Source organism: Mauremys mutica, chromosome 4 (assembly GCF_020497125.1).
Source record: "Mauremys mutica isolate MM-2020 ecotype Southern chromosome 4, ASM2049712v1, whole genome shotgun sequence".
In the NCBI taxonomy this organism is placed as follows: Eukaryota; Metazoa; Chordata; order Testudines; family Geoemydidae; genus Mauremys; species Mauremys mutica.
The window spans coordinates 95,672,770-95,777,256 of NC_059075.1; the positions used below are offsets into that span (position 1 = coordinate 95,672,770).

Genomic DNA, 104,487 nt, shown 5'->3' on the forward strand with positions numbered 1-104,487 from the left:
TTCCCCCCGCCCTGGCCCCAGTCTCAGCCTCTTACCCGAGCGCGTCTCCGGCGGGGCCTGAGCTCCGTCCCGCTCGTGGTGAGGGGGCGGGGCTGGGAGCTCAGCCCGGAGCTCGCAGCCCCGCCCCCTCCCCACGCCGCTCTGAGCAGGGCGGGGCTCAGGCCCCGTTGGAGCTCCCAGCCCCGCCCCCTCACCACGCGGCTCGGATCGGGGCGGGGCTCAGGGGCTCGGCCGGAGACTCGGCGCTTGATGCGCTGAGGCTCCAGGAGAGGGGCGGAGGCAGGAGCCTCCGCTCTTCTCCTGGGGGCCCCTGCGGAGCCCGGGGCCCGGGGCAAATTGCCCCCTTTGACCCCCCCTCTGGGCGGCCCTGCACTATTTTGAGTCAGGTACAGCCTTTTCTGTACCCGCTGCTGCTAATAGGCTCAAGCATATGTTTACATGTCTGTTTTATCAACCCACTTTCAGCTGTCACCAGCCTTCACAGATAATAATAATAAACACCAAGCACACCCACAAGGAGATAATTGGGAGTGGGGAAAATGCACACAGAGGGCTTGGAGTTCCAGGAATATACAACCACGTAACCTTGCTACTTTTTGTTACATAAATCATCTTTAGCACAGACAGTAACATGCAATTCTGATTTTCAGGTGTGATTTTTATTGTGTATCTTAACAGATCTTTCAGAAAAAGCACAAGAAATATTGGTAATGTAGTGTCTCTCTTATTACAGAGTACATAAAATACATGTTTATAAAAGCCATTAATTCTGCAGTTGAAGGCATGTGGGTTAATTTATATAAACCAACACAATTAGATATATATTTTATGAAGCAAGAATTGCAACTCTTTTTTTGTGTGTTGCACATTTAATTATTGTGATCTTGAATTTTATAACCAAACAATGAAATGGGACTAATAAGACCGGAAAGCATAGAATTATTAAAACTATTAGACTGCAGACAAGTAGAATATGACAAAGTTGTTTTTAGCTAATAGATTCAGGGCAAACAAGCACAGATTTAGACTCAGATACAAAGAATTTAGCCCTCACAAATGTTAAATGATCAGAGGGCTTTAGAAAGTAGAACATTTGTGATTCTGATATATTTATTATTTTGGCTCCAATATCTACTTACAATAGACTATTTTGCATGTGAACAAATTTTTTAAAAATCGTTTTCTAACCTAATTTTCACTTTACTTGAAACATTTAATCTGTGACTGCATTAACTTTAGAAAAATGCAACAATAGTTCTCACGATAAGATGATAAAAGACCACTAGGTAATGCTGTAGAGAAGGCTACAAGTATTATTCAAGGGACTATTCTGCTCTGGGATGTTCAGCACATTCAGAGGCTTTGAGTAATGACAACATTATGAGAGGAGATCAAGGGAATAACAAAAATAAATAAAAAAGGTCTAAAGCTAATATGTACTATATCTAATATTCATACATATTTCTGCCTAATGAAATAAAACCCATTTTAAAGCCATTCAGTTTAACAACATTTGCGGCTTGGAGTAGTATCTGCTAAGTGAATCCGAAATATGAATTTAAAAACATGTCCCTGCAAAATCAATGGACAATGCAAAGGTCAGTCACACTGATCAAGCATCATTTGTCTTAATTAATACAGCTTGTCTGAACATAAAAAATACCCAGATCCTATCTTGAGACCCTGCTGTAAAACAGAAGGGACCAATGCTCTGCTGGTACAACTCCAATGACTTCAGTGGAGACACCAGCAGAGAATTTGTTCCAAAGAGTAAATATAAGATTTTACTTAGAATGTTATGGCCATATCCAGCAGTTGCTGGTCCACAGACGTTCCATGAGCTTTCCTGAGCTCTGAAGATGTACAGGCTGCTGCTCCCTCTTTTGAGAGAGAAGTACCTAGCAACTAAGGAATGCTGAGGATTAGGCATTCTGTGAGCACCCCTTTTCATGGATAGTCCATTTGCAATATATAGCAACCCAGCTCTATGGACATGATATTGGAGAAACAGGCGAACTCACTCAGCCCTGACATCTTTTCACAGGCTCATTCTTCCCTGGCTGACTGAATGTCAGTCAGATGGAAAAAAAATTTGGAGGAGCCATAGCCTTAAGATCTTAGAACCTCAGTGGGTGACAACTCCATTTTGGAGGTCTCTTCTGAGAAGTAGAGAATACTTAGTCTAGACACTTGCCCTTCCTCATTGTCAGACAAACAGTAACTGGGGAGGGGAGGATACACCAGGACTCTGCCTATTGTAGAGGTCTCCCTCCTACAAACAACCCAATGGTCATTATGGGGATGGGGAAGACCCACAAAGCACTGCTGCATGGCTGTGATGGGAGATAGATGAATTAAGAATTGGGAAGCAGAGCACTTCCTGCTCTCCTGGCATTTGTTAACACTCATGGTAAAGATTTTTCTTTCTCTCTTTCTTTTTTGATCCCTCATGGCACATCAATATTCTCTCAACCTTCTGTGGTCCTAGAAACCTGTGGACCTTGGTGGCACAGAAAGCCAGAGATTATTTTGCTGGATTGGGCCCACTGAATTTCAATGTAATCTTAAAACACTGTCCTTTAAAATTGCTATGATTGATGTGGAAATATTTAATCATTTACAAGAATTATAAACAAAACCATAATTGACCTAAAACTTAAATCACCTCTAAGCCAATGGGACAAATTCAAGTTAAGTTACACTGCTGTAAATCAAGAGTAACTGCCCTGTAATTGAGAGCAAAATTTGACCTAATTAGCTTCACATAAGGAAGGTGCAGGCCAAATATTACTTGATAAAGAGAAAACTGACTACGGTAATATTCTATTTTCTATATTAAAAGCAATAAATATTAGATATCTATAGATCAGATTTCATATTCATTTTATAGACTATTTAAATCTATATAATCTGAAATATAAGCAGTAATCCACTGGCCTGTAATATGTGTGTGTATATGTGTGTGTGTGTGTGTGTGTGTGTAAACTATTATACTGTTCTAGGTTTATAATACTTGTGTTCTCATATAGTTATATAAGATTTTAGTTTACAAAAATTCTTGCTATAAAATGGATGTTCGTATAAAAATTTAAATTTTGTTTTGAAAAACAATGAGATTTTATAGTCTTAAGTGTCCAACAATTACTGTACTGTAAGTATTTCACAATTCTGACCATTGATTTGTTTTAGATGGAATTTACTGACACAAAAATTTTGCCAATTCATAGAATCACAGAATCATAGAATATCAGGGCTGGAAGGGACCTCAGGAGGTCATCTAGTCCAACCCCCTGCTCAAAGCAGGACCAATCCCCAAACAGATTTTTGCCCCAAATCTCTAAATGGCCCACTCAAGAATTGAACTCACAACCCTACTTCATTAGCAGAGCAACCCATAATAAGAATGCACAGATGCAAGAAACAATTAGATTTGCTGTCCGTAATCTTTCTTCTATGCACAGAGAGCTGTCTTCACTAAAAAAGCGCTCTCCTGAAAACAAAGGCAGTTAAAAATATATGCTTTGCTCATATAATATGTTCAGTGTGTGTGAGAGTGCCATGTCTTTCCAGCTGAATAAAATCTGTAAAAAATAAAATAAAGAACTGAGCTGTGGCATTCTAGCACTTACTAGCATATAGACTTGTAGATGGACAAAATAAATGCCAAATAACCAAAGGAGGGAAACCTGAAACTTCCTGGCAAAGTATTAAAACATACTGTAACTATGGGTATGTACAGGAGAACACTTCTGGCTCATGACTGGCTTTCAAAAAAATCCACCGCAGGATGAGTTCCTATTGTTTATCTCCTCAAAAGGTCAATAATACTGAGATCTAGAAGGACATTAACTAATCAGATGACATATACAAATTAGAGCATTCTGACTGGGAGCAAAAAGTACAGTTATTTACCTTTTTAAAAAAAGAAAATATTTTTTCTTTTCTAAACCTCTAACTTCATAAGCCCTTTAGAAAAGGAAAAGCTGCCATGCATTTGAAAACCATTACTAAAATGTAGGGATATCCAGATAGTCTTTGGACATTCAGAAAGTAAGTAACAATACAGATATTGAATACTTGGTTCAATGAACATCCTGGTTTATTGTTCCTTGAATTAAATATCGATGTTGTCTTTGCCTCAGTCAATATTACCTCTCAGAGTAATGAATCTCAATAAGCACCTCAACTGAAGTTAATATCAGCTTATTATTTAACATCACTTAGTATCCATGGAAGAACATCATTGCTTGATTTAACACTAATGACTGCACTGAAAAAGAAATAAGCAAAAACTGCAAAATAAAATATTTAGCGCTTCAGATAATGAGTAACATAAATCTGTTATGAATAATTCTTACCAGCATTGCATTTCTTCAGATAAACTGATTCAAGAGACCGCAGGTATGGTTCTCCTTTCACCTATACTAATTTTACACTGGTGTAATTCATAGAGTTTGAGGCCAGAAGGGACCACTATGGCCATCTAGTCTGACCTGCAGCATAAGACAGGCCAAAAATTTTACCCAGTAATTCCAGCCCTAAAAGAATTTTTTTTTCTTTTCAACTATTTAAGTGAACACTATTGAGCCTAATAATGTGTGGCTGAGTCGGAGCATCCCTCTTAGAAAGACATCTAAATGTTGATTTTAAAATTCTAAGTAATGATTAATTTACTACTCTCCTTGGTAACCACTGGTTTCAATGGCACTGTTCCTGATTTAGACTCATGCAATGTGATCTACTAGCATGGACACCTATGCCTATCCAATTGAGGCCTGACAGAGGTGCGAGAGGAGAAGCAGGCCCCATGTCTCCTGTGTGTCTTACAACTGAAAATGTAAAATCATCACAGCTCATATATGTCATGATTAGAGCGGAAAAATAATTCTTATTCATCTAAAACTTCCACATAATCTTGTATCGTAACAATCACAGCAAGTCTGAGTTAATGCCAAACAATGTATTAGAATGTGAAGGGTGGAGGACTGTTTCCAGAAAATAACAATCATACTTTTGCATGATGTACATTGTACAACAAAACAATTCAATCATGAACTAACCAAGGAGATAGACACTGCCTCCTTTTATGTAAATAAATCTAAACTAGCAACATAGTAGGCCTGCAGCTCAATGTATAAAATAGACTATAGAGAAAAACAGGCACTATTTTATTTTCTGTTAAATTTATATAATTTCTTTCTAAAGTAAAGGCAAAATATCAGTGTAAAAATAAAAGTTGTTTATCCCGTATTTTTTAGGCTACAGTATTTAAGTGCTATCCCATCTAATAGCTTTACAAATATTACAGTATGACACACTACAAACTTTACTTTTCTTGATCATTCTTTACCACTTGTATTAAAATGTGTATGCTAAACACGCCTCACTACTCTTATTATGCTTTTGGCTTAATTTTTCAAAAGTGAACAGTGATCTTGCGTGCTTCCATTTTTGGGTGCCTAACTTGAAGCACCCTAAAGAGGTCTGATTTCCAGTAAGTATTGAGCACCCACTTTCTGAAAATCAGGCTTCTTTAAGGTCTTTAGTTGGGAACCCACTTTTTTTTTAAATGTAGGCTTTAATTATTAATTCCTTGTGCCCTTCCAACATACTGCATATTTTATACCAATTATATTTTTCTAAACTGTTCATTTTAAGTAAAAACAATTCTTTTACTTCAGTTTCTACTATCCCTGGGTGTCCTTGTAGGATAGATCCTATACTTATGAAGAGTCTGTACTATAAGGTTTTGACACTGTACTGAATTTTGTACTTTGCAGTAAAGGTCTTCTCATTGCACAAAATCAAGCATACAAGGTGTAAAGAGTGCTGTTCCGATTGATCGACAATGCACATTTAAATCAGAACATCACATCATTATGAGTCTGCAGGAATAAGTAGTCATATCAGTTAGTACCCAGAAAATTTAAGCCTTGATTTATACAACAGCATAAAATAGTTAACCAGGTTTAGTGCCTTTTACAGATCTCTTCTTCTTAGTTCCAGTGTGAACCATCACATCCTAGTTATCCTTCCATACACATTCAGTAAGTTAGCAGGATCCCCTGATGCATCCATCTTATTATGGATAGAAGATATTGTCTTCTCTCAGATTAGAAAAATAACTGATTTTTTTCAAATTAATATTTAATATACAGCTGAAGATAACCTCCTACAATTGGTTCCAAAGTCCAGTTTAATTAAAGCTATCAAGTCTATTGCTTGTTGCTCTGAGTATTTTAAAACAGACTAGAGATATATTAACCAGAGATGGAATTCCCCAGAAGGTACCTACTTATCTTCCTTCAGACTTTTTACTTCATCATTTCATTTGGTTTAATGTAGCCCTAATTTTTTAAGCATATGGTATAATAAGCGTAGCAGAATAATCAATTCAAAACACTTCTGAGAAATGATTCAGCTCCTCTAAAAAATACAAATGCAAAGGAATGACCGTGAAGCATATGATTGTTTGTTGTGATGGGTTGCTTTGTTAGCAGACGTACATCTGTCCCAAATAAATTCCTCACTCCACATTCCGGTATTTGGTAAACAAATTGTACAGCACTCTCAGTGTGGACTTCAAGTCACAATTTACAATATCTAGAAAAAGCAGGGAAAAAGGTAAAATCAGCTCTTTTCATGATATCCAGGAAGCCCCAGAAAAAATGCCCATCCTTCTTGCATGCAAGTACATTCTTCTCTCCTCAGTCTCTTCCCCAAATACACAACCACAAACATAGGAAGCACAGGTATGGAAACTGGACAAATAGCACCCGTGATTATTTGTACCTACAAAATTGCACCCACATTTGATTGTGGGTGAAAAATTGCAGGTACAAATCTGGAAGCATTTTTTTTTAATTGACACGCAGGGCCTGATCCTCCAGTGGGACTGTTCAGATATGGAGGGGCTGCAGGATTGGGTCCATACTGAATAAAACATATTCTGTTAGATTTCTATTTTGCAAGGAAATTAAAGCACTTCGACATTCTTAAGGTGAGATTTTTCTAAAGCACCTTGGGAGTTCGGTGTACAAATGCCTCTGAAAGTTGTCGCAGAAGATCCCACATCCCCAGTCCGTAAAAAGTTAGGAACATGGTCAAGTAGATGGCTGCTTCGGGGCCTCAAACGATATATATCTAAGCTTTAAAAAACCCCACCTTTGCGAAAGAAGAAAGCTAATGAATGTCCACTCTGTTTCCAAGCGAAGTTGTTGAGAAAGTCAATGTTATTGCGACAGAATATATATCAAATTAAATGACCGGAATCACTGCTCTGGTCCGTGTAAACAAGTCATCTTCAAAGCATGCAGGCAGTCCTAGCAAAGTATGTAATTATTAAAATAATATTGCCATTCTAGTAGTTATATTGCAGTCTTTTATGTGATTCTGAAGATTCCACAACAAATGTCTACGCTCTAATGGTCCAATCCAGCCAAACCCAGGCAGGGTTTTCTGAGCTATGCGAGCTGTAGAGGGCTGTGGACATTGGCTTCATGGCAAGGCAGCTGCAGAAGCCATACAAAAAAAAGCTTCATTTCCAGAGTTCAGTAATTATGGAACCTCCTGCGTTTCATGAAGGGACTATTCCACCTAATGGAACTGATGAATCCTAGGCCCCTTCACTTTGTGGCCCCTTGGAAGACACAGATAGGTTCCAGGAGCTAATAGGCAAGGCTATAAAATGTAAAGAATCCCAAAGCTGCTGGAAATCGAGGGAAGGGCATTTCTACACAGCCCAGATTGCTACAGTTATGGTCTGCCTTTCTACCTCAAAAAGGGAGGTTCCCCCATCAAGCCTGGATCTGGGAATCTTGGAGTCACATGACCCCCTTTATTCTCTTGTAGAGGAGTCCTACAGAACTTAATGGAAAACTTTGCACAAATATTTTCAAACCACCCCATAAAATGTCTCTGAAAATTTCATAATCTCTATGGAATTCTACAGGATTACTCCTGAGGGCATTCTGCGCCAAAAATTTAAAAATTCTGCAAAACTCTGCAAGCTTTGTTTGTCAATAAATAAATGCAGAGGCTCCAGCATAGTAGTGGGGAGCACAGGGCACTGGCTGCACGAAGGTGGGAGATCACCCTGCAGCCTCCCCACACCCGGGACACAGACTCAGCTGTGAGGCTACACCCTACCCTGACGCAGCACAAGGTCTGAGTCTGCCCCAGAAACACTCTGGGGCTCTGCTCTCTGCGCCAGGTGCTCCAGGTGTGGGGCAGGCAGGCTCAACCAGGCAGGATCCAAGTGTGGAGGGGCTCAGTGTGGGGGGATCCAGGTGTGGGGTGAGAGGATTCTGTGTGGGACAATCTGGGTGCAGGCAGCGCAGTGGGGGGTCTATGTGTGGGGGGATCTGGATGCACCCAGGCTCTTTGGAGGGGTCCGGGTGCAGGGGCAATGGGACTCTGCAGTGGCTTCCAAGTGAAGGTGGTTGGGGCTCAGCGGAGGAGTCTGGATGCTGGGGGAGTGGGGCTTCTTGGGGTGTGGGTCTGGTTGCATCTAGTTGGGTGTCTGGATGTGGGGGCTCAGGGTGATGCAGGGGGTGGGGCATCAGGGTGAGTGAAGGACGCTCAGTGGATGGTGGTCTGGGTACAGGGATTGGGGTCTGGAGATGGGGGTCCTAAGGTGGGGGGCTCCAGATGCAGGGATTGAGGTTCAGTGGGGTGGGGTTTGGGTATGGAAGGCTAGGGGAATTCTGGATGTACACAGTGAGGCTTGGCAGGGGTGTCTGAGAATGGGAGGTCCGGATGCACGGGATGGGGGAGCAGCTCCTGGTACAGTGACCCCTCCCGTCACAGTTAAGGAGTGATGGGGGCAGGAAGCAGGGGAGGATGCTGAGCTTCCTGCAGCTGGGGGAGGTTTCTGGAGGTGGGTCTGACGCAGCCCCAGACACTCCTTGCAGGGGAAGAGGAAGTCCTGTCCTCTCCTGCCTCCAGCCCAGCCGGGTCTAGCAGTTGACCCTGGCTCAGGTTAGGAGCCACTGGCTGGGGTGTCCCTAGCCCTGTGGTGATTTGCCTCTTGACCAGCTGCTTCGAGTGCATGAAAAGATGTACCTTCTCTGTTAGAGAGTGGTGTGTGAATGCCCTTGCAGCGTCTCTTTGCTCCCCTTTCAGAAAGTCATTTTTCTGTGGGGAGGCAAAGAAATCTCTGGGGGACATGATTCTGCACATGCACAGTGGTGCAGAATTCCCCCAGGAGTACAGGATGGTTAAAAAAAACCTCTAGAAAAGTTAATCATTTCTATTCACTTCCATAACACTGAATTCTATTAATTTTTTATAGAACTCTATTACATTTCTATAGAAACATAATTTTATCAGATTCTTCCCATAACAGCTCATTTCCATGGCTGGCCTCTAAAATGGAGTGTCACCCAGAAGGAGCTTGCACTCGACAATGCTTTAAAATTCTTCTTCACTCAGTCATGGATGAGGAGACACAGGCTGAGAGCAAAGATTCCCATGAGTCCTAGCAGAACTGAGGGAAGTCCAACCAGGATCTGGACTATGAGCCATGGAGTCTATCTTCTGCCAAAAGTGTGCCCCTTAAATATTAGAGTTGGATGACCTGAAAAGCTGGCTGCATTCTGGAGATCAAAATTTAATTGTGTTTGTGTTCACATTTTAAATTACACTCGCACCAAGTCTCTGCCTGCATTTGTGCTGTAACCGGACACCAACAGCCTTGCACCATGCAAGAACTTGCAAGATCAAGGCTTTCATTAAAGACTGATGAACAGAGTTTATGAAATCACTTCTGCTGTATGCAGTTGGGGACATTTTGGAAAGAAAATCATAATGACTAGTAAAGAAAACAATGATGGCCAAAATTGGGAATCTAAATTTAGGCTCTTTGGTCCATATTCACTTCAATGCAAGCTGTCCTAAATCATTTAGGTGCTTTTGAAAATCCCATCCGTAGGTACCTAAACATGGACATCAGAGTCTAACTTTAGGCTTTTCTTTCTGAAAATGTTGGCTGATGACATTTAGCATCATATCTGTAGATGTCTCTTGAATACAAAGTAGTAGTAAAAGATAAAATTAAGGGGGCCCTTTTAAGCCCTTTCATTGTATATAATTGCAAATAATATATTGCAAATAACAAAAATAAATGGTTGGCCCTGAAAAAGTTAATACCATGCAGATATGCTAATTTATTTACCATATTCACTATTTTTTTCTACATATGTTTTTCATATTCTGCAGCATTTATTCATCAAATATTTCATAGAAGCTGTGTAGGAATTTTAAGACTATTTAGTATACACATTTATAGTAAGATACTTTCCAATGCTCTTTTGCTCTCTGGAAATTTTAGGCACGGGCATTGTGCCCAATGTAACAACACATAAAACAGATGCATTTTTCCATTCACATTGGGCAGGAAGTTTCATATTAAGCATTTCAATAATTGCACAAGAAATGGCATATATATATATATACACACACACACACACTGAAATATCCCTATGGCTTGATTTATACTGGAAAAATTAGCTGTCCCCTAGAGCAGTAAATACCTGAAAAATTAAAATGCCATAAGAATTTTAAACCTCCACCAGGAGTTGGGAGAGCACAGCTACTCTCTGTTTTACTTGAAACCCTAGATTTCACTGTTTCCACCACCTTACTTTGATTGCCCAAACATAAGGCCTTGTGATATAGTCACCATCAATTTAGCTAAAGTAGGCCTGCACACAATAGTCCCAGCCATCACAAGAAGTGAAAAACTAGGATCAATATTGCCAGATTAAGGCATAGGCCTAAAGGTCTGAGCCCGCAACCCCAGCTCCTGAGGCCTATGATTATGTTACAATTTCAGCTTGTTTGTTTGTTTGTTTGTTTGTTTTGTAAAGTAAGGGCTTGTCTATACTTGAAATGCTACTGCAGCACAGCTGCAGCTGTTCCAATGTAGTGCTTCAGTAGAAACAGTACCTATGCTGACACGAGGGTTTCTCTCATCAGCATAGATAATCCACCTCCCTGAGAGATGGTAGCTAGGTCAATGGAATATTTCTTCTGTCAATCTAACACTGTCTACAGTGGGAGTTAGACTGGCTTAACTTTGGTAGTCAGAGTTGTGCATTTCTCACACCCCTGAGCAATGTAGCTTGGTCAACCTAACTTTTTAGTGTAGACTAAGACTAAGTCTCCAGCTGTTATCATTGCAAAGAAATAGTTGAAAAGGTGACCATAGCATAGATGATCCAGTGATGTTAGCCTTAATCTGCAGACAACCTGCAATGATAGGTGTGAAAAGTCCGAACTGTCCCATTCATCTCTATGGGGTGTTACTTCTACACCATACTGTGCTAGAAATGTCCGGCAACACCACCCAGAAAAGGATTGCCTGTGTGTCAGCAGAGTGCAGTAAGCCAGCAAACAGATACCCCAACAGGGCCCTGCCCCAGTATAAGTACTGGGGCAGGGCCCTGCTGCCATTCCTCCCTTTTTGAGGGTCCCTTGCTCTTCCAAGGGAAGCATGTGTGTATATAAGGAGTGAGGGGTGGGAAGGGGGAGAAGGGAGCTGCCACTCCTGAGATGATAAGAGGAAGGGAGAGGAAGTCCCTACCACCACTACTCAAACTGGGATATGGAACCATGGCTGGGGCAGGGCTACAGGAGTGGCACCACAGTGGCACTCCATGTCATATCATGAGGTGCCTCAGGCTCTAGATTGCCTCAATCCAGCCTTGTGAGTAGGACTTAAACCCATGTCTTTCATATGAGAGTGCAAGGATGAAATTCTGGTTCTACTAAAATCAATGGCGAAACTCTCAGCTCAGCTTTCCCCCAAGTCTCAACCTCTTGCCTATAAATTTAGCAGCAGAAATACATAAGACACAAGTCTGAAAATTCACCAGTATAAAAAGTCATCTCATGAAGACGAGGGAACATTGGATCAGATAAATGCAAAATATTTTGAATTTTCACAATTAGATGATATGTTCAAAGGCAACTCAATGAACATTTGATATTTGTCTTTTCCTACCACAATGAATAAGTCTTTGACACAAACTTTATGAATTATGTTGCACATTTTGGAGAGTTTGTCAGGCGAAGGTGAAATGGGCGGGAGTAGGGTGATCCAGATGTGTGGGCAATACAATTCACAAATAATTTTTCATATTACTAATATCATCATCTCTTCAGTACAGGTGTTCATGATGGATAAGTCCTGCCCTGGCCAGAGCAGAATTATCACCCACTGTGTCCTTTGCAGAAGCATTTTTACTGGCAAAGGCAGGAATTGTCAAGGAGGGGCTGAGGAACACATGCTGAAAGGACTATGCTGCTTCTCTGAGGATCAGCATGCACCCCCATGTAGCACTTGATGCTGATTGAAAGAGAGCTAGACACATACCCTAACCACAGATTGCCTGAGAACTACAGACAGACTTGCCTCTCTACTTTTGTGGATTAAGAGGTTCCTTGTACCCTCATCCCACCCGCAACACCACAGCATAGGATAGGATTTCATCCTTAAACTGATAAAAAGATTAATAATAAATAAAGTAGGATACCTTCTGGCCTCGGTTTTGGTTTTTCCAACCCTCCATCTTGCATTAGCTCAAATGAAAAGGACACATTAATGACCTGGTAATATAATGAACACATTCATTATTGTACATTATTTCCTGCCCAGTGTACGTGGTCAGCATAGGCTGCGTTTAAGACTACAGAGCCAAATCCTCAGCTGGTGTAAATTGTCATGGCTCCATACATCAGAGGATCTAGTCCATAGAAACCAGGGAACTAATCATTATTCCAAGTATTTTTTGGTCAGAAATCAAATTATTTGCAAATGGGATTGTCCTGATCTGAATAGGATTTGGGCTCAACTGTCCACTGAGAGACAAGTTAATTTTTAAGTAATTTACCAATCTAACAAAAATAAAATAGTAAAAATTGAACACTATATAGTCCAGGTACTGTCCTTGATCCAATATACAGCTGAATTGCCTTGGATGACAATAGAGATTGTGTGTGAAGACTAAGGGCAGTGTTTGGTCTTAAAATTGTATATTGTGCATATAAGGGAATATGCCTTCATATTTTTAAACTATGTGAAATCTTGCCAGTTTTTGTTGTTCATAATTCGATTCTGCCAGCACTCAGGCACAGACGTCCTATTTAAGTCAATGGCAATACTGAGTATTGCTCAATGGCAACATTGCAGTGGCTGCCAACAAACAGTTAATATTTCCTAGAAACCAGACAGTTAACACAATTTCCTCCTCAACACAGATGAGGCAATAACCATAGTATCTCAAATACTACTGTGTAGTAAATGCTGGCAAATGCTGAATTTTTAATGATGACCACTGTAGTTCCTTTTTTTTTTTTTAACCTAGGTAGAGTACATCAGTCTTACGTAAAAAGGTTTGTATGGTGTATTACAGGAAGTGTTTTTCTTTATATAAAAATATAAAATCCAACAACAGAATTACCTTTTGTTCAAAACTATCAGGAGTCAAGAAAAAGCTGTGCAGAGGCACAAAATAGCCCTCCAGGAGACCCATTAGCAGCACTAGGTACACACCATCTGCAAACTGTAAGAGACCATGATATGTCTGAGTATATATTCTAAAACCGTATAATTAGTTTGCCTGATAAGCAAGATACCCTTTGCCTAATACAGCATGCTAGTGACACTACTAACCTAAACATTTTTAATTGCATCTAAAGATGTAATCTATGTGACTTCTTATGCTTATATCAGGTATTATGCCTTCATGGCTAAACTGATCTGAGACTGGCATAAACAAGTGGGCATATAAACACCCTGGAAAGAGGTTGTGGCCAGCAGAGACCTGCAGTTATGGGCGTCTTGTCATTGAAGACTGAATAGATTTGGTAACTGGGAAGTGGATTAATCACTGGAGGAACAGGGGGTTGTGAGCCCACTTCTGTAGTGTGGGAGCCTCGGGATGGCTGGTCTATGGAACACACCTTCAATTCAGATTCTGCTGGCCCTGTGGCAGAGGCACAGCCATCTCTTCCGAACTGTTTGTGACATGGCACACAGCCCCAGAGCAGAAGAAAGTAGATATGAATATGTCATCTAATGATTGCACAAGAAATCTCAATATATTGGAAAAAGAGGAGGGGAATAAAGAAACAAAAGGGTTGTCCAGAGTTCAGCAAAGTCCATATTAACCTATTTTTCAGTGTACACAATTATAGGTAGATGGCATCCATCTAACTGCTATGGTGCATCCTTATTTCATCATGAACTATAACTTCACACATTATGCACATGGTTTTCATACATGTTACTTTTAAATTTTAAAACACGTTTCTCAAAAATTTCAGAACAAGATCACCTTCCTCATAAAGAACAATAAGCATGTCAAGCTTTTTAAAAACATGGTTTTGAGTTCCTTGAGATGACATAAATTCTGTATTTTTTAAAAAGAAATGTATTCTTTTCACACTTGTGTAACACAAAAGCAGATTAATGGATTTTTTCTAAACCTGGGCTGAGACCAGGCATGAGCAAATTTTTGCCCAAAGGCAACATTTTAGAGAAAGTCATGAATGACTGTGAAGAGAGGTTTAGAATAGAATGGCCATCTCAATCTTATCTATACATCACGACTATCAATGCTAGAACATAGCCTCACTTAATCAAATTCTGTTTATCCAATTCCCCAGGTTATCTGAAGCAGCTCAGTGTCTCCCTGAAGCTGCTCATCATCTCTCTGCTGTTGGAAATACAATCAACCTTTCAGCTTAGCGAAATCCAGTTTCAATGAACTTTTTTAGGGGTCTCTAGGGACATTTGATTAATGAGGGTTCTTCAGTAAGAAAACAATGGAATAAACAAACACACTTAGAAACAAAGCCATATTTCTGAAAGCCTTTATATGTCTCCTCCCATCTAGTTCTTAATTTCACCTGTGCAAAATCCATATCTATTAGAGACTTGTAGTCAGTTATACGAGGGGTTCTGAGACTTTTTCGTAAAAAGAATCATGTCTTAAAGGAAAAAAATGCCCTATGGACATCTCCCCTCTCACTGGTGATCATGCAGACCACCTTCCTTCCTATCTCATCATGTAACTTCTGTGTGGCCTGCAGCAATTGTTTATATAGAAAAAGAATACTAGGGAAATATTTAATGTATTTTTAGCTTCTTTCCATGCATTCTAGTGACTGGAAACAAGGAGGAGGAGCCAGCACCATGTCACACTGTGGAGCTCTCAGGCTTAGAACCCAGTGATGCAACTACTTATACACACAATAACTTTACGTATGTAAGCAGTCTCTGTGAAGTGTCACAGCAGTCCCATGACATTCATTTGAGTAAAGTAAAGGTAGCTGGAATGCAATTGCCCAAGTTGGAATTTGATTCTTACTGCACAAAAACTGCTATGGCATCTCTAATGACCAAAATTGTCTGGACCCTCCTTATATAGTGTACAGCTAATATTAATTAATATTAATGGCAAAGGAAGTACAAATCTTTTGAGGGAATGTGCTCCAGAAATTCAGTTACTACTAGAATAGCTCATTGTCTTTGCAGTATAGTTTTTATCTTCAGATGAAAGACCTATATAAAATTAAGCAATCCAGAGGGGTTCCTGGGTGAAATAATTTCTTTGAAGATGGCTTAATAAGACTGTAGTGAAACTTTTGAACATGTGTATAGTACAGTGCAATTATCCTCCCCTACCAACCAGGGCTATGAATTCTTACCTGGGTTTCCAGTTCTGTAACCTCCAAATTCAGTTTATTCAGGTGCTTGTTCACAAAAGTGATGAGGGTCTGAAAAATAAGAACATATTGATCAAGGTGCACAAGAGCAGCAGTTTCAACTTTTCCCATAAGTTAGACTTGCACATGCACAGTGTTTAGAGTTGATTTCTAAATGTTTTAAATGTTTTAAAGTTACAAACAGAAACCTGCGATTTTTCAAGTATTTTACTCCTAGATTGATTGGTTTTCTGAGAGAGGAACAGAACTGACACGAACACTAATCAGATAATTAAAACGCATTGTTATAATGTGATTCTTTTTCAGAAAGCTTAAAAAAAAGATTTGTAGAAGTCTAGAGAGTTGTGTTATTAGACTAGGGTTCAATTTGATAGCAGCTGAAATACATGGGGGCAGATAATCCGCTAATGTAAACTGGCATTTCTCAATTGGCTTCAGCGGAGCTAAGGATCAACCTATTGAGTTTTCTTTTACATTACATACAGGCAATAAATGTAACACTCAGAATTTGTAATGACAGGATTATGACTTTCATTTTCACTGTAAAGTTTAAGTTTTATTACATTAAATATGTTAATGTGCTACTTAATTGTATTTCAGAAATAAAACACGTTCCAACCTTTTTTACAACATTGAGCTTGTCTGGAGCATGGTCAAATAAAGTGTCAAATGCATCCCGTTCTGAAAAAATAGTCACATCTGTTAACATAGCAAGCAACAGCTATCCAAGTGCATAATAAACACTAATTAAAGAGCATGAATGATGAAAACAGCAGCATCAGCAGAATCTTTTAATGTTGTTCCTTTTTAGTGCAGTTACTGTATATTCGGATTGTTCGTCTCTTTCTATAATCTGCTAGAAACTATTACTGTCTTTTGCCAGTAACATAGATTTTTGCTGGGATTTGGGCTGCTTAATGAAGTGATCTGAACAATGAACTGTAACTTTCTCCCTGAGAATTAACAACGATCAATATTTACCTGTATAAAAACCTAGATAACTAGGCATAGGTAGATAGCGAACCAAATGAATTCATGAACAATGTGAATTTGCACCTTCAGTCACTGAGAGAGCAACATTTGTAACAAAGTGCATGGGATGCTTGCATTGCATCGTGATTTGGTTGGTTACCACATCATAACAAGTCCTCATGTCCCAGTTGTAATATGATGCTTGGTACAGATGATTTTGTGCCACTGTGAAATGTGTCCTGTGACATTTTAATGTCCTAGGTTGCAGGACAACCCCACTGAAATTAGAGCAATCTCTTAAACACCAGGACAGATATCCAACCTACCAGAGGTGGGAGGACTGAGGTAACAGTGCACTCACCTTCTGAAAAGAAAGAGAGACCTTGAATCATCCCCAAGTTGCTCCATTTTGGCTAGTAATTGGGGTGGCACAAAATGACTCCACGGAGAGCTGCTTTTGCCCTCCCTAAACAGAAAGAGCTAGAATGATAACTTTACTCAGTCCCATTGACTTCAATGGTGATTTCACATGGAGTAAGGTTCTACTCAACATGAGTAAGAGTATCACAGTCTGACCCAAAAAGCATCTCCATGACCAGCGTTTTTGAACTCAGCTGTGAATAAATTATGTAAACCAGATTAATGTTGTTCAGGATTTTAGTCTCAGTGACATTAAAGGTACAATCTCAGGATAAAATCATAACAACTCTTTCAATTAAAAGAGACTAAGCTTCTCCATTTCAAGCAACGAGGAGCATAGCATCAAATTCTCTAAAAGGAATGGCAGTTGTATTATGGAACATCATCTTTCATTCATGTTGGGAACCTCTAATCATTAATGTTTTTATATTGAAGTTCTAGGGTGAGATCACCAATCACCTGTAAAATAGCATTTGCTGAAAGGCATAAGAAATTATTTGTTTTAAAAATGGCTATGCTGACATCAAAGTTTCTCTTATTTGTTAACTGACATCCCAATCTACAACACATTTATTTATATATACCTCTACCCAATATAACGTGACCCAATATAACACGAATTCGGATATAACGTGGTAAAGCAGTGTCCCGGGGGGGAGGAGGGGCTGCGCACTCCGGTGGATCAAAGCAAGTTCGATATAACGCAGTAAGATTTTTTGGCTCCCGAGGACAGCGTTATATCAAAGTAGAAGTGTATTTCCCAAGGCAGCAGCAAATCCTGGCCTGACTTATGGTTTGAATGAACGCATCAGCTGCAGGAGAATTAATTAATGTACACTTTGGTAGCCTCAAGAAAATGATAATCATCAAATGAAACTTACCATACCTTCCTGATAATGCCCTATAGTAAAAAGCAAAACAAAATTATTATGTATCTTATTTACATTACTTCATGCTTTTCTTGAAGATGGACAAGAAAACTGCATATATGGCCAGATCCTTAGCTCTGTGGAAACTGGTGTAGGTTAATAGAGTTCAATGGAGCGCCACCAATTTACCCACTTGAGACTCTGGCTCACAGCATCTTGAATCAACTAACATAGTCTTGTTGGCTTCAATAAAGATTCATGGTGATACCAGATCTTGACGGCTCTAGCTTTTTTGCCACCCCAAGCATGGCAGGCAGGCTGCCTTCGGCGGCTTGCCTGCGGGAGGTCTCCGGTCTCGTGGATTCGGCGGCACACCCGCGGGAGGTCCGCTGGTCCCACAGATTCAGCATACCCGCCACCGAATTGCCGCCAAATCCGTGGGACCGGCGGACCTCCCGCAGGCAAGCCGCTGAAGGCAGCCTGACTGCTGCCCTCGCAGGGACCGGCAGGGCGCCCCCTGCGGCTTGCCGGAGCAATGGTGCCTGGAGCCGCCGCTGTACCAAATAGTACACTTCCTACTGCTGAGCCAAATCAACATGCCTTCTCTTGTGGAAAAGGTTTTTGCTATGTTTATTTCATGAACTCTTTTCCCTTTGCCCCAAATATCCAGTTGTCACGGCCACTCCAATAAAGTGCTAGCCAAAACAACAATGCCTGGACTAGGTTCTTAAGGACTGCAAATTGTTTAATCTGATCCTTCATAAAAATATCACACTTGTAATAAACCCATAATAATGAGGATTAATAATGAGTCATTAGCCTGAACACTCCTCACTCTATTAGAAAGTAGGATTTTCTGCTGTTGCTTCTTGCTGGATTTGAACAATGTTTCCACTATACACTGCACTGTGAGATCACATGTAAGTGTTTTACCACTGTCACTTATGCTTCTTCAGAGCCTAATGGCGAATGAAATATTGGGGAACAGTTTTTTCTTTTCAGTGCTAATTTAGCACTTGATCAACTAAACTGTGAAAGGTAAAAGCATAAGACATACCTCTCTTCTTGTCTGTTTGAAAAACATATTCAGACAATTTTGAATGTATAGTATTTGAAACAGGATGCAATATAGAGTTCTTCAAATGCACAAATTTCATACATATTTGCTCTACCTTTCCTATGGTCTCAGTATTTTGAAGATTTGCCGTTACTTTGTCATTAGTAATTCCAACTCGGTAATGTTACATTTTGAGAGGCATGTTTGAAAGCCCTGTAAAGACTAAACTATAATCACTAGCTGAAGCATGATCCCTCCTGGAACCCCAATAATGAAATCTAAATATCACCAAATGGTTGAATTTTTGAGACACATCTGTGTTCAATTACTGAACTGCTGGCAACAGTGGTGTTGACATACTCAGTGTTACCAGTTATTTCCTCTTGGATTTGTCGGGACTGGAGGATTCCTTCTCGTTTCTGGAAAAAAAGAATTGGTTTTTGTTTAGTTTAGTACAGTTTAATGTTTAGGGTACTATATAAATTATCTATGATCTACAAATGTCGTCAGATAAACATAAAAATAAAAATCTACCTTTTTTTCAAACTTGACTGTATTATTTTATTTCCATTTGTATGTATTCCACAGAATTTAGTCCAAATAACTCACTTGTTAAAATAAAAAGCTAAGAATGGCCACCAATGGTATAATACTAAGAGACTTGAAATGTCACCTTGTGTAACAGAGAACCTAAGGACTAAACTATCTGTTTCTTCCCCTTTCTCCATTTTCCTTCCCTCACTTTTCTGTCTAATGCTCCAGTTCAGCAAAGCACATGAAACAGCTTAAGCACACACATAGGAGGTTTGCTGAAGAGAGACGGTGTGCTGAATTGCAGCCTATGTTGAAAAAGCAGCCCAGGCAAAGGGTGCCCACTCAGTCCCAGTTTTTGTAATCCTTTACTCCCATTCTAGCTGTCCTTTCTTTCCCTGTTCCCTCTCTTCATCCTTATTATTATTTTTATTTCAAACTTGCCATTTTTTGCTCCTCTCTGCCTTAGAGGCTGTGTTTGTTTGGGAAGAAACTCCAAAATGGAGGACAATATATACAGGGCCTGATCTGGATTCCAAGTCAGTGTTAGTTTTACTTCAATGTTTTATGGATCAGGCCCATATACAGGAAGACCCTTGAATGTGCTAATTAGTGGTCAGTGCTGTACACTGGCTAAGGGGTTGACCGACTGTCAGAGAGTCTGAGTTAGTTGGCAAAGGAAGCAGCCTCAGTCTCCTCAGTTCCTTCCCTTACACTGATCACTGCCATTTTGGCCTTGGAGTACACATTTCATGTATGTATTGCTTCTCTCGGTGTTCTCTTTGTTAACTTTAATCAATGGTGGTCATCAAATTTTGTAGTACAAAAAGAAAAATCAGGCAAACTCTGAGTGTTACACCATTCTCCACTCTCCATCACACAAGGCAGTGTCAAAGTAATTTTATACTTGTCCTAAGATCACACACATGACCACTACATGAAAGAGTCTAGAGGAGAACAACTTCAAAGAACACTGATTGTTCCTCCTCTAAAAAGAGGGGTACAGTGGTCATGGTGGCTACTTAGCAATGAGGCAGTGGTATCTGTGAAGCTACTACTCCCTTGCTTGAAGAGAAGAGATGCATGGGCAACCCCAGTGCAGAGTCCTGCTGCTCAGACTGCATGGTGGGATGAGGATTTGGCTTGGTTTGATTATATTACTATCAACTGACATACAAATATATAAAATTTAGTTTTGAGGAGAAAGTCATATATCATAGAATATAAGGGACCTCAGGAGATCATCTAGTCCAACCCCCTGCTTAAAGCAGTACCAATCCCCAGACATATTTTTGCCCCAGATCCCTAAATGGCCCTCTGAAGGATTGAACTCACAGCCCTGGGTTTAGTAGGCCAGTGCTCAAACCACTGAGCTATCCCTCCCCCAGGTTTTTATGTTCCAGGTTTGTTTGTTTTGTAACTATAGATTTAAGTAAGTACTAAAGTTCTAATTTCTGGTTGAAAGTACCAATTGCACTTAGCTAAAAACTTCATATTGAGGGAAGAGATGTTACACATTAAAAAACTGCAAACAAAGAAACAAACCGTAGTGATGCTCATATATGTCTCTTAATTAAACATGGCTGCTGAGACATGCGGCACTGTGTAAATTACTGAAAAAACACATTTTTTCTGTGTAATGCTCCAATTATTTAGGGCTGGGTTGAAACCTTAAAATGCAGCCTGAGTAAGGGGCAGTATATGGCTGTACTGCCCCAGGAACTGAGGAGGAACATGACTGTGATGCAGTTGCAATCTGGCTTCTCACCCTTGCTCCAGGGCAGAAAGAAACCTTTTTTGCTGGCACAATTTATGGCCCTCTCTGTGCTAGAGCTGAGGTGCAGTGGTGCATTATGAGGGGAGAGGGGGAACGGAGCCCAGGATTTGCCCAGTGTCTGCACCTAAGGGGAGTAGCAGCATAAAAGATGGCAGTTGTTCACCCCTCTGTGTAGGATGACGATGCAGGGGGATAATCGGGATCCTTGTACTCCCTGTGCAGGTATGCAAAATAATCTAAGACATGACCAAACAACATTCTCTAGTACAGTTTAAGAACAAGTACTTCACTAACTAGAAAATTCCTATGAATGTTAATGGAGTTCTGAGTCTAAATCCCCCATTAACTAATGCGAAAAGAGACATCAGGCATTGCCCCGGTCTGGTGCTGGGCATTCAATGCTGCTAATGTTAATGAAATGTCCACATTGCCCAAATACCCCACGCCTCAATTGGATACTTCACATCACAATGGTCAACCAGCATGTTATGCTTTATGCAGTATTTTCCAATGCTTTTCATTTGTAATGAAAGAGACGGACAGAAGCCCAAAATGTATAGGGCTGCCAACCCTCCAGGATTGTCCTGGAGTCTCTAGGCATTAAAGATTAATCTTTAATGAAAGATTATGTCATGTGATGAAATCTCCAGGAATTCATCCAACCAAAGTTGGCAACTCTATAAATGTAGCAATTGGAGAATGGACCTCTGAAAAAGTAATTTAAGAACTTTAAACATGTAGATTCCTTATATAGCACTTGTGTACATTAATAGCTGATCCTGATGGAGAAGTCATTTGACATTGTGTAGGTTGCTTTGAATTAAATGGAAAGTGACACAATATTAAAAAAAAAAATGGTAGCAGGAGCAATGTTATTGACTCAGAGTTAACCATCCAAAATCATATTTCAAATAAACAAAGATGTTTCAAAACCTATCCCCATTTCCCAGTAACGCCATTCAAAAAGGCTACTACGAATTCCACAGGACAACACAAAATTTTTAAAAAACCTTGTTTTCAAACTCTGTGCTGCGTTTGATGGATGTGACCTGTCAGCTATTCCATATAAATAGAGCTGGTTGGGCTTTGGAATTTCCATTGCACATTATATTCTGATGATTTAAATAAATTGTTTCAAATGGGAACAAACCCCCCAAAATTTGAAATTACCAGCAAAACAAAATTTTAAAAATATTTTGATTAGGGATCATCAAAAAGTTCATATCAACAGCGTTGAAAGTTTTAATTTTGACATTATTGTTTTGATTAATTTAATTTTGACTTTTAAATTATATTAAAATACTGTAAAATATGTATGTATATGTATAACATACATATACAGTGATGTCTAAATAATATTAAAATTAATATTTAATATAAGTCAAATTAAATTAATTGAAACATTTCAACTTTGTTGAATCAAAATATTTTTGCCATTCTCCCACCAAAATCTACACATTCCCACAGAACATTTTGAATTCTACAAAACTCCGTTATTTGACATAAAATGGAAATAAGCTTGTACCTGTGATATCAACTCATACATTTTTTATCACAGAGTTTATTGCTGAAATGAAGGGCAAAGTTCATCCTCTTCTATTGAAGACACAGGGAATTTGTATCAGTTCAGAGACTTCCCTTCAAATAGGGATGTGTGTTCACACCAATGAATTTTAACATACAAACTACCCTTTGGAAGTTAATGCATTTACAGTTCTGCTGGCGCTAATCAGTAATAACTGTAAGGTTGCATTCCAGGCTATGCAAGCTCCAGCTGGTCACAGATCCTTCTTGTTATAAAAGCCATTTCTATATTAAAACATATCTTGGAGGGTGGTGGTGGTGGGGAAATATCTGAAAATAAAAGTGGTTGTGTTGTTTATCATTTGATGTTTCCCCCTTTCCCCGACTGAGCATTTTGGCAGTGTTTTCTTTATGGCCCAAGGCTGCAGTGCATACTCAGACAAAACTCCCACTAAGTCAACAGGAGTTTTGCCTATGCAAGAACTGCAGGATTAGGCCCCATAAATTTAACTTGGTGACGATTGCTCTTATAATCTGCTCCATGACGCTGAAGTATGGGAACCATTCTGCAGCCTCAGAGAATGAATATATCTTTGGAAGTGCTCTTGGGTCCAAGTGATTTTATGAGAGCCTGGAGGCAACGCTGCTTTGAAACACTTCACTCCTTCCCAGAGTTTCAGAGTTGGTAGAGCTTCCAAGCACCCAATGAACCATGTTTAGGATGGTGCAATACTCTCTGCTCTTTGTGCCTAGACCAGCTCATTTTTCCTTTTATGGTCACTCATGTCCCATAGGGTTCTAGAATGGAGCAGTTCCTGCACTAAGGGGAATGCAGGGCCACCAACGTGCTTGGGCACTATGCATGGGCACCAGGTTTCTTATGCTCTTCCCACAACCCTTGCATGCAAGCTAGGCACAATCTGCCCCATAATCATTTGAATATTATACAGAGTAAAGAAATGCAAAATTAAGGCATGATCCAGCTCTTCCTGAACACTCCCTCTCGCTTCAGTGGAAATTTAACAGTACTCTCACCGCATGAAAAAAAAAAAGATACCTATACTGGAAATAAAAAAATCTACAGGAGAGAAAGGAGAATAATATACAGAAATGAACCAGGAAAGATCCAAATGCATCATTTTTCAGAAACCGGCTTATAACCTAGATTTTTAATTACTCTAATTGCTAACAGCTTTTGTGCAAAACAAAGGAAGGAAATCTAGGTTAAAATTACTCTTTCATAAGCACTGTGCTGATTATCTGTTGGGTTTTATCATGTTATTTATGTCAGAAACAAATTTGTATTTCAGTAAACTAACCCCAGCCAACATAGCAACCTTCATATTTTGTGTGTATAAAACTGATAACAAAAACCTGAAACACATAAAGGGCTTTTTTATGTATTTTTTCTCCAATTCCCCCTCCCACCTCCACTCACACACTTTCCCTCTATCTTTATCAAATTGCAAACAGTGGCATTTAAAAAACAGGCCTCTTATAGCCTATTGAGCTTTCCTTGCCATGACCTTATTTTACAGAATATATCAGGGTTTGAAGCTACTAGGCTTTCTAATGTAAACAGTGAAAAAAGGCCTAAGGCTGTATTTATTGTTCCTTGAAACTTCCATTTCACTCAAATGGGCATTGTAGGTCCACAAGGGATTTAGAATTAGGCCCACTGTGTATAAAATAACCACACGGATAAAAAACAAAAATGAATTATTCTAAAAATACTGGGCCAGATCCTTAACTGCTGTAAATCGATGCAGCTGCATTGACTTCATTGGAATTACACTGATTTATATTGGTTGAGGATCTGGCTCCGTGGGGCTAAATCTCCTCCCACATTGCACTGATTCTATCCCAGTGAAACTCCACTGGCCCCAGGGCACTTACTCCTGATTTACAGCAGTGTAATAGAGGAGAAACATGCACATTGACCCAGTCCTGCTTGGTCTGTGCTGGAACAAAACCTGGTTCTCATTCTGTCCCCTACTTAACAATGCTTTTCAGGGTATGTCTATAGTGCAGTAACAGGGTATGATTACAGCTCGTGTAGGGATACTCAGGTACCAGAGCAGCGAAGCCACAGTAGCATATAAGCTAGCATATGAGCTAGCTCCCTGAGTAATTACCCAGGGTTCTATGCAGTGATGAGCTGCCAAAATCTTAACAACGGGTTCCCTATAAAAAGTTCTGATTTAACAACGGGTTCCCTATAAAAAGTTCTGATTTAAGGGATGTGCGACAGCATGTATTTTTTGTACCAATAGGGTTACCATACGTCCATATTTTCCCAGGAGGTGATTAAGAACCGAAAAGCCTGACATGTCCAGGAAAATACAGATGTATTTTAACCCTACCTAAAGTTCTTTTTTAAAAAGATGGGGCTGAACTAGAAATGAGCTCCGTTTCACGTGTGGGTGGTGATCAGGGACAGTCTCAATTTTTGGGTCTTTTTCTTATATAGGCTCCTATTACCCCTCACCCCCGTCCCGATTTTTCACACTTGCTGTCTGGTCACTCTAGGGTGTGCACATGTGTGGGTCCCAGCTGCTCCCTGCCCCCCCCTCATTAAAGCAGGTGTGCAGGATTACTGCCCTGGGAACTGCAGGGCACCAGTGGATGTGGGGCTGGCTGCAGATAGGGGCGTGGGGCAGGGATAGCTGGAGGCAGGGAGTGACACGGGCTGGCTGTGGGCAGGTGATGCAGACGGGCGGGCTGCGGGTGGCTGTGGGCAGGGGGTGGCTGCGGGCGGCTGTGGGCAGAGGCTGGCTGCAGGCAGGGGGTGGCTGTGGCAGGGGCTGGCTGGGGACAGGGGCTGGCTGCGGACAGAGGGTGGCTGTGGGCAGGGGCTGGCTGCGGGTGGCTGTGGGCAGGGGGTGGGGCAGAGGGCGGCTGTGGGCAGGGGCTGGCTGGGGGGCAGAGGGTGGCTGGGGGGCAGAGGGTGGCTGGGGGCAGAGGGTGGCTGGGGGCAGCTGGGGGCAGGGGGTGGCTGTGGGCAGGGGGTGGGGCAGGGGGTGGCTGCGGGTGGCTGGGGGCAGGGGGTGGGCCGGGGCTGGCGGGGGCTGGCTGGGGGCAGGGGCTGGCTGGGGGGTCGCTGGGGGCAGGGGCTGGCTGGGGGCAGGGGGTGGGCAGGGGCTGGCTGGGGCTGGCTGGGGGCAGGGGCTGGCTGGGGGGTCGCTGGGGGCAGGGGCTGGCTGGGGGCAGGGGGTGGGCAGGGGCTGGCTGGGGGGTTGCTGGGGGCAGGGGCTGGCTGGGGGGTCGCTGGGGGCAGGGGCTGGCTGGGGGCAGGGGGTGGCTGGGGGCAGGGAAGGCGGGGGAGGGGCGCAGACACTCACACGGGGGGGGGGCTGGGAGCAGCAGGACGCAGCCGGGGACTCACCAGGGCCAGAGGTCCAAAGAGCAGGAGCAGCAAAAGGGCCAGGAGGCAGCTCACATGGCTCTCGCAGCACAGCGCAGCGCCCCCCCCGGCGGCCAGGAGGAGGAATTACAGGCTTCCCAGGCAGAGCCCGTCAAAGCTTCCCTCGCAGGGAAGCTAGTTAACAAGCGGTTCTAAAACCGCTTCTAAATTTAACAACGGGTTCGCGCGAACCGGTGCGAACCGGCTCCAGCTCACCCCTGGTTCTATGCAGGCTTATCCAGCCTGAACTGAAGCCCGTGTTGCTGCTGCTGCTTCACTGCTCTGGGATCCACGCTAGGCAGATTCAAGCTAGCATGCACACATACATGTATTAGGTTCATTTTTCAAGAAACTCATCAATCAATTTCAAAAACATTTCCAGGAGTTAAGTTACATTTAATCTTTACCTGGACAACAACTTGAATGGACACATGGTAGGGAGTCTGGTGCTCAAAAATATTATGAATGCAACCAAAAGAGATGAAGTATCGCTACAAGACTTTTTGCATGAATCAGCTGTGATTGCAGAAAAGACATACCCTTATACTCATGTAGCTCCATTGACTTGAGTAGAGTTACTCCTGATTTACATCATTGTACTACATAAGAGGCGAAACAAGCCCATTGACTTCAATGGGAGTTTTGTCACAATAAAGAGGAATGCAAGATTTGGCTCCTTATGGCTATATTTTTCACATTTTTTCCCTCTCCCCATTTAGTCCTTTTCCTAAGGATGACCTCACAGGTACATTCTTGGCTTCTTGGATGGTGGTTATTAGCACTTTGAGATAAACTCATCCTTTTAATATTTGTATAACATCCAAATCAGGAAGGGAAAGTGTTTGATTGAAAGTTATTTTCCTCTGAAGCCTTACACATATCAGTGCAGTCTCACCATGGGTCACTTTGATCATATTTGGAGAAAGCCCTCCAACTGGAATTTTAAATCCAACGAGCAGGATTATCAGCCTTCAGCGATATATCTGCCAGAAGTTCCCCCTGAGCTTTCTTTATTAGTAAATTACCAAATTCAAAAACTTTTCTGACATGTGAATGGTGGAAATAAGAGCTGTTATTTTTTTAGATTTGCCTAATAGATCTTCAAGTCATGCATATTTGAAGAGAGCCTAAATAATGTCTTCTTGCAAAGAGATACTGCAGAAGAGCCCCAGGCAAGCAACATAAACAAACCAACAAAAATGGTAAAGGATACTAAGCTGTGAAAAATAAAGGCAGAACTGATTTGTAGACAAGGGAAAGCAGATTACATGGCAAGAAGCAGAACAAAATATAGCAAGCACAAATAGAATTGAGTCTAGTAGGAAAAAAATAACAAACAGAAGAGCCTGGAAAGTTTAAGCAGATTGGGCTCTAATATGGAGTGTGATTGGCACAGAAAAATCCAATTGATGGTTTCTTTATGAAAGAGCCAAAACTTGTAATCAGTCTAGATTAGTGTATATAAGGCTGAAAAAGAATATTTATTCACCTAACATGGATTTGGATTTAATAAAGGGTGACAAGTCATCACTCAGTGCAAGGGCTGATTTAAATATCTGCACTAGGAAGGGGCAGTGAGAAGATCGTCAGAAATGAGATAAATATTAACTCTAGAGATCATACTGTGTGATAAATAGACAAATACATTCCAACAATAATATTTAATACATCTTAATGTCATAGTCTGGCCACTTTGCAATCAAAATAAAATATTCGGAGGCACGGCTCAGTCTGGGAAAACACTCATTCTTTTGCCTTCTGCTTGAAGCATTGTCAGCCAGCATAACACATGTGCACACACACACACACGCACTTGCACATACATGTATTAGGTTCATTCTTCAACAAACTCACCAATCAATTTCAAAATCATTTCCAGGAGCTGAGTTATGTTTCTCTTACCTGGACAACAACAACCTGAATGGACACATGGTCTGGGAGTCTGATTGGTGCCCGAAAATACTGTGACAATGCAACCAAAAGACGAAGTATTGCTACAAGACTTTTTGCATGAACAGCTGAAATAGATATTAAAAACACAAGTTACATAAGGAAAAGTAACTAAGGAAAATATTTATTTTTGCTTGCAGGAACACCAGGAAATATGGGATACTTTTTCCCTTGGCATCTGAACTCACTGGAGGCTGCTATCAGGGTACCTTTTCTTCAACTGCCTTCCTGCTTTCCATAAATCAGCTGGTGGTAGAAATGCAGTGAAAAAAAATAAATATATTAGTTTTTGCAATAGGTCTGGATGCCATTGGCTTGGGAAGGTGGAAATCTAAACCTGATCCAAAAGCCAGATTTTATGTACGGCCGCTTAAACAGCTGTCTATGCACTCCCTATGCTGGTCCTTTATCCTCTTTATTTCAATATGGATTTATGAACTATCAGAAAGATATTTTTGTATTCATAACATGCACTTTATTCATTTTTAAGTGTCACAACGTCTGCAGGATGATAAATGAGCCTATTTTGGCTGAAGCCTTGAAGCAATAACTTACTAAACTCAGTGACTTAAACATTCCTCATGAACTTGTTATAGTTCTTCTTGTTATTTTAGCTTTTTCTCAGCAGGTTTCATAAGGGTAGTCAACACTAGCAAGAATGACAAGATATCAAAGGACTTACTGTAGGTAAGCTGTAATCAAGTATCGACCCACTGCCATCAAAGGGGAATCTATTTCTAACTTTAGTACTTCCTTTCCTTATTGTTTTTGCTTGTGTCCAGATTTGCACTGCATTCCTTAGGGCAATGCTCTAAAATGATGGTTGACAGCTACAAAACAATGCTGTACATTTTCCATACATAAACTGACCAATAACTAAGTTATTACACAAGTAAAATGGTAAGAGAGTCAATTAAATGTTCTCCTCCATCATTTCTAATCTGAGTCAAATCATGTGGTGTGCCAGAGATTTCTCCGCCAAAACACCACATGATTTGGCACAGAAGGCAAACTTTGTTGGGGATACTACGGTCAAGAATGAGGTGCTTTGGCAGAGCTGGATAGGGAAGACTGACCTGCACCTACTTGCCCTACAATTGGCTTGAGCCACTGCTGTCAATCTCCTACCTTAGCACTAAAACTCTCAAACACCTATAACACATTAAAACAAAGACAAGTCAATCACAGGGTCACCCTGCCCCCACCCCCTACATCCTGCAGTATAGGAGCCAGGAGGGAATGGAAGAAAACTATAGGGCAAAAAGTATGAAAGGCAGCTATGCTTAATGTTCACCCTGCCTCCTCATACCTACCTCTTTTACCACCATAGATCTGTGTTGACAATGGGACTTTGGGGATGAAAGGGAACGTGGCTCAGGGTGGGGGAAGAAGATAGAAAAAAACTGCTATAAACCTATTGGCCAAGATTTTTAAGAATGACCTTGTGATTCTGGGTGCCCACCTTGAGACACTTTTAAATGGGCCTGGTTTTCAAAAAGAGCTGAGCTGAAATACAGGCCCCTTTAAAAGGTCACAGGATGGGCAAAATCATCCTGTGGCCCCCTCCTGCATTGCCAGCTGTTATTATGGTTTTTTTTTAATACATTAAAGGCTAGGGGTGAAATCCTGACCCCACTAACATCAATAGAAGTTTTGCAATTGACTTCAGTAGAGCCAAATTTTCACCCTAAATATATTCAGTTGGCTTTGATCCAATCTAGCTATATGCAAGCACATTACCTGCAAATAACGTGCAAAAGGGTATCAGTGTGCCTAAATACTGCCGTTATGCATGCTGCACGCATACATATGATAAATGCAGCTGCAAACAGGTAGGCAGGCACATTTCAGTGCACAGATGTCATGTTTTGAAAATCTGGCTCTGAAAGGTTGAGCATCAGTAGAGAACGAAGAGAGAAGTTGCTGCATTCACTCTCATCCTCCCCTTACTGTGCAGCTACCACCAGGAAGGGCAGGAATTGGTGGAATTACTATTCTATGTTCATGAATTGCTGCTGGGAACTATAATATCTATACTATCAACAAACGAGCATTCCCTTGTGAAACATGCAACTCACAGTCAACGGTCCACTTGATGCTCCTTGGAGGAAGTTTAAGGGTTTCATTAATCTTTTCAAGAACTGTCTGTAATTTCTGCTTCTGAGCAATTTCAGACTGCGTGACTTCAGCAACATTCAGTTTTTCACTCTCAAGTTTCTCTGAAGTGATAATGGAAGAAAAAAAACCAACAACAGCCAGTCTACTCCTTAATCCTAGGTACCATGAGTAATATATGTGAAGACATTCTGTTCCAATGGATTTTTGGAAGATATCAGGCATCATAGTTTTAAAATTAACCCTTGATTTCTCAGCATAGGCGGCAGGTTTGTATAATTTTTGGTGGGGCCCAAAATGGTGGTGCCCCCCCGCTCCCGCCCTGTAAGCCGATATAAAATGAAGCTACAACGCGTCAGCGCCACAAGATTACAAGGGTCAATTAAAAGTGGAAAGTCAGAAGCAGCACTTGCCTACTTCAATATACAGTATTATATTTTGTTGCACTTTGTTGTGATGAAGTGGGAATGTTCTTAATATTTTCTCTGAATACTGTGTGGGTGCCTCAGTTTCCCCTGCAAGATGCCAACTGAAGGTGTTGGGGACAAAGAGATCAGGTGGCCTCCTTGTCCGGAAGAGACACAGAGGCCAGAGGAGGGAGTGTCAGTTTGGAGCTGGCTGGGGAAATGGGGAGAGACTCAGAACTTGGTTCTGGGCTCCCCACCCCGCAAGATGGACCTGACCGAGGGGTTCTGTTTTCTGTACCAACAAGCTCTGTTTAAACTGTTTTACAGTCTGGCTGAGAGTCACATCTGACTGCCGAGGTGGGGTGCAGGGACCTCTGGCTGCCCCAGGACCCCGCCTGGGCGGACTCACTGCGGAAAGTGCATGGTGTGGAAGGGCATGCTGAATGCTCTGAGGTCAGACCCAGGAAGGTGTAAGCTTCTTGCCCTGGAGACAGTCTGCTCAGAGAGGAGGCTCCCCCAGAGTCCTGACTGGCTTTGAAGGAGTGGTTCCAGAGCATCCCAGCATCCCCTTCCACCCCATGCACTTCTCAGAAGTCCACACAGGCACTAACACTCCCTCCTCTGGCCTTTGTCAAGAAGGCTAACATCATTTTGGGCTGTATAAGTAGGGGCATTGCCATCAGATCGAGGGACATGATCATTCTCCTCTATTCAACATTGGTGAGGCCTCATCTAGAATACTACGTGCAGTTTTGGGCCCCACATTGCAAGAAGGATGTGGAAAAATTGGAAAATCCAGTGGAGGGCAACAAAAATGATTAGGGGGCTGGAGCACATGACTTCTGAGGAGAGGCTGAGGGAACTGGGATGGTTTAGTCTGCAGAAGAGAAGAATAAGGGAGGATTTGATAGCTGCTTTCAACTACCTGATAGGGGGTTACAAAGAGGATGGATCTAGACTGTTCTCAGTGGTAGCAGAGGACAGAACAAGGAGTAATGATCTCAAGTTGCAGTGGGGGAGGTTTAGGTTGGATATTAAGAGAAACTTTTTCACTAGGAGGGTGGTGAAACACTGGAATGGGTTGCCTAGGGAGGTGGTGGAATCTCCTTCCTTAGAGGTTTTTAAGGCCCGGCTTGACAAAGCCCTGGCTGGGATGATTTAGTTGGGAATTGGTCCTGCTTTGAGCATGAGGTTGGACCTTATGACCTCCTGAGGCCCCTTCCAACCCTGATATTCTATGATACTCTAAACTGACCACCAAATTTAAGTTGTGTGTTTTTCCGGTCAGGTGAGGACTCTGGGGCAGGGCTGGGGATAAGGAACTTGGGGTGCAGACAGGCTGCCCCAGGGCTAGGGCCAAAGAGGACTCCCCTCCACCCTCCCTGGCAGCAGCAAGCTCCAGGGGAGGGACCCCTCCTCTCCCCCGCAGTTCACTGCACATGCTCCTACGGTCCCTCTCAGGTCCAGAAAGCCCACTCGGCTCCCCTATGGTGGGTACCGAGGGGGGAGGTTGCCATCACGTATGGCCTCCCCTGCTGCCACCCCTCACCATAGCCTCACTGGGGATGGGGCTGCCCCTTGCCCAGCATGGTGCAGGAGTGGGGACTGCAGGGCGGTAGCTGGGGAGGGGCACAGTATCACAAAATTCACCTAAGCCCCAGCTGCACAGGTCTAGGAAGCTCCCCTCCCCAGTGGTGTAACCAGGTTCTAACATCAGGGGGAGCAAACATATCCAATTACTAAAAAAGATGCCAGCCAACATATCCAATTACTAATCAGGTAGTTCTATAACAGGCTGCCCTGACCCCATCACCCCCTGAAGCACAAGGTAGGGGTAGGCACCACCATGTTGTGCAACAAACACTTGACAAAATTACTGGACTTAGTGACGGACAATGCAGGCAGGTGGGTATTATGTCATTCAATCATTCAACCCATAAAATTGCACACATTTGGCCTCAGTGAAATTAAATATCCAGAGAATTACTGGGCCTGTGATGATGATGATGACCAGGGCTTGCTCACCTGTGGCTCCCCCTCCCTGTGCTGTGGAGGCACAGCCAGGCAGGTCTGCATCTGCAGGCAGGCACCCTGCCTCAGGTGCAGCTCCCATGGGCCCTGCTAGCTACTAGACTGGGAGCCTCCCGGCCAATGGAATGGGCTGGGCTGGGGGGCGGAAGGCAAAGGGGGAGATTGTAGGGAGCTTTGGAGGAGGGGAGGCAGTGGGGGAGGGGAGTGGGCTGGCACAAAGGGGAGGGCTCTTTGGAGAGGAGTGACGGGGCACAGGGGTCATTGGGAGTCTCTCGAGGGGGCAGAGGGTTGTGTGGGTCTCTGTGGGGCAGGGGGCTGTGATGGGCGGAGCCAGCTGCAACCTGGGTCTGCTCTGCGGGGGGTGTTGCTATAGTCCCCTCAGGAAGCCCCCCCCCATCCTGTGTATTTTATACCAGCCCCGGGGTGCCCATTGCTGCTCCTTTCCCCACCCACGGCTCCATCTGTCTGTCCCCACAACTCCCCCGGCTGTGTCCGTCTGTCTGTCCCACAACCCCCTGGCTGTGTCCTTGTGTCGGTCTGTCCCACAACCCCCGGCTGTGTGTGTCTGTCCCCCTTCCCCCCCGCTGTATGTGTCTGTCCCACAACCCCCTGGCTGTGTCCTTGTGTCGGTCTGTCCCACAACCCCCGGCTGTGTGTGTCTGTCCCCCTTCCCCCCCGCTGTATGTGTCTGTCCCACAACCCCCGGCTGTGTCTGTCTGTCTGTCTGCCCCCCACTGTGTGTGTCTGTCCCACAACCCCCAACCCCCTGGCTGTGTCTGTTTGTCCCCACCAACGCCCCCCCCGGCTGTGTCTGTCTGTCTGTCTGACCCCCGCTGTGTGTGTCTGTCCCACAACCCCCAAGCTGTGTGTGTTTGTCTCCACCCCCCCCCCCTCCCCGGCTGTGTGTGTGTGTCTGGCTGCCCCCACAGCTCACAGGCTGTGTCTGTCTGTCCGTCCCCCCTCCCCTGTGTGTGTCTGTCCCACAACCCCCTGGCTGTGTGTGTTTGTCCCCACCAACCCCCCCTCCCCGGCTGTGTGTGTGTGTCTGGCTGCCCCCACAGCTCACAGGCTGTGTCTGTCTGCTGCTCACAATGCCCAGGGCTCAGCCGCTGCCTGTGGCTCGCTCCCCCTCCCTGCTGTGGAGGCGCGGCCAGGCAGCTCCGGCACCGCCCCGGCAGCTCCCATTGGCTGGGGTTCCCGGCCAATGGGCTGGGAATCCAGTCGCTCCTGAGGCCCCTCCCAGGAGCTGCCGCTGCCGCTGCGGTGAGTGAGAGCGCCGGGTGTTGCAACGCGGGGACCCCCAGCACAGGGCCTGGGGCCCAAACATTGGTGGGGCTGAGCCCAGCTCCTGGATTATTGGTGGGGCCTGGGCCCCACGGGCCCATATAACTCGCCGCCCCTGTTTCTCAGCCTGTTCAGCGAAGGATACTCGTTTTCCCTTAAGGGGATTTCCAGTCTCATTTTGGAATCCTAACAATATCACCCACATTTTCCCCTTATTTCCCCTAACCTTTTAGTCTAAAGTAGTGAAGGGTTGGATGCAACTCCTTCTAGAGCACATCTAAGGGGGTTAAACATGCTGATGCTGCCTCCACAGCTCTACCACGAGGGATCTTCTGCACAGAAGTGAATTGTGCTACAGAGCAACAAGCCTGATAGAGACAAATATCATGCTTAAAAAGGTTTGATTCATCCACTCCAGACCAATAGCTTCTCCTTCAGTGAATTACTGCTTTAAGCAATTTGAATAAAAGCCAGGTGTGAACCAATGGAAGTGAGTCCCTACAGGGATTTGCAGTGGTTTAAGTAAATCAATTTTTAAAACTGATTTTGGAAACTATTGCAAGTTGTGTGTATAGACAAGGACTTTAATTAATTTAATGCACAGTAGGTCTGTGTAATGATAAAATGGCACAAACATATTTTCAAGTTTAGTGATGATTAAAGATATTTTATCAACCCAATTTTAACAAAATGTATTGGTTAATTTAAATAGTGTTCTTTCATCCATAATTTGTGAAATTATCTAATAATTTGGATGTGCATAAGGGCTTAGATGACTGTATGATTTCCATCCATAAATATAATTTCCAATTCTGGAATATCTGAATGCAAACTTTTTACTGAGCAGAAATTTGTCAGAAGCAATTGTAATTTAAAAAAAAGATAAATATTGCTATTAATAATATTTATCACTCCTATGCTGGAGTTCTTTTCATTTGCAAATTGCTTTATCAACATCAATTGATTAATCTTCACAACATTCCTGTGAAGTAGGCAAGTATAATCATCCACATTTTACAGTTTTAGAAACTGATACAGTGAAACTAAGTACAGAGAAGATAAGTGGCTTGCCCAAGAGCAAAAATAATAACCCAAGAGCTTCTGACTCCCAGTCATTGCTCTGAATGTTTCATCCTAAACTCTCACATTGTATTATCAATGGAGACGTAATTTCAAAACAAACTTATTGAAGGTGCTTTTGAAATTGATAGTAAGCAATGCGAAAAAAATCCAATGGGATTGGATTGTCCTAATTCAGGAATAACTGTACTGATGTCAGTGGAACTGCACAGGTATAAGTGCAAGCAGAATCAGGCCCTGTTACCATTATTAGCAAAGACAATACTTGATAATGTTTTTGTTAAACTGCCAGGCTCCTCCCAACCACTGATTAACAGTTAAAGATAATTTAGCAATAAAACCACCCTGATACCACCACCACAAATAAAACACTTAATCACCCATCAGTTTAGTTTCACAAAAGAAATATTCAGCTTGTGAGATTATCTTGCGTCCATTGATGTCAATGGCAAATCTTCCAGTGGGAGAAGGCATGGAGCCTAACAGCCCACTTCTGCAAGGATCCACATGAAGTCAATGGGCCTCTTGCATGAGCACCGGGAGATCCGGGCTTAAATCTTCAGAGGTCTGATCCAAAGCCTGTTAAAGGCGGTGGAAGGATTCCTATTGACTTCAACAGGCTCTGGATCAAGCCCAGATAAATGAAATATTAATATCTATAGTAAATTAGTTAGATTGTGTCTGATGTATGTTTTTGGGTCGCACAGAAGTCAGTGGGGCTCTGCTCACATGGATCCAATACAGGAACAGAGCTATATTAATTAAATCACAATGTGTTCCATTTCTTAATCATTCATAGAGGTAAAATCTCTTTATGGACCTGGTCTGCCTGACCATTACTAGAACTGCTCATAGAATGTTTCAAGATTAGTTTCAGATACTGGATTTTACTGTAATCACCAAGAAAGTGGCTTCCAAGCCAACAGTTAAGTTACATGCCAGCTCTGCTTTCATAGTCTTTTCTTTCTCTCTCTCTCAGATGAAGCTCAGTTTGCAGCCCACTGGGTATCATTACCTCACTCACATTCTATCTGATTTGAGGTCTGATTTAAACTTCAACTTTCCAGAGGGACTTTGAGATTTGAATAAACTAAACTATGGAACCAGCACAGATTAAAAACATCCACCATTTTAATGGAAATACCCTCGCTTTCAAACTTGGTTTCCACTTGTCACATAGTTGAGTTTCTACAGCACACATGCAGATAATACTTTTAATTGGAGAGAGATTTGCTGCCAAGACTAGAACCCTGCCTCCAGCACCCCAGGTATGCATTATATTCTTTTTATCAACTACAGTGTAACACACAGTACAATGTAGTTGAGAAAACTTTGCTTCCTCTATACTACAGGATACAGCCTATTGCTCAAGGGTCTTAGAACACTGAGCTATTTTTATATCATTTTAGTGCAACAAATGTAAAATGATACCGAGCCTCTTCTAACTAGGAATGAGTGGCCCACTTACTGAAAGTGCACCAACAGCATGCATATATATACACATATATAGTTTCTTACCAAATAATTTCTGTAATACTTGTCCATCATACATGTCTTCAGCAAGGTCTTTCACAATGATCCTTTCTCCTACCAATACATCATTAATCCAGTCAATTAATACCTATATGAGGAACACAACATTTGTCAGAATTATGCATTGTGTATTTACAATGTAAAACATATGTCATTTTATACAACAATAGCAAACACTCAGCAAAGAGAGCACCAGTGCTGAAATGGCAACTGGTGTGGAGTTCCAGCAAGAGCAAATAGAAGAGACTCAGGCATAGAAGGGGATAAGAAATTTTTGCTGGTTACACCAATGATGATTGAGTGCATGACACAGAGGAGAGATTGATCTAACCCTTCTTGGAAGGAAGGGTCGGGGTAGCACAGAGCTCTGAGTATGGGACTGATGCAAGCCCTTTTAGGCCAATGCCTTTTCATTGATTTCAATGGGCTTTGTACCAGGCCCTTAGTGAGAGGAGAAAGTTACTGAAGTCAGCCTCTAAAGCAGCTACCTACTGATGCTCCTGGTATAAGATAGAGAAAGGAGCTACAGAGGAAATCAGAGTAGTTTTATGATTAGAGGGGGATTGGGATTGAGCACTCCTGGGTTCTATCCTAGACTCTGCCACTAGCTTTGTCACTCACTCACTCACTCACTCATGCCCGTCACCCCAGTCGGGGTATGGGCCGCCAACCACAGATCTCCAGAGTCCTTTATCCTGGGCCATTCGCTCTAGCTGGTTCCAGGTATAGCCCATTTTTTTTGCTATCAGCCTGAAGGTCGCGTCGCCAGGTGTTTCTTGGATGACCTCTTTTCCGCTTGCCTTGGGGGTTCCACCTCAGTGCCTGTCTGGTGATGTTAGTTGGCTGCTTGCGTAGTGTATGTCCTATCCAGCCCCACCTTCTCCTTCTGATTTCTTGTACCTCATCTAAAAATTGATACTTTACCTACTGAATTAGAACATGTGCTGTTGCATTTTGAGGTTCAACCCAAACCAGCAAGAACTTGTGTCACCACCTGCCCTGTAACTCTGGGTGCCTTAAATGCTGTGCTGCTGTGGCTCAGAGCCCTAACAGCCAGCAGACAAGTGTGCTCCACTTCCCTGAGTGTCTGTGTACTGTGAAGTCCTGGTTTAGTGCTTTGACCCCAGCAACCTGCCTACAACAAAGCAGTCCCACCCTGGCTTCTACCAACCTGGGTTACTACTTGCAAGGTGGCCCCAACACACTCCCAGTCCCAAATTTTCCCAAAACCACCTGCTTGGTCTCCTGCATTTGTCTACTGGCTGTTGGCGTCAGGGCTGTGAGCCACAGCAGCAAAGCACTTAATCACCCGGAGATACAAGGCAGGCAGTGACACAAGCCTCGCTGGTCTGGATTGAATCCCAGAATATCACATGTGCACTGTTATTTGCTCGTACAGTATTCTGAAGTGTTCAGATGAAAGAAGTCAGGTAAAAGGAAAAAATAGTTTAGCTTTCTTTTTACAGTGAAATCTGAAAGTGTGTGCATGCTTTCCATTACCTTTATTAGCTCTTGTAATTTGGGGTCACTTCTTGAATTTGGATCAATCATTGTTCGGACTTCATTTTCCTCTATGAGTTTAAAAAAAAGATATTACAAAAATTATACATTTATAACATTATAGTTTACATCAGGCTCTAATGTTAAGATGTAAAATTATTGTGAATTACCCAGCATCGTGTCCTCAGGGTCTAGTTCAAATGGAATTGGACTGAGAGGTAAATTAATGGCATTTATTCCTTCTTCCTGTAGTTCAGACACTAGAAAATGAAAAAGAATAGCTTGGTCAAATTTCAGTCCACTTTTGCTTACTATTTCTCTCCTGTTAACAGCTACTTTAATTATATTCATTTATTTATAAGAACATGAATCCATTGCCTAAGTCTCAGGGCAACAAAAATAAGAGGCACAATCCAACAAACCTTACTCACATGAGTAGTTCTTACATGAGTAATTACACTGAGGTCAGTGGAACTACCAAGAAGAGTTTGCAGGATCAGGTTCACTCCTTGTCAAGTTTGAAAAGGCTCAGCTCACATTTCTTATGGTTAACTAACTGGTACTTAGCACTAACAAACCATCTGGGCTAAATGAAATAATCATTTCCACCAGCTACACTACTTTGAGCTGTGATCTTTTCCAGTCTGATGGTGAGGCAAAATCAGGACAAGGTGCTCCTGAAGGTACACTCACAGTGCATTAAGAAACGGGGGGTGGCACTTTTCTCCCTGAATCAGTACTGATCCAGTGCCCCAACACTGTGCTGCTAAAGGTGTTGGCCCAGTTTCTGAGATGTACCCGAAGGGCACTGAACACAACTAGGAGAGAAACAGCAAATGACCCCTTTGCAGACCCTGGTCCTAGGGCTGGCCTGGTCACCAGCACAGTTTTGAACAGGTCTGTTGTCAACATACCTCTAGGGGCTGTTTTACCAACCAGAGATCACCAGGTTGCCACAATGCTCATGTCAAGATCCCCTTTTCCCCATACATGCTCCTGTGCCAGGGCACAGAGATGATAAAGCAGCATTACAACAATCCGAATCTACTGGAGGATTCCCTCAACACTGAAGGAATCATTCACCTGCTGAATCAGCCAGATTTAGGTCTGCTTAGCTCCTGGGGACCACTGCAAATCAGATTAGATTTGGATGAGAAGTAACAAAGTCGTCAGCACCTGTGGTCATTAACTTTCCAATGCACTTTCCCAAAACAGGTTGTTACTCGGTTCTCCTGGCCAGAGTTTAATCTGGCTAACTTAATTCTACCTGCCTAAATTCCTCCTGAAGTTTCAACTGGACATAGTATTCCTCGTCCTAAACCAGGGATCGGCAACCTTTGGCATGCGGCCTACCAGGGTAAGCACCCTGGCGGGCTGGGTTGGTTCATTACCTGCCGCATCTGCAAGTTCAGCCGATCGCAGCTCCCACTGGCCTCGGGGGCTGCAGGAAGTAGCGCGGGCCGAGTGGGAGCCGCAATTGGCCGAACCTGCGGACACGGCAGGTAAACAAACTGTGGGCCATGTGCCAGAGGTTGCCAATCCCTGTCCTAAACTAATGCGTAGAATGTATGTTCACGGACAGAGTTGTCATCTTCCACTTCAGAGGTGGCACATTCCAGCTGTGGTCAGTTCAGTTTCAAAAAAAGCAATGGGGGCGTGGGTGAGACAGATAACAGTCAAGAGGCCCCAAATTCTACTCCCAGCCCTGCACTGGGTCTGTGGCCTTGGGCAAATAATTTCACCATTCTGCCTCAACTTCCTGGGTACAATGGAGCTAATAATACTTACCTACTGACTTCACAGGGAGATTGTGAGCATTGATTTGAAAACATTTATAAAGTGCAAGTTCTGTATTATTATTGCGCTATCATTTGGGAAATGTTTTGGGGCCCTTTGGAGGAATGGTACTATATGCATAGGACAGGGGTCCCCAACGCAGTGTCCGCGGGCGCCATGGCACCTGCGGGGGCATCTAAATGCACTTGCGTCCTGGCCGGCGGTCGAGCATCCGCCGAAATGCCGCCGAATTTCTGTGGCATTTCAGCAGCGACGCCTCTTGATGACGCTGCTTGCTGCAGAAATTCGGCGGCATTTCAGCGGATGCTCGACCGCCGCCACTGTCCTTTGTCTGGCGCCCACCAGACGAAAAGGTTGGGGACTATTGGCATAGACAGTACTAAAAAGGCCATAGCAATGATGACCGTTGCAATGCTTATTAATCTAAAGTGCACAAAAGGAACTTAGAAGAAGCAGACATCTTTAATATTAAAATAGTAACTGTACTCCATACAGTTACCCTGCTTGTATGTGTGTGCGTTATATTTTACACAAATATAGAGTGGCTCTGAGTGGCTACTTTAACAGTAAAATAATGCGGACAATAATAGTTCCTTGGATTATTGGATATTGTCTGAAACTGAAGGCTGAGAACAATGGACCAATCTGATTTCTCATGTGACTCCACTGAATTTAGAGGAATTACACCAAGGCTGATTTTGACACATCATGCACAATCTTGGTAATTGTTTATACATAAAGGCAATTGTTTTTTTAACTGCTCACGTCCCCCTGGAGACAATCACTATTGGTTTTATTATCCCATTTGATTTTTATGTTCTAAGGTCTTTACAGGAATAAAAACTTCAGTGAATAAAAGTCTTCCACAAGAGATCTCTGTGTACTGAAATCTTTATGCCCATGAAGGATTTCAGCACACTGGTTTCTAGGTAGAAAACTTTATTCACATACATTCTGATAAGGGAGTATAGTGAATAAAATCTGCTAAAGCCAGCTGGCTCCGCTGATCCCTGGCTTCCCCTCCCAGAGCAGCTGGCTGACTAGAGGAAGCAGCTAGTTTCTCTTCCTAGCAGGACACAGACGGGGAAACAGTTGAGAAGTCCTCTCCCCATCAGGAGACAGTGGCAGAGCTGGCTGATTCCTCATCCAGGAGATTGGGTACACTAGTGCAGAGGTTCTCAAACTGGGTTCAGGGGGTCGCAAGGTTATTACTGGGGGGGGTCACGAGCCGTCAACCTCCACTCCAAATCCCGCTTTGCTCCAGCATTTATAATGGTGTTAAATATATTAAAAAGTGTTTTTAATTTATAAGGGGGGGGGTCGAACTCAGAGGCATGCTATGTGAAAGGGGTCACTAGTACAAAAGTGTGAGAACCCCTGCACTAGAGCCATATGAGGCAGACTTTTTAACATCTGTATGTCCAGTGCTGCACTGCAATATGGTATCCGAGTCTCAGGAAGGCAAGAGTAACCCCCACTCAAACAAACAAACAAAAAACCCAGCTAATTTTAGTCATGTGGCTGATCTCCAACCAATTTAATTATGAATAAAATCTGTATGGTTTGGTAATTAACTTCAATGAAGACAGGATTTCACTGATAGGCACCGATCCTGCATATGCAATTGAGTAATCCCATTGAACTCAATGACACTATTCACATGCTAAAATTACTCAGATATGTTGTAAATTTGCAATCTTGAGGCTATAGTGTATACCCGCACATGAAATGTGACTCGTCTCTCACTTGTATTGGTTATACACAAGTCAGGGCCGGCTCCAAACCCCAGCACGCCAAGCGCGCGCTTGGGGCAGCGTCCCGCGGGAGGGCGGCAGGCGGCTCTGGTGGACCGCCCACAGGCATGCCTGCGGAGGGTCCGTTGGTCCCGCGGCTTCGGTGGAGCATCCGCAGGCATGCCTGCGGGAGGTCCACCAGAGCCGCGGGACCAGTGGACCCTCCGCAGGCACGTCTGCAGGAGGTCCACCGCAGCCGCGGGACCGGCGACCGCGAGAGCGCCCCCCGCAGCGTGCCACCCTGCTTGGGACAGCGGAAATCCTAGAGCCGCCCCTGACACAAGTGTAATTCCAATGACAATGAAGTTACTCCTTATTTTGTGTGCACACACACACACAAACATATATAATTAATATTGAAATGACCATTAAAAAAAGTACATACCATGTCAGGTTGTGTGTGCTGAGAGCGAAATGTATTGCATAATATAGCAATGGGGTTTCTAAGAATTTCCATTACAGACCACTACTATATGTTTAGGAGATTATAGCTCAACACAAGAATTCGATTTAGGTTATGGTTTGCATACCACATAACATTTCAGCAGAGGCGTCCATTTTAAAATTGTATTTTATTAATTTATGTGTTTTAATTAATTTTCATAAAGAATCACTAAAGTAGCTCTAGTACTTTAACAAAAACAGAGGCACGCAGGTTTGAGGGAACTTTTGTGATTTAATAGTGACATTTCACAAGTAAATTAGCCCAATGTCCTGTAGCATTGTGAGGAAGAAATTAAACCAGAGGAGAGACTGGGGTTTAGAAATGAGATGCTGCTTATGACCAGTGAGGTTTTGTTGTTTTTTTTTAAAGTGTAAAGATTTTTATTACATTCTTAAATACACAGACCTGATTCTCTGACACAAAACAGCTGAGTTATGCCACCCTACTGGTGCAACACTGCTCTAAAGCCACTGGATCTGACCACTAGAAGATTTCTGCCCCCACTCCTCCCAGTCCCATGGCAAAGGAGGCCTGGCTGAAGAAAAGAGACCATAACTCAGGCACCCTGCTCTGCAGCAATACCCAGCTGCCAGAATGGCCCATGGGATCTTTGACAGCTGGGCTAAAGTAGAACACATCCACCAGGCTCTGCTATTTTACATTGGAGACTGGCTGAGTCACTGGATCAGCATCAGGGCATGAGTGCAAAATGCATATCTGCAATGCTGCCTCCTCTGCTGTGGTGATTGCTGCCCAACTGCAGCCAAGGATCTAGGCTATCATGGGCTAATTCTCCTCTCAGTTACATTAATGTAAAAATCAGGAGTAACTCTATTGACTTCAATGGATTTATGCCAGTTTTATGCTTGTGTAACTAGGAGGAGATTCAGTCCCTATATTCACAAAGTTGCTTATATGGTCATTGTGCTGGGTGGAGGTCAGGGTTGAATTTACCGCTGCTGTGAGATCACTGGAGTCAGTGGAGTTAACTTGGCCCAGAGAAATCTCTTCTCATACTGACAGTTTGCAATTCCCAGTTCAAACTCCTGCTAAGGAATGGATAGTTTCCTCCTCAGACTTACGATTATCCCCCAGATGCCAAATTCATTGCTAGAGTAAGTAGGCACTGCTCTACAGATTTCAGTGGTTCATCAGTTGCCTCCAATTATGCCCACAGTGATTTTGGCCCCAGAGCTGTGGAGCCCAATGGCTTATATCAACAGCAGCCATCGCAGCTATTTACAGCTGGATAGAGTTCTTAACAGTTTAGAAAATCTAGCATTAGAAGGTCATAAACCTATGTTAACAAATCCACGTGAGTACTATGAGCCAAATTTTACCCTTTGATGCATGTATCCAACTGCCATTGAAATCAGTGGAAGCTGATGAGCACATATGAAAGTGGAGTACTCCCCGCACAGTTTAAATTGGCTTAATTCCTCTAATACATGCACCCTGTTGCTCCACACAGCATTTATTAGACAGTTTCATTTGGAGTTTTATGTATTTATTTTCTCTGTCGAAAGCATTACACTGTTCTGTTTAGTATGAAGGGTTTTATGGTATTCAGACTTGAAGTCAAACTTCTCTTACAATATAATATAACTGAGCTCAGAAATGCGATGTTATTTGATATGCTCTCTGTGGTTTGATATACGGTACATGCTACAAAAGAATCACAGAACAAATATGTCATGAGGTAGCATTAAAAGTGTTCTCCTCTGTATGCTGCAGCTCTTTCTTTCCACAGTGTTACTGATTCTGCGCTTACAAAATTAAATCAAGTGTCACAAGAACAAAGGCTGGATTCTGGGAGTGTGCCACTGACTTTGCTGGGAGTAGGTTTGGACGCTAATGTTTGAAGAGCTAATGTTGGAAGGGTTAGTACAACATTGCCAATCTCAAGTGTTCAAAAATCATAGGTCAGGTCCCAAACAGTCATGAGGGTGTATTTTTTTTTTAAATAAATAAATTTGGGGTTCTTTTTATTTGCTTTCTAGGGTTTGTGCTTTCAGGGTTCACATTTTCAAGCTTCCCTCTGTAATTATGAGGGCTAGAAATGTACTTTTATTTTCTTGACGAAAGCTGAGATTCGGCTGCCTTCACATGATTCCAGAAACTGGGGCTTTATGAAAAAATACCCCAGTAGTAATCATAAGAGTTGGCAACACTGTCAGAGTTCATTCATACTCAGACTGGTTATGGGCCTCATATGCAGCATGCCTATCTCAAACTATTCTTGCTTGTTGAGGAATAATTCAAACACAGTTAACTGCACAGTTGCCACTGCCAGACTCAGGGTTGCATACACACCCACATACCAAACACGTATGTACCAAATATACACCCTGAGCCCTAAGCTCCATCCTTAAACTAGAGATGGTCAGAAAACCAGTCAAGTAATTTCAGCTTTTCATGGGAAAGATGTAAATAAATCAAAATGAAAATGTTCATTTCATTTCAACTTAAAATGTCATTTTGCTTTGGTTTTTGGAAATCAAAAACATTTTGTTTTCCATTTTTGGAGTTTCCTCCTTATCCCCTTTCCCTCTCTTTTTTGGTTTGGAACAAAGTAAGAAAGTAGGAGAAAATGGGAGGGAAACCTATTTTCTCACTGTTTTCTGATCTTTTTTTCCAGTTGAAAAACAGTAAAAGTAAAAAACTTGGTTTTCCCCCACTTTCTCATAGTTTCTTTTTTAAAAACCTTCTCCACTCTTAAATTAACAAAGGGAGAGAAGGGTGAGAAAACCACCCCCAGAAAATCCCCGAAGTCTGCAGGAGAGCCAAAATTAGATGGCTCATTTTGCCCTCATATTCTCCCTGCTGATGTGCAGGTTTTCTGGGGAGCATCTATGGCCCTAGGGGCTTGATCCTGTAAACACCTGTGCATGGGAACAGCTTTGCTCATCTGAGCCATTCCATTGACTTCAAAGTCTTTGCTGGATCAGGCACTAAGAATGCAGGTTTAATTTTTTGTTGTTGAAGACTAACAAGTGATAAACAGTCTCGGTCAGATCCTCATCTGGTGTAAATCAACATAGCTCCACTGAAATCTATGAGGGTACACCGATTTACATCAGGTGAGGGCCTGGCTCAACAGAGGCCTAATTTTCCTCTCAGGTACTCTAGTTTTACACTGATGTAATTCTACTGAAGAGTTACCCCTGACTTACACTGGTGTGAGAGAAGATCTAGACTCACTCATGGGGAGAAGAGAGAGAGAGAGAGATGGCATATTTTCAAAATGCCAAAATTAATATTTACAAATTATACTGTTTGTTCAAGCAAATTGGTATAATTTGTTTGTGGATCATTCAAAACATTACATTCTATCAGTACAGGGACACACTATCGACCCATACAGGGAAAAGAAAAGAACAATCTAAAATGTTATCCAGACAAGAAATTTAGGTGCTAATTCACTTGATATATATATTTTGGCAGCTCAACCTTAATTTGGAGACAAAAGAAACCCCCACAAAAGACAGTAAGTGTACAATGAATCCACATTACATATGGTACTGAAATGATGCAGTGAATATGTAGATGTTTACAAGTTAGCAGAGTATGACATGGCATCCACCAGAAATTTGATATTCACAGCACAAAACAGCATAAGCATACACAAAGGGGCCTTTTTATACGGGGATCGTGGTCAAAAGTGTTTTCAGAACATGAACCTTAAGTTGTAAATGTTACTCCCCATTCATTCTCAAAGACATAACAAATGAGGGAAGAAAAGCAGACATATATTTGCAGTTGAAAATGTTTTTCAGGAAATGATATGCACAGGAATATCATTCTCATTCCATTAACTGCTGACTCCAAGCCAACCATTTGTAAAAGTAAATATGCAAACTGGGCTACAACAATGTGTCTCACTTTAATGTTCCTGCATTAATAACCACTCTCTAAAAAGGATCCATTTTCTTTGGATGTTTAATTTCTCCATTAAACAAAACCTAGCAGAAAAGACGTGTGGGTGTTGGGGGAGGGAATCCTACAATTTAATTCTCTTGTATATAGTACAAATTAATTGAACTTTTCTTAGATGTCTAAAGCTATTCAGTGGTACTTAAATACTTTGTTTGCTGGTAACTGACTTCCCCCATGCAATAAATAGAAAAAACACAGATTACACATCATGAATAGGAGAACTTATGAAGGATCAAAGGACTCCTTACCAAATCCCTTGTACTTTTCCTTAAGCATATGACACTCAACCCCACTAAACTTTGCATGCTTCCAAATTTCTGTTTGGGATAAAGGACCCTTCAGCATTCCCTTGTGATTTATAACAGGTAAGAAATGATGCAGTGTCAATCTAATGTAGGTGCCAATGATTCCATTCATTCCTTTGGAGTCTCTCAACACATCTATTAAAACATGTCATCTCACGTACGGGTTTTCAATATTCTTGAAAAAAAAACGTGAGGTGGGGTAGGGAAGACAGGTAGATAAGAATCCAAATTACTTTTTAATTCCCCCGCAGAAGGACAAATAGTACCAATCAGAAATTTTACAACTGCTCCAGATTTCTATCAGAACATACCATGACTAATAAAGTGTCTGGTCTAGATGGAAGCTCCTGGAAATAGCCTCAATTTTTAATGCCTTGTTGGCTCTTACGCAATTCAGCAGTGGCAGGGGACAGCTGTAAGTTATTATTTGGTCTGCTAGTGATACCACTGCATGAAAAATTAATGTCATCATCGAGACAAATCTACTGCCAAGTAGGACTTATAGTTCTCACTATGCTGCACGCCATATCCACTCAGAACTTCATGGTGACAGCAATGATAGAACTCACATCCGCTCCCCATAAGCATAGGCTTCTACCACTTGAGCTAAAAGAAAATCTCAGGTAGCCGCCTGCAGTACAGAGCCATAAACAGAGACACGAGCAGCCAATAGATTCCAGCCAATAGAAGGCAGCCAGTTCATTACACTATTTGGTTTCCAAAAACCGAGTTAAATGGGGGGAGAGGAGGGGAGAGTTTATTTTATGGGATTGATTTTCCTCTAATGTTCACTGAATTACCAAGCAATTTATCCAACATCAACAAGAAGCGTTCATGCAGAAAAGACAAAACCAAAGATTTGTTCCAAGAAGTCTTTTCCAGTTCAAAAAGTTCTGTCTATTCCTCAGAGAAATCACAAAAATAGTTCTCAGGAATGTAAGGGCACACATTTGTTCTGCTAGTAGCGTGACAATGATTTGCTGAATCTCTTGCTCATTTCTCCTTGTGTACACAAGCTTTGTTTTTTGAAGGAGAAAAAGTAATGTTAACCCTACTGTATTCCCATCATCTGCCTCACTTTTTTGTCCAAGTGGATTTAGGGAAATGATTGCATATATATTACATTTGCAAGGGAACTAAAGTTCCTTTCCCAAGACAAACACATAGTGTATGCACAAAACAGTACTGTAGTTCTGAAATTGCAGCTCCTGGAGCTGCTTCTTTCATAATGGACAAACATCTGGTGGTCTTCAAGAAACGTCTTTTCTTGACAGAAGACCAGGAGTTATGTAGAACTTCCAGATATTTTTACAACCAATGGGAACAAAACAAATAAACTTTTCTGCCATGAGGGTCTTCAAGTTCTTCTCCTTTGTGATTTCTTTAGTATAAAGTTAACCATGATAAAACAGGTGGATGATACCAAACCGGAAGAGTCTCAAACTCAAAGGAAGACAGGATCAATGTGACCTGGAGAGATTAGAACAGAGAAGGATACAGCAGACAGGTATGATTAATTATTAGTAGCCTGCTTCACATGCGCATATCCTTCACTCGTCCTGCGTCTAGTTGAACATCTAACTGGGGTCTCACATTTCAGCAATATGATCACCTTAAATGGGCACACCATTAGTGGACTTATCTTGTGCATCCAGTTTTAAAAATCACTTTACATGCATTTAATTTTTGTAAAATGTAATATTTTTGTGTAATCTCCCGTGACCTGCCTGCTCTCTACAATTCTCTGGAGAGTCAGGACCTACAGTTTGGGAATCATGATCTCAGACAAGCCACTGTGGTTAAAGATACTGAATTAACTGCCGTGTGCTGATGGGAAGAATATATGTATTGGTCTCTTCCTTCTCATTCTTCTCAGGGTAATTCAATATGAGATCCTGCCTAACAAGTTAGTTCCTGTTTCAAGATTCTTAGTTCAGGCAACTGGTGACTTTTCTTCCACCCCACTGCCACTTATTCTTATTTACATAGTCTAAGTGCTTCAGGAATTCCCAATTTGATTTTTTATTTTCTTACAGTCAGCAGGTTCTATAACCCATTAACAATTTCTGAATCAACTAGACTTTAGGATTCTGTTTTGTAATTTACTGCTTCAAGAAAAGTATATGTCTACATGTTTTAATGTGAGAGAGATAACATGGAGTATCTATCAAAGTATGTTCATTTTAAGGCCCAGAAATCTTGACAGTGGAAAGCCATTGGAAACCTGTATGTTGATAAGCCAAAGACAGATTATAAGCAATTATTATTGTAGCTTCATTGTTGAGAGGCCATGCTGCCTAGTGGTTAAGGCAATGTACAGGGAGTCAGATATTCTGGGCTCTATTCTTCTTTGCAGCATTGGACATCTTTACTCTTCCGCAGAAGAGTCATAATACTACTTACCTTTGGCACAGTGCTGTCATGAGGCTCAGTTGATGTGTGTATAGTTAGAGCATTCAGTTCCTTTAATGAATGGTGCTGCATTAGTGCAAGATGTTGTTAAGAGTAGTATACAGGAAGTATGTAACTTAAAATGTAAAAAAAGTTGGAGCATGTGTTAAAAGATGATGATACAGAAATACCTCTAGTAAGGACTCAATTGCTTTATACACCTGACAAGGCCAAGAATGCCTCATTTTCAGTTGCCTTTTTGGTGCACTTTGTGAAGAAATCCAAAGTTTGTAAAAACTCATAAGAGAAAGCAGCATGTCAGAACCAAGCTAGAATCTCATTAGCTGGGAATTTCCCTGGCACAGAGGAGCCCTCATCCAGCATAGCTCCCACCTTTGTTGTCCACAAGCTAAGGAGCATTTCAGGGATTGGAAGGGCACGGCGGGAGCACATTAGAGCTCTGGCAATTCCTGGCTAGTGGAAAGCCCCTTGAGGGCCTAGTCATGTGACATAGATTAGAACAGCCCAGATGCTCTCTAATTTATGCCCCAGCTGTAGAACCAGCTCCAGAAATCAGGGAGCCTCAGCTGGATCTTTTGTGTCCCCCTCCTTCACAGCTATACCTAATGTGTACTAGCCACAGCTGAGACTCTGGGCCAGCAGTTCTCAACCCGTGGACAGCCTGCGGCACAATTAGCACACAGCTGCAGCCCAGCTCAGCTGTGTGCTAAAGGCTGGCCCACGTGCTAGGATTCGCCAGGTTCCCGGCTGCCTGGCGCAGCACAGTCAGGGACCCGGAGTCTGGGGCAGCCGGCCCACCTGGCAGGGGCCAAGGGTCAGGGCAGCCAGGCACCCCGCAGGGGCGGAGGCCCGGGTCATGGCAGCTGGCCCTCTCCCAGGGTCTGGGGCTCCTAGCTGACCCCGCAGGGTATGAGGCAGCCACATGGTGGACAGCCAGCCGTCCTCGCATGGCATGGGTCCAGGTTGCCACTGCCCTGCCACCCAGCCCCTGCAGCCCAGGTAGCACACTGTGGACTACATAGGCGGCCCACAACGTGTAATAAGTTGAGAACCACTGCTCTGGGCCATTGTTACTCTTTTCAATCAGTAATAAGGTTTTTACTGAAAATTTGAAAACTGAAAATTTGAAAAGAAGATGTTCTCAGAAAACTTGGAGGCAGAGAAAGGTGCAAGTGGCATGGCTGGGAAACCAATACAAGAGTCCAAGACCCTGGCCTGGGGAAACTGAGTTACTCTTCAATTAATATTCTTCCCATTTTAACCTCTCATCATTCTTTACCAAAGTTAATTAATTTAGCTTCAACACCCCAGGGAAGTGGGAAATTATTACTATGCCCCTTTTACAGATGGGAGAAAGTGATGCACAAAGAGATTAAGAGAGACATTTTGAGTTGGGTCAAGACTCAGCCTCCCTGTCTGTGGAGATAATCTGTACCTGTAGAAGGGAAACTGGGCGTTTAAAAATCTATCCCTAGTGACTTGCCTGTAGTCACACAGGAATAACACCCAAACCTCGATTCCCATCCCAGTCCTATGCCATAATCACAAGACCATCCTACCTCCTACATCTTAGCTCTGGGAATTTTCATCATGCCCTATGAAACGCTCTTCATAAACCCTTCATAAATCCTCTTGTGCATTCCCAATCTGCAGTAATTTCTTTCTAAACCCAACCACCTGCTATAGCCTCCAGTTGCCTCTTCCCAGGGAAGTGGTGTACTGGTGTTATTTGTTTGAGTACAGTATTAGCATGTTGTTAAATTAGAAAACAAGTGGTACACAATATCAGCAACAGCATTATAGAAATAAACTGTATTGTGAACTGCACACACTGCACATACTTTGCTGTTGTTCTTTCCAACATACTGCCTGTTAAATGTACTTCACTCACACTCCTCAATATCCAGCTACTTTTTTCAACATCCAGAATATTAAGACTAATAGTAACTCTAGTGCAGATTCAAAGTTTTGCCACTTTGCATTGGGCACATGTTAAAATCTGAGTAAATAATCTTAAATGGATTTTCCCGTATAGCATTAACACAAATTCAAAGGTCTCCAAACATAATTTTTCAACTTGAAGATGTTAAAGCCATAAATATTGATTTAATTTCAATAGCAGCTTATTTAAACTGCTTTATGTACCAAAAGGGCTTGTGGATTGAAAACAACAATTACTTATAGCTATTCGTATTAAGAAATATTTAGTAAAGTGAAAATAATACAAAAAACTAAAGTACCCTCTTCCACACAACCCATCTGAAAATCCTCATATGAAACATGCTTTTGACTAAATTAAACAATTTATCCCCATGTAGAAATTCAGACTCTGAACTTTATTTCACATTGGTTCAGATATTACTAAGAGCCTGATCCTGCGCTCACTGAAGTTAATAGTAACACTTGCATTGACCTTCAGTGGGTCTAGAATCGTGCCCTAGTTAATATCTCATATTGTAGGAATATTTTAGACCCAGAACAACATTTGAAATGAACAAACTACAATATTGTCTTCCACTGTTAACTGGTGGGAGCTTCACAGTGCAAAGTCTGACCAAGGCAACAGGACACTAACCACCCGCCCTCAATTTTAAAATATTAGAAAACAAAAATTAACCCCCCTTACAAAAGTATAAGTGCAGAAAGTAATACTCAGACACCATAGAAATCAACATGAAACAAATTGAGGAATAGTGTCGGATCTCCTACCTTTAGGGCAAAGGGCTCCACAGCCCATTGTACATTGTCCAAGTCACCCTCATTTTATCTGCACAAGGAGAACTAGCTGTCTGTAAGGTACTTCAAGTCCCTTTCCTTGTAGGCCCCCTTTTCGTTGCTGGTCTGTGAAGCTGTATTCGTAGCTGTAGAGCTTGTTTTCCAACAGAAGGCTCCTGATACATCTCTCAGCTCAGTGCATCACTTCAGAACAAATGACTGACTGCCTATATAATTTAATATGATGCCACATGAGACTCATAGACCATCTGCAAAACAAACTAAATCTGCCTTTCGCAGCTTGGCAAGTTGTTGTCTGGAGAGCTAAGATGCAGCTTTGACTATATATTTTGTTACCTGTCATATGATCGAATGAAAGACTCGAATGGCGTCTGTAAGGCATGTAATTTCATGCAATCTCAGAGTCCAGTTCTAAGGCTTAATAACTGGTATTTTCCCCCATACAATTTTGGATAGAACCATAGTTATCCTAACATGATGGGGTAGAGCAGAATGGAGACATGGCAACAGGAAATGAAACACCTTGTTTTTTGCCTGCGTTGGTTTTGAAAAATCAGAGGTGCAGAATGATAAAAAAAACTAAAAATGGTTGAAGAGTGAAAATCAACATAAGCAGCCAAATCATTAAAATATATTTCCAGAATTGAGATGCAAGTGTAATATGGTACAAGGGAAGTTCAAACTCCACTCCTACCCACTGTGCCTCTTCTCCAGCTATAGGTCCTACTCCCACTGAAATAGATGGTAAAACTCCAACAGGAGGAGGATCAGGCCCTAAAATGGAAACAGTCACACACAGAAAGTTGGAGGGCAAGGCGTGAGTATGCATGAGACATCAACAGGACAGTAACACAACTGGGAAAGGAAAATATATAACCCTCTTCCCCTCTAGGGTGATTGTGGCTTAGTAGAGGACCAGATGAAATAATAATCAGTTTTGACTTGGTGTCAAAACTGAATTGCTATGAAGATATTAAAAAAGGAGCTGTAAAAGTTCCTGAACGCTTGTTTCCACTTGGAGCACAAGGAGGAAATGACACATGACTGGCTCCATTCTGAGCAGTAGAAAGTGGTTACCTTTCTAGTTTCCATTTAAACTTCATCAGAATTACCACTGCCAAAGTCATAAATGGACACTGCGGGGTGCTTCTTACTCAGGGTTATTCAGCTGCGCTACAAACCACCACTCACCCTTGGTCCTGGTTCTGAAGTGACCCATCATATTAAAAATATGATGTACTCTATAAGGTTCTTGAATTGCACCCATCATGGTGTAGCCATGGGGGAGCTTTAGGTGGGGAACTTAACTCACATATGTTCCTTAATGAAAACACTGTGGCTGATGGGCTGTTCACTGAGCTCCAGCCTCCCTCCTGGAAGTTCTGCTGCTGTGTAGCCCTCTACAATAATGAGGGCTATCCACCTGGCATACTGTATCAGCACCCACTTCCTCACAGAGCAGGAAGGTGGGAATGCTGCCATGTTGAGCAACACCAGTTAATTGTGGAAAAAATTGGATGAAATACCAAAAGTTTTCTCGGTCTTTCATCTTTAAAACACTGCTTGTACCTACTGTAGTTCCAGGAGGACCCTGTCTAATGTACCTGGGTGTAGTTACAGTGGGCAAGAATGAGAGCTTTGTAATAACCGAAGTGGGGTTGTTTTCTGAGAGGGATAACATTTGCAGGAGTCTATTTAGTTAGGAAGTTTAGAATTCATGGTCTGAAGCACATGCTTGGGGGTGGGGAGCAAAGTTTTGTAAGAACACCCTCCTGTCAATCCATTTTTGCTTCCCACAAACAACTTCAAATAGAATTTCACTTTTTACTTCCTGTAATCTAGAAGAAATTAATCATTTTATTAGTCTCAGATTCTGAAAATGTGCTTCCCCTTGCCCTAAGCAGAAATCACTGCAGAAAAGAACAGCATACTGTGAGATGCTTTGGGCCTAGGCTTCCCAAACTGTCATAAAGGGTTGATCTTCAGCCCCACAATTTTCAGCTTTATGAAAATAGGAAGTTTAGCAAAGGGAGGAGGGAAATCTTTTTCAAGTGGTTTTGGCCATCAATATAGGAAACAATTTAAAGTCAACGTGATACTGATAGCTTAATTTGTGAAAATGGATAAATACCATATCTGCCACATAGCACATTAACCCCTGTAACAAATAAATACAGAAATAGCACTGCAATGCTTGGTTAAAAGGTTTTGGTTCAGAGAGGAGGAAATTTAATTAAAGCATGTAATGTCAATTACTGTCATTTGTAATTGTATTATGCCTCCCTAGAAATAATGCAGACACAGAATTCTAAAGTTACCTGCATGTTTGATGTAAATGAGATAAAATTATCTAGGTCCTGAGAAAATCCAGATAGTAGTAGAAAAAATGCATGTTTGTCTAACCTCATTTGTCATAAAATTTAATGATTTATGGACCATCTTTAAATTGCTGATTATATGAGAAGTGATGTGCTTCCAGTTTAAACAGATAAGCCAACAAACCCAGCATTTGGCTTCAGAAATTTGTGTTTAAAAACATGATGTTATGCCAGGATATTTTAAAAATACTAAGCCAAATTCTGTTACATCAATTTGCACAAGTAAATAATTTGGCCTTCTGTTTATATTAATAAAATCTATCAAAAAATTACAGGGCCTGATCCTGGATGCTGTTCTTTCTTCTGTGCTCTACCCTGTACAAAATGGACTGTGAGCTAGTTGTGTGCAGGGAAATCCCCCGGTAACAAAGCCAGAGTAGTCAGCTCTGCATCACCACCTCTCCCTGCACACTACGCATAAGAGGAATCAGTATCTAGTCCAGGGATGGCCAACCTGTGGCTTTGGAGCCACATGTGGCTCCTTATATAGGCACCAACTCCCAGGCTGGAGCTACAGGCTCCAACTTTCCAATGTGCCGGGGGGTGCTCATTGCTCAACCCCTGGCTCTGTCACAGGCCCTGCCCCCACCTCCACCCCTTCCCACCCCCTCCTCTGAGCCTCCAGTGCCCTTGCTCCTCCCCCCAGAGCCTCCTGAACGCCATGAAGCAGCTGATCAGGAGGTGTGGGGAGGGAGGGGGAGGTGCTGATCAGTGGGGCTGCCGGTGGGTGGGAGGTGCTGGGAGTGGGGAGGGAGGGGAAGATGGTGAGGGGACTGCTGATGTATTACTGTGGCTCTTTGGCAATGTACACTGGTAAATTCTGGCTCCTTCTCAGACTCAGGTTGGCCACCCTGGATCTATACCTAGCTGTTATACAGCACTTTTTCATCCATAGATCTCAAAGAAAGTCAAAGTACCATTACTGCCATTTTACAGATGGGGAAACTGAAACACAGAGTGGTGAAAGGACTTGCCCAAGGCCACCCAAAACACCACTGGTACAGGCAGGAACTGAACCCCAGTCCATTGCCCTCTCCACTAGGCCACACTATCTGTCTCACTAGTTCGTGGAAGTTACTGCAAGTGAACGTTAAAAAGCTTTGAGGTTTCTCTAATTTTTATTAGGAGCCCTGCAACTTGCCATCAGGACTGAAGGGTGAAAAACTGATGGAAAGTCCCCCATACTCTACCACTCCCAGGCATCCCTACTGCTGCTCCCTGGAGAACGATACTTTCCTTAGCACTATACTATTGTGAAGTGTGGTATTTAAAACACAACAGAATAACATAAGAGAAGCTGCTGTTGTTTTTAAACTAAAAGCCGGTCAGGCTATTTCTTATAGTCTCTAAGTCCCACACCTGTATTGTGTCTGTCAAACTCCCCTTTGGGCATTTTAAGCATGCGTAAATCACAAAAAGATGCAGATTCACTTAAAAATATCTGAATCTAATCTACTTGAATGGAAAAAGACAGGAATCTTGTCAAAGGGGAAAAAAGAACACCTACTGTATAACTAAGGAGAAGCAAGAGGCTAAAATGACCCTTTCATAAAGAAAGCTGCCTCAGTGGTCTCATAGACCCTGCTCTGCTGACAGTACAGTGTTGTGCCCTCTAGCACCAGGGCTGCCCGGGGGTGGGCAAGTGGGGTAATTTACTCCAGGCCCCGAGCCCCACAGGGGCCCCCACGAGAGTTTTTCTGGGCCCCTGGAGTGGGCTCCTTCACTCGCTCCGGGGGCCCCAGAAAAATCTCGCGGGGCCCGGGCCCCCGGAGCTTCTTCCACTCCGGGTCTTTGGCGGTGGGGGGTCCTTCGGGTGGAAGGACACCCCCCCCGCCGCCGAATTACCGCCGAAGCGGGACCCGCCTGCCAAAGTGCCGGGTCTTCTCCGGTAATTCAGCGGCAGGGCCCCCCCCCCACGGGTCTTCGGGGCACTTCGGCAGTGGGTCCCGGAGCGGAAGGACCCCCCCCACCGCCGAATTACCGCCAAAGCGGGGGCCTCCCTGCCGCCGAAGACCTCAGGCCCCCTGAATCCTCTGGGCAGCCCTGTCTAGCACCACACCCTGGAACATCTCTTCTTGCTGCTAACATATCCCCTCTCCCAGGGAGGGTGGGGGAGCAGATGGTGTAAAACCTGCCATGGTGGTTTTATGAGTTCCAGTAGGGTTGGTTTAAAGTCATTTTGCACCATTCTAGCAGCCAGTGCAAAGGGCCCTTACGCATGGTCAAGAATCTGGCCTAGAAAACACGACGCGCTAGACATTCAAAATTCTCTTTGCAATAGCTAGGAGTGAAAGTAGAGGGAAGCATTTTCAAAAGCTCTCAACAAAACTCAGATTTCAATGGGAGAAAAATCAGGCCAACACTGAGGGCTTTGGAAAAAACCATTTTCACCGGGAATCTTAAGAGGGAGTAAAATCCACGCATGAATTGTGCTGAAACAGATTAGCATTTTGCAAAATGGAGTGGACAGTTGTATTTTTAGAAGTGCAAATATAACAAATCTTCAAAGAAAATATAGGGAAAATGGCAAGTGTTACATTGGCAAGTAACATTCAAGCTCAGCAATTCTAGAGGACTGAAGCCCAGGACAGCAAACATTAAGAACAACAGATTGGCAATACTAGGTCAGACCAGCATCCATAGGTAATAAGGTAATAATTGGAGATATACCAATCTCCTAGAACTGGAAGGGACCTTGAAAGGTCATTGAGTCCAGCCCCCTGCCTTCACTAGCAGGACCAATTTTTGCCCTAGATTCCTAAGTGGTCTCCTCAAGGATTGAACTCACAACCCTGGGTTTAGCAGGCCAATGCTCAAACCACTGAGCTATCCCTCCCCCCAATCTAGCCTAGTATCCTGTCTTCCAACAGTGGCTGATGCCAGATACTTCAGAGGGAATAAAAAAAACACGGCAATTTATAGAGTAATCCATCCCCTATCATCCAGTCCTGGTTTCTGGCAGTCAAAGGTGAAAGGACAATGGGTTGCGTCCCTGATCATCTAGACTATTAGCCATTGATGGACCTATCCTCCGTGAACTTACCTAATTATTTTTTAACCAAGTTATACTTTTGGCCTTCTCAACATCCCCTGCCAACAAGTTCCACAGGATGACTGCACACTCTTGCTGGAGTAATTTCTTGTGTGTTTTTTTTATTTTAAACATCTGCTGCCTATTCATTTCATTGGGTGACCCCCTTTATTCTCGTGTTATGTGAAGGAGTAAATAACACTTCCTTATTCACTTTCCCCACATCAGTCACGGTTTTATAGACCTTTATCATATCCCCCCTTATTCATCTCTTTTCTAAGATGAATAGTCCCAGTCTTTTTAATCTCTCCTCATATGGAAGCTGTTCCATACCCCTATTCATTTTTGTTGCTCTTCTCTGTATGTTTTTCCAATTCTATTTTTTTTAAGAGATGGGGCAATCAGAACTTCATGCAGTATTCAAGATGTGGCATACCATGGATTTATATAGTGGCATTACGATATTTTGTGATTTATTATCTATCCCTTTCTTAATGGTTCCTAACATTCTGTTAGCTTTTTTGACTGCTGCTGCACAATGAGCAGATGTTTTCAGAGAACTATCCGCAATGACTCCTAGATCTCTTTTTTGAAGGGTAAAAGGTGATTTCGTATGTGTAGTTGGGATTATGTTTTCCACTTTATATTTATCAACATTGAAGTTCATCTGCCATTTTGTTGTCCAGTCACACAGTGAGCTTCCTTTGTAACACTTCGCAGTCAGCTTTGGACTTAATTATCTTGACTAATTTTGTATGATCTGCAAACTTAGCCCTATGAAAACTGACCAATTATTCCTACCCTTTGTTTCCTATCTTGTAACCAGTTACTGATCCATGACAGTACCTTCCATCTTATCCTATGATTGCTTACTCTGCTTAAGAGCCTTTGGTGAGAGACCTTGTCAAAGGCTTTTTGAAAAAGTCCAATTACACTATATCCACTGGATCACTCTTATCTACGTTTGTTGATCCTCTCAAAGAATTCTAATAGTTTGGTGTGGCATGATTTCCCTTTACAAAAGCTGTGTTGACTCTTCCCCAACATAGCCCGTTCACCTATGTGTCTGATAATTCTGTTCTTTACTGTAGTTTCAACCAATTTGCTTGGTACTGAAGTTAGAGTTACCAGCCAGTAGCTGCCAGGATCATCTCTGGAGCCTTTTTAAAAAACTGGCATTACGTTAGCTATTCACCACCCATCTGGTACAGAGGCTGATTTAAGGAACAGGTTACATACCAAAGTTAGTAGTTCTCATATTTGAGTTCTTTCATATTTCATATATTCTTTATATTCTTAGAACTCTTGGGTGAATACCATCTGATTCTGGTGACTTTTTATTGTTTAATTTATCATTATATTGTCTACTGAAATAAACTACCACTAATACTACATGATTCACTCATATCAAAAATGACTTCAGATTAAGAGACAGACTCTCCGTGGGTTGGACAGACCCACAGCTATGCAATTGTTATTTGTTGTGCCTCTTGCAAAGGTCCAAGTGTGAATAAATATATGACAAGACCACCAACTTTCATCTTGCAAGCAGCTTGAGGAGTCTAAACACACAGGATGAAAGAATCACATTTGTTATTATATTTATATTCATGTCTTCAGGTGCCTTACATCCATAAAGATACTCCCGGGCCTTACCAAAAAATCTGCTCATAAGCTCTTCAACTTGAAATGCTCAACAACATAACTCCCCTCTCCAATCCAGTATCTCCCATTGCCTGCTATTAAATCAGGCCATATGCTGGTCTAAAGCTTGACTAACCAGATATACTTATATTGAGTAATGAAGTAGTTTAGAATTATCACTGTTTCATAGGTAAGGAAACTGAGGCTCAAAGGGCTTGAGTCTGACCTTACTAATGCCAGTGGAAATGGAGAGAAACTACACTGAAGTCAACAGAGTTCTAATGGTGTAAAACTAATATGGAGATCAGAATCAGTCGTAAAGAGATCAACTGCCAGATACTGCCACCCTTACTCATATAAGCTGCATCTTCCTCAAGTGTTACAGTTCCTATTGATTTCAGTGGGGCCACTTGCGAAGGAAGGTACTATTCAGTGAGAGTATGTCTAGCAGAATCTGGCACTAGGGAATTTGCTCAGTGTTAGAGATTAAGATCTCACGTCCACAGGTGAAAAACTGCAGTGTAATTACTCCTGATTTACACCGGGGTGAGTAAGGTCATAATCAGGCTCAAGGTCTGTGTGACACAGCCAAGAATAGAGCTTAAGCTTCTTGACCCTCAGACTTGTACCTGAACAAGACCATCTTTCCTTTCTTGTTACTTTCTCTCTGCCTTCCCTTTGTCTCTTTGTCACTTAACTTGGACTCCAATTTCCTTCATCTCAGGATCCTATCTGCGAAACTGCATTACATACTCCACTTCTTTTTTTGTTCGCTCTAGAATATTACCTAGCTGGCAATAAGTTTCCTGTGAGAGACTACTTTCCTGTCACACAGTAAGCAATTTACTCACAACCACTGTTCCCATACAGTTATGCACCTAGACAGTAAATTGGTTAGCAGTTGCATATGTCAGAGTTGCTACAGTTTTCTGGAAAATTGTATTACTTTGGTTAAATAAAAAAGCTAACAGCAGCAGGAAAAAAAATCATAAAAATGTAGCCAAATTTGTTTCATCCTGCTTGCATCAGCAAATTTGGTCAATGACCTCTCTATATGAGTCATGCAAGAGCTTTAAAACTTACAGTGATTTATATATTCAGGATAGGAAGTTCAAGGCTTACATTTTTATTCCCTAACCATACATTATTTCTCTCTACACACAATTTCTTGATAATTACCTCTGCCCTGAAATATATAGGCATAATTTTTTCTGCTTCATGATGCATATTAACCAAAACCACTCATCTCAATAACAGTCTCTATGTTTTTGGCTGATGGCAGCAGATGTGTAGGTTATTCCTGGAACCCTAGCTGGTGGATGCTTTCATTACAGTCTTAGTCATGGAAACAGGCTTCTACCAATAGTGGCATAGTTTGTGAAAAGGTAATTCTGAAAGGGAAAAAAAAATCTTTTCATTTTTACAGGGTACCAAAAATAAAAAAGTATCTCTTTCCTCTATTCTACAATATTTTAAAAATAAAACAATACTACCACATAGCTCTTATCGTCAGCTGATCTCAAGGCACCGTACAAAGGAAGGTAAGTATTATTATCCCTCTTTTACAGAAAGGAAAACTGACTAAGCAGTGAAGTGCCTTGCCCAAGAACACCCAGCAGGCGAGGGGCAGAGATAGAAATAGAACCCAGGTCTTCTTGAGTCCCAGTTCAGTGCGTTAGCCATAAGGTCACAGTGCCTCTCCAGAAGGGCTTGCATTCCCAAGCTTAAATTTAGAGTCGCAGAACTTTTGAAGAAGAAAAACCACCAGAATACAAGATAGAAACTAGTAAAACAAACAAGATAGAAACTACGAGTCATGTGCAGAGAGAATATTTTGTTACCAGTTTGAGTAAAAACAAACACAAGTGGCTTTTTAGATTATGTGGTAAATATATATAATGCTGCTTTCCTTTCTACCAGACCTAGTGGTTAACTCTCACTAAGGCAACTCTGAATCAAGGATTACCTTGACTTTTGGAGAGTTATATAGATGCTTAATGGAGCCAGTTTGGCTGTTTTCATAAGTTTATCATGCTTTTTAACTGATGCCGTGTACATTTGGGATTGGGGAAATAGAAGGATGACTCTATGATACACAGTATAAAACTTATACGTGTCCTAAGTATTTGAATACTGAACTCGAACCCCAAAAAGTTTTATGCCAGGGTTCAGAGCACAGAGCCCTTTTAAAGTTCAATAGGTACATTTAGTTTATTGAAAAAGTGAATGATTCAGTTCTGGAACCTCAAAGGCCCTATAAAAGCCCAAAAGAACATGTTTTGTAGAGAGCTGAGCTAAGAAAGTCGTGTTTTTTATAAACCTTATAAGCTGGGGTTTGATTTTGTAAAACCAGAGGCAGATTCAGATCTATTCCCATTTGGTCTGAACGACCATGTTTAGGGAGGAGGAGGTGAGAAATTTAAAAAAAGTATGACGCTTTGACCTATCACCCATAAAAAGCAAAGCAGATATTCTTTGTTTTGGAAAGTCTCATTCATAGGTTTTGCCAGACCTGGTATGGGTCAGCTCCTGAGTTCTATTTTATTTAAACCATCAAAGTCTAGTATAAGGGTGTGGAGAAATGTTACCAGTTTGGGCCCATCTCTAGTTTTAACATCGTTCCCTTTCCTTTGTGGACTAGGCATGAGGGAAGCAGGATGCCAGAGAATAAGGGAAAAAATTAAGCAATTCCCTTTACTATGACTCTGCTGTGCAGGTTATCATCTTTCTACCCCTCTAATTGAACAATTCTCTAGCAACAAAGTAAGTAATTACTGTGTTGATCTTCAGTGGTAACTGACTAAACCAGTGGTTCTCAAAATTTTGTACTGGTGACCCCTTTCACATAGCAAGCCTCTGAGTGCGACCCCCCCCTTATAAATTAAAAACACTTTTTAATATATTTAACACCATTATAAATGCTGGAGGCAAAGCAGGGTTTGGGGTGGAGGCTAACAGCTCGCGACCCCCCATGTAAAAACCTCGTGACCCCCTGAGGGGTCCCGACCCCCAGTTTGAGAACCCCTGGACTAAGCCATCATACTGAGGGTATATCTTTCCCTTTTCCTTTCTGCCAGTCCTAGTATATTAAAATCCTTTCTATTGAGCTGTGTGATGATACTTATTGTGAACCCACCAGATGCTAGTGTCTACATGGCCTAGAAGCTAACACGCCTTCAGCACTTGCCCCTGAGCTTGTGGTATACCTGGCATGCTACCAAATATCTGAGAAAGTTTGATGTACTATAGCAATGGCCCCATAAAGCAGCACTAACTACAGTAATTCTCTGTTCATCCTTTCACCTATCAGCTCTAGATAACGAAGGTGATTTATTTTCTTAGGTCTGTAGTCCACTAAAACTTTCCTGCACCCAATGGACCAGCAGGAGACTCCTATGGGCTGGGTGTAACAGAAAATGTCTCTCCTGCTGCCATTCTTCTGGAGCTACATGATTTTTTAAAAAAAATCAATTACCTACCAGGCATCCAGATTAAACTACAGGAACTTTGTGCCAACCCTTGCAAAACTCTGCTTTAAAATTCACTACACTTCCACGTCTAAGAAATTAAAACCAGAACACCCAGAACCCTGGAGTGATTCCAATCTTTTCTGACAACACTAGTTTGAACAAGTTAAAAAGCGGGAGAAAGATATCAGCCTTGCACAACTGTCATGAAAAATACCAGTCCAAGCACAAAATCCAGTTGTCTGTACTTTTCTCTGGTAATTATGACAATATGGTCAGATCTGGGGGTTTGTTTTGAAACCATCACTGCTTATCAGATTTTACCATGTACTATTGCAAAATGTTGCATACATATTAATTAGCTGATTTTAGTTTTTTTAATGGCCAGCTGTCCAAACTCAACCAGGGATCACTAAAGCTAGCTGTTTTCATGCTGGCTGGTCCATCTTTAGCAGTAATAAAGAATCTGCCAGCCATATCCTGCCCTCAATTTCACTTCAGCAATCCTATTGGTTTCAAAAGGGTTCCACAGATAACAGAGGGTAGAATTTTGCCCTGCAGTATTAATTTAGTAAAGAAGTCTGTTGATGATATATTAGCCAGAATTGCATCAAGCTCCTTCTCCCAGAGCTGCAGTGCTAGCAGAAGTAAAACATCATTTTTGTCACTGAAGTAAGCAGATATGATTCTGGGAGCAGCAGATCTGTTGTGTATGAAAACACCACTTTTACAAGTTTCAGAGTAGCAGCTGGGCCACTTTTCAGAGTAGAACTACAATCTAAGCCTCCCAATATCACTTTGAGGTCTGGATTTGTCACAACCCCCATTTTACAGATGAGGAAAACAGACAAAGAGAGGATTTTCCCAGTACCACACATCAAAGCGAAGATTAGAATTTAGGAGTTCCTGGTTCCCAGACCCATGCTTTAGTCCACTAAACCATGCTGCCATTCAAGTCTAAAACTTATTTTTACTTGTGATCTACATGAATTTAATCCAAATATTAGAGATGGGCATACTAACTCTCTATAGTGCACAATTTAGCCCCATTTTAAATATGTATTTATTGCTGTATTTTCTATCTGAAAAGTAAAAACCTATTTTCTTCTCCACAGGGAAAATTGCTAACTCTTTTGTTTTTATGTTAGTAACTTACAGTGCATAGTTTTGAGCTTAATCTCAAACTTCCTGAGATTCCTTCAGTGTAATGGATATTTCTCCTGCAGAACAATTTTAAATTACAATTTGTATTAATTATGTATGTGTCCATTTCACAGTGTTAGAGCTATGGGGCCAAGTTCCACGCTCGGCTACTCCACGCATCTGGAAGTCATTGAAGTTTCACTCATGTAACAAAGGCTCACTGTGTTCTCAGAATGAAGATCAAAAGCACTGACTGAGATAGGAAACACTTCTAAGATCTTTTATTTAAGTCTAGGTGTAATAAAGGAGAGTGTTGCTGTCAACAAGGTCAAAGAAAGCTGCCATCTTGTTTTCAACCATAGGCTAAAGGGATACAAGCCAAGACATTTAATTTATAAAAACAAATTGGAGTTTTTCAGTTTCTGGGCCTACAAGTGATGAATGGGTTTATTGCCCTCTCTGCTCCCAGGGGGGAATGCAGCAAGAAGGGCTGCACTCTGTTGCAGTAGCACCTGCATGCAAATGCAGTGGTGTCAGCTTTAGAGCTCCGACGGGAACCACTTGCCAGAAGTAAATGCCGTTTGACAGCAGCTCCTAATAAGAGGAAGGAAATGAGGGAGAGGGAGAAAAGTGATAGGAAATAAAAGGACTTTATAAAACAGGGTTTATTGCTTTCATTTGTGGCGATTTTCCTTTGTTCTGTTTAAGCACTGTACCTTCCAATTCCAAATACAGCACAAAAGAGATACTTGTCTAAGAAAAGTTTATTTCTATCTGGGATTGCCTTTCAAGACACGGCACAAACTCAGTAATATATTATTAGAAGTAACAATGGACTAGCTCTAATTAACTTGGCACAGCCTTTGCTTATGATACCAATCAAATCAATATTAAGGGGGAGTGCACACTCTCTCATTACAGCACAAAATGGGTGCCAATCTCTTCAGAAAGATTTTTTGGTCAGAAACTGTGTTTGAGGTCAGTGTATTTGGCTTCTCCTCCTCCCTTTTCAAACAGGATGGAAAAATGTGCTATTTAGTACCTGGATAAAATATACATTCAGGCTGCCTACATTGTATGACTGAAACTAATCCAATATGAAGAAGTCTCAGTTTAAAAAAAAATAAAGATTTTAGTAGCTCACAGAGCTCAAATTAAATACTTAAATAGGTAACACTAGATATTTTTCATGCTGCCTCACATTTCTCTATTTATTTTTATCTGCAGGATCAGGCGTGTTAGAGAGGGAGGCCTGGTAAGAATTGCCTCAGCCATCATTCTTGGTTACTTACATCTGTGGTCAATTTTCCACACTTTCTTCCATAAAAGGTAAACGAGGCACTGTACTTGCAACAAGATAATCTAAACAATATGAACAATGTTACTGTTAAAGACCATCTGGTTCATCAAGCACAGCTCCAGACTGTTAACTCCTTGAGTAAAATGGGGAATCATGTAGCATGCATTTGTCTATACACAATTCATTTTTAAACTGATAAATGTTAGAGCTCCTGAGACACAACAGATTTAGTGTGCAGGGAAATTCAGTCTCTCTTTTTATACTCCATAGATCTTTCATATGCTGTAATCCGGGCTAGTGAGCAACATTTATATGTAACATTTTCTACAAAAAGTCTCTAGGCTCTTCTGTAAGCTTCTATCAATCAGTTCTACATTTGGTTTTTGGGGGTGGTTTTTTTTTTTGGTCTCATAATCCTCTTGAAAACTAAGGACCTGGCCCTAAAAAGGTTTAAGCACACAGCTTTTACCCATGTGAGTAAAATTATATGCTTCAGTCTATAAAGAAACAGGCCTTAAAAAACTAAATGATTTAAAAAAAATAAAAGTAATAAGTCAAAGTCGGGTCAGAAGAAAGTAAAAAAAAAGTAACATAAATCCCAGACCAGTCTTTTGCTGTGGTATCTACAATTCCATACCTTTTCAAAATCCATCAGCCCTTTATTCTTTTGGCATTAAATGGATGTGCACGTCAACAAGAAAAGCGCCCCACAGGAAAAGGAGCAAAGCAAGAATTAAAATGACTTGGGAAAACAGAATGGAGGAAGAAGGTAACAAAGGGGGAGAGAGAGATAGAACTTTAAATATTCAAGAGGCAGTGTAATCTAGCATACTGAACACAGGACTGAGGGTATGCCTACATTGCAACTGTGATTACACTACATCAGGGGTAGGCAACCTATGGCATGCATGCCAAAGGCGGCACACGAGCTGATTTTCAGTGGCACTCACACTACCTGGGTCCTGGCCACTGGTCCGGGGGTTCTGCATTTTAATTTAATTTTAAATGAAGCTTCTTAAACATTTTTAAAAACCTTATTTACTTTACATACAACAATAGTTTAGTTTATAATATAGACTTATAGAATGAGACCTTCTAAAAACGTTAAAATGTATTACCGGCACGCAAAAACCTTAAATTAGAGTGAATAAATGAAGACTCGGCACACCACTTCTGAAAGGTTGCCAGCCCCTGCACTACATGTAGGAATGCCCTTAGCTAGCATTGATCAAGCTAGTTCTCTAAAAATTGCTATAGAGGCATGGGCAGCAGTACTGGCTAGCAGTCTGAGTACAAGCCTGCCTGGGACCCTGGGTATGTACTTGAGCAGCTAGCCTATGCCACTGCCTGTGCTGCTATAGCTTCGCAGCTATTTTTAGCAAGCTAGCTTGATCAATGCTAGCTCAGGTGTGCCAACATGCTGCAATCACACCTACCCTGTAGAGACATACTCGGTGCTAGAAACACCTGAGTTCTAGGGCTGGCTCTTTCATAGACTTAAGCGGTGTCACAATAAACAGGTCATTGTGTTTCAGCTTCCCCATATGTAAAAAGGCAATAATACTTATACACATCACAAAGGTATTGACAAAAATAAGTAAAAGTCTGTAAAGTACTTTGAAGATGTAAGACCCAAGGCTATGCTAGCCAACATTGACTTCAGTGGAAGTCTACTGAACATTAGCTTCAGAGTAGAACAGGCACAACCCAGAGTCATGTGAGAGTTAAAAGGTATTATATATGGCCAGTTTTCATGTATTAAATGTGCCCATTTGCCTTCTGCAAACAACACAACAGATGCTGTGTGTGTTACATCAAAGCCAAAAGACACTTTTGTATACCGACACTCACCAGTACGGAGTGGCTTCTTTTCACAAGGCATAATTTACAGTAACTGTGCATGGAGTGGGTTAAATATTGGTCTCCGTTACAGCTGTGCAATCCCATGTTGCCTGACTGTAACTGGGAACTGGATTTGGCTCCATAGGTTCCTCTCTCTCCCTCCCCCGCTCAAATTTTAATGACAGGGTGAAAAAAATAATTTATTGAACTAGAAAATTTAAATACTTCTTTTTCAGTCTTTTTTTTATTTCATTCTAAAAGTATTTTTTGGAAGGAGAAAAGATTAAGCAAAAAAAGACTGAGCAGAGTTGGAGTTTTTCTTTGAGAGTAAACACCACAAAAGGAGATTTTCATATTCCTTTGGTTTCTGGTTTTAATTCCATGAGCACTTTAAACAGAAGCATTGCTATATCTAATTTCTAGGTAGAGTACACACAGTTCCAAACCCACTGCTCCAACAAATTCTTCCACCCCCACAATGCAGCATGTGTTGATAAACTCCTTTTAAACATTACTACGATCTGAGTCTCATTTTCATTGACGCCATTATATAAAAGACCATTGGACTATGCTAGATTTTTAGTTTCCAAAAAATTGTTAGAGGGAGGAAGTATTGGGTTTTATTTATTTATTTTTCCCTTTAGAAATCACTTAGCGTATGCTCATGACTCACCATAGGGGGAAAAAAACAGGAGTTACTGTACACAAGCTGTGTCAGACAGTTTTATGATTAATAGGGGTAAAAAGTTAGATTCACATTTAAAACTTAAGTTGATCATATTGAAACAATTAAGCCTAGCTGGTAATCATCAATTATAAAACTATTTACAGACCCAGCAAAATTTAAGAGATTTACAACATAAACAATATTTCATTACAAAACAATCATTGTAGGTCACTCACCAAAAGGATAAAATTCCTCCTATGGAACATAGTTATTCTAGTTTTGAAGTACAAAATGTTACAGTATAACAATATACTTATTATGCCTTTCTTGATAACACAATGAAGGCATCCTAATTGCTTGTTGTACCTAATTTGAACCCCTCCTCTCAGCTCATAGCTAACATCGAATTTGGGGAATGAAGAGTAGAACTCATTCTCTCTAAATCAGCGAGGATTCTCTTACCACATCTCATGGTAGAATAGCATCATGTACATAATAGAAATTCAAAAACATACTGATAATTCTGTATCTCTGAGAGAAAGAGTTGTTTAAAACGTATTTTCTAGTCATCTGCCTTCATTCTTTGGAAGGTAAAATTTAATGATAAAAACCATTACATACATCACAGACAACTGCTGAATTTTAGTTAAGACCATTCCACTGGAATAACGCAAACACATGCTGAATGACAAGTTCATACATTCTAACAGCATTCTACAAAGCCTTAACTTACATAGTCAAACTCTTTAGACTTAAATCCTGGCAGACACTAACACTAGGTGTTAAGGTTACCATTTTCAATTTGGCCCAAAACTAAATTCTCGGATTTACAAAGCATTTTTGAGCCACTTCCACTCTTTAATCCAGACCTAGAACAATACTCTTGCAATAATATTTAGCATTTTTCATCTGTAGAGCCGAAAGTGCTTCACAAAGGTGAATAAGTATTATCATCCCCATATTATACATCCGGAAACTGAGGCACAGACCCATTAAGTGCCCACAATTACACGACAATTTAGTGGCAGAGCCAACAATAGAATGCAGAACCTCATTCCAGGTCTCGTGTCCTCTATGCTGAACCTATGTCCTCCTCACTACCCCATGACCTCAAACTGTCTGAAATCAGAAAGATACTCACTGCTCTAAAGTGAAAGATTAATTTAATACGAAGAAATGTAAATCATAGTGTAATCTGACTAATTAGATACTGTATGGCACAAAAGGAATGTTACATATTAACTTATATATATATATATATATATATATATATAAAGGTTAAAGTTTATGTCAATGAGTTTAACCCTCAATTGTTACATACTGTAAAAATTCAAGTGACAAATAGATTTGATACTTAAGTTGTGCTGCTGGTGAAAGACTCCAGTGAAAACTGGCGGCTGTTAGAATGATTGACTTAAACTGAATTGTGAGCATGTGACCAGCCTTTTTACTTTAGAGATAGAAATGCGTATTCTTTCCTGTAAAAATATTCCAAACATGACAATAATTCTCACTAATAATTATTGCTCTCCAATGAGTGCTGTTGCTTACTGTGAAAAGAATCTTCTGACAAAAGTAGCCAGTTGGCCCAATTCACAGTCCCAATTCTATGTCTGATGGCCGAAAGTATGGCTGCAGGGGGAAGTATCACAAGCCTCCTGCAACCCCTACTCTGATTCTGTCTGGAGCTTGCTGACACACCCCACAAAGTGGGCAGGGCCAGAGCAACTGAGAGATGTATTTATTCAATTACTCTTTCAAGGACACTTCTGCCAATGAGACTCCTATGGAGCCTTGGCTAGAATTGAAGGCTGCTTTCTCAAGTGGAATTTGCAGGGGGGATGCTTCTCCTGTTGGCACAGGAGGTTGCAATTTGCCTCCATGGGAGTGAATCTGGCCCAGTATGTAGCTGTTAGTTAGCAGGGATATATAAAATGGGGTCACATTTTTAGAAATATAGATTGGAATTTTCAGATCCAAGTCCCATTAAAATTAATGTGGCTAAACCCGCTAGCTGGCTTTGAAAATGTCAATCATAGTGTTTTTATACAATTAAATAAATAAATAAAGTGTCTTTCCCCTGAAGATCTCAAATCCAGGGCTGGCTGCTCTGTATTTAAGAAAGCTTTGAACTGCTCTTTTAAATTAAATTAAGATTATTCAACCCAAATCTCACATAAAGCTATGGTCAACTTCACAAAACACAACCCTGCAGTGTACACAAGATTTGCTTAGAGCTTCATGAACTCACTCACAGCATAGACAGAAGTTGCTTCATAGTTGTGGGTCTGCTCTCTCTCGCTCTCTCTCTCACACACACATACTACCCACATCTAGCCCTGCTCCTTGTATTACTCCTGGGAAAATTCTGTGCCACTGCACATGCACAGAATTCATGTCCCCCACAGATTTCTTTGTTTCCTGGCAGAAAAATGACTTTCTGACTGGGAAGCAAAGGGAAGCTGCAAGAGCAGTCACACACCATTCCCTAGCTGTGCAGGTACATCATTTCAGGCATGTGGAGCAGCCAGTGGAGAGGTAAATCACTGCAGGGCTGGGGACACCACCAGTCAGTGACTCCTGCCCTGAGCTGGGATCAGCTGCTAGTCCCGATTGGGCTGGGGACATGAGAAGACAGGACTTCCTCTTCCCCTGCAAGGAGTGGCTGGGGCTGTGTCAGACACACCCCCAGAAACTTCCCCCAGCTGCAGGAAGCTCAGCATCTTCCCCTGCTTCCTGCCCCCATTACTCCTCAGCTGCAGCAGGAGGAGTCACTGTACAGAGAGCTGCTCCCCCATCCACCCAACACCTGTGCATCTGGACCTCCATACCCAGACACCCCTGCCAAGCCTCACCCCATATACCCAGAATCCCGCAGCTCTCCATACCCAAACCCCACCCTGCTGAACTTCAACCCCTGCATCTGGAGCCCTCCTGCACCCAGACCCCCTCTGCACCCAGATCACCCCCCACTGAGCTCCCTTCACTCAAACTCCCACCCTGACAAGCTCCACCTCCCTGAGCCCCCAAGCCACTGGCCCCAAATTAGCTGCACCCAGACACCCACCCCATCAAGCCCCACTCACCAGCACCCAGACTCACTGAGTCTGAGCCCCAACCACTTTCAGCTAGAAGCCCCTGCAGAGTCCCATTGCCCCGGCACCTGGAACACCCACCCCCCCACGAGCCTCTGTGCATCCAGATCCCCCCAGACCTAGACCCCACTGAACTGCCTGCACCCAATTGTCCCATACAGAACCCTCTCACCCCACACCTGGATCCCCCCCACACTGAGCCCCTCCACACTTAGATTCTGCCTGGTTGAGCCAGCCTGCCCCACACCTGGTGCATCTGGCGCAGAGGAGCAGGGCACACCCAAGTCTCGTGTTGTGTCAGGGTCAGTGTTGTATCAACCAGGCAAGGTACTAACAAGCTCCAACAGAACTTTATTTTTAAAGTGGAAACCTCTTTACCAAGCTGCTGTTGCACCCTCTGTAACTCTCATTCTGCCTCCTCAATGCCTCCCCTCTCCTTCCTGTTTCCTGTCCTTTCAGAGTCCCAACAGCCAGTGCTCCCAGTTCTAATAATTACAAGCAACATCTAAACACCACATTCCCTACTCTCTTAAGAAACTCTCCCAATTAAAATAAACATTGTTGTTCTAACCACAGGAACAAATAGGAAACAAGACACTATACTATTGGCAGAAATAACACTGTAGATACTACAAAACTTAATCTCTAGTCCAGACAGGTGGTCGTCTGGGTCTGACAGGCCGTTTCTCTAGCCCCCGGTTCCAGTGCAATGTCTTGTTGTGTCGATACTACGGTGAAGTTATCCAGTGCAGACTGGGTGTTGGCATAATCTCCTCTTGGTGCATAGGCAGGTGCAAGATGAGAAGCATTCCACACCTGCTCATCAGAAAGTCGACAGATGTAAGGTCCCTTCTTCTCTTTGATTTTAAGAGGCGCTGTGAATTTATGGTCCCTTTTGCATAAAATTCCAGGTTTTCATATTCTAACGAAGGAACCACACTCAAACTTTGGTACCTCAGCACCCCGCCGCTTGTCTGTGAAAGCCTTATACACCTCTACCTCGATATAACGCTGTCCTTGGGAGCCAAAAAATCTTACTGTGTTATAGGTGAAACCGTGTTATATTGAACTTGCTTTGATCTACTGGAGTGCGCAGCCCCGCCCCCCCGGAGCACTGCTTTACCACGTTATATGCAAATTCATGTTATATCGGGTGGCGTTATATCGAGGTAGTGGTGTACTTTGCTTGGTTCTGTTCAACTGTTTTTCTCACATCATCCTCAGTTGGGGCCTCAGGTCATGCCTTTAACAATCCAACAATGTTCAGTTTAGTATTCATCTGTTTCCCATGCAGTAACTCTGTGGGTGATCTTTGTGTTGTGGCATGTCGTGTAGCCCGGTATGCTTGCAAGAAATCAGTAGTGAAGGTTATCCACAATCGCCCTTCCAGTTTAGCTGTTTGCAAACTCTCTTTCAAACTTCTGTTAAATCATTCGATTTCCTCATTGGCTTGAGAGTAATATAGGGATGACCTTCTGTGTAAAATGTTCCTCTCTGCTAGAAAAGTTTCAAATTCCAGGGAAGTAAATTGACTACCATTATCTGAAACCAGTTCTTTGGGGTTATCTTCCCTGCTAAAAACTGAAGAGAGGAACTTAATTACTGTAGCAGAAGAGATTTGTGATGTAAACGCAACCTCAGGCCATTTACTGAAATAGTCTATTAAAGTGATGGCATAACGACAGTCAATTGGAGCAGTATCAAAGGGTCCTACAATGTCAATCACCACTTTTTCCCATGCAGATTCAGGAAGAGGAACAGGCTGTAATGGATGGGTACATGTCACTGCTGTCTTATCATGCATTTGGCAAGTGACACAGGATTTTACGAGTGCTTCAGTTTGAGAGTCCATCCCTGGCCACCCATACAGATCCTGTAGTCGTTGTTTGGTTCTGACAATTCCTTGATGAGTGTATGAGTTTTGACTGTAATTCTTCTAGCACAAGTAGCCAGTGTGTACCTCGTAGCCCACAGCCATCGAGCAAAGAAAGTTCACCCCGAACTCTAAAATAAGGCAGCAAAACTGGGTCAAGGTTTTTAGGGTTACTGGGCCATCTCTTTGTCAGAAATTCCCATAGTTTTTGTTGAATTGGACACACTGAAGAAGCAGCTTGAAATTGTTCTCTTGTAACTGCAGTAAGAGTGCTTGTAATAAGCGCAACTACTACATCCTCATCCTACGGTGGACCATCTGGTGAAGGCAAAAGCAGGCGAGAAAGGCAATCAGCTACCACGTTTTTGTTTCCAGGCTTATATTCCAGTTCATAATTGAAAGAGAATAGTCTTGCAGACCATCTAGCAATACGATAACCTGCTCTTCCCAGTCCTTTTGTGGTGAGCAACGTCGTCAAAGGGCTGTGGTCTGCGAGCAACTTGAACGTGCGGCCCCACAGGTAAGTTCTCCATTTTTCAGTAGCTCAGACACACAAGCAAGTGCTTCTTTTTCAACTGTAGAATATTTTCTCTCAGCATTACTCAGTGTCCCTGAAGCAAATGCAACAGTCCTCTCTGGGTTGTCCTCATGCAGTTGTGTGAGAACAGCCCCAAGTCCATAATCAGAAGCATCAGTAGTTATAGTTGTGGGCAATGCAGGACTGAATAGTGCACGTACTGGACTATGTACAATCAAGTCTTTCAACGTTTCGAAACTAGCTTGTGCATCCGTTGTCCACACTAAGGTTGAACTTCTCCGTAGTAATTCTTGTAACGGTTCAATGACAGAAGCATAACTGGGAATGAATTTTGCATACCAGGAGGTAAGACCCAAGAAGGAACGTAAGGTTTGCAAATCTGTTGGAGGAGGAGCATTTGAAATTGCCAGGATATGATCTGGATCAGGTTTTAGTCCAGCCTGTGAAATTGTATGCCCAGAAAGGAGAGTTTAGTTTGTCTAAATTTGCATTTGGACCTATTGAGCTTGAGGCCTGCTTTGCTGATGCAGTTTAGTACAGACTGCAGGTTATTGTCATGCTCCTCAGTAGTATTTCCCAACATGATAATATCATCCAAATAGCACTGAACTCCATGTTGATTCTTCAGAATCAATGACATCATTTTTGGAAGGCACTTGGGGCTGATGCGAGACCATATGGAACACGTTTAAAACGAAATAGTCCGTCATGTGTAATAAATGCTGTGAGGTCTCTGCTATCTTCATGCAACGTAACCTGGTGGTATGCGCTCTGCAAATCAAGAGTAGAAAACATCTTTGCTCCATGGAGTTCTGCAAATACTTCTTCTACGTGAGGAAGAGGATGTCTGTCAATCACAATAGCTTTATTTGGCTCCCTTAAGTCCACACAAAGGCGAATGCCTCCACCCTTCTTCTGCGTCACCACTATAGGTGAAATCCATTCTGAGGAGTGAATCTCTTCAATAATGTCCTTTTGAACAAGTTTTCTAAGTTCCTCTGAAACAGCTTCTCAGACTGAAAATGGTAAGCACCATAATTTCTGTCATACAGGCATCACAGTATTCTGCATTTTAACTTTATGCAGAAACCCATAAGCACAGCTGAGTTTCTCCTCAACCTGGTGTTGGGTCCCAGCTGAAACTGGTGTGTGTACCGCAAGAGTGCTTTGCTGAGGAAGATCAATTCGTCCATTAACTACCCTGAGATTTAAAGCAGCCAATAAATCTCTGCCAAGGATAGGAGTGCCTTTGTGGACAATGTAGAACTCTGCAGTTACACAGCAATCACCAAAAGTAACTATTGCTGGCAGACAGCCATGTACTGGAATATGGTTTTTCAAATAGCACAGCAACTGAAGTTTGGGTTCAGTAAGAGGCACATCTTTAAAGTAATGCAAATAGATGGAATCAGGTAGTATAGATACTGCTGAGCCAGTGTCCAACATTAGCTGAATAGAGTGTGATTTGCCTGAGGGTATAGCGGAAACAGTGCACTTTATCTGTTCTGGAATATGTGCAGTAGTGGTTTTGTCCATGCTCAGCACAGTAACATCTGGTATTGTAACTGCATGCACCTGTTGATTGAACTGGCTACTGCGACATACTTTAGCAAAATGCCCAATCTTTTTGCATTGATTGCACTGAGGTACTTTTGCTGGACATCCTGTGTAGCTTGCAAGGTGTGGGATTGAATGTGAGATGCTGAAGGCTTCTGGATTGAGAATTGTGAGTGAAGGGCTGGCTTTGGGCTTGTTCTCATTGGCCAGCTAATTGTGAATAGGTAGACAGGTGTGTAGAATGATAATTACCCTATGAGTTACAGCTGCGGCTGTGTGGGTTTAATTAACTAATTAGCAATTGTGATTGCTTATCATGTTGTATATAAGAGCATGCTGGGAATGAATAAAGATGGCTGCTTACACACACACTCTCTCTCTGCTTGGACTTCGTTCCTGCTCTTGCGATGCAACAAATGGTGACCCCGATGTGATACAGACTTACAGTGCAGTGAACTAGTCAGAACAAGCTGGATCATCATTGAAACAAAACACAGTGAGAGAAGTACAGCTGTGGATGTTTCTCTTTTGAAGGTAATCATCAGAAATGAATTTAAGGAGCGTTACTCGCTGAATCCAGAGTATATAACTGATGTTGTGTATGAAAAACCTTATATCACTATTGAACTGAAACAAAATGTTTCCCAGAAGTCTGCCAAGAGTGTGGATATATCTGACGTGGCTTACTACTTTGAAAAAGATGTCAAAGGTGACTCACACTACAGATAAACATCAGTGAAGAACCTCTAAAATTTGATCAAGCTCTAATCTACTATGTTGATGAAAAGCCCCCAGAGTTTTCCATGAAACGTCTGACTGCTGGTATTATTGCAGTCATTGTAGTGGTGGTACTAGCAATTGTTGCTGGAATTATTGTACTGGTTATCACTAGGAGAAGGAGAGGAAAGTATGAGAAGGCTGAGGCAAAGGAAATGAATGAAATGCAAAAAGAACTATACCCATAACTGAAGTCACTAGAAGACAAATCGTGAACTATCAAGAAGGCAAACAGAACTAAAACAAGATAAGTACTAGTACCACTGTTGCCAATCTTGAATGAAGATAGTGTTGGTGGCCTGAATTGATAAAAAGAAAAAGAAGGACGCGCCTGAAGTCCCAGCGTCGAGCGGCCGGAAGAGAGAGAGAGAGAGAGAGAGAGAAAAAAAAACAAAAAAAAACAAAAAAAAAACAAAAAAACAAAAAACAAAAAAACAAAAAAACGCACGGCGTCCGAGCGAGCAGCTGAGAGCTGCAGGGCGTCCGAAGAAAGGAGGCGTACCTGACAAGTGGCTGGGAGCCGCAGGGTGTTCGAGTAAGCGGCTGGAAGCCGCAGGGCATCTGACAAGGGAGGCACACTCGAACCAAGAAGTGAGCAGCTAATATGGGAACTGCTGCGTCAGCAGATTTGATACGCATCACGGAGCGGTGGGGAGAAAAGTTCCCCTCTGATGCGTTATCCCGCCTGTTGCGGTGGGGACGAAGAGGGGGACTTTCCGTTCAATCGAGTAGTAATACTGTTTGGGAGCGGTTGGGCTGTGAGCTCTGGAAATCAGTGGCTCAGGGCGATAAGAAGGTTTTCTCCCTGAGTCCAGTATGGCTCACCGCGCAGAGACGATTGAAGGAGCAGTTCTTACAGCAAAAGGTAATGGTGGAAGCTTATCAAAGAGATGCAAGTTCACAGGACCAGCTGATTAGTGAATTAAAATCTACAAAGAAACGGCTGGATTTGGAAGTGAAAGAATTAAAACGGGAGTTACTGAAACTTCGAAGTGAAAAGCAGTCCATTGATGTTGAATGCTCAAGACTTCAGAAGGAAGTATCCCAGGTTCACCAGCAGATAGTGGAGTTAGAAAGCCACCTCCAATCAGTGCAAAAAGAACGGGATGCACAAATCGCTGATGGAGGAAATAACCAGGTTTCCCATGAACGGATTCAAGCTTTAGAGATAGAGCTGCAGGCTGTTAGCCACAGTAAGATGATGTCAGAGAAAGAGCTGCAAGAAGTAATTTCACTTACCAGCCAGGAGCTTCGAGAATCTAGGAGAAAGATAAAACTTTTGGAAGAAATAAACAAGAAGTTGGCCCTCGAACTGGAACATGAACGGGGGAAGCTCACTGGTTTTGGTCAGTCTAACATTGCTTTGCGAGAGCACAGCACCATTCTCGAAACAGTACTAGCAGAGAGAGAGGCAGACCTGGTGCAGCTGAATCTCCGGGTTCAAGCAGTCCTAAATATTCAAGCTTTACAGACTGCCTTCGAAAGAGAAAAGTCAAATGTTAATAACCTTCAAAAGCAGGTTGCGGCAGCCAAAGTAGATGCAGCACATAACCGTCGTCATTATAGAGCTGCGGTTCTTGAGCTGAGTGAAATTAAGAAGGAGCTACAAGCCAAAGAACTGCTTGTCCAAACCCTTCAGGCTGAAGCAGACAAACTACACGCTATTATTGAATGTGCTCATGCCTCTTTTAAGGCGCTCCTTTTAAGACAAAAAGGGGGGATTTGCAGTGAGCGGGCAGACGCCTTGGATAAGACGCCTGCCGCTCGGTTGCTGCAAGCTCTTAATTGGTTACATCTTGGTAAAAACAGCCAGGTGCCCCCCGCGATTAAACATGTCAACGGGATGACTGGGGAAGAGCAGGGTGCGGCCCCCCGACCCTCGGTCAAATGGTTTGATTATCAGCAGCAAATATGGAAAGGACCAGTTGACTTGCTAACGTGGGGCAGGGGTTATGTGTGTGTTGCCACTGATGCGGGTCCCAGGTGGATGCCAGCGAGGTGGGTCCGGCCTTGGTTGCGTCCTCCGGAGTGACGGCAGGCAGATGCGGAGGAGCCTCACGAGACGCGCTCAGATGTCGCGAAACCAGAGCCCCCGGAGGAGAGCTGTTTGTTAGCTCTGCCAGGACTTTTTCTGTCTGATCCTCCATGAATGAATTACTCACTTGAGATGATTTTTTGTGTTTGAAAAAAAAAATCTGTGTGGTACCATGCAATTATTATTTAGAACTAAGATTTATGTTTTATGTTCCTTGTTATGTTTTGTGTTGTCTGTTTTCTGGCCAGAATTGTTGTTGTATTGTCATGTGGTTTGATGTTTTTTTTTCTTAAGACCCCCCACCACCCTCAGTGTCAGTTTGATCACCTGACAGCTGAGGGATGTTTTCAAAAAAAAAAAAAAAAAAAAAAAAAAAGGGGGGGGGGGCCTGCAGAGGTTACATTATTTGTTTATTGTGTTTTGTTTTGTTCGTTTGATGTTTTTGAAATTATATGTTAAGGATTGAATGGTCATATAGGTTGATCTTATAAAGTTTTGTTTATGATAGGTTATAATGTTATGCTGTTATGAGTTGCAAATGTTTTATGAATAACATAATATTTGATTAAGATAGATTGTGGTGTTATGCTGTTATAAGTTAAAAATGTTTGGTGAATGTTTTTATCTTGTTTTCCTTTTCCTTTTCTTTTGATTGTAAATAAAGGGGGGAGATGTGGGATTGAATGTGAGATGCTGAAGGCTTCTGGATTGAGAATTGTGAGTGAAGGGCTGGCTTTGGGCTTGTTCTCATTGGCCAGCTAATTGTGAATAGGTAGACAGGTGTGTAGAATGATAATTACCCTATGAGTTACAGCTGCGGCTGTGTGGGTTTAATTAACTAATTAGCAATTGTGATTGCTTATCATGTTGTATATAAGAGCATGCTGGGAATGAATAAAGATGGCTGCTTACACACACACTCTCTCTCTGCTTGGACTTCGTTCCTGCTCTTGCGATGCAACAGCAAGGTGTCGTGGGGATCCACAGCCAGGGCCGCCCAAAGAGGGGGCAAGTGGGGCAATTTGCCCCAGGCCCCGCAGGGGCCCCCACAAGAATATAGTATTCTATAATATTACAACTTTTTTTTTAATGGAAGGGCCCCCCGAAATTGCTTTGCCCCAGGCCCCCTGAATCCTCTGGGCAGCCCTGTCCACAGTGAAAGCATGGTTATACTGTATTTTGAATTTGCTGATTCAGTGGCTTTTCATTAGTTTTCCTCTTGCAATTGTTTGTCTACAGCGATAGTGAACTTTTCTGCAAAGGAGTCACAGCCTGGACTGTGCCTCCTGTATCCCTGCTCATTATTTTGGCTTCAGCTGTAGCTGACTCAATCTGAGTAGCAATGGTTATTGCTTTTTCTAGTGTAAGTTGTGGTTCTAGAAGTAAGCGTTCTCTTACACAAAGCATGATTGTTTTCTCAATGAGCTGGTCTCTAATCATCTCATCTGCCATATTCCCAAAGTCACAACTTATAATCAGATTCCTCAGGGAAGCGATATACTGCATTATAGTCTCACCTGGTTTCTGCTCACGCTGGCAAAATCTGTAGCGATTAGCTACTACATTCACTTCTGGCACAAAAAAGTTCTTTAATGCAGTGAGGGCAGTCTCATATTTATCATTTGCAAGGGGAAAAGTGTAAAATATACGCTGCCCTTCTGCTCCAAGGCAGTGGATTAGCAGAGCATGCTTTCTTACTTCAGAAATCTCTGTAGCACTGATTGCAAGCAGATAAGTCTCAAACATATGGATCCAGACAGTAAAAGCAATTGGAGGCTCACGTGGGCTTTGCAGGAAGAGTGAAGGTGGGTTCAGAGGCAGAAGAGCCATCCTTGTCACCAAAATGTTGTATCAACCAGGCAAAGTACTAACAAGCTTCAACAGGACTTTATTTTTAAAGTGGAAACCTCTTTACCCAGCTGCTGCTGCACCCTCTGTAACTCTCACTCTGCCTCTTCAACTCCTCCCCACTCCTTCCTGTTTCCTATCCTTTCAGACTCCCAACAGCCAGTGCTCCCAGTTCTAATAATTACAAGCAACATCTAACCCCACAGTCGGGTGCAGCCTTACCACGAGTCCGTGTCCCGGGTGTGGGGAGGCTGCAGGGTGATCTCCCACCTTCATACAGCCTGTGGCCTGTGCTCCCCACTGCCATGCTGGAGCCTCTGCATTTATTTATTGACAAATAAAATGTGCAGAATTTTGCAGAATTTTATAATATTGTGAGCAGAATTTTTAATTTTTTGGTGCAGAATGACCCCTGGAGTATTGTATGTATGATCCTGGAAGCATCAAGGCCCTAATCTTTAGAACATGTACAGTTATATCAGGTTGAAAAATGCCACAAGAGGCCCCAATACAGATATGAAAAGTAGTTTGACTAGGAGCCCTAAATAATTAAGTCCCTTTTCATTTCAGGAAATGCAGCTCTGTTCAAGGACTGGCCAGGGGGGAATATAAGAGCATAATACAAGCAGCCACCCTTTCTTCCTCTCCTTCCCTAGAGGCTGAGATTATCACCTTCACACAATGCTCACAAGCCTCTTTCTCAATCTCTGTCTTGTCTGTAACAATACAAAGCATTATTCACAAGGCCATGGAACCACTCTGTACACCAAGTGAATAATTAAAAGAATCTAAAAAAAATTGTTTATATAAAAACCCATTTTCTCTCTAGTTTCTATCATGAGTTAGATTAACATAATACACCACTAAAAGTGTTTGTTTCATAAACATGTTCTGGTATTCAGATGTAGAAACTGTTACAAATAGGAACTATTCAGAGTTATTTTCTTGGTATAAACGCAACATTCTCATTGGTTGCTTTGTAATTCAGCAATTATGTCACGATCTTTGTACATGCCTGGAAATAAATGACCTGTGCCCTTTCAGAATTAAATGTGAAGCTAAAGCAGATTACTTATTTATTCCTGTCCTTTTATGGAGACTGATGTTACAAAAATGGGTGACAAGTTCCTGTAAAAGAACTCCCTGGAGGCAAAAATTGCACATGCTGACCTGCACTCTGTGATAATTGGCACTAAAGCAATATATAGAATGTTATTTTTTCCTCCAAAGGTTACAATGATCTATGTTTACACTCCTAATGCTTGGTGAAGTAAAAGGGACAGAGGACTCCCCTAAAGAGAGAATGGCATGGACTGAATGGAAGACACAATTGAAGAAGGGAAAACTGTTGTAGCTGACTGTTTTTTCTCTAAGTCTTGGCATTCATTATTTAAGTTAAATGGAAACTGTTCAGCCTTGAAGTAGACTGACTCATCCTCTCTAAACTTCTAATTTCCTGTAAACGATACATTAGTTTTTGGCAAGGTTCATGTTGCATAGTACTTCCATCAAAAAGGCAGTTCTCAAACTCTTATGTTTTTAACAATGCCTTTTGTGGCACAACTTTGATCAGGATAGAATGTATAGATACTGATCCAACTTATGCTCTTAGATTTCTCCAAGGAACTCTCATTGAATTTGTCCTATGTACCATAACCCAGGGCAGAATCTATCTCATTCTGTTCTTAAATGTTCTCCTCAAATGAATTTGTAGGGCTAAATCCTACTGTAGGTCACCCCTGAACAATCCTACTGCCATGGCAAGAGCATAGCAGAGGGCAGAATTTGGTCCCTATTGCGCAGCATAAGTGTTATTCAACTGTAAAAATGTGGAAATATTTACACTTCTCAAAATATCATATTATATAGACTTAGCCTTTCCTGGTTTCTGATTGGCTGAAAATAGTCATGTGATAAGTAAAGGCTACTGTTTGTCACTTGCAGCTGTTGCCATTTGTTAACTTCCAGTTTCCTGTGAATGTTTGCCCAGAGTTACCACAGAGTGGTGTCTGACATGTGCCAATATTTCCCTATATTCAAAATAGAAAATAACTGTGGCATCTCCAGTACCACTGTATGGTAATTGTGCGTAAGTGCTGACTTTTTAATAGTGACTACTATAATTCCGCTTCTGCCATCCACAAGATAAAGTTATTTAACAATAAGAAACCAATGTTTTAGTGTAAGCATCAGCAGTTATATGTATTCAGCGTACACAAAGCTTTTACAACAAAAGAACTTTCTAAAGTCCTGGGGTGAGATAAAAAAAATTGTGTGCCCTGATGCCAGCTGGCACAATCAAAAGTGTTTTTCCTTTAAATTATTTTATTGAATGTGTGTGCCTTGCAATGTGCCAGAATAGCAGCTATGGAGACTGGAATCCTCCGTTTATCCACAATCTAGGAACAGCATGGAGAGCAACAGAACAAGTTCCCTTATCTTAATATGCTGCAACCTCGACTTTCGAGTAGGTCAAATAGGATGAGGTTTCCATGCTCATTCAGTACCAGGGGGCCAATTACTGAAGATTATTAAAGTTCTATGATGTATCTGATAGGGGCTAACCCAATACCACCATACTAATTTAATACAAACAAAAAATACAGAGCTCTGATGGTTTTAGTTACTATGGCCAGGTTAGAACTGACAACCTATAGGCACAATGTGCTAAATTCCCTATGTTATCCCCTGTACCACATAGCACTTAATGAAAATGTTTTTGTTTTTTATAGCAAATTAAGCCCAAAGCTGCTTTAAAGAGTCTTATTTTATTTTCTAGGTGAAGTGGAAGAAGTATATTTGACATCATAACTTATCATATCTTGAGTTATTAAGCTTTGATGTTAAACAATGTGAACATTAGTAGTAAACATTAACTTCTGCTGGCTTTGTATTTCAAATTAAATTATGGCAAAATCCACATTACTATTAATTATTTTCTGTAAATAAATGTAAATTCAAATATTGATTTGGATTCTTGGTCACCACCAGATTTAATATCTCTGAAAGAAAATAGACATCTTATCTAATACTGATTTCTATAGTGAGTTAACCTTAAAACAAGAAGTGAAAAAATAATTTTCAAATAATAATTCATTAGATTAATTTGTTCTATCAGAGAATGTAATTTCATCAGGAATTAGGGCCTGATTCTGCTATCCTCACTCATGTTCAGTAAATCAAAATCAGAGTTCTAAAGAAGTAATCCTATTGGTTTCATGGGATATTTAAAAAGTGGTATGAGCAAAAAGGTAGAATTGAGTTTTTATATGTTATTTAAAATTACTTGACTTTTTTTACATCTGTATATTGTCTGTAATCAGTTCTCTGCAAGTATTTTACAATCAGGCTATGTTGTTTAGTTATGATTGGCCTGACAAGTCATATAGTATACCCTTTTTTGTTTCTTGATCAAATGGTTATGCAAGTACTTCAGGTGAAGTTTAAAATCCATGCCGTCTCGTTGTTACCCATGCATGTGACTTAGAAATTTTCTATTTTCAGGCATTTATGCCGGTAAAACCTGTTTACAGCGAGTCAGAGCATAGCTAAAGCTAATTATTTGTAAAAGTTTGAGAGAATTTTCAGAACATTTGCTCAACTCTATTGAACATTAATCACATCAAAAATCTTCCTGGGACCCATTTCTCCCACCGTTACTCATGTACAGTAGTACCTTATCATAGGCCTGATCCAAAACCCACTGAAGTCAATAGGATTCTTTTCACTGACTTCAGAGCATCAGGATTTGGAGTAGGCCTGGTGCAAGTAATTCTACAGAAATCAATGCATGTAAGGATGGCAGAATCAGGCCCTGAAAAAGAATTCATAGCTTCATTAGAGCACAACATTATTTGCTGCTAAAACAATGTGGCCTGTAAGTTTCATGGCAGTGCTGTATTTTGGCTAATTTCTTGTTGAGCAAATTGTTCTTCAGCAGTTCAGAAAGGATTCATTCCTGCACCACTGGAGTCAATGGGAGTTTTGCCACTGATTTGAGCGAGTATAGGAAGCAGCCCCATGAGTGACTGAACACTCAGGGAGAAATCAGAGCCATGATCTACTTCTTTCCTTATTTCTCATTACAATTATTTTTATTTATACTTTAATTTCCTCTCTTTTTAAACATGTGTAATGTCTTGCTGCAACGCTTACTACTCTACTCCTCTTACTATATTCTCACGCTCTAACATGGTACATATTTATGGCTCAATCCTGAAAGCGCTGAGCATGCTGGATCAGGCCAGAGAAGTACTTAAGCACATGAATAGTTCCACTGATTTGCCTACTCTCATGCTTATTATTAAGCATGGAATTAAGTGCTTTGCTGCATTGAGCCAGGGTGCTTAGCATTTACAGTATTGAGTCATTTCTCAGCTATGTGGGGAATTCTCTGTTTTCCTTCCCCTAAGCACAAACTTCCCAGAAGTGACCCTGCTTGCTTATACAAGACTGAAATTCACAAATCCTTATCTACTTGGGATTTATTACTCAAACAGGAGTGCTAGGACTTGAATTGTAGGATCAAATGAAGCAGAGCCTGTATACTAGGCATCTAGGGGTTAAGTTAATTTGCTAGTGCCCTTGCTGTTTCTTGCTGTCAGACACTATGAATCCATGCTTTAAATTCTGAAAAGAACACCGACCTTTAATCTGTGGTATTAGTTCCTTTGACAAATGGAAGATTATGTCTTTTTCCCACAAGCCTTCATGCAAAGCTTAGCCACCTTCCATCTGGTCTGGCTAATTAAATGTAAGTTAACATTAAGTTAAGAGCCAGTTCCAACCCACAGACCTCCTATTCTGCAACTCCAGATCTATTAATTGGCCGAACTATCAAAGTATTTAATTCTAATTTTTGATTACTTCTATTTTCTTCTCTCTCTCTCATGAAAACAGTGAAATGTTTTTGAATACATATTTGCATATTTTCAGTTCCTGAACACAAAACACTAAGACGTGCAAATAAGAATTTAAGCGACCAAAAAAAGGCCAGATTTTTTTTCCAAATTTGACAAATTAATATTAATAAAGTACCATCACAGTATTCTGAAGGTTTTACCTACCATGCACAAGATATTTAGTTTCATTTAACTCAGTGGAGCTGTGCCCACCTACACCACCTGATGATCTGACTCTGTATATATTTTAACATTAGTGGACCACTTCTTACAGTCTTTATTCACACAAAACTCCTTCTGAAGTCAGTGGGAGTTCTGCCTGAGCAAGAGACAAGAGGATTAGGCCCTGTATTTCAGGGTCATGTGTTATTGTTTTAACCTCAAAAGTTAACTTTTGATAAAAATCAACATAACAAAATATGTCTACAAAGAATATTGAAAGTCTAAGTGGTGCACGTGCTTTTTGTTTTTAGTCTCAATTTCTGATATTTCTTTTTCTTTCTTATGCATATGTCTTTATAATAGATTTTCAAGGTGAAAAAATATGAACTGTTTCATGTTTCTAAAATAAATATATAAATAAATGATTAAACTAGTTTCATCAATTTTTTTTAAAAACCACCATCACAACAGAAGAATCCCCTTTTAAATTTCAGGATCTCACTAAATAAGTCATCTCAAAATTTGTATCTTGATTCTCCTTTGTGATGCTGTGCAAGGCAAACAGCATCTTAACAAAGAAATACTCTGTAGTTATTATTTTTTCTTATTTAGCACAATGCCTGTCACAAAGCAGTACCCTAAACTACATTTTTTATTTTCTGACGGAGTCACACAAGGAAATGGAATGCCAGAAAAAAATTGCAGCCCAGTTCTTATTAAAAAAATAAACAATTCAGGAATAAACATAGTTAAATTCAGTTTCCTGTATGGCTACAACCTCCAGCAAATGGAACACATAAAACAGATAATTTAAAAAAATGAAAGACAGTGAAAGTGACAGTCAGCATTAACTAGAAGCCAGCTGGGAGTGAGGAGACTAGAATTCTATTCCCAGCTATCCCACTGCCTGAGGTCAGACAGGAAGCCAGGTCACTGCACCTCTTTCTGCCTCAGTTTCTGCATTTGTAAAATGGAAATAACACTTGCCACCCCATTACCCATTTTAAAGTGTTTTGAGATGCCTCGAATAAAATTTTCTAAAATAGAGATGACAGGAAACTAGTTCATCTCTCAAAGACATTCAAAACAAAATACTGTAAATATTTTGGCATGCTGGACCAATAATACTGAGATGATACTTTTGGCTAAATTTGCTAAGCTATTCTATTTTCTCACTCAACCTGTTTTATTCTATTTTTACAAAATCTGAACTTTTGGAAGAAAAACAAGATTGAACCCTCACAAAATAACACTCATCTAAACAGAACTATAGTCTGTACTAATCCTCTTCACAATTGTTTATATCAGAGCTTTACCCACCTATTAAATTCATTCTACACTCCTGCTCCAATTCTGTAGAGTTCTGTTCTGCAGTTTCTACAGTATCCACTGAGATTCTATTCTTTACATTTAGCAATCACCTTTTATTCAGACAAACTAGATTAACTCATAATATTTTTTGGAACACAGGAATCGTTCCCTTAACAATGAAATATGAGGATACCTGAGATGAAATATAGTGCATATTTACTAGCCCCACTTTCTCTCTTGGACTGGATGTACTGCACTTCCAAAAAAACCCATTAAAATCAAATCCAAATTAAAAAAATACCATATCTGCATTAGAAAGAAATGCAGTCCTCTGTTCAGACACATTCTTGGTCAATATATGTGAACTCATTCATGGAACTTATTCCAATTCATCCCAGCCTTCTTTGTGATCTGGCTACTGGAGCCACCTTGTGCCCTACTAAGCACCTGCATCCTGCAATCCTTGTAGGGAATTTGTTCATAAAACCCAGTATACATTCCAGTATGGTATGCATCAAACACAATCTCTATGAAGACATTTATTCAGATGCTACATGATAAGCTATTTCATTTATGTTTAATATTTTTAAAGCCGTTTAAGAGAGAGAAGATACAAAAAATAAGTAAGGAGTCATTTTGATTTTATTTTTTTTCCGAGACAATCCATAAATCTGATGAATTTTAGGAAAGTGTCTAAGAAAAAGATAACTTGAGAGAGTTTGGGCCAGATCCTTAGCTGCTGTAACTTGTCATAGCTTCACTGATTTCCAGTTCACACTTGCTGGGGATCTTAGTATTCAAAACTACAACAAAACTGGTAGTACTTTGAGACTATAAGCCACATTACTGCATAACAAACAAGTAGCACTGTGCTAAACACTCCTCATCCAACACACGAAAGGCTCCTTCCTGAATCTATAGCATCTAACCTGAGTCTGATGCACAGCACGGAGCCTTAAAATGGTTACATTTTATGTACTACTGCTTATCCTTGGACTCCAACTACAAAATTCAGATCTAGATTTCAGACATCCCCCCACCAAATATTGTTGCAATTTTAATTTGACTTATTATAAAATATGGGTCATATGTATAAAAAGGATCTGACCTAATCTCCAGGGGCGTTGGGATCTGAAGTTTTGGTTCTGTGCAACCTTTACCATACTTATATTTCCTTTATTTTATTTTAATTGGCTCTTTTGAAATAGCAATTGTACTTTTTTTCTGAACCACTTTAAATTTCCCTCCCTTCCCATTGCAAGGATCATACTTTCTATTCCTATTGGCATCAAAAAGGAGAAATAGTCACTCCCACTGGTAAAATTCATATGGGATTATTCAAATTCATGGTACCTGAAGCATGTGTTGTCAGAGAAGCCTAAAAAGTAGAGACCATAAAAATAGAACTACTTGCAACAAAAGGCTCCCTGGCCACCTAATTTGTCATATTCATGCAGTCTGAAAACAGGTTGGACAAATCATTGTTTGAATCCAATGCTGAAATACATTATACTGCATTTATCCCAGCACTCAGACATTATCATTTTTTGCCTGATAGTAACTACAGCTCCTGTAACATCATTATTTTAATTAATAACACTCTGAAGCATTGACAGCATTGCCTCATTTGCTCCAGAGTCTAGCATCTCCTGTAATTAGTGCTCTTTTGCATCTATATTCCACTATTAATATTTGCTGACTTAGGTCCAGAAAAAACATTATTAAGCTTAACTCTAAAGCTGGACAAGAAACTTAAGAAAAAACACATGTACTCTGACAAAATGTTATGCTTTTCTTACACACACATAAACCCATGGAAAAATGGACTCTCACCCTGCCAACCTAGTCAGCCTGTTACCCAGGTGTGGAAGCTTATTTTGGCTAACTCCAAAGAGGCCACCTGAAGAGATACAAAAGAGACATTTCTCTCCCCTTCTGCACTACATGTACCCAAAGCGCGTCTATGCCCAATTCAATGAAGCACCAAACATTCTCTTTCGTTAATCCAACTCAGAGCTGCATTAGCAATGGCAGAGCAATTTAGACATTTCTGTGTGAGAAATTCTGACTTTAACATTCACGCTTGATGCACATACATGGTCTCTTGGCTGCCTACACTCATGTCCATCTATTTTCATAGCATGAAGCCTGTTCATTTGGCTAACCGGGGCAGTGGGGTTTTTGGACATGAGCGATGAGCCAGAACTGGGTTATACAGACAAGCTACATAACTCTGTAGAAATAGCCAAGGGTAAAAGAAGCACTGAAGATACAACAGCTTCAGTTTTTCCACTGACATAATTAGACTGATACAGTGACTTTCAAACATCAGCAACTTGCCAGGCAATGGAAAGAAAACTACATGTTTCCCCTAAGATGTATGGGCTGCTGGAGTGTGAAGTCCTACATTTAAGAGCCCACAGGTCAATATCTGTATTCTAGTCTATGTTGAGTCCATTCAATGTCTCTGGTGTGCACTGCTATTTTTTCTACAGATGACATATGGGAAAATACTACTTGCTCAGAAGCAGTCAAGAAAATAGTGCTGAAATGCAAGGTCTTCCAAGAGCAATATAGAAAAATATGTCTCTGCAGTTTAGATGACACTGATTCCCCCATTCCATGTTTTTATGTGCATGTCAACATGCACATAAATCTGTTTTGTGTACGTCTTTGTGCATTGACACAATCACTGATGTCATCAAGATGGATTTGATAATAGTAATCAAAAGGTCTCTCTTACTGTAAAGGCAGCAGAGGGAGGCTTACATTGTTTGTGTATGAATGCCAGAGATGTAGCAATGTACTTTTCTCATTTTACATCCATTTTCCATTAAAAAAAAATATCTGTTAAGAGAACTTTTTCAGTTGCATGTTTAAACACGTAAAAAGTCAGGAAATTATAATCTTACGGTTGTATGCGTAACCTTAACTCTGCTCCCTTTCTGTATGCATGACCATACAAGCTTTAATTACATGATCACATGCTGTTTCTAGCACAGTATAACATTTTCTTTGTAAAACCTTATATGTGCCTGGGCAATGCTATGTAATTTTTTGCATTCTTGTATAAGTTACTTGCACTGTTCATTGTCATAAATATCCAATCTCTCTCTATTGAGAGATATTTATCAGATTTTAATAATGTAGTTAGACACATGTATTATTCATTTCATTTTCAACCAACACCACAGCCTGCCATAGTGGAAGTCAGGGAGTGAGGACATTCACAATGAAATTAACTTGGCTAAAAATAAGTGGGTTGTCTATAATGGCAAATGTTCACTATTATTTCACGTTGTTATGCTTAATCTGTAGCATATTGTGTAAAAACAGTTTACTATGTGCTTTTTTATATGGATGGCTTTCACGTGCCCTGTTTTGTCGAGGCACTTCACCTCAATGAGAGCTATTTTCATAACAAATTTCAATGTTATTTGTGCTAACACTTTTAGCATTAAAGTTATTTATACATGATTGAGAGAGAGAACTTATCAGTCTCTATTCTTAAAAATGTTTGAGCTGATCGTCAGTCTTTTCAGATAAATTTACTTTTTGGCATCGTTTTATAGTTTTATTCCAGAAGGGACCACCAGATCACTTAGGCATACCTCCAGTATATCACAGGCCAACACTAGCCAGCACCCACACAGTAAACCCAAAAACTGACATGAGGCCAAAGTATTACAGCCCACAGAAGACTAGACTATGATGTGCCACAGGCAGAGAAAATAGGAGGACCAAGGGAAGAGAATAAGAGAGACCAAGGACTGAAAAAAGTTCAGAAAGGTGTACATTTCAGAGAGTTATAAGTGACTGAAAACATGTGTATGCAGTGTTGTTTTAGCTATGTTGTTACCAGGATATTAGAGAGAGAAGGTGGGTGTGGTGATATCTTTTGTAAGCAGGATCTGAATGAGTTCTCCCTTGATAGCTAGCTGGGAGTGGGAGAGACTTCAGGAGCAAACTGTATTTACATGAACACACCTACTCTGCCATGATATCCAGCAGATAAAGCTGTGTTGCTCAAAGTAATGAACTTTGGCTGGTGTTAGGTTACAAATGACTTTATTTATCAATGCAGGGGTGATGAAATGTTATCAATGTTGTTGTTTTTATTGCATGAATAAAGTGGAGCAGAACTGAGCTTAACCTGTCCCAAATGAGGGGGTTACCCTCAACTGAAAGGACCTCGTTAAGCCAGGGGCTCAAATGCCAGACCCCTGTGAACGTAAGAGGGATGGGGACAGGTGTCCCAGACAGGAGGTGTGGACTCTCCCTAAGGGTCCCCAGTCTGGTTTAACCTGTTCCTCCCCACTGTTCAAAGGTAGAGCTAAATAGGCTCCATTAGGAGGCTTTGTCATTTAAACGTTTAAATGAGAGCTGAAATCACGTGTGGTGGGACAGCGTTTCTGCCCGGGCAGCGGAGAGGAGCAGTTGGCCGGCGGGAGCAGCCAGCCAGAGTGAGCAAGTGCTCAGATGGCAGAACAAGCAAGGTGCCTTGTTCTCCGGGTGGGAGGTGAACTCACAGATGCACCTCTGAACCCTGGGTCCTCACTGACCAATGACAACCACTGTGAGTGGGGTATGGTGAGGGAACAGAGAGGGGCACAGAAAAGGAACTTTTGCTTGTAGAACTCAAGAATCTGAGGCAGAAGGCTCTGCCCCACACACTCTGGGGTGAGTGTCCTGCTCACAGCTTTACAATTATGAATCCTGCTTGCGTCATTTTCCCTAATTAATGTTGGGTGACTTCCCTCCTTTCATCACACGTTTCTTTTTTACACTCAGACTCTGTACTTGTGAGTGAGGAAGTTTTGCCTCTCAGAGGCGCCCAGCGGTGGTGTGTAATTTTTTTCTGAACCACTTTAAATTTCCCTCCCTAAATCTGGTTCTGTGTTGTACTTTTGAAAAGGAACTCCTAGATATTGAACCCAGCTCTCATTGCTGCCGACAACGACTATAATATAGAATCCAGAAGATATTCTTTGTACCCATGATAAAGTGCTGTACATAAAATTTCAGCCCTAAACTGCACTATTAGATAAAATCCATTTAAACAAACAATACCATATTGGCTCCAGGGCCGGCTCCAGGCACCAGCTCAGCAAGCAGGTGCTTGGGGTGGCCAAGGGGAAGGGGCGGCAAGTCAGGCTCTTTGGCGGCAATTTGGCGGCGGGTCTCTCGGTCCCTCTCAAAGGGAAGGACCTGCTGCCGAATTGCCGCTGAAGAAGAAAGTGGCACGGTGGAGCTGCTGCCAATCGCGATCGCATTTTTTTTTCCCTCGCCGCTTGGGGTGGCAAAAACCCTGGAGTTGGCCCTGATTGGCTCTTCCGCATTGAAGAGGCTCTCATAATTTCTGACAACCCTGCAGCCACCTCACCTAATCATCATAAAGCAGAATGTTGAAACTGGATCACTGTTTTTTAATTACCTGCTCCTGCTCTGCTTGCTGGTACTGACAATAGCTAACTCTGCACGTATACCCTGCAGAAAGGTGTTGTAGTCGGAAGTCTCTATGTGTTCCTCCCTAATTGTTCCTTTGTGAGGGACAGGGATCCCCCCTCATCCTGGAACAGGTCATGGGGCATGTCACAAACTGCATGGTTCTGGGAAGGGTGGGGATCAGAAGCCAGGCGGGGTCTTCTAAACACAGACTGTGCCTCCACAGCATCTCTGAGTGCATCTTGCCCAGTTCCTGGCCAGAACAGTTCCAGCAGAGACATGTTACCCCCTGGGAGTTCTATAAAAAGAGATATTACAGAATCAGATTGTATCCATCGCTAATAAATCCCCACAGGACTGAAAAGTGTATAGCTACTCCCTCAGCCCACCCTGTCTCCACTCACCACTCTGAACCTAAGGTCACAGGGTGGGAAATGGCGCCTTTGAAGTGTCTAACATGCCCCCCGCACCCTTACTAAACACTTCTTTATTTCCATGCGAGAGGGACTAAAGTTGCCTTAACAGATAGATCTGGGAGGGTTAATCCTACCCAGTGGAACTACTTGCAGAGTACACTACCATTCAATGCAAGCAGAAAATGGCAGAGTCAGGCCTATGTAAGCAGACATCAAATAAATCACTAGGGCTTAACTTGGCTTAAAAATGCCCAAAATGATTCACATAAATGTCATGGTATTAGAATCACAGGTGTTCCATTTTCCTTCTTAAAAACAATTATCTAAGAACACTGAAAATAGGGGATGTTTGACTGCCATTGAAACAGTATAAAACACCTACTGTGAACATTAATAAGAAGTCTAAAAAGGAGAAATCAAATACTAGAGCTAAACAATATCACTGCTCATGGCAAATGTGTTTTCTTGAATTTCACATTTAACATCAATGTTTCACGAGCACATACACTATTATTTCACAATGTCATTTCCTAACTATAGTTAACAGTACTACACAAGTAATAGGAGAGCAGAACATTTAGGACATTGAAGTGTCTTATTCAACCCCATTTTGGCCTTATAGCTCCTTGTCTAATTTTTATTTCTTTAATATTTTGAGTGAATTTAGCAGCTGTCTGAGCCTAGAATCAGGTGCAGGAATAAGCAAGCAGATGCTGTGTAATCTTCCCAACACAGCTTTGCCAAATACAACCCACTCTTGACCTACAGCATCCTTGTTTTTCTGCTCCTATGATTCCCCTGGCCTGAGCACAGGTTGCCAACCATGTGCAACTGTGCCAAGTTGCGTGGTGAACTAGGGACTTGCTTAAGACCAGTGATCAGATGTGGCTTATGGTCCAACTCACATTTCAGTCAGTCAAGGTGAGTTAATTCACTCTCTTACCTACCTCCTCCCTCTTCCCTTCTCAAAAGAGATAGGGACACTAAATCAAGTAACACAATCCACTAATAAGTATTAGTTGAGACATTAAATAGAAAAGGTTGTACTTTCTTCATTAAGGGCTAATCAGTTTCCCCTTTACACATAGTGGGAAAGGAGTAAGGAACCTCTGCTATCTTATACAGATACATAAATTACAGCCCTTGCACTCAAAGGAGCACAGGGATGGCTCTGAGCTGGGAAACAGGGACAGAGAGTAGGCAGAGAGTAGCTCAAAAAGCTTCCCCTCTCCCACTAAATTCAGGCCAGGAGCATCTGTAAGGTGGGAAGCTCTAGGAAGTATTTGCCTTCTGGTTTTCGTACTGGAACAGGATGGTACAATACTGCTTCCAGTGCAGAGCCGCAGCTAAATCCATGATTTAGCCCTAAATAGTTCCAGTTACTGTGGGCGTTTTTGGTTCCTGGGTCCACTAGGGGAAGAAACTAAGCTTAACAGTGCAGCCTTGTCTCAATGGGCATGTCTATTCTGCAATTTAACACCCCCAGCTGGCCCATGTCAGCTGACTCAGGCTTGTGGGGCTCCAGAAGGGTCTCAGAACCCAAGGTCCAACATGCCAGAATAAATGAAATAATAAATAAAAAGTTTGTCTATCTAAACTTCAGGCAACTCTGCCATCCATTGGTGAGAAATTTAGGAGGCCTGACACTAATTAAACTGCTTTGCCAGCGGCAGGGTCAGAAAAGGGGGTCACCCTGCATGGTATTACATTGTCTTCAAAGTCATCAAACAAAGTAAAGAACCAAACAAAAAATAAGCTGCCTTTCAGGGATACTGGCCTAGTGGGACTCTCAAAACTTTAGACTACAGACGCTCCCTGGGTTACGCAAGACCTGACTTATGCAAATTCGCACTTACGGGAAAAGTTCCATAAATCAAAAATAGGATTTTCGAGTTGCAGAAATTTTTGCGTAACGTAGGGGTATACATTTCCAACTTACGCAACATTCGAGTTACGCAAGGCTTTCCGGAACAGAACGATTGCATTAAGTCGGGGGGCGTTTGTAGTAGTCTTGGGAGACTGGCGAGTTTCTTGAGGATTTAGGGCCTCCCAATATATTATTCATTCATTCTAGAGCCCGGGAGATCTTTTCCATTGATAAGGCTGAAGATGAGAAAACCTCAAGGATTCCTCACCTTCAAGACAGATTCCTGAAACTATAAGAAAACTGTAGTGGTATTTTCTTTTGCTCTGAATCTACATTTAAAGGTTATCCTGACTACAGGGGCTCATTGTATTGAGGAAAGACTGTAATGAAACCAAGATAATTTTCTATTTATTATGTTGGGGTGGTTTTATTCAGCTAGATTTACATTAATCCTTGAGGTCCAGATGTGTATCTTTTGTCAAATAGTTCTGGGATAGCAATACTGCTAAATCCAAAGGAATGAATGAAAACTCACACTGAAATAAAACACAAGAGTCTGAGCTGGTTTTTGGCTGTACCTTTCCTTCCGATTATTGCTTTGACTTTTAATTTTGAAACGTCAATGGTAATTTTAAACTGTTGGAGGCTGTTCCCCCATTTGATTAATGATGATGTTAAACAACACTTTAGGCTAATCCTTTCTACCTTTCATCTGGATAATTCCTATGTATCTAGTTCCTTTCACCTGGGACTGAGGTGAAATGAGTTGGAGTGATCAGGAGGTGTGCCCTTTCTCATATCTGGCCACTGCCTATGGCCTGACCTATTTTCATTGTTGATCACAGTGCCTTCCCTGTTCTGAGATGTTTGTATCTTCACACATAGGGCTCGGGCCTGCCAATGCATACAACACACAACACTGCTATTCCCATTGCACTACGACTGGCAGCATTTGCAAGATCAGATCTATAATTTGTGGAAGTTGCTGTTTAAATAATTATTATTTATTTGCATTACTGTAGCACCTAGGACTCCTAGTCATGAACCAGGCCCCCATTATGCTAAGTGCTAGAAAACTCAGAACAAAAAGACAGTCCCAGTCCTTGAAGGTAGTATCTGGCACAAGTGTATGATGCTCCCAAGAATGCTGAATCCTTCTTAACTCAGGCTTTCACAATACTAATTTTACAATGTGTAATTTTAACCATACTTAGTAATAACAGGGCTCTGCTGAATTCAGCACCTAACACAGAATGCTTTTAAAACTGTGTATTTACACTTCCTTTAATCTACTCTATGGAAATGTCTGTTTTATTCTGTTTTGGCACCAATAAGAACAGAAGATGAAGAAATTATTACAGGGTAAAAAAAAAAAAAGAAGTGGGAAAAGGACATTTTTTTGCAGCAAGCAAATTGTCCAGTTAACCTGGGACTGACTCAGTTCCAAAAAGAATTTAGTGGCTCTGAGCCTGCATGCCAATTTTCATAGAAAACACAAGCACAAGGATTCAAGGAACTTTTTTCCACAAAAGAGACTTATTGAGAAGTCAAGAGGGATTAAACCCGGACTTACGCAAAAACAGTTCAATGCATGAAAAAGACTCTGAATCAAAAGGTAAATCAGACAAAAAAATTAAGAAATACAAAAGTGGCATGGGGAAATCACATTCTGTTTGAAAAGGCAGATCATGTATCCCACAAGCACCTTAGTCCTGAGCTACCTCAATAGGCAGCTCAATGCATGTGTCAAATTCCTGATGCTGCCCTTACAAGAAGAATGTACTGTACCTGGGTTGGGTGATTCTCCCTCAGTAGGACATGCAGGGATACTTTGATGATGAGTGGCAATGGTCAAGGAAGTAAGTGAATTGTTCTGGTCTGTGGCTTTCCAAGTGTGTTGTTTTCAAATTGCACTGGTACTATTTGCTCCTTACGATCCAGAGACATCTGACCAGGGAGTGGTCCAAGCAAAATCCTCAAAGGGACCCTCTGCACCCAGAATTAGACCCCTACCCACACCCATCACATTGGTGGCAGTCGTTCCCTTGGACTTCTAGGGGACTATGGACTATAGCATGCAAATTGTGGATGTAGGACAGATAGATGGTAAGATCTCAAAGGACAGGAAGAGGGTGTTTCTCCACTAGTGATTCCATGTATAATTTGCTGGTTTTGTACTAACCTTTCCTCAACAGTTTCAAGTCTCTGGCATCCAGCAGTTGCTGCTTCACTGGCTGCCTTAGTAAGGACATATAGCAAGGTACAGACGTATCCTTATTTCATAGGGGTAGCATCTCTCACATATGAGCCTTAGGGGACTGTCCCAATTTCTAACCTTTTTTTTACTTTTGTTTCTTCACATACTGTCTGTTTTTTATAGGGTTAGACAACAACTAAAAACAACTTGAGGGAAAGAATCAGGATTCTAAAAGTTAAATAATGTTACTGAGTTTTTGGTGGGTTTTTTTTTTAAATAGTAAGCAAATACTTTTAAAAGACTGCAGTACTGTCAACACCAATTGATCAAAAATCATAAGCCAGGTGCCAAAAAACTAGGAGATTATTTTTAAATGTCATGATTTTTAAGTCAAATAATGAAGGGTTCTTTTTATTGGCCTTCTGGTTTCTGAACCTCTAGGGTACACTTTCAGGTCACTCTTTCAAGCTTTTGTCTGCAATCATCGGAGCTAGAAATATACTTTACAAAAATGAAAGGTGAGAATCACTTATAACCACAAGACTCCAGGAGCTGAAGCTGCAAGAGAACACCAAATATTGCTAGATTGAAGAGTTGGCAATACTGAGACTAAAAGGTGCTGAAATGTCAGAAATATTCTAATTTAAATTTCACAAAGCCTCAGAGAGGGGAGTAAAAGATAGAAAGATATTTAAATACTTAGAAGATAATGTTGAAGAACCTTAGATTGTAAATTCCCTGGGGCAGGGACTGTATTCACTGTGTACGTGTATTTACAGTGCTTAGCACAAATACAAATGCTAATGTGTTTTTTAAACTTTTTATTAAATAATTAAAAACAGAAGTTCTATTTAACAGTGTCCTGTTTATTGCTGAGAGCAGTACCAGTGCAAACAGGCCGGGAATCCAAATACCACTTCAGCTGCTCTTGGAACTACCTGCAACTAGTAGGAAACAACTTGGCGGGAGCCAGAGCCAGCATTCCAAACTGTCAGAGTTGTCACCAACGGTGGGCAGGAGCAATGTGAGACTGCACTGGGAGGGCACCTGGCACCATTGCAGGTGCTGCCCTTGTATTTCCTGTCCACACTGGCACAGAATAATTACCTCTGCAGTTTTGCTGTCTTGTGCTGAACAATTGCTTCAGTGCAAGCAGCACATACCTGGTACTCCCTGCCATTAAAGGTATAGTGGTGGCTGTCACTAATAAACAGTTGATACATATTTTCTGAGACAAACTCACAGACTGAAGTCTTTATCTGGGTAGACTTTCTCTTCCTTATAAATACTGCAGATATGTTCAGAAAGGTCTATAGGAGTGAAGAGACAACAAATAAAAGTAATTTAACTCTTAGGAGTGAGGCAATCTGGATTCTCCTCTTTCACTATTCTTCTCATCATTTCTTTCCTCCTTATTTTCAGTTGTTCCTGCTACTTAATCAACTCACTGTATTTTCCATTTCTCAGTGCCTGCTCCAACCCATTTCATTTTTCAGAGGTGATACTAATTGGATTTCACCCGACACCTAGGACCACATCTGTCTGTACATAAGGAAGAAGAGAATGTTCATAAATGTAGTATACCAGGGAGAGGAAGGTTATAATCACATACTACACTTCAAATGCTATGCATTAACTTCAATATCCTGAGGAAATATACCATGTCAGACCTCTGAAACACAAGCATACTGCAATTCTAATGTGATAATAAGGCCTAGAAACAAAATACTAATGTTTCATTCACAAACTTTACCTACTTTCTCATACAGAATAAGAAGGTCTTGATACGTACCTATTCCTCTTCCCAGTGTGTATCCCATTTCAAATCTAATATTAGCCAAGAGTAGAAGTAAAAACCCATTTAAACTTTCTTAGAATCCCTACTCACTCCCTTCAAATGAAGCACGAAGTAGAGATGAACAAACCTCAATCCCATATTTCTGTAGAATTTACAACAATGGGGACAGATTCTGCAACCCTTGCTCATGCTAAATAGTACTTAGTCATGCAAATAGGCCCACTAACTACACTAAAACCGCTTGCATGAGTACTAAATGTGTATTTAACTTGAAGAGGGATTGCAGAATTGGGTTAATAAAAAGTAGTACTCAGGTCTCAAAAAGAAACAGAAAATTGTTTGTACTCTAAAGAATAAATTTCTTCCATGATGGGACATATATATCAAGAGCAGAGCATTCCTCTGTCCTTCAATCAGACATATGACACAGCATTTTAGTTACTTTTTATAAAAGGTATACATTTCAGATCATTTAAAATATCTGAAAAGCTCACACCACCGCATGCTTGTAGTCAATTTTATTTTTTTTATCTCTAACTACATTACACTCAGGAACCCAACCTGATATCAACTTAAAGGCTGGGAATTTTGGGGATGTTAGCAAGAAACAGAGTATATGTTTTAGATTTTCCTAACATCATTAACTTCCCTTCAAAGTCAGTAGAAATACAAGCTCCTCTGACCCCTAGCACTGAAGTGAAAACAAAATAAAAAATACGGAAAAATGAGGGAGATAATGTCACAAAAGTGGAAGCTACAGGAAAATTCATTCTAACTCTTGCACCATCAGCACCAAATAAGCTAGATAGAAGAGAGGCCAAATTACTTAAAATTGATGCCATATCAACTGGATGTCTGACTGAGCCCATACATTGAACCGTAATTGCTCTCCATCCAATTCATGGGTCCAAACTGTCTGTTTTGCATCTGCTCCTATGCCAATTTAAGCAATTTTGAACTTTGCTCTGCCTTGCTGAATGTATCACAGATTTATTAGAGTGTCAGGGTCCAATTTTTAAGATTCTCCACTAAGGTAGGCTATTATGAGGTGTGAAATTTTTATGTCCATCAGCCCAGGCCAGGAACATTCAGGAAGAACAATCATATGTGACCTTACTGAACTCACCATGAAATACTCATAAGATAATAATGGAATACACCAGAAAATAAAAAAGGAAGAGATCATTTTGTTCTCTTCTTCCACTACCTTAAAGATTTGCTAGAAAGTGGTCTTGAACACTATGAAGAGCTTACAAAAGTGTTTCTAATTGGTAAAAAGCATTACTGCAAGTAAAATGGGCTTTATAGGCCAGCTAAGGTATTTATCCCTGTGTTATACGATTGAACCTGCTCCAGTTTCATATATGGGATGAATTAAACTTTTAAATATTTATTTAAGGGCTTGATCCTGCTCCAATTTACCTAAACTGGACAGGATCATATTATTTCTTGTATTAAGTGAAAATTAGTTATTTCACCTGTAAGCATGTATTAAAAGATTATCCTTACATTACAAGGACAATTTATAATACATTTTACACAGATTTAGGCATTTGATTTTTATGTCACTGGATACAACAGTTAACAGAAAGAAAACCTTTTTATTACACATTTTTATCTTATCAGAGAAGCAGCCTTTTTAGCCCCAATATTAAGAGTTTAGTTATCCATCCTTAAACTACACCAATAGCCAATGACAAATTGCCAGTAAAATACAGTACAAGAGGCCATGTGAGAGGAACTGATGGTAACACCTTGTATAAAGCAAACTACATTTCTCATCTCCAAAATTTAGGTGTTGTAAAATTGTTTTAAAAATTATTTCAGTGACAATATATTTTACATATAAACATTTCCTTATTGAGGCACTAACATCTGTTCAGACCATAGCTGAAATCAGTTTTATTAGGTAGGAGCATCTCAGGTTATTCTCTAGATTTTGATCCTGGCATGGTACTTTATAGTCTGTCAAGTATTTCTTTATTTTGAATAATGTCTATTATTCCTTGCTCTGCCACTGAACTTACAGTGCAGCTTTGGAGAAGTCACTTAACTTATTTAGATCATTCAGTTTCCTCATCTGTAAAATAGGGATAATACCAACCTTTGCAAAGAGCTTTCGAGTCCTTGAAGGAAAAGTTCACTAAATGCAAAATATTCATATAAAGGAATTTTATACAAATTATTTTCCTGCATTTGGAATGATGTAGGTTTTACTATTGCTTTCACAAGCAGTTTCCTTAGTTTATTTTTTCATAACTCTTCACCGTACACAGACATTTTAAATGCCAACTGGACTTTGATTTGGCAGAGTATTTGGGCACTGTCTTTATTGTTACAATTTGTAAAAGAGTTCAATATTGTCTTGACTGTTTCAAAGCACTTTTTGATGACACAACTGCGAAGTCACATTTGGATATGTATGATGTATTATTTACAATCGTTATCTAAACACTTACTACAAAAAGTCTTAATATGTAACAGCCTATCATAATACTTACAATAGGTAAAATATCTTTTCTTTAATCATTCAGAACTACTGCTAATTTTTAATCTTTATTGTGAAGAGCCAGGAGAAATAATTTAAAATGTCTTGCCCTAGATGTAACAATATGATATATACAAAGATATAAACATATTATGTAACAAGAAAGATAAAGGGTGGGATTTTCAAAAGCACCTATGTGAGCAGAAGACCCATTGACACTTAAAGAGAATAAACTCTTTAACTGCTATATCCCAGTGCTAGAAGCCTGGATAACAAAATGGAAGAACTGTTAAATCATGAAAATAAACTGACACGGTTGATATTACAGAAATCTGGTGGGAGAATTTGCATGACTGGAATGTTAAAATCACAGTTTAGAGAGGGTAAAAGGGGAGATGGGTGGCACTCTCCAGCAAAGATACCATTACTTGTTTTAGATGACTGACATCTTGGAAACACAGGATCTTAAATGTTTATGGATCAATGTTTTAAATGATAAGGTACAAAATGCGATATTGGTGAGTGTTTGACAGACCACCAAATCAGACTAGAGAACAGAACAAACGGCTTCTTAAGAATCTACTTCAAATGTGTAGAAAGAAAAAGCATGTAATCAAAGGGAACTTCAACTTAGGGGACATATGCTGGAGGTCTCATGCTGCCAGCAGTAAAAAAACCATTGGATTTTCCATAAATTATAGGGAATTTTCCAACACAAGTAGTATTGCACCCAACAAAGGGTATTTCAATATTACACCTCATTTTGACTGACAAAGATGACTTGATCAAGTAAATAAAAGTGATGGCTTAGGTGCAAGTGATTGTAACCTGATTACATTTGTTTTGTGCAAACAGAATACAGCCCCAGCCAGTAATATAAATACTTGGAGATTTAAAGGGGTCCAATTACTAAAGCTAAAAATAATGAGCAGAATTGATTGAGATAAAAAATCTAAACAGAAAAGTATAATTGAAAATTGGCAATTGTTTAAGAACACTTACAAATCAATATATAACAAATAGGGGAAAAAGCTGTAGTTAATGGCAAGTAAGACACATGGGCAATTGATAAGGGAAGCTAAATGTAACAGCTAAACATCTATGGCCGCTAGCATTACTGAAAATAAAGAATTATAAATAAATAATCAGGAAAAAGGGGATTCTTAACAGTACAGATGCAGATGGTAAAATTGTCGATAATGGTGAGGGAAAATTCTGTACATATTTCGAAGATGTATTTGGAACAAAGCTGGATATAGTATTTATGTCATATATTGAGGGTAAAATATTTCCTATTCCAACATTAACTAACAGAAAGCAAGAATGAGAATGACTCTACAGCCTGGTGGCTGGGGCACTTACTTGGAAGGTGGAAGACCCAGAGTCCAGTTCCCATACTCCAATGACTATTTAATTATTTAGCAAAAGTGGAACAGCTTCAATAGGAGAAACAGAGAGACCTGCATCAGAATATCCCATAGGCCAGTGGTTACGGCACTCTCATGAGAGGTGGGAGACCCCTGTTTAAATCCTTTCTCCTCATCAGGCAAAGGGCAAAACTGAATCCCAGTTTCCCACATCCCAGATTTACAGCCGAGCAGGGGTTTTGAGGATCTCAGTGGAACGTAAATTTTGGGCTTTGGCTCCCAAGTGGGGTGGTAGGTACCTGAGTCCTTTTGTGGATCTGGGCTAAAGGGACTCATCAGTAAAGTCAGAAATAGAATCCAAAACTTCCAGTCCCCTGATTTAATCACTATACCAGGCTCATACAAAATCTGACAGGGGAAAAGGTGGTCTCTTCTTTTAATATTCTAGATCTTTTTAAAAACAGTCTAATCATGAGTTACTTTGAGAGAAGGTCACAGACTACAAGAAAACTTTAAAGAGAGAAAAATATTTTACTTTGTTTTGAGATCGATATCGTCAAACATGTTTAGTAAAATGTGCAATGTCGAATGAAATCATTTGTAATTTGTAAACAGTGAAAAATATGATTCAGACTAAAAAATCCCCACTGTAGTAAGAATCATTCATGTGTACAATATATACCACAAATATATGTAGGTCATTTAATCTCATGCATTTCTTTAAATAATTTTTTCTTTAATAAATGAGAAAAATAAAGGAAATGTTGTTGACATAAAGCAACAGAAACAAAGAAATTCTAAGTTAAGTATAACACTGTTATTTCCTCCTGTTAGGCTTTGATACTCCACCAACCTCTCAGATCAACATGCAACTGTACATAAAGTAATCTGTGCTGCCACAGCTTGCCATAACAGGACAAGTCAAGGAGGGTATGATCATCCTTAGTGTTTTCAGTTAGTGTTACAACCTACATTTTAAATATACTGGTCCAGATTCTGGTTTGTGGCTGATTTGCACAGAGCACAGTTCAGGGCACGGGTGCTCAAAACTGACCTTTGCACTATTCCTGCTGGGGCCCTGCAAGAAATTAGAGATGCCTAAAGTCTGCTCCATCTTATGCCAGATTGCTACAAGGGAACAAAACCAAAAGCAGAGGTTTGGTGTGGCCCGGGGCAACCTGCCAATGCACCTTTTCCTCCAGCAAAACTAATTCTAAGCCACAGGAGGATCACCCTTATATCAGAGTAGATACAAGAACTACAGTGAGAAGAGTTATATAAGATGGATAGCTGCATAAACAGGACAGATGTGCATAGAAAAGTATCCTCCATGCACTAGTAAAGACAGCTTTAGGGCCATTTCACACTGGTGGCATAGCAGAATGTGACCATATAGCTGATTCAGACCCATTATGTGTATGTTATTTTTATTTTGGCACTTCATCTCTTTTAGTGAAATGGCATAAATTCCCTAAGTGTTCATCCAACATCTTCCCTTGCCCCACCTAAATCTGGTCCTACATTCCTGGAAAATATCCCCAAGTCTTTAATTTGTGCATCTCCCAACCAGCCACTTATGATTTTTTCATTAAAATATTAGTAACGAAGCTCAGTGAGAAGTCCTTGCCATCCTTTTCATGATTTTTTACTTCTGTTTTGTAGGAAACTGGTTATTCGGCCCAAATACATTATTCCCCCACACAATCCCCTCTGGCTCCTTATTCTTTCGTAACTGTAATCGCTAGATTCTCCAATCAGCTCTGAAATGAAGATGAAAATGAAGCTTAAGGTACATTTCATAAACTACAAATTCCACTCTCTGAACGCCGCAAGCGGCTCCAGCAATGTAAACACACAAATCGCCCTGTAGGCTTGCCTTGTCCAGCTGCCAACTGCACATTTTCCCAGGGAACATAAATTGAGATGCACACACACACACTCCCTGCTTTATACCCATTCTGGGAAGAAATTCCTCCCAGCACAGCACCGCCGAGGAGCGTGCAAAGAGGCCCTGTCACCCCAGAGTCTGCATTAAAGACAACCCTTGTCTTACTAGCCAGAGCACGAGTTTAAGCGGCTTGCCAGCCTCCACCAACCGAGACCGCCCCGGCCCCGGCGGCTTAGGGCGTGCAGAGCAAGCCAGAGGCTACGCATAGTTAAGCAGCCGATGATGCGCTCCGAGGTGCAGGAGCAGGGAGGGGGCATTGGCATGGGGGAGGGCACTGGGAGCGCGCTCAGCTTGGGGGGAGGCTGAGCCCCGGAGGAGCCGCTCCCGCTCCCCCGCCCCCGCCCGGGGCTCCAGCATTTTTCTGGAGCGTGACGCGTTCCACAGGAAAACACAGCGCGAGCCGCAGCCCGGGCGCACCCAGCCCCTCAGCCCCCTGGCCCGGCCGCAGCCTCCCGGGAGGCCCCGCTGCGGGGCAGAGCGCGCCGAGCGCCACGGTCCCGTCCGCCCTGCTCCTGCTCCTGCTCCAAGGGCAGCGCAGGGCAAAGCGCGCGGGGAGCTGGCTGGGGTTGGGGGCGCTGCCCCTCCCTCCTGCTTCTCCTCCACACCCCACCGCAGCCAGCCCCTCTCCCCTCCCCGGGGCCGCCCAGCCCCGGGCGCTGCCAGGAGCCGGGCCAACCTGGCCCTTTTACCTTCTTTGGCTTTTTTCCTCCGGGCCAGGGTCCCGCCAAGTTTGCCCAAGAAGGAGTCATCTTTCTTCCGCGACGGGGGCGACTTGGGGGTGGTGGGGGACTTGGGGGCCGAGGGGGATTTCGGGGGAGAGGTTGCCATGCCGCGCCCGAGTGCAGGGCTGAGGGGAGGCAGGTTTGAAACCCAGCTGGAGCGAGCGGCTGCTCCCTGCTCCAAACGGAAGCGGAATTATTTCAAGCATTTCAAGCAGCTCCTGCTCTCTCCTTCCCTCCCGCCCTCCCGCACCGCGCCACGGAAGGCCGCTCTGTGCGCTCCCCGCTCGCTCAGCCCCTGCTGCACGCCAGGAACTTCAGCCTCTACCCGCTGAGTCCTGCCACATGGCAACCCAGCTCCTGGGGGCAGCAGGCCGGGCCGGGCGGGTGGCTTGTTTACGGGAGTGGGGTTGCCTGGCTCTGCACTAGGAGCTTAGCTTTCAGAAGAGGGGAAGATCCCCCACCCCCTCTCTTCCAGGCAGGTGCATCCTACCTGAGATGTACCGGCCAGATATTAAGTGCATGGACTGGGGACTTACCTTACCAAGGAATCAGATTCTGATCTTTCAAAGCAAGATCAGGCCAGGTTTCTCTAATTTAACACTTGGTCCAGACCAGTACTCACAGGGCCCAAGGCTGGTGCGCACAAAATGTTAGCTAAAAGCCACCTTGACGTACCCTTCTCTCCAAGTGTTCCTCAGCCACAACTCAGGCATCTCTTCCATCCTGTTTAGATGCTTATACTGTGCTCCTCACATTGGGATTTGGGCCACAAACAGGCCCTTATCCTTCAAACAAATACACGTGCTTAACTTTACACATGACATGAGATTAGTCTCATTTAAACCAAAAGAACTACTCCGCTGCTTGAAGTGTTTGCAGGGTCATGGCCCAAATTACTAAATGCTACTATCAGTATTCCTAAATTCTGAAAGTGGGTGGAAAGGATTACAGTTTAAGGGGAATGTTTCCACCATATCTGACCAATTCTCACCAGGAAAAACAATAAGCTAATAAGAAAACACAAGCAAGCTTTCTGCAAGTTTATACTCAAGTTTCCAAAT

At 41.6% G+C, this 104,487-nt stretch overlaps 1 protein-coding gene across 3 annotated transcripts; it reads right to left on the reverse strand.

The window, feature by feature from the left end:
- Positions 1-640: 640 nt before the first annotated feature.
- PARVA (parvin alpha) lies at positions 641-104,122 on the reverse strand. 3 transcript variants are annotated; one of them, XM_045013480.1, is made up of 13 exons: positions 104,102-104,122; positions 38,356-38,445; positions 38,186-38,256; positions 36,671-36,773; positions 30,314-30,454; positions 28,188-28,303; positions 19,411-19,469; positions 18,006-18,025; positions 16,352-16,413; positions 15,715-15,783; positions 13,464-13,565; positions 12,537-12,609; positions 641-6,603 (listed from the first exon to the last, which is right to left on the reverse strand). In XM_045013480.1, exons 2-13 carry the CDS (start codon positions 38,360-38,362, stop codon positions 6,527-6,529), a joined length of 900 nt encoding a protein of 299 aa, XP_044869415.1. In that variant the 5' UTR covers positions 38,363-38,445; positions 104,102-104,122; the 3' UTR covers positions 641-6,526. The 3 variants fall into 3 exon arrangements, with proteins under 3 accessions (XP_044869415.1, XP_044869413.1, XP_044869414.1); XM_045013478.1 differs by lacking the exon at positions 104,102-104,122 and adding an exon at positions 103,394-103,635; XM_045013479.1 differs by lacking the exon at positions 104,102-104,122 and adding an exon at positions 51,583-51,925.
- Positions 104,123-104,487: the final 365 nt, after the last annotated feature.

What these genes read in the sequence shown, in the direction of transcription:
- PARVA (XM_045013478.1), bottom strand. Translation starts at nt 103,532, where the DNA reads ATGGCAACCTCTCCCCCGAAATCCCCCTCGGCCCCCAAGTCCCCCACC. An exon ending in GAGGAAAAAAGCCAAAGAAG is followed by an intron (nt 38,446 to 103,393) that starts GTAAAAGGGCCA and finishes TTCATTTTCTAG; the next exon opens with TGTCTGAACTACAGGAAGAA. An exon ending in AATTACAAGAGCTAATAAAG is followed by an intron (nt 36,774 to 38,185) that starts GTAATGGAAAGC and finishes TTCCTCATATAG; the next exon opens with GTATTAATTGACTGGATTAA.